At 39.3% G+C, this 144,179-nt stretch overlaps 1 protein-coding gene across 2 annotated transcripts; it reads left to right on the plus strand.

Moving 5' to 3' along the window:
* Nucleotides 1-9,020: 9,020 nt before the first annotated feature.
* Mdfic (MyoD family inhibitor domain containing) lies at nt 9,021-92,252 on the plus strand. 2 transcript variants are annotated; one of them, XM_052721125.1, is made up of 5 exons: nt 9,021-9,135; nt 9,389-9,577; nt 29,108-29,230; nt 60,807-61,085; nt 89,670-92,252. In XM_052721125.1, exons 2-5 carry the CDS (start codon nt 9,484-9,486, stop codon nt 89,915-89,917), a joined length of 744 nt encoding a protein of 247 aa, XP_052577085.1. In that variant the 5' UTR covers nt 9,021-9,135; nt 9,389-9,483; the 3' UTR covers nt 89,918-92,252. The 2 variants fall into 2 exon arrangements, with proteins under 2 accessions (XP_052577085.1, XP_052577087.1); XM_052721127.1 differs by having other exon boundaries at nt 9,024-9,135; nt 9,392-9,577.
* The last annotated feature ends 51,927 nt before the right edge of the window (nt 92,253-144,179 follow it).

Here is a 144,179-nt window from a genome sequence, read left to right on the forward strand (position 1 = left end):
GGGTTGAGACTATAGAGTAAGGAGCCTTTGCGTCAATCAGTTCTCTCTCTCTCTCTCTCTCTCTCTCTCTCTCTCTCTCTCTCTTTCATTTTCTATTAAACTTTAAGTTATTCTTCTCTCCTATATCACATCACAACTGCAGTTTCCCCCTTTCCTCTCCTCCTCCCCATTTCTGTTCAATCCTTCCTCCCCACCTCCCCTCTGCCTCCCCGCCCAACCCACCATCCACTCTTCCTCCATTTCCCTTGAGAAAAGATCAGGCCTCCCAGAGATTTCAATTAAACATGCCATATCAAGTTGCAGTAAGACTAAGCACCTACCTTTGTATTAAGGTTGGATGAGGCAACCCAGTAGGAGGAATAGGTTCCCCAAAGCAGGAAAGAGTCAGAGATAGCCCCATTCCCACCATTAGGAGTCCCACAAGAACACCAAGCTAATAAACTATAACTTCTCTTTTGTTGTAATAAAATGTCAGAGCAAAACAATTTTAAAAGAAGAAAAGATTTGACTCCTGGTTTCAGAGGCGTCAATCCAGTGTTTCCTGACTCCTTAAATTTGAGCCATGAGATAATGCCTCATAGGGTAAGAAAGCATGGCAGAGCAACACTGTTCTCCTCATCATGGTCAGAAAGCAGAGAGAAAGGAATTTTCTTGGTTACTTTTACATTATCGTAATAAATCACCATGATAGAAGCAATTTATGAAAGTAAGTGTTTAATTTAGCTTTGATTTCAGAGTGCTAGAGGGAAGTGTGGAAAGAAGGTGTTGCAATGTGATCCAAGAATGCTGTCCTGTAAGAAGAATTCTGAGTGCTTGTGCGAAAACTTCAAGAAAATAAGACTAGAGTCTTGTGACCTCAGTTTCTTCAAAAACACAGAATTATTCTTGGATTATGCTTTTGTGCCCCTCAGATGTCTCAGATAGGAGCGAATTTACTTCAGATCATTCATTACGGCTGGCCATTGTTGTTTGTTTACATGCCTCTATGGGAAATCATGTTGTTGCCATGTGCAGCTTGCCTGACAAGTGAGTCCTGCCCTTGTGACTGTACACTTGACTCAGGTGACTCCTCTTAACCCTCAATGTCTAAATTGTTCAGTACTCTGAATAAAATTAGTGATTGCATGAGACTTTAGCCAGCCTCATTTATCTGTTCTGTTCTCCCAAGTCCCACTGCCTCTAGAGTAGTAAAGAGGAAGGAACAGCTGAGGGCTCACTTCTTTATCTGCAAACATTAGTCAGAAAGCGAGCACTGGGAATCACACAAATCTTAGGAAACTTCAAACCCCACCCCCAATGACACACCTCCTCCACCAAGGCCATACTTCCTAATCCTTTCCAAACTATTCCCTCAACTGGGGACCAAGTATTCAAACATATGAAACTATGGGGCCATTCTCATTCAAATCACCACAGAGATCAAAGCCAAGGGCATGTCTCCAAAGATCTACTTCCTCCAATATGCTTCATTTCCTACTTTCTACTTCTTCATAAGAATGCTACCACATCACACATCTATCAACCAAGTCACCCACTGATCATTTAGGTCCCTCGTGATCCACTCACTTTCCCAAAGTCCTACTTCTGAACATTGTACCTGGGCCCAAACTTTCAACATATGAGCCTTTGGAGGAGATTTCCTGCCTATAAATAGGCTCCAAGCATCTGGGCCATAAGCAAAACCAGTTTCAGAAGAACGTGAACCATATAGTTTAGCTACAATCCTATGAATTTTATTTACTGTCTATTTCTTAATTTAGAATTTTGAGAAATATTAGCAGTAGTTTAAACGTCAGGTATGAAATGTTTTCTCTTTCCCCGAGAATCTAAGTAAGTTCTGGGGTCTCCATCTCCTTTGTCATTTACAATATGTTGTTATGAACATCATGCTAAGGTTATCATAGTAGACTTAGCAGGCTAGCTGCCTCGCTGTCATTTTCCAGGATTCTCAGCTTACCCACATACCCACCAGTCTCCCCCTTGGATCTCTGGCTCACTTTCTATGTGTGAATCAAAGATCTGTTTACTGTTCACTGCATCTATGAAGCCCTTTGCCATTTGATCTTCAGTCATGCTGTCCTTATGTGACAAGTACCGCCATAGGCTTCCTATCTCTCTACGGAGAACACAAGTGGGAATGTGAAACAAGGAAAGACCATGGAGGCCAGTGCCCCAGGCCAGAGAAGTCAGCCAGCCAAAAGAGACTCTACCTGAGAGCTTCGAGGTGAAGGACAAGTCCAGCTAACTAAAGTACAGAAGATTTTATACATAGTCTCTGTCCGCATATTCTCAACAACAACAACAAAACCTTTGGAACTCCTCACTAAAACATTGATGAGTTCTTGCTTCACTATCATTTGGAAATGGTGGATTCATTTGCATGTATTTTATGAGAACTGAAGGGAGCCCACATGGAGAGAAACTGGACCTCTAGTACTAGTTCTGATGTCAAAATGCCTCTGCTAAGTCATTTAACTTCTCTGGGGTTTCCACATGTCTGTGCTTTTGCAGCTGACTTCTCTCCGGAATTCCCTGACCTCTTCAATAGGCTCATTTTACTCATCAGAAGCACCAGGTTTGGTGTCTTTTCCCCTCAGAAACATCGCCTGAGTCCTCCACACCCACGTACGAGCATTTACATGCCACTTTCTGTGTCTTCCTGCAGTACCTTAGTGACATGAATGTACTCTCCTGCTCTGTTGTCTTTCTGTGCCCCTCCTCTGCCCAGAGGTTGCCAGAAACATTTTTTAAAATGTATTTCCTCTACACATTTGCATCTGCCATGTGCTTTGCTTGTTGAACTGAAAGGAGAAAGTGTACTTCTTTTATTTCTCCACATGGGAGGAGAAGGAATTATCAGCATTGGTGGTTTCAATCTTTTAAAATCTGGGAAAGCTGGTTTAAAAAAAAAATCACCTTGTCGTGTGTGTGAGTGTGTGTGTGTGTGTGTGTGTGTGTGTGATCATACAGAGACCAGGGGTCGTCTCTTGCTCTTCACTCTAATTTTTGAGAGAGTCTCTCAATGAACCTAGGGCTTACATTTCAGTTAGATCTGTTGGCCAGCTGTTCCCCATGATTAGCATGTCTCTGCCTGCTTCCTGCAATCTTGCAGTTATAGAAATGCCTGGGCCTGCCTTCTCATGGGATCTGAACACAGGTCCTCAGGATGGTGCGCCAAACACTTTTTCCACTGAACTGTCTTTCTAGTCCCATGAGGTAAAAACCTAGAAACCCAACGCATTACAGAGAGTAGGAATACAGGACTTTATTTGCAGAATGGAATGCCATACACCTGTTCATTGACCTTTTCTTCTGAGATCAGAACACTGCCAGTCAGAGCAGCATAGAGAAAACAATGTGGCCCCAAACCAAGGTGGTTAATTTCCCTTGCAGCTACAAAATCATCGCCGAATGGATTTCACAGCTGTCAGTAAAAATACTTTTTTTTCATTTAAACTTTTTTTTTTATTTTTTAATGGAATATTTCCTCAAACGTAAAAACACTGACCTGCTTCCCTGAAAACCAGAAGAGAGCACTCCCATCAGCGGCTCCCTTCCTAATGGCTCTGGCCCTCATTAGGAGCACTGCCTCCACGGTGCTGAATCCGCAAAGGCGTTGTTATGACATGTTTATTTCCCCGTCTTTCCTGTCAGTCAGCTGCCATTTCTTCTGCTGTCATTTCACTGACCTAATAGCTCCCTTAGCTTCTCCTCCCTCCTCCTCAGAGCCCCCTGTACCCGGTTTCCCTCCTCCAAGATACCAGGAGTGAGGACAGCAGAAAACAGTGTGTCCGGCTGGTCTGTCCTCACCAAAGAACAAGTACAACTTGAGAATGTATGTGGCTCGGGCTGGTATTTTGTGAAGGAAGTGTAAAGTATTAGTATCATTTCTAGTTCCTTGGAGTTGGAGGTGTCTCAAGTCAAGTCTCTACATAAACCTGATATATATGTTCTCTAGGAAAGCCACATGGTTTAATCTGGAAATAACCCACTGAATGCTCCTGAAAACATATCTATAATAATAATAATAATGATGATGATGATGATGATGATGATGATTATAAAAAAGAGCAGGCTCCACACACATGCCAGGTAGAGGTAAGATACAACTTTCAGGAGTCAGTTCTCTCCCTCCACTTTGAATCCCAGACTCAAGTCATTAGGGCTACCTGGTAGATGTTTTGACCTGCTGAGCCATCTTACTGGCCCAAATCCACTTGCTTTTAAAAAGCAACTGATGATATATTTGTGTATGAACCTTCAGTGTATCTTCATTTATAAATTATACACAAGAGCTTATAGTATGTCTTGTATCCTATAACACTAAATATATAATGATGTGAAAACAAGCATACATGCTCATTTTAATATTTCTGCTTGTATTGCACTCCCTTGGCATACATACACAAGTAAAGTACCCTATTTATAGAACTCTGGTTTAGATAGCTTTATGTGGGAGTTAACTTTGATGTTAGGTGGGCAGACAAAAACTCTGCACAGGCAAAAGATGATTTTCAAACTTCAAATTTATTTTCAAAGACTAACATATAACCCAGGTGCTTAAGAAATGTCTCATGAATATGTAATGAATAAACGATGAGGATTAAGTAGTCCACAGAATGTTTCATAATGTCATTGTCCTAACCCAAGAATGCCTTTTCACATGTGTACTTATATCACTATAATTTTTGCATCGCTCATGAAGAATGGTTACAGGGCACACTGGGATGTCCATGGCAGGGGGCTTTGACCTAGGATTAAGGTGTTCTTTTCTGCTGGAAGGCTGGCCTCCCCAGAATGTTTCTACCCATTTAGCTTACTGTGTGGTACAACATGGAAGACTCAGGCCTGAGGATCAACCAGAGATACTTAGAGTAGCACGTGGGGCACTGCACCGGTGCTGTCAGCTACTTGTGATTTTCTAAGCCAGGAAATAGGAAGGGGGTGGTGAAACAGACAAGCCAGCAGGGACACATCTGAATTGAGAGCATAGCTAAGTAGGCCCTCTGGCATGAGTCTGCATACTAACCGTGGGCACTCTTGTAACCACCCAGCCAGTAAAGCACCAGCATTGTGCTAGTATTCCAGATGCACATCCAGCAGCCTGGTGCAAGGTTCTCCCTGAATGCCTGGTAGGGCCAATGTCATTCACATGGTTAAAAAGTCCGTTTCTCTGGATGGTTTTATCATTGTAGGTGTTATGTTGCTTACAACCCCTTAGACACAGAAACGTTTATTCCTCTGGTCTTCATCTTCACCTCCAATTCTTTGGCTCCATTCTTATTGCCGTATTATTTCTGATCTCATAATTGAGCATGCCAGTGCTTCCAAATTATTTTATACAGCACACCTGGATGGTTTTTTAAAACAATTTAAGGCCAGTGAGATGGCTCAGGAGCTAAAAGATGTTGCCACTGAGCCTGACACCTGAATGTCATTCTGTGACCCACAGGGTAGAAGGAGGTCTGTGACCTCCACCCTGCTTTTCTGGCATGTGAATGCACACCCCCTACCTCACCACATAAACATATGTATTAAAATCACAATTTCCATAGTGCAAGCCCATGGTGTGGTCTGAATGTCTGTGTTCTCCCCAGTTTCTTCTGCTGAATGCTAATCATCTAGGCACTAGAAAGGGAGGCTCTGGATGTGCTTATGTACTGCTTTGAGAAAACAAACTACTAATGTCATGACCTAATTACTTCTGCTAATACCGTCACACTAGGAATTAGGATGTCAACATATTAATTGGAAGGGAGACAAACACCCTGTGACATGGAATGAGAGACTGAGACATGGGCACTAGCTTGCTCACCAGGAGCCAAGCAAAGTGGTCTGAATCAGCTAATGCAGCAAGAAGAGAGGAGAGGGAAACTTGGGGAATGGTCAGGAACACACACTTAATTCCCGACACAGCAGACACTGGGTTCATGGCATGAGGCCCAGAGAGAAGCCTGGAGTTCACAAAGCTGAGCTTAGACCCCAGCAAGGCTAGTGTAAGAATTCATTGATATAACATGTGTAAAGTACATGACTTAATTGCATTGAGTGTGTAGGTGTATGGAAAACAGAGTTCAGAGGCCGCATCTGCTATTTTTTTCCCCTGGTTTTGAGCCAGGGTCGCTCCCTGGCCTGGATCTCCTGTAATTAGGCCGTGCAGTCTGATCTCCCCTTTCCATAGCACTGGGATTACAAGTGCATGCTGTCACGCCTGGCTTTTTAACTTGAATTCTGGTGATTGAACTCACCAACTGAGCCTCAGACTATCACCCATTATTTTGATGTGGCCCTGGTGATAGTCAATAACTCACGCTCCATTTTTTCAGGAAAATGAATGCTTTTGCTGCACCACACAGGTGCATTAATATTGAAACTGTTTGTTTTTAATTAATGCATAGTAGTTGTGCATTTATCATTTCTTTATTTTGTAAAATCCTCTGTATGTGTTATTTTAAGTATAAAAGTAATTGTTGTCAACCCTATTTAGTGTGATATATAGTTTTTAAAATTATTACCCCTGTATAGACATATCCCTATACCCACTAGCTACCCTTTCTCCCTTTCCTTCCTCACTCACCCTCTGCTACTGATTATTCTACTCTCTTCTATGATAGCAATAGTTACTCATTTTAACCATTTGCCATATACCAGGCATTTTCCCAACTGGGATAGGGATATGATACACCTTACTGAGTCTTCATGAAGAAACTTAAAATACTTTCTCGTATTTTCTCCCTTTATGAGGCAACCAGAGCACAGAGTATATGGCTGGACACACTCAAAGTCACACAAGACCAAGATGCAGTCTTTGCCTAACTTGGTGACACTGAAACAGTTGTCCATTTGTTCCTAATAATTTTATTTGAACTTTATTTCTTCTCCACAAGAGTTAAGCTGCTTATATTTAGTTCAAGGAGTGGTGAAGGGGGATCAAGATTTCAAATGCTCATCTTACTAGCAAAGTTAGGTATTGTATGCCGTGTGTAAAAATGAAATATGGTGTGCAATTCAATGAAGAAATATGTGTTGCAGAGATGGTTCTGTGGGAGAATGGCTTGTGTGCAAGTGGGAAGGGCTGAGGATGGAGACTGAGATGTGTAGCCTGCGATTCTGGCGTTCCTGCAGGAAGAAGGGCGTTAAAGATGTTAAAATAGCTGGGAGTTTAAGGGTCAGCTAGCCTGGTGTATGTACGCAGCCAGTTTCATACAAGGTGGAAGAAAAGATCAGAAACCCTGGGCCATCCTCTGACCTCCACAGGGGCACCATGGCACACATGATTGCTCAACCAAAGACGAAAGACAGAAAGAAAGAAAGAAAGAAAGAAAGAAAGGAAGGAAGGAAGGAAGGAAGGAAGGAAGGAAGGAAGAAAGGAAGAAAGGAAGGAAGAAAGAAATCATTACTTTGTATAAGCAAGCTTTAACTTTTCCAAAACTGAACAAGGAGATAAACAGTAAGGGGATAAAGAAGAACTTTCTAGAACTTTCTCACTAACTCTAGTAATTAAAGATTATACTGTGGAGAGCTCAAGTTCCCCATATGTTCTTTAATGCTGGTGTTTGCTTGCTCCCAACTGACCTGCTCCCAACAAATAGATTCCACATAGTCTAGACCCTTGATACACTCTGAAGAGAGTTAAGGCACCTTTTACAGTACCATCTATGAATCTCCAAACTGAATTAAAAGAGGGGGGCATTCCTGTTAGCTAAAGGTCATTGAGTAAAATGCCATTTATCTTTCTGGGAGCATAATCCAAATATGTGTCTTCAGAACCTCTGAAGGCTGATTTCTCAGGGTAATTGAATGCAACTTTGAACACACTGGTTCTTTGCAGGTGAGAAACAGATCTTTTCAGTCCATTGAAAAGTCCTTAAGTTGTCATCTCTTTGAAGACAACATTCCCTGTGTCTTAGTAATGACAGGGCTAGAGAGAAGGTGAAGTGCCTTCAGTTTGGGTAACACTGAGGACTCCTCTTGTCCTAGCCAGGCCATCCATAGGTGTGCTCTTTTGAGAGTTGCTCAACTGAATTCTGCATTTCACTCAAGGAAAAAACAAACATTAGCCAGGTTTATTAAAGTGCTTTAATTACCCTTCTTGTTGGCCCTTTAGAGTGTGCTACAATCAGAACATGTCATTTATACACCCACAGCTGATGAGCTCCTTACTGGTGACCACAGTCTAACTTTTCACAGAGCACGCAGGTTCAAGGAAGCCTTCGGCCAGGAGTAGGACAGGCAGTCTTCAAGTATGTTAACCTTGCACACCTGAGTGCTGTCAGCGGCTGTGCGTAACCGAAACTGGTTTTACCACATCAGGAATCCTGTTTGACGGAAGCAAAGAAGCCAAAAATAAGGTGAAGATGAAGAGATTAAACAAGTCTCCGGGAACAAGGTTTTAAATACATATGTTTTCTTATTATCAGGAACATCAGAGAATGTGTGCAAGCACACACCACACACACACACACACACACACACACACACACACACACACACACACCACACCCTCCCTTGGTTTTAAAGGTTGTTTCCCTGGGGCATTCCTTTAGATTTAATAGTTCTTTGGTGGGCAGGGTTGAAAATGGGGGAACTTTCCCCGCATTGTCTGGGGACTTCAGAACTGCCAAGGCCAGCTCCCTCCCTGTTTTCCCAAACCACTTTGGGCCTGGAGTGGAGAGCATGCCTCAGGCCTGTCCAGCTTTGGCCTCCTGACCCAGACAGCTCCCTCCACAAGGGAGAGCAGGGCCAAACCCAGGTCGAGCCGCCCCCAGCCGCGGGGCTGTCTGCCAAGAGTTCGAGGCCACCCCAATCCGGATATGATGAAAGGGAGCCACAGAGAGAGAAGTGTTTGAAGATTGTAGGAGTGGCAGCTTGAGGGTGAAAGAGAGGCACAAGTGGATCCTGAAGTCCTCCCAGAGCGGGGCTGGCCCGAGTGAGCTGGCTGGAGGGAGGGGGCGGAGTGCGCAGTCAGCGCCGGCGGCTGCCACTGTCGCGGCCACTGGGACGTCTGGCTTGAGCCCGGGGCGGCGGGAAGTCGTCAGGCCGCCCGGACGCGATGGGGCCGCTGCTCTAGCCTCGCTGACGGCTGGCGGCGGGAGGAAGGGGCTCGGATCGGCCTGGACCGGGGGCGATGCTGAGGTAGGTGGGGGTTGCGCGTCGGGGGAGGGGGTTCGGGTTCCCTCCCTCGGGTCGCTCTGCCTCCAAGGTCGCCGCGCGTCCCCTCCCGCCCCGCGCGTCCCGCTCGCACCTTCCCCTTAGCTGCTTTCAAATCCTAACTTCCCCGGGGTGGAGTTGGAGGAGGGACACGGAGGGGGAGGGAATGGCCCGGCGCGGCAGCGTGCTGCTCTCTAAAAACAGTTCGTCCTGCTGTCCCTTTTGCTTTTCCCGCCAGAAGCAGTCAGTTTCCTGCACCCAACACCTAAGCAGCCGGGGTCCGTGCGCCCCGCGGGCGGCTGCAGACGGCGGCGCGGCGCGGGCTCGGAGCCCATGTCCGGGGCGGGCGAAGCCCTCGCTCCCGGGCCCGCGGGGCAGCAGTGCGCGGCCGAGGCGGGCGGCGGCCGGCTGGGCTCCCCGGCCCTCGGTGAGTGAGCGCTCGCAAATTGCGAGCTTCTGGGCTGTGTGGTTGCACACCTAGGGACGGGGTGGTGGCGGTAGTGGTGGTGCTCTGAAGATGGGGTCCAGCCTCGTAGTTGTGAACTTTTGCACACTCCATGTTACTTAAACGAGTTTGCCCAAGGATCCCTGCCCCAGATCAACAACCGGCTAGGAGGGCGGGGTCCCTGGGCCCTCCACTCCCCCTTCCTCGTGAGAAACAAGATGACTAGATGACTTCTACCTTCTGTCTCTGTATTTCTTAGGCTGCGTCTTGGGGTGGGGGTAGGGAGGTGGGAGTAGGGGTGAGGTCTCGAACCCTTGTCTAGTTCTTTTTAAGTTCTTATGCCATTTTCTCATGCAGGGTTGTCTCTGCTCTCTGAACAAGCATGAGTTCTGCTCATCTTTCTGGTTCTTGTGGGGTATACTCTGCCACCAGATTAACCATCCAGGTTTCTGGGACCACTTGCTTTTGGAATGGCTCCTGCATATGTTTTCAATAACTTTTGTTTTGAAATAAACATGTTTTAAAAGAATCGTGTTCCAGGGATGAATTAGCTCTTCTGTGTTCTTGCAAAGGGAAAAGAATATTTTTTGCTCCTGGGGAACTTCCACAACATTTTAAAACTCTGCGCCTTCTTTGAAGGTTATATACTTCAGTTGCTCACTGGTGGCGGAACCAGACTTTCATTTCTCTTACCTCTTCCTGTAAGGACAATTCAAATGAGGAGAGCTCTGACTGGCATGCACCAGTTAACATCCCAGGTCTCCAAAACTGAATCCTCTGGATTTTAAGCATATCTAAAATCTGCCCCTCCCCCCAGGACTCCAATATATATTGTCTTAAGTTTTCTGTTGTTTTGTTTTTCAGAAAATTAAAAGAGTGGAAAAGAAGTTGCTGTTCTAACCATAGTAGATAAAAGCAGAAAACCTCCCTGCTTAAATTGAAATGTTCTGGCATCCGGGGCTGTTAAACTGAGTTATGTTGATCATTTTGTTTTAGAAGAATGACTCATTTCTTTTCCTAAACAGAGAGAATTCAAATGATTAGCTGCAGAAAAGCAAGGAACTAAAAACGATAAACACATGTTTTCTCAGAAGCAGCCCATTTTACACACATTGTGTTGTCAACACAGTCATTTTGCTGTCATTAGGCATGCCCTCAGTAGTCACAGGGACTCACTGATAGGCCGTTTATACTCCCACTTGAGCCGTTAATCACTATTGTTAAACAATGCTCATACCAAAAATCAACATGAAACACCCAAAGAAAACAATTTCATTTGGAAATAGTTAATACGCACAGTTTTCAGTGTTAGTGCTACGGATTTCTTAAATCAGCTAGAAGAACTTTCCATGATAAGCTAGTACACCTGTGCAGTACAAAGCCGCTCAGCATCACGTGATCTGAGTACAAGAAGCAAGGCATCTAAAAGGGCCTGAGGTTAAATGCTGACTATATACGGCATGCACATTCTCTCTATGGAAAATCAGTGTCCTGTTGTATCTGAAAATGAACCTTCTCCCAATTTTCCTACCTTCTTCCCCATCATTGGGTTCTTCGTTATCCTTTCTAAAGAACAAAACATGGCATCTAAGCATAGCAGGACGTTGTTTAGTTAATTGAAACTTTGTCTTCAAATTCTGTACATTGAATTTAGTGAGAAAAATATAATACTTTAGGGACATATACAGAAGATAATTTTGTAAAAAAGAAAATACTAACATATCTTCTGCAGAGTTAAGCATACATATTATATGCACTGTGGTCATATATGGAACACCAGTGTGTTGCAATGAACTATCCATTAAGTTAATTCAAGGAATAACTCTTAAAAGTTGGAAGTAATTTTAGGGCTTTTTATCTGGCTTAAACCCCCAATCATATTTTGGGATCAGTTTTATGCCCTTTAAGATGGTGTTTGGAAATTTAACAGAGTAACCCACTGTACTTTTCAACATAGAGCTAGAAAGGTTGTCTTTACTGAGAGAACAGACCCTAACTTTTACTTTTCTGCTGTGCTTCTGAGAACTTTTCTATTGCTTTGAAAGCGTTATAGATATCAGAACTCTTCCTGGTATGTGCTAAAAGGTGGTACAGAGTAAGGGACGTGCATGCTGTAAGTGGGAACCAGGACAGGTGGCAGTCCAGGTGTCAGTGGGATTCAGGGACTAGGAGAGCTTGTGGGCTCGGGGATAACCCTGTTTAGTTCCAACTAAGGACTGCTATGTGGGTTCCTATCTTCTGATGTCCCCAGGGCTACTGGAAATCTAGATGCTCATGTGTATTGTTTCATTATTTTACAGGAACTAATTGAGTGGTTTCGTTTATTTGATTGTGATAAAGTAACAACTGTACCTGGAGACTGGATATGGCCTCTGATTTTGAAAACAGAAAGTTAATGTGTTTTAAAATGATTTTCCTGTTTATGACTAGCTTCTGAAATCTTGAGTTGTGTTCCCATGCAAAATTCCTGTATAAATGCCTTAGTAGGTGAAAGGCAATTTGGGCCAGACTTGTTCTTGTTTTAAGAGAAAATGGGTTTGTATGTATGATTCCTCTCATTGCCATTTCCTTTTCTTTTTGATTAAGCATCTAAATGCTTTCTGTTATCATGCAGTATTGTAACTGAAAGAACCTTTTAATTTAAAGTGCTTCATTCATAAGTTTGTGATTTATACCTAACAGAATCTTTAGGAATAATTTATTCCAGTCTGTTTATTTATAGGTGAGGGAAAGGTCTTCCAAAGCATCTAAGGGGCTTGCTCCGTACAGCAGTTGTCCCACATACAGAGATGAACAAGAAATCAGGTGGAGCACAAATTGTAAAATGTATGCCATTGTGATAAATGTGGTGGAAGTTGAGAATCAATACAACCTTTTCACATGGGGCAGATGCACAGAAGTTAATAGGCTCTGGATATTGTGAATCACTTGAGTCTGCTTCCACCCCAGCCCCCACCCTACTGCACTTGCCAAGACGTAGACCATTGGACTCAATGCTGGTATATACTTTAATGTGATAATGTGTGATTTAATGTACTCTCCTCTCTAGGGAGAGTCCTCTGAGACTATTAGGCGGACTTTTCATAGCAGGATGCAAAATGCCAGTGAAGTTAATTAAAAATAATCTAAAATAGAAGCGAGGGAGAGGCTCTTCAAGTTGAAACTGCGTAAGGAGAGCTCCGACTTCGAAGCTTAGCTGAGTTGTCAGGAGTTTATAAAGCTAATCAGATTTCCTTTGGAGGAAGCCTGTTTATTTCAATTTATATAATGGAAGCTTGTACATATCTGAATTTCTCTACTTCTTTCGTGTTGTTTTATCTCTTTTACAAATGGCATTTCTCAAAATGTGTTATCTTTGGACAGCTTCTGTCACTGCTCTCAACCAGGGAGATGATTTTGCCCCCAGGGAGACACTTGACTATATCTGGAGACATGTTAGGTGGTCCTAATGTGGCAGTGGATGTTACCAACATCTGGTGCGCAGAGAGAGGCCAGGGGTAGGATCCTGCTCAGCATCGTACAGGGCACTGGAAATCACATTCCCACGATAATGAATGACCTGGCTCAAGGTCAGTAATGGCTTAGACAGAAAATCTTCTGTCCTTATTCCTTGGGCGGCAGCAGGAATTTTGTCTTGACTCTGGTGCATAATCAGATTCTGTGGGCAGAAAACCAATGGACCTGCACCTACGCACGTTCTAGGTGCTACTTGATTCTGTCTAAGGCTAAGGCTTATTAATTTAGAGCCTTTACCTACAAAAGGACACATTATATTGACTTTTAAGAAGTCTTTTCTTAAGCCGGGTGGTGGTAGCACACACCTTTAATCCCAGCACTCGGGAAGCAGAGGCAGGCGGATTTCCATGAGTTCAAGGCCAGCCTGGGCTACAGAGTGAGTTCCAGGAGAGACTCCAAAGCTACACAGAGAAACCCTGTCTCGAAAAACCAAAAAAAAAAAAAAAAAAAAAAAAAAAAGAAGAAGCAGAAGATGAAGAAGAAGTCTTTTCTTTTATAATCAGGGGTGAAGGGGGTGGGGGGGGTAGGTAAACTCTCTACTGATATTCTTGCAAATTTTGGTTCACTTTCAAGGTACTTCTGAGCTTCAAAATCATATATTCTAAAATAAAGAAAGTCTTAAGTATTATAAAAAGAAATAGAAGAGGAAAATTAAAAGTATTCCACAGTGAACAGGATCCTGACACTCCCTTTGCCACCTAGGTAGATATCCTTACCCTGCATCCCTTCATAGCTTCTTGGAGAAACTACTTCGTAACAAGACACAGAAGACAGCCCTCAGCTTTCACATGAGTTCTGTTCATTTGTATGCTGGACCGTTAGAACCTGGATTATGTTTTTTCCTAGAAATAGTGGTAAATTATAATTAGCTCCCTAATAAATCTCCAAAAATTGTTGGCAATAAATTTTATTAAAACTTTCGTGCTTTTTATGATAAATCCCAGACAACATAGTATGACAACATTAGCAACCACAGACAAATAATGAAGAATAAAAGGAAACCCATTATCTCTTACAACACTTCTCATGTATATGCTTGAAGAAGGACAGAGAAAAGGAGGGATATAGATGGGGACTTGTCTGGATTTAAAGGGGGATGTGGGGACATTTTTAGGCACCTTGAAACCCAAAGTCCTAATTCTTTCATATGTATGAAGGGAGTAATGTTCATTTTATAACTTTAGCTCCAGGAGGGCAAGGCATGTCAGCATTTCATTGTCTTCCCCTTTGCTAAATGAGCCAAAGAATGCAAAGTGGAAAAAATTCCAAGAACAAAGGGACAGAGGAAAGGGAAGGAAGGAAAGAAGAAGGAAGGAGTGATAGACCTATGTGTCCACTAAAGTATTTGGAGAGTTTGCATTGCCTGAATTGAACAGTAGGAAAACAACATATTTATGATTTAGGCTGGTATGAACTGGGCAAATGGCTAGCATGCTAAAAAAAAAAAAATAGGTACCATTATAGAGGCACAAAGAATGTTTAGCGACAGAAATTGGAAGACACAAAGCATCTCTAGTTGGGGATTTGGCAAAATCTTTGAGAAAGTTTAATGTAACTTGGGCTTGGAAGCATGGTGATAGGACTTAGTGCTGAGATGGTAGGACGCATGCCTCACTTGGGAGGGTTGATCACAGAACGCTGGAGGCTCCAGACCGATAATTACATGGGCTTTGTGAAGGAGCAGAAAATGACAGCGCAAACAACAATGCAGACTGGGTACCGTCTCTGCCAGGAGACTTGAGTGTTCTGTTGAGGAACATGTACTTTTTTCTTGTTAGTATTAGTGAGCCATTGAAGGTTCTTTAGAAGAGGAAAATAGAAGATATAATTCGTGTTTTTAGGAGAACAAGCCTGATGACAGTTGAAAGGGTGATTTTGGAGATAGGGGCAGGAGCAGAGTTGGCAACTGTCTAGAAGGTCACTGTGATAGCCTGGAAAAGAGTAGAAGATCTAGGACAGCACCAGTGAGGGAGCCACTGCAGAAACAGATTTAAGCACAGCAGTGGAAACAGGATGACACTTGCCTACCTTCCAGAGCTCCTTGGCTTGTACTTACCTTTGATTACTTTGCATTCAAGTGCATTTTTCACACATGTTAATGAAATAAATGGGGATTACTGTTGTGTTTATGTTATATGTAGTATGGAAGCTGTTGAAAAGGTAGGAATTTAAGGCAGTCTATAGATTGGCTCTGTCACTAGCATGGCAGCATGTAGGAGCCCTGAAGTCTTGTTTTGATTCTGTTGGGTTCAGGGAACTTAGCATTAGTCATAGTCACCAATAAGTAGCTGGAAACTGGCTTTGTAACTAGCTGGAGGTGACTGTCAAAGTCATAGATGAAGAATTCCCTATCAGGGAGGTAGTGGATGGCATGACACCTTACTGGGAAGAAAGCTCAGGACAGAGGGATCAACATGGGTTGGTTTTGGTATGTGTTGTGGTGAGCACGTGGAGCTGAAAGAGTCAAATTCTGGAAAGGCTTTAGAGAGTTGGAAATGTTTTCCTTTGAAATGTGTGGGAAAAAAGGATTAAGCTATAATCAGGGGAAAATTTGATATAAAGAGACTATGGAAGGCCTAGGTCTTCTCATTAAAGTAGATGATACCATTTGTAAAGAGCAAGGGCGAGGAGGATGAGTCAAGACATTTGAGATTTGTGGGAAATTTTGAAAGAGGAAAGTATTCAAGAGGGAATCAGCCTGATGCAAAGCCCAGGCTGCTCTGTTAGGCCGAGGGCTTAGCTAAGAATGATTGGCATGAGTTCTCCTGGACGTGGATCAGCATGGTTGGTTGCCCTTCTCGGAAAGAAACATGTGGGGCCTTGGGAACAGAAGCCTAGAGAATAGATTTGGGAATTGGCATAGGGTCAGACGTCGTCAGGGTTTCATAAGCAATGGGAGAAAGAGGGACAAAGGACAAATATCTCGAAAATAAATGCGTGGGGAGTGGGTTTGTGCTCATTGATCTCCATTCCAGGCTGGTAGAGGAGAAACACAGAGAGGGAGGAGAGGAAGACAGCCACAGAGAGCTCCAGAGCTAGCAAAAATCGCCACAGGCAGGTGGAGATGCCAGCCGAGTGACGACGGCTGCTTTGTTTGGTCAGTCTGCATTCAAGGATTTGATATATATGATCCAGTGACCTTTACAGAGATGTGAGGGAAGCTGTGGAATTTTGGGGCGTGTTAGGACTTTTCCTGTTTCTTTCAACCTTATTTCCTGGATCTGGTTGAGATGATTTCATGGAAAGAAAGCCAAATAACAGTGCACTTTACCAGTATTATATTTTTATAGTAATAAAAGGCTAGGTTAAAAAAAATAAGGAAACATAAATTGACATAGTCTAAAGTTATGTCATTTGAAAATGGAAAATTGTTTAGTACAATAACAAACAGCAGGGGAAAAAATTCCATCTAACTGCATGAGATAATGTCACTATTCTCTTGTATGAAGGCAGAAGCTAAATCAAGTGAGTTCTGTTTCAGTCCCCAAATATTTTTGTGTTCAGCTTTTGTTAAAAGACCACTGTTTGTGGACTGCCTGGTTCTAGACTTTGGGGCATTTTTAAAAGTTGGTAATTCATTGGGGACAGACTGAAGAGGTTGTAGCCCTGCTAGTCCAGTCAGATACTGGATATGTGAAGCAGAATTTTAGATCTGTCTCACTCCTTTTTCCTTCCCTCTCCCTTCCCACTCTGTCCCTCTTGCCAGTAACAGGTAACAGTAGCTCTTTAGGAAGGGATTTAAAGGGCCAGCTCTTCTTTTCACCTTAGCACGTACATCCTGAAGGAGAAATGCTCTTCAACCCTAAGCTTCTGAAGTAGTTATGAGTTCTAGTTTATAGATTCTATTTCTAACTACTCAACATCCAGTAGGCAGGAACTACTATGAAAAGAGTTATTTTAACCCTATTTTAATTTTGCTTGTGGTTTCTACTTGCAATCTACTTCTGTTTTTCAGATTCACGCCCACATGATCTGAAGAAAGATGATTCATGTACATGTGCCTTTCTGCTCAGTCTTTTTGTAGTCTCAGGAATGAAGTTGGAAATGAGTTTTGTGCTAGCACTTACATTTTAGTATTGACATTTGAAAGGGAAAACCCTGTCCCCAAGTGTCTTATGTGCCTGCTCTGTACAAGGTCCCACAAAGATTAAGAATGCTTATGTGCATAGCTGTACCCATAAGGCATATGTAAACTGGGGAAGGAGAGTGATATATCTGCTGAAAGGAACTGCAGTCCTCATTTACATATTATTTAAATATTACAACAAGAACACATGACAGATTAGTTGTCACATGAGTGGTCTAATTTTGGAAGTTATCTTTTTGCAATTGGGAGAGACTCTCAGGATAACAAGAAGGGTTTGTTTGGTTTTATTGCGGTAGTGTTGCTAGTGACCTCAGTTGGAGAATGTGCAACAGAGACCTTGAGATTTATTTATTTCCTCATTTATTTTTGTTTGAATTGTGAAGAGCTGACACTCAAAATAAGACAACTTGTGGTGGAGCAGGTGTCAGGCACTCTGAGGCAGGTGTTGAAGTGCCCAGGAGCCAGCTTGCCTCTACTTTCTCTACCCAAAATGTAGCTTTTCTGTTCCTTCTTATGATGGAGCAATGTCTGACCTTTAGAGCATTTATGAACATAGACCCGCATCTTGTTTTATTGTCCAAGCTATAAGTTTTGTTCTGAAAGGTTTCACATTATTTCTCAATAAGAAGTAAGATAAGTTATCAAGCATGAGAAAGCAGCATAGGATTTGATAACATTGAAGTAGGGAAGATGTTAACATAACTCTCTGGTCCTGGTCAATATGAAGTATGGAAAGTGTGGGAGCCTGTTTTCGAGTTCCTCGTGGCTTTACCCAGCAGGTCTGCATAGAGGATGATTAGGACCACAGGCCTGAGTGCAGGTGTCTGAGATGGTCTGCACTTGGCTGTGCTGGGGGAGGAGGTCTTTTGCTCCACCCCTTGGCGTCTCTATAAAAACCCTGGGGCAGAGACAGTCGGGGCCCATTGGAATAGGTTCCAGGCCCTCTCCAGGCTATCCTATATTTTCTATCAGTTTATCTCCGCGATATTCTCCTCAATAAATCCTTCTATCTAATATTTCCTGCTGCTCGCACTCAAGAAAACTCTGGGGAACTGTGGGGATGGTGGGTAAACGCCCCACAGGAAAGCAATTCTTTTTGTTGTGGTTGTTGTTTGTTTGTTTGTTTGTTTAGCAAACAAATGCTTAACATAATTTTCATATAAGACATATAAAAACAAATAGCTTAATTTGAGAACAGAAAATACAGTTTCTGTGCAATTCTTGATTAAGGAACAGTGTGTCAAGTTTTTCTGAGAGGAAAGTACTTCTGGTTGGGAATGAAAGAGATAGATGCCCTGGCAGTGCATGTAGATTTGTGAGAAGTTGGGGAATTATAACTAGCAGGAATGGCAACTGATCAATGCTTAAGGCATGAGAAAAACTGGAAAATAAAACGTGGCTGATGATTCTGTTCCTACCGTTGCCCAAGATTGCAGACTTCAGTAGGCAAACAGGCAGGAAGAGTTGAAGGTGCTGAGGGATTTAGGAAAACTTTTTTGAGTCTCCATTGCTAAGGAGAATAGGCCCACATGTATCTAGGATAAGAGAGCCACACAGTGCCATCCTGTAGCTGCTGAAAGTATGAAAGGTAGAGAGATGATAAAGATTGCAGAACTAGATAAAAATGGGTTGGTGACCTTAATGGAAAAAACAAATGTAGCATCCCAGAGTTAGGGCTAAGAGGGTCCCAAAGGGGGGGTTAGTGAACTGTTTGAGAGGCTTCTGGTTTAGATGTTTATGAGAATTAGCAGAGGCTGTACCTCCTGAATTTAAGTCAAATCCCTATCGATTATTCTGAAGTGTAAGAAATCAATTTCAATATACTTTTAATTCATGCATCATTATTTTATTTGCCACACTTGAAATGGCCCACTCTGTCATTCTGTCTTCTCTTACTTGTTTACTTCAAAGTCAGACTCCTTAGCTTTGAAATGCTGTTACAGATTAAACAACCCCTTTGGCTCATTGTTGAGTTCCAGTGGCCTTCATTCTTGTGAAAGTGCCAAATAAGGGTTCATTGCTTGACCAAGAGCCAGAAAAGGAATGTGGTCCTGATCAAATAACCTGGAGTTAACAGAAAGTGTTTAAAACTGAGACCACTGAAAGAGTGATTCTAAAGTCCGCTATGTGCACGAGTAAAAATGTCACAATGCAACCCATCACTTTGTACAAGTAATAGTAATTTGAAAAGGAGAAACAAAGAAAAGAAAGGTGATCTTGCCAAGATTAAAGATGAGTGTGTATCATCATGTTGACACAGGGGAAGATGGCAGAGTTTGATTTCATGCTACACGGTGCTCATAGACTGTTAAGTAAGGAACAGCATGGCTGTGGACTTCAGCAGTCGGTTACTCGGGGAGCTTCCTTAACAGGAGGTCTTCTAGGTAAGGTTAATACTGCTGTGCCCACAAAGACAACTTGAAGGTAAAGCTGGTAAATGAACTGGAGTATTTATCATAGGAGAGAGGAGAGAGGAGAGAGAGAGAGAGAGAGAGAGAGAGAGAGAGAGAGAGAGAGAGAGAAGGACACAATTTTCAAAATACAGCAGTCACATAAGGCCTAGATAAAAGTTCACTTAGTTTTGTTTATTAGTCAATTTTGTGAACAACACAATATAGCAAACCAGTGAAAGTTATAAGGGAGGTGACATTAATCGGACACGGAGGAGGTCTTTGAGGAAAATGATTCCCAGCTGTAGAGCGCTGCTTCTGCTTTGCCTAGTTCCTTTCTCCTGAAAGACCAATGTCTGCATCCTTTGGCAGTTCTTGGGGGATGCTGGGCATTGAATGTTTTCATCTGAATTTGTTCTATGAGTCATTCTGGAGATATCTAAGACAGTAATGCTACATTCCATGAACCTTTGAATGTTTGGCTATGGTGTGAGTGTTCTTGGTCGAGTAAACATCTTTAAACTTGAGAATTTGGGAAAGTAGGAGCTTCTGTGCCTCAGGGCCAGATGTGTTACAAGTGCCTCCATTGGATTAGGAGTGTAAAGGTACTGCAGACTAAGATGACAGAGGAAGTGTATTCTCTTCCCCTTATCAAATTTCTTTCTAACCTACCCTCCTTTAAGAGTGGACAGTATGGTATCCCTCCCTCTGCCCCTCATTTACTGAGATGTATTTTAAACTAGTGACACATTTTATACCTTCTTTTAATGTTCATATTCAATCACTCTTCCTATTTTTTGTGTAAATATTTTCCATTTCACTTATACATATTCTCCTTTGGCCACACCAGTAGGTAAGCTGGTGTGGGTTGATGTCATTTAAAGTTGTTTTGTTTATTTTTTTTGCTTTGTTTTGTTTTTTCCATTTTGATCGTAATCACATGTTAAGCTTCTGAATCCCTAAGAAGCCTTTTGAAGGAATGCATTTTAGATATAGCTGTAACAATGGTAATGATGAATTCCTTGAATTGACTTAAGCATTCAGTTCAGTCCATAAACACTCATAATGTATCTGTGATTACATGTTTCTTTGTGTTTACAAAATAATGGAAGTATATTTATATGCTTGTTCGTGTGTTAAGATGTGTATGTGATCTTAACGTGCTTTTTGGATAAGGAGATTGCAATCCCTTGAGAAAACCGGACAAAGGAAGCTGGATTTGCATTGTTCTGTAAAGGTCCTTAGGTTTGAGGGTTGCTTTTTTTTTTTTTTCTTTTGGATCAGTGAAGAAGTGAAATTCCAGGCCCCAGGTCTTCCTGAGAACTGCCTTATCTTTGTTTTTTGTTTTTAAAGGTTACATGCCTCTGGGAAAAATACAGCCACAGAATTTCTCACTTTTCTTAGGGATTTTTGTATCAGATTTCTTATGATTTTGTCAACTAAAATATACATAAATTATCTGAATTTTGAATGGAAAATAAGATGGAGTTGTACATGAAAAGTGTTATAGATAAAGAACATATGGAATTAGGTTTATAAATTATGATAACATAGATATTTTGGAAATTGTATCTGTTATAGATTATCGAGTACTTAATTGAAGTATATGAGGCCTAATGTGTAAAAGTCCCTAAATTTAAGCACAAAGGTTTGTAGTCTCCTTTCTGTAAAAGTATAAGTACTTTGAATACTTATTAAGGTCTAGAGGGGTTTGTAAAGATAGTTTCCAAGCTCTATCATTATTTAGACTTTCACTTACTAAGCAAATAGCATACAGATAACAAGAGGAAAACGTATTGGATGGTTGCTTTGTGAGTTTACACATACCTTTGCCTAGTTTGGCAAAATAGTTGAGATGACATGGTAGTAGAATTGAAGAAAAGATTAAAACAGAATAATAGAAAAGGCCGAGAAAGACCCAACTGTGTGGCTACAGACTGCTAAATCTGATACACCTATCTAAATTTGTCCATGAAATTGACTTGAAAAATTTTCCCTCCTCTTAGAACTGCCTTGTCCACAAAAGGGGGAAAAAAATAACACTTCTCACAGGAATGCACTTTTCCTTATTCAATCTACAGACAAGTAACTTATGGTGTTTCAGAAAGGGGTTACAAAGTGGATATTGTACTCAACAGCTTCCCTATAATATTTTCATAGCAGGGCTTTGAAAGATGGTTATGTAAAAATAAAAAAGAACAAAGCAAAAACAAAACAAAACCCAGTAATAGCTACTATGAATGAGCCCTTATTATAAACAAGACTCTGCTTTTTAGACATGATTCTGTTTAGTTTGATATCACCTTATGTTCTAGGTACCATTATTGTTCTCATTTTAAAGATGTAGAATATTAACAAAGAATAACTTTCATAGAATTCACACCATTAGTGGTGGTCCCAGTGGCATAGCACACTGATTTCAAGCTGTGCTCCTGAGTATTTTTCTAGTGCAGAGTACAAATTTGGGGTATTATGTCTATCCTAGAGACCCTAAAATTAATCTTTGTTCTTCACAGGGAAGGATGCGCATATCTAGGATTGAAAATGATAGAGTTACTCTTACTTGTTAGAAGGCTGTGTATGTTCAGAACTTTAGAGTGTCTTAAGGTTTAACCAAACACCCTTGTACAATAACTTTGCTAAGCCTAGTTGATTGTGAAGCAACATTCTGTATTCTTTTGTTATCATTGTTTGCTGAAAACATTCAGTTATTAGGGCTGCAGAGATGGCTTGGTGGGCAAAGTACTTGCTGTACAAGCACAAGGACCCAAGGTTTGCTGCTCAGAACACACAGTAAAGCTAGGTGTGGGGACACCTTTGTGAATCCTGGACACAAGAGGGTTCCTGGTATCACTGGCCAGCCACTGCCACCGAAACAGTGAACTTTCAGATTCAGTGAGGGACCCTGTCTCCAATGATAATAAATAAATAAATAAATAAATAAATAAATAAATAAATAAATAAATAATAAATAAATAATAAATTGTGGAGGAATGATATAGGAAAAATGGTATCTTCCTGTGTCTACATCCCCACAGATTCAAGTACACACACACACACACACACACACACAGAGAAAAGTTGCATATAAACTGGTGGAAAATCCCTGTTTAGTAGTTTAGGTAATTGTCTAATAGAAGGGTATTGAGCTCACTAGTTCTGTCTATAAAAGACAGAACTAAAACTAGATAAAGATTACCTGATGCCATATTCGTATTCAAAATAAAGAGCAGCTAACTAACATCCCAGACTACAAACAGACTGTGTCCTTTGTGCTGTCACTCCATCCATTCTGGGAGAAGGGCTGAGTGAGCAATGATCTTTCTTTGAGTGAATCAGCTGACTACGAGATCCTCTCCACCTCTGTCATCAACATCCTGTTTGATTTCAATATCTGACTCCAAGACATGATGTTCTCTCATTAGTAAAACTGAACTGATGTTTTCTTCCTATTTATACCACTGATGGTTCTGAAAATCAACTAAACATTATATATTAAAGTCTGTTGGATTCCCAGGACAGTACTGCAATTGCAAAAATTCATTAACTTTTTTCTTTCAACAGAGCAAAGCATTTTTATCTTTCTTTAAAAAAAAAAAAGCCAGACAACCACATATCAAGTAAATGGCTATTTTATGACATATAAATTTTACCTGAATTATTATCCAGTTCATTCAATCTCCTTAGATTTTTCTTTCTTGTTATTAACTTTTCTTTCCCATTACTAAATAATTATTTGATTTCCCCAACTGTCTGAGGTAAGTAACACTATCAAGATTTGAAATTTGGATAATGCCAGCTATGTAAAATACTATGCAATTTTAAATTAAATAAAAATTCTATTTACTTGAATGTTTCCCATTCTCCCTCAGCAGAAACAATCAAGATTGGAAGAGGCTGCCTATCACTATTCATGCTGAACTTTAGAAAAGAAACAAAAACATGAAAGGGCATCGATCATGTTAGATAGTCATTTTGGAGGAGGAAATAGTGTATGTAAATCGATCATTTAGAACTTTAATTTTCCCCTTTTGATCCTTTCTTTAACTTAATTCATGCTTGTCACTTTCTCTAAGAATTAACTCAAATACAGTGTCTACAAAGTCTTCTTTGTCCTTTGTTCCAGTCTGAACATCCTTTAGCATGGATGGTGTATTTGGACTCTATTGTTCACCCTTATACAGAGTCAGCGTCACACAGTCTGAGTGTGAGCAGGCCTTGGCAGCACAGCACCAACATTTCCCCACACAGCGGAGGAGGAGGAGACGAGGGCCTTGCCCTGCTCACACAGCTGTCAGCCTTGGAGCCCGAAGTCTGACCCTGGACAGTTTCCATCGCCTTCTGTTTTGTTGGGGCTTGATTGTTTCATACGAGCGTGTTTGGTCTCCTGGCTGAGAGATTTGTTGTCAGGACATGGTCTCCTTGCTTATCCAAAGATTGTTTTTCCTTTCTCTATGCAGGGGAGACACACTAAAAAGCTGGACACACCCACAAGTATACTACAATCCTTTGGCTCATGGTAGTTTTAAAAGGCTTTCAATTTATGTTATCTAAAATATATTTATTTTATCCCGTATATCAATAGAATTGATTAATATTATAAATCATTCAAATTTCATATTTTCATACTTGACCTGACAAGGAAGTGTAACTAAATACAGATGTATTAATTAGATGATTAGATAAACTTTGATTTTTTTGATTCCTTGGAATCCTGTGATGAGGAGATGAGTAGTAAGATGTGGATCTTCTTATCTGCCCAGCTTGGACACATTTCATTTTGATATCACTCTTCCATCCACCAAAATCACCTCGACTAAATACTTTAAGTTTGGGGGTCTGTGCATCTGTATGTGGTCAGAGTTCTCCACATGGTTCTGACTCAGTACCAAAACTGAGAACCATGACTTAGAAGAATAATCCACTACATAGAGGCGAGGACTCCATTGACTATACTTGTTAAATCTTACAGCTAGGTACAAACTGATGTCCTATGCTAGAGAAATCATTTGGTGCTGATGGTCTACATACTAGGCCCCCACATAGTAGCTGAACTGCACCACAAATCTTCATATGTCCAGGATACAATGGATTGAACCCTTGGCTTTCCAATGCAGAAGTGGCACAGCACTCTGACAGTGATAATACTCATCTGTTATTAGATATTTTTATCATCTTAAGGAGGAGTGGTTGACACAGCCATTTGAAAAGTGTTTGAAGGTTGAGTCTGTTTAAATGTTGTTCTTCCCAACAGTGAATCCCTTTTTCTCTCATCCTTCCATTGCTTCAGTGATACCTGTAAATACCCACTATTTATGAGGTAGATATCTAGTATTCCACTAAGTTTAGGAAATGTAAAATAATACAGGTAAATGGTGTGCATGCCTTAGGTGGGCCTAGAGCAGACAAGTGATCACAGAAGTTTAGTTTATCCAAGTAAAGAATTAGCTGAAGACAATGTAAGTTTTTACTGGGAACCTTTACTAGGCCTTGCCTTGGGTTGGGTGCAATGGGTCATCACAGGACTCACTAGGAACCAGCTCTCATGCCTTTAGTTTTCAAAGGAGGCAAAGTTGGATATATATGCTGGTGATTGTGATGTCATAGGAACTGCTCAGAATTTATTACCCATATCATGAGACATAGAGTGGTAGTTCTTCTTTTCCTTTTTTGATTTCAGGACATTAGGGATCATCTAATTCTAGAATTTCCAGATAAGAAAACTCCTTAAAAAAATGATAAACTGTCTCTTAATAAGAATTTGGGGGTAGGAAGAACTCTGTCTCCCCTTCCCTCCCGCCCTGACTCCAGAGTAGGTCACATCATTGTAAATCCATGTGTATATGGACCACGTGGCATTGTCATTTATTCAGTGAGGAGTCGAGAGGGTCTGTGCTTAGCACTTGAATATTGGACATGATTCAAATATGCATCAAGTGTGTCTAGAGGCTTTATTCATACCTATTTTCTTTTAGTCAGCAATGCTTCATAATGCCTTGGTTTCATGAATTAATTTTAATGGAATTAAACTTGAACAGCTCAAAATTATATAATTAATTTCATTCAGCTTCAATTAAAGTTACTAATTGAATCAAGCCTGCTAGCATGACACCTGGCGGCAGCCAGCTACGTAACAGTATGAGTATGTAGGACTGCCGATAAGCCAGTTCATGTATACTAGTGAGACTGCAGAAACCTTTTTTACTGATAATCTCAGAAAGGCCTGAGTTGACTACAGCAGTAAAGAATTCTGGAGTTGTTTAAGAAAGTTAAGATTTTAATTGAAACTAACACATCTTGTGAAGATTACATTTTCCCTGTGATAATGCTGAGTAAATGTTACATAAATCTAGAACATATTGGTTTAACATGCTTTTAATTTATATTTTACTGGTGTTTGACTATGGTTTTGCAGTCTAAAAATGCTTATCATTGAAGGCCCGTATTTTTTTTTTTTGTAGCAATCTTAGCCTCTGATTTTAGTCCTGAGTTTATACCCATCAATATTTCATGTGTTGAAATGTGCTTTGTAGCAGAATTGTTAATTTGTTGTGAAATTTCTATGATACATGAGAATTTTTTTTTTTTTTTTTTTTTGGCATGGGCAGAAATTTTTCCCTTCTACTGGAAATGTTAAAAAGACTGGCTGACAACTTCTGCCTGGGTCTCTTTGCGTCTTTGCCTCCATAGCTCGACATTATGTAGTTTCTCTGACTGTTTCCTAATGCTACAGACTCTTTTAAATAGATTTTCTCTTCTGACAAGCTCAGTGATTGGGAATACTTCAGCAGTGGAACTTTAAGAAGATGCCTAGTGTGTGTCTAGCAGGCTCCAGGGATTGACCGACTAGGGCAGCAAGGGAACAAAGTAAAGTCAAAACACAGAACAGCCGGGATCGGGTGCGCTGGGCTCTCTGATGAAGAAGCCACAGCACCCTGATGCTCCTGTTTATTATATGTAGTTGAGCATGGAGGCCGAGTTTATGGGTACAGTTGAATCACAGAGGGTTTATGGATACAGCTGAATCGAGGAGACAGATTTAGTTAACCTCACTAGAAGCCTTCTTTATAGGAGAGCAGTCTTCAGGTTGTAAAGGGGGAGGTTATGGCACATATTTCTGCAGACACTATGAACATTCACTCTTGGGCCAGAGGAAGGCTTCACAATCTCTCTGAGCCTCACCCAGTGTGGAGGTGTGGAATGTGCCAAATCCCCATGGGTCTGAGGCTTTGGTCCTTGACATGGCTGGCTCATGTCCCGCAATACACATTTATTCAGGACTTCACCCACTTCCTACAGACTAGCTATACCTTTCTTTCTTGTTTGCACATTCAGATAGTATTGAACTCATCACCTAGACTATGAACTACATGAAGGCTGGGTAATGTGTTATCTTTCAAGGTATGAACATCACCCAATGAAATGAATGAACATTTGAATCCACCACATGTATTCTATGTACATAATGAGTAAGTTACTCTCCCATTCTTCCAATCTTTTATCATCAAATCTGGCTTAAACATTCGGTCATTCCACCCTGTCTCGAAAAACCAAAAACCAAACCAAACCAAACCAAACAAACAAACAAACAAAAAGGCCTGTTTATTTATCTGTGCAAACCTTCCTTAGTTTCTACATCTGCTTCCTTTTCTATTATGCCATTCAGTTAAACTCTCATCAGTGTCTATTTGAACTTCACCAAGTCTCCATTTCAGTGCCCGCATGTTTTGCTGTAGCTATGGTAAAAATACCCTGATAAAAACATCTTAAGGGAGGAAAGGTTTATTTTGGAAAAATACAGTCCCACATGGCATAGAAGACATGGTAGCAGGCAGAGACGGCTGCAGAGACTGTGGCAGAAACAGGAAGTTGACTAGTTACATTTCATATGTGCCCAGGAAGCAGAAGGAATGGTGGGTGGGGCATGCTACAAAGCCTCTGGGCCTACCCCAAGTTACCATTTCCTCTATTGAGACTAGACCTCAGAACATTTCATAAGGTTTCCAGAGAGAGCCTTTTCAAGTAGCACCATCAGCTCACATCTTCATACATGTGAACCTATGAGGGCAGTTAGCATTCAAATTCAACAGTCTCAGTCTCTGTCTCTGCCTGTCTGTCTGTCTCTCTCTCCCACCCCTTTTCTCCCTCTCCTCTTTATCATCCTCTTCTTATTGTACACATCAGATATCAAGTGAACATTTAAAGGACATAGGGACAGTGGATCACCCTGAGAATAGCTCTATGTCCCTTAAATGAAATAGAATTATTCATTGTGGCCTAGGAATCTGCTTTTTCAAAATGTTCTCCAGCCAATTAGGATTGAGAAGCACAGATGTACCTGTTTATTACTCTCCTTAATATATAGCTTTGCTTAGGCATTTCACAAAGCCTCAATGCTCACTGGATTTATTCATCTTGTTTTTGAATTAAGTCTAAATTTCCCATGTTGGCATTCAAATATCCACATTATGGCTTCATGAGAACTTTACAGCCTTGCTTCTTGTCCCTCTGAAACCACTTCATAGCCTGGATTTGGGACCTTTGCCCAAGTGTCTGCTTTGGAGTTTTCCCATGCTGTTCTTCCACCTTTTTCCCATGTGACTTTTGAAGTTCTTCTTATCTTTTAGAAACCATCCAATGTGCTCCTTTCTCTAAAGTGTCTTTCTTGATCTCTGAATCCTGATGAGATTTTTTTCCCCTTTCTTTTGAACCCTTTTAGTACTCTGGACCTTTCATAGCATGCATTCTGCCTTGTGTTATAGGTTGTGTGTTGCTTGACTTATGCTCCCAACAAGACATTCCATTTCCTTACATGTTATCTTTCCACCTGAGAGCTCATGATCCTACATATCAACCTCTCATCCTAAATACTTCCATCTCTGAGGTCGCATTGTGCGCTCTTTGACTTTTTCCTTCCGTTTCTACAGAGAGAACTCTGTACTTGTTTCCTAGATCCTGACTGCCCAGTCACTCCTCATTCAGCTGTGGTCTGGCTTTTATCTCCATCAATCATTTGTAGTCTCTTCTTTGATGCTTTTTCGGTCTCACCTGCTCCCTATCTGTATGGACTCACTCACCCTCATCCTTGAGGTAACCTTTCTACATTTCTCTATGATGACAGATCACTTACCATGCTAATATTTATTTACTACAATCTTGACAGATTATATTTTATTGTGAGCTTGTTTCTTTAAGGATGAAAAGATAGTAGGTGTTCAACAAATTTTATTGAGCCAAAAACATATACAACAGTCAATAATGGTATAATTCTATCTTCTTAAGCTATGGCAGACTTGGAAGTAGTACAAAAAATTCAGCTATATTTGGTGCCACACACTCATGATTCCAGCAGCTGCGGGGTAGTGGTAGGAATGTCAGGAGTTTTAAGTTATCATCAACTACATCATGAGTTCCAGGCCTGTGTTCTATGAGATACTGTCTCAAACAAACAAACAAAACTGAAAACAAAAAATACATGTCGCATTCATCAATTGGTAATAAATGTCTAATCTTTTTCAGAGAAATGTAATGAGGACAATGCTGAGAAAGATATAAGTCAACCTACCAGTTGCCACTCCATGTATGGACTGATGAGGGACCAGTCCATTTGGGGAAATCCTCCCGATGGTGAACTAGTCAGAAGTAAGTATTTTTTAAGAGAAAATCTGAGTGATTCAGGGATATGACTTTGATATTATACCTTCAGTTACCTTCCCAAGTTATTTTGCTACACATTTGTAAATCTGAAAGTGTTTTTGTTTGTACTAAAGCATCAGAGTTAAAAATCAGAGCTAAAACTAGTATGTAAATACTCTATATGCTTCTATACTTTCTTTAGAATGGAAGAATTGCCCTGTAAATGTTATACCCTACAGTTAGATTTAGTCAAAGTTAGCTCTTTCTTCAGTGAGGACTCAGTGGAAATTAGGCATCTTTAAGGACATGTTGGACTGTGATACTAAGAAAACAAAATCAGATCTAAAGGACAGTGCTCATGTGGTCTCTATTCATTTGGCAAGTGCTACCAAACCTGTTTTTATATTACTATCTATGTCTTTTTTATACTTCTCCCCTCCTCCCCCTGGTTAATTCATAGAGCATTTATACAGCATTCGTGTATTTATTTCACCCTGAGAATGTTCTGAAATGCTGGTATCTTTTGGGTGGTGCTCAAAACATGAATTTTATTTGAGGTTCTGCCTTAGATCCTCTGGAACTTATGTCCTGTCCCTGAGTCCTCATAGACTTTAAACTGAATTTGCCATGAAAAGAACTTAGCAAAGGAGTGAATGTAAAGGTACACACCCAAAAAAAGCATGGAAGAAAATCTTTTGAATTCTTGCTCATGGTTTATTGCATCTCAGTATTAGTATGATAGAGTGGACAGAGAATACATTTCTCAGATTCAAGTGTTGTACTATAATTTAAATTTGATACATCATTCTAGACAATTCATAATATAGATTCCTTCTTGTTTTACTTTTTTTTTCAAGACTCTTGACATTCCTTTCTTCTCTAGAGTGCTCAGTTCCCAGCCCTCACTGAATACTAGAAAAAGACCAACTTGGCAGGAAATTAACAATAATAGTAAAAATATTGTTGAAGGACATTTATAGTTTGCTGTTTTACAGAAGCTCTTAAAATTAGTTTTTGTTCTTTAACTTTAGATTTGAGATACTTTTGTCTTGGCGAGGCAATAGGAAGGAAGGAAATGTAACTCAGAAATTAGTGACAAACAGGATTAATATAGCCTTTTCCAAAAAATCAAATAAACAGTATTTCAAGTAGTTATCCCTCAACATATATTGGCCATCTTTTATCAAAATATTGACTCTACAATTGGGAAACATAAGGTTTGGTGAGATGCTGTCACATTTTGCCTGTGATTTCCTAGCAACTAGACTTTACACTAAGATACATAGGAAAGAATTTAAACTCCATTTATTGGGGACATATATAGTTCCCTCCCCCCCCCCTCCCTACCCCCTAGGGACAACGACTGTCTTGTTGGATGTATAAGAAACGTTTAAAGTGGAACAATGTATAGCATTTTAAACATGACTCCATTCTGGACTGCATGGAGAAGTTTGTGATTGTGGTAGCATCTGCTAGTCCATGCTGATTTTGAACTCCATGTAGCTGTCTGTCTGCCTTTCCATCTTGGCCTTTCCCAACAGAGTCCTCAGCCATTTCTGCCTAATTCAAAATTTGCCTCCCATATTAGGTGAGAAGGCTGTTTTCTTCTTGCTTTAGTGTTCAGCACATTTTGGAGGCTCAGCAGATCTTTTGTAATAACAATAGGCCTTGGAAAGGGAGACTGTGCCTCAGAACTCCATGGGGCTGGAAGGGAACATCTGCAGTGAGTCAGCCCTGGCACAGTCCTGTTCCAGGAGTCCTGTGTGGCTCCCTGAGCACCATGGAAGAACAGGACAGCTGGCTCCTGCAGAACTGATGTGAGAGATCCTACTACAGTGCTGGGGTGGCTGGATGGAGAGGTCATCAAAAAAAAAAAAAAAAAAAAAAAAGAGGACGATTGGAGTGTGGGAACTGTTTCAAACCACAACCCACTCGTTTTTCCAACCTTCCATGGGATAGCTCAGCTACAAAAGTCAAAAGTGCAGAGAGTAACTGTTGAATCTGAGTTTTCTTTATCTGTTCTTGAGGGTAGTTTCTGAAGGCTGAAGGCTCACGTGTTGTCTTTGCTGCCCAGGATGCCTGCTGCCTTCTTTATTGAATGTGTAAGGCATAATTTATAATGGACTGTTATCTGGCAATGTGAAGAGGCTGTTTTTACTTTTCTTTACTGAGAATGAAACGTAGTCCTGGAAAGTCAAGGGAGTGGCTGCTTTGGAAATTGCATTCTAATTAGAGGGTGTATTCTCAAGCTTCATAAATGAGATCCAAGCTGAGAACCGTTTCTAAGTTATTCCATGAACTTTAACCTTGACCTCTGTGGACCACCTGCTTGTGGCTCACACGGCATTGGCTCCTGCGCCACATGGAAGTTTGAGCTTTTCTGGTACTTCTAGAAGATATGTGGCAGGTGGCAGATGTGGGACTGTGATTTGAAAGCTTGCAATTCAAATCTGTTGCCCCTGAGTTGCTAACTTATTAGAGAAAATCCTTTCTGGAAGTAATAAATAAAAGAGAAGAAATCCATATGGAATGAAGCATTTCCAATAAATAGGCCACACAGAGTCTAGTGAGGGAATGTGCCTTGTGAATCTCTTTCTTATGAAATTTAAATGAAAAAAAAAAAAGACAACTCTAGCCACTTACATTTGTTAAAAAAAATCTTAAATCAAATTAGCAAATAATTAAAAGCACAATAGAGGTTTTCTGAGGAAATTTTATAATTGGAAAGTTTCTACTTTATTTTTTTTAAGAGATCCTTTAAAATGCTTAAAAAGCATTTATATTCTGAGAAAATATTTTGGTATATAATTTAATTTCTGGAATATATCTTAAATTTCAGACTTTATAACAATTTGTCTTTGTTTTCGAGAGCACAGGCTGAGAATTCGGCTTTTCCTCTCGGAAGAGCGTGTTTGGTGTGGGGTATAATTTGGAGCTCTACCTTTTACAGTGCTTTGTTTTAATAATCACCCTTTCCCTGACTTGATGAAATACACATTGCAGCGAAGTGACATGTCAGTTAATATTAATTTTTCTATTCAATCCATAATACACACAGATCCATAACAGGTAATGGGCAACAATGTATGTTTTAATTATCCTAAAAGAGGAATGATCTTGGGGTGATTTCTAAGGTAGGAAGGAGTGTGTGTGTGTGTATACGTAGATGCCCATGTGTGTGCATGTGTCCATTTGTGTATACATGTGTATATGCACTTATATGTGACTATAAATATACATACTTGTATTCCTCTACTGACAGGCAGGCAGCATGTGTAAGTAATGTTTTGGTTTAATTTAGGTCAAATTCTACTATCCTAGTTATTTCCTATGAAGAGCTTACATTTTTCTTTGTTCGTCTTTATAAAGTGCCTGAGGTCTCTATTGGAGATTTTTCTAGGTCTTTCTGAACATTCCTATTACTTAACTTTATCCATGGACATTGCTCTGTACACAAATGCCTCTAATTCTAAATGTCATTACTTAACTCCAGAAATTTTCCTCAGCTTCTCTTTTAAAATAAATTTCCCATTAAATTAAACTGTTTGGTTCAGCTCATTCTCTCCTTTGTGATTTTGTAGAATTCCCATGATCTGAAGCAAAGTTAGAATGCTCTACTTAAATGGTAATCCCCATTCTGTTTAACCCATTTATTCATTTTGAAGAGTTTTTCTGCTCTCATAATAGTAAGCACTTAATTGGCAGGAGAATGCAAGTCGCTCTCAAATTCACACTCACCAGCCCTACGGAGCTGTGCAGCAGCTCCTCGCCTTTCCACTCACCCTCCTACTTGAAGCCTTCCTCTTGGCATCATCCGAATCTCCTCTCCATATCAACAGGCTCTGCTGTTAGGAACTCTATTATTTCTTTTCTGAGCCTCTGCCAGCTTAGAGCTGATCACCCTTAATGAACACCATTCCATCACCCCAGGGGATTCTGCCTGTGTGTAAAACACCGCAAGAAAGGCAGGTACTCGGGCATGCTGTCACATACTTGGAACACTTCTTATTTCCATGGTAAAGAGGGAGCATGAAGAGGTTTTGATTCACGTGTTTTCTGCAGCTCTCTTGTTTGAATGCACATTTCAACAACTATTATTTGGTTTTCTTTAGAGAGTTCAGTTTATAGGAAACTAAAAATTATTCTTCATTAATGTAGCACCTAGAGAGGACTGGTAGATGTAGCTTTTTAAAAGTTTTGTTGATACGCATGGGAGACCTGCCCTTTCCTAAACAGAAACAGAGGAGGAGTGGATTGGGGGGTGTGGGAACAGAGCGGGAGGGGTTGAGGGAGGGGTTGGGAGGAGAGGAGGGAGAGGAAACTTTGGCCAGGATGTACAATAAATAAATAATTAAGCTTATTTAAAAGAATAAAAAATAATGCTCCTTAGCATTCTCAGGCATTGCCTAGCACTTCGTGCTCTGTTGTGTCTTTGAGAAGTACTGGGCTCAAATCATTCTGACTTTGGAGTTGCTCCTTGTCCCTCCCCCCTCCATTCAGCTCTCAGCAGGCAAATTCTTGTTTTTCACTATGCTGACCAAGTGTTTGCACCAATTATCACAGTTGCTTTTCTTATTGTCCTAGAGCAAAACATTTAATCAACTTTTACAAAATCAAGCTGGTGGTTTGGTTTCCAGGTGAGGTGTGTAATGGTGATCATTTTTTTGATGTTCTACTATATTTCCTCTTCTGTTAATAGCAGTCATCTAGACTACTGTTCTAGAGCAGAGCTGAGGTTTCCTGACAATTCACTTTCATGGTGGGTTGTTCCATTCTCAACCCAGGTTCTTCCCTTCAATGGGAGCGAAATATTTTCCATCTTTTCTGTTGAACGTCTTAATATTAGGTGTGGGGAGGCCAGTAGAAATGAACTGCCAGGGACAGGTTGTTTCTGTGAAGACTGTCTGGCTATACTTTAAAGTTCCTTGTGTTATGCAAAATACAACAAATGCTATTGCTCTCATGCTGCTACTTTTGGTCTAATTTATTTATATATGATCCTCATCGTATAGTAAGGCACTTGGCTTTTAATCCACATCATACTTTTTTTTGGGGGGGGGGGTTAGGGAGACTTTATTTGACCCTGTTTCAGGTTAGAGTACAGCATTGTGGGGAAGCCAAGGTGGCAGGAAATTGGAGCAGCTGGCCACATATATAGCCAGGAACAGACGACATGAATTAATGTCTGTGTCCTAGTTCTTCAATCACTTTCCCCACTCTTACACAACCCAAGATACCTCGCCTAGAGAATGATGCTGCCCTTAGTGAGTAGGTCTTACCATCTCAATTAAAGTAATCAAGACAACCCCAATCCAGACTCGTCTACAGGTCAATCTATTATAGACAATCTCTCATTGAGACTACCTTCCCAGGTGATTCTAGACTGTGTCAAGGTGTCAATCAAAACTGACCATCACAGGGGTCCTGGTTATCAGAATGAAAAGAATGGTTGAAGATTCTTGTTACTAACATTGAATGTTCTCCTTGGATGTTGCTGTGAATAAAATTTGACATCAACCATGTGAGAAGGTGAAGTATAGCAACAAACTGGAAACCCTTTGGTTAAATCCAGTTTGTGGTCGTGTTCTTTCTGTCTAATATACATTCTATTAAGAAATATAAAATTCTTGATTTTCCTTAAAAGTTAAAATTCTGCCAACCTCTCTAGTTTGACAGACACATAATACTTTGGTCAGTCAGAAGTTTTCAAGTTCTTACTGATGTTCCCAAAGTCTTTTGATCCTTTTGGCCCTAGATGAGGTTGAGCTGGAGGGCAGGTAAGGGATAAGGGCTTACCAAGGGCACTAGATTTAGTTCCTTCTCATTTGTAAATTTTTCAAGCCTCTCAGAGAACTGAGGCCTGGGAATTATCATAGAGATCATCTCAAAAATGTTAACCTCTGAAGAAATAAGTAACATTTAATTATCTAGACCACAGATGCTGTGGTCTAGATAATTTTAGTTCCCCAACCTCAAACTTCCTGGATCTGAACATTCTGAGAACTTGTACAGAAATTATTTAGGTTTTTTTTCTTTTCTTTTCCTTTTTTTTTTGTAGACTGTGTTTTTATATTAGACTTTTGCAATAAAATAAAACTTAGAAAACTGAGCAAAGAATGAATTATGACTGAGTGTTTAGTTTACTACTGGGTTATATTGGGGATTAAGTCGTGGTCAACACAGGTATGGATTCTGCAGGTGAAAGTTATGATCTTATGGCAGAGGCAGACAGTTCCTCCTGAGATGATTGCTTGTATTAGCAGTGCCCGGGGAAAAGTGCAGGGCTGCTGTATGTTCACATGGGAGAAACCCAAGTCCTCACGTGGAGCGGACATCAGAGAAAGCTTTCCAGAGGAAGCCATGTGTGTGATTCTACTGAAACTGAAGCAGGATGTCTCTCTCTCTCTTTCTTCCTCCCTCCCCCTGCTCTGTGTGTGTGTGTGTGTGTGTGTGTGTGTGTGTGTGTGTGTGTGTGTGTGTGTGTGTATGTGTGTGACAAGCCCAAAGCATAGCACATCTTTGGACCTAGAAATAAGAGAGGAAATGGTTGAATGGAGTTGAAGTTTTGCATAAACTAGGATATAAAGTGTTTGATTCAGAGTGGAGAGAGATGAGAAAGAGGGAAAGAGTCTGTCGAGGGAAGACTGACAATGTTGGAGTTGTGACCAGATCAGGTTTATGCCTTTTTAATATGGATTTATTTTGGATTGATTGTTTTTTAATACTTTGGAAAATAAATAGAAATGGGAAGGACTGAAGTCATAACAGACTAATGATAAGACTGCTGTGTTAAGCAAGACAAGAAAGCATGGTGTTTGGTCCAGATTATGTTGGGTAGCACTGTAGGAAGGAAGAAGGAGGAAGTGGATTTCTCTCCTTCTCCCTCTCCCTCTCTCATCTCTCAATAGGGTTTCACTCTAGGCAAAACTGGTTTGGAATTCACTATGTAGCCCAGGCTTGCTTCAAACTCATGGCAACCCTCCTGTCCCAGCCTCTTGAGTTCTAAGATTGCAGATGGGAACCACTTGACATTATCCACTAGATTTATTTTGTGAGGTGCAATCAGCCAGATGGATGGGATGAAACCATGCTGGGAATGATGCCAAGGGTTTGGGTTTGAACAAAAGTCAGTTGTTATGCAAGGACAATGGGACTAAACATTTAAGGACCTGTCAGCAGAGTTTAAAGTGATGACCTGTGGGTACAGGGGAAAGAGGACACGAAGAGGTTCAACTAGAGGAACAAAGGCTAATAGTACAGAAAGTCTTCTACTCTTGAAGAATCAAGAGAGGACTAGCTGTTGTAGATGAATAGGAAATGGGGGAAGGTAAGGTTGAATATAATGGAAAATATGGGTTTAAGCTGTGTAGGTGGAGCCATCTTAGCTGAGATCAGAGCCTGAGTATGGCCATGAAGATGAACAAATGAAATGGTTCATGTCAAACTCAGAGGGATAGCTTGAAAAAAGGCTTTGGAGGCTTTTTACAAATTGCCATGTTACCTAGTGGGGAAGCAGAGATACAGGTGTTTGTTCCTGTCAGCACACCCAGGAAAGGGCAAAGCTGGGCTTTAGCTGCCTGTAGATTCCATCTGGGTTCCCTATTGAACATTTCTGCAGCACTGCACATACTCAATAGATCATATCTGGTGTTTGCTGCTATGTGCTATATCTGCCTGTGTATAGACAGTAGCTTGGGATCCCCTAAAATACAGCCTCTGAAATGGTGGGAAATATACAGATCATTTACAGTGGTTGTCCTTCATTATCATAAGACTCTAAGGAGGTTTTTCCATCTAGTATAGTTAACACACAATTGGAAATGGAAAAAAATATATATATATATATATATCATGATGAGTATTACCTTCGTGATTTAGATATGTATGTCTGCCTGCATCTGTATATATAACATTACAGATATATTTCCTTACTACAAGGTATGTGGTCGCCGTTTTAGAGTAGTTCCCCCGAGAGTACTGGGAAATTGATTGAAGACATATAGGTGAAGAGGGTGTCCACTTAATATTCTGTGTACTTTAGTTTGCATTTCTGCCTCCTTAAGTGATTTATCTTACTACATTAAACACAATGTAACTATATTTAAAGAAAGAAAGTACTTCCACATAGCAAAAATAGGGTAAAACCAAGCTTCCTGAGACATCAGAGAGCCCACCCAAACATGTTCAGGCCAGTCTTAAGTTTGTAAGTAGGCAGGAAATTTAAATTCTTTCAGGGTCTTTGAAAGGCAGGAACTCTCACACAATTTGGAGGATGGAGAGCAAGTGCAAAACGGGGTGGGGGAGGGGCTAGGGGTGGGGGTGAGACTGACTCTTATTTAAAAAAAAAAAAAACTGAATTCAAGAAAACAGAGGCAGAGCCCTAAACCCAGAGTTGGACCGTTTTAAGCACTGGACTTTCTGACGATATCCGCAGAGGTCAGAGGTCAGTAAAGCTGGGTGTAGATGGAGTGGTAGGCACGAAGGAGCAGCGATCTAGTTTTGCTAAGCGTGAAACACCACTGTATCCTAACTTTATAATTTACTTCTCATTGAGTTCTTGCAATTGAAGGAGAAGGAGTTTTTCTGAGTTTAGTCAGAACACCTAGGAGAGCTGCTCTAGCGGAGGGAGCGAGGACTGTGACGGTCTCTGCACAGCCATGCTTCTCCACCTGCACCAGCCACAGCCTACAGCAGGGTGAGACTTGCTTTCAGTTCAGCCCACAGCTCAGAACAGATGGTGAGGGTGTAGAGAATGCGAGAGGTTGTGGAAACCTCTTTTAATCCCTTTCAGAAGCTCTGTTGCCTTTTTGCCCCAGCAGAGTGAAGAATCAATGCTACAACTTGTCCTCTTTCTTTCAACTAGTCCTCGGGAGTCAGTAGCAAATCTTTGCTACACAGTGCTCCGCTAAAAGCTGAACTCTTCCCAAGTTTCTTGGGTTCAGCAGCAAGATACACAAAAACCAGGGGGGCTCGCCTTGAAAGCACTCAAATGGCGCTGTTAGGGAGTGAAAAATTACATTAAGTGAAACATAGACGGGAGCGGATACAGAAATGTGTTCTGCTTTGGAACATTATTTAATTAAATACATTTGCCATGGCTCTTGAGAACTTGTGAGAACTTGTCCTGGAAAATTTAAGAAATGGAGATTCCCACCATCTCGAATCATCATGAATAATTGATTCATGCCAGGGTAACCAGAAAATGGCCATTCAGCTCATCTCTGGATGCTGCCTGCCATTCCTTGTCTGCAGCCCACTTTGTGTCAGCCCACCTTCGCGGGTTAGCCTCTCACCCTTTGACGTTTCGGAGCTGCTGCGGTAGTCACAGAGAGGGGCGAGAGCAATAGCACAGCCCACGTTTTTATGAGGTAAAATCATTCTATAGACAATAATCTATTATTGGAAACCAAGGTCAATCAATTTTCCCCTATATTCAGGTTTTCAATACTTAAGCTAAGCTGGCTGATGCTTGTTCAATTTCTTTTAAAGATTTATAATTTTTACTTACGTTCATACAACTGACATGTTAAATAACCTGGCTAATTTTTAAATGCTTTAAGTTTTAAGGCTTCTGACCCAATGAAACAAAAATATGTATAATCGCTAAAAATATCCTTTTTAAAGATGACTTGTATAATACTGACTTTTCTCTAAGTTCCAAGTTTGTTTGAAATTATTAAAGACTGATTGAGTAAAATCTCATTTTTGAATGCTTTTAAATGTGATAATGGTTGTGTATCTAGGCCCTGAACACTTAAGGTGAGAGATTTCCAGGTAACAGTAGAAGCCAGATGGCCAAAGCTTAGAGAGTCAGAATGTGCTGTGACCATGACTCTTTCCTCAGTGTGCATACTGCTGGCCTAACCTGTAGGTCACATATGAACTCTTGACTAGCATCTTGATTTCTGAGTCATGACTCCACAGGGTTTGGCTGACCCGAGGCTTCTTTTAATGTCACTGAAATGACATAGATCTTTGCTTCTATGAGATGTTCACTTCTGCTTATCTTGCAAATGTGGACAAAACTTGGTCTTTCTTAGCACCAAAATCTGTGCCACCTAACATTTGGAAATCAGAAATTCATTCTCTTCTTTCTTCCAGAACTTGGCCTTAGAAGTAAATATGCCTTATCTGTTGTGTGTTTTTCTCCCTTCATTGTTCCTCTTCTCTTCTGTGGTTTTCAGGCCCAGCTGGAACTTGTGATATCTCATAGTGCCCATAAATTCCCCAGCCCCACGCCACAGCTCCAGACTCACATAGACACCACAGCGACCACCATGCCTTCAGTCTTCTCACATTGGCTTTCAGGGCTGTGATGACAGAAGAAGAGTATTATATCTTGGAAGAATTGGTTCTTGTAAAAAATATGCTCTCTATTTCAATCAATATACCCCTGCTTCTCAGTTCCCAGTTCCACTTTAGAACTATTCCAGCCCTTTTCCTTTGTAACACCTACTGTTCTTAAAGGACTCAGATTATGATGTTCATCACTGGGATACTTTAGGTTTTAGCTAAATACTAGCTACTGGTATTCAAACCCATTTCTGGACCATATGGCTGATGGCTTAACCCATTTTGGTCTTTGTCCTACAAGGGTTGAAGAGTGACTACTCAAAGTTCTTTTGTGCTTGATGGTCCTTTTCCAGTAGACTAATTTCCTTCCTTGTTCTTTTTGTAGTATTTGATGGGACACAAATCCTGAAGGACATTTCCTCCCTCTCTGCCTCTAGTTCTGTGGTCTACTTCTATAGTGAGCCTGGCTTTCCCTTGTCTCGGGTACCTGTGAGTGCCTTAACTGATGTGAGGCTTTACATACCATGCCTTTTACATTGTCAGTGCTGAAGCCTTCCCAGATATTCCCATGCTGCTTCACTCTGTGCTCTTTCCCTTTTTAGCCGTTACCACAATTCGTGACTTTGATCAAGTCCATGCCTACTGTCTCCTGGCTCTAAGTCATGGGAATTATCGCAATTCCAGAACCACAGGAACCTTCCAGGGAATGATTCTGGATGATTGAATGTAGAACTAAAACCAGTCCTGCTTTTGATCTCACCACTTCCTCTCATGCACACGTGACAGGTTCCTCCTTCAGGGCTGGGCTTCCTTTGCATTTCTTCCCTATGTTCAGCCAGCCAGCAAGGGCTGTGCCTTTTTCTCTCATCAGGATAAGGCTTATCTGCCTCTATCCAGAAGAGCTCACTGGTTTTGACGTTGCAGTCTACTTGTGTGTGACACTCTTATCCACTGGGAGGCTGAGGATTCCTTAGAGCATAGTTGACATCTCAATGAATTGTGTTGTACAGGGCAGGGCCACGCTGAGTTTGTTTGATCACTTCTGTGTTGATTGCTGAATAAATGAAAGTTTTTCCTTGTTGTCAGAGAAAGGGGTGGGGAGGGATTCTATGGTGTTTAGGGTCCTCAAGAGCTCACCTTAAAACTATCAGGGTGAGGAAGGCAGTTTTTCTAAAGTGTAAGTATTTCAAGCCCAAATTTTAGTCTTTGTCCTTAGTTGAAAGTTCCTGCTGCTTTACCATCATTACCCATGAATCTGTAGCCTGCCTTTGTGTTGGTTTGGAGGAAAAAGTTGGAACAATTGTGATATACTATACACCTTCCATATTTCACATTTGTTCTAATAAATTCAAGACAATTTCTGGGTTTAACATAAACTTGACATCTGAGAAAAGAAAGTGCTTTGGTTTTCAAAACTTAGAGCTTGGTCTCATTTCAAGGGAGAGATAAGAACCTTGGCTTGTGTCGTTCTTTTTTAAAAGGACTTTCCATTTTCAGTAAGAAGAAATCATGGAAGGCTGAGGCTGAAGACACAGGTGGGACAGGGATGAGATTCTGTGGTCACATCCCTCTGTGGGGGGCAGTGGCTCCCACTCTTCATGTTAGCTTAACAGACAGCTTTCCAGGTCCTTCCCAAACCAATTAACTTGGAATCATGTGGGAGTGGAACTCAGGCATTCATGAGTTCCCAGGATAATTTCAACCTGCAGAGCTATGCACTTGAACATGCTGCCCCAGAACAGATACATTTGAAGAATAATCTGAGCATTTGTTATCAGTGTCAACATTTGTCTTAAAAAAATAAAAAAGCAGTTTCTTGTTATTGATAAATCCACTAAAACCCCACCCGTATGGCTGTTGGGTAGAGACGGTACTGGCTTCATTTTTTTTAATCCCATAGTCCTTTGGGGAAGTTGTTTTCTCGAACACTGTTCAGATTTGTTTCTTACTTTTAGTTTCACTATGCATGGCTTGCCAGTCTTATCATATTGGAAAAGAACTATTTAATTTGCACATGTAGCCTTGTTAAATGGCACAATGAAAGGACTTCAGAGTCTTTTAGATGTAATCTAAAGGAATTATTTGATTGTCTTAGTATCCTTGATACATTAAATAAAAATCAAAGTTTACCTTATATATGAGTGAAATTTTGAAGATGAAAATCATTTCATCTAATTTTCTGAAGAATTACACACACCTGCCTCTTTCATCTTCCTTTGATTCTGTGTCTTAAATTGGAGTAAGCATTCGCTTTCAGTTAAAAAGGCCTGGAATACGCACTCTCTAATCAAGTGTTTGTAGATAAATTGGAAAGAATATCTTCTTAACTATTACATCTAGAGCTTGTTCTCAGAGGAAAGTGAGGTCTTTCGTAATAGAGATACAGTTTACCTAAGAGTCACATTAATAAGAGAAAAATCAGCTTTTTGAATAATATATGAATCCATATGGTATCAGTGGTATCTAGGCATTTGGGACAATGCATAATTAGTTTCAATTCCCTTTGAGAGGGAGATGTGGATGTTAAAACAAATTGCTGATGAAGCATATACTTTGGAGAACAGTGTATTTCAAAATTTTGTGCAATATCAGCTATTTCTTTCAATGGTATGGAAATACAGTGGGCAACTGAGAAGATTTATTAGGCATAATTTTCAACCATTCTTATGATATAAAGGTTCATGGTTTGCTTATTTAAGACAGTGACTAAAACAAGGATTGTAGGCAGTGTTTGTAGAGCATCTGGGAAAACACTGCTTCTATTCAATGTCTGGTGCCATTGTTTCTAGTCAGTGAACTAATAATCATTTGCTTGTATGTGAGTTATGGTATGACAATGTTTAGCACTAAATAGGGATTGGCTATTTAAATTATGATAGGCTTTTTTATGATAATGAACAATGGATTAGTGTGGAAAGGTCAGCATCCAGAGAATAAGAAAACTGAGAATCATGGAATGAACAGTGGGGAAGAAAGGGGAGAGTAGAGGTTGTGATAGGCTGAGTGTCTTAAGTGAAAGGGAAGGAAGGGCGTCTCTGGAAGGAACTGGTTTGTTGCAGGAAATACATATTCTCAAGTAGAAATTGCTTGTCTGGTAGGATTTCTAGTCATTTTCATGTGGAGAAGAGTCTGTGAACATTGAACATTCACCGTAGCCAGTGAGGCTACAGTATATATAACACAGAGGACTACATGCATGCATAGTTTTTCATTTGCTCCCCCTCTTAAGGCTCCCAAACAAAATATCATATCTTCTCACCTTTGCTACAGCTTTTACTATATGCATTCAAAGTAGCACCCTTAATAACTAAAATTTAAAATGACTCAAAAGCACATTAGGGAAGATTGGATAAATAAATCATGACATAGTCATGACTGATATATAATAATAAATATCATATAGCAAAGAAATAAGTAATATATAACATATTGTTAGGAATAGTCACATATTTCTGGATTTTCCATAGAAATAATAAAAATCCACAAAAATGAATTCTTTATATTTTATTTCCCTCTTCAGAAAGGGTCTCAGTATGTAACCCTGAATGGCCTGGAACGTGCTATGTAGACCAGGCTGGCCTGGACCTCGTGGAGGTCAGCTTATCTCTACCTCTTAAGTGCTGTGATTAAAGGTGTGTGCCACTATGTTGAGCCTTAGTGCTATGACTTTTTGAAATTTATACTCTGAAGCTGGTGAGCATTATCATCATGATCTTTTATTAAAGATCATTTATTCAATCACAGCCTTCTTGAAAAGTGGGGCCCATAACATTGCTCTACCCATCACTCCTTAGTTTTCATTTTTCTCAGGTTTACTTGTTTTGGTAAGCCTTGAGGTCATAATCATTTCTTTCTCCTCACTAAACTTAAAGAAAACAGGGGCTTAATATAGCACAGCCTGGGAAGAAGTCTTTAATAACTTGTTTTCTTCATGAAATCCACTGTGTTAAGGTAAAAACATTTGAATGGTCTAGTTCACAGAGCATATATTTAATGAGCAAAGCCCACGTGAGAGTGCTCATTTTCTGCAGTTATGTTTTTTTAAAAAAAAAAAAAAACAAAACTAAAAACAAAGGCTAACCACACCACATTTTGAGCCTAAACATCTAAGCTCTCAGCGTCAGAATCTAGAGCTTTGGCAGGACTGAATGGGAATGATTACAGGCTGGTCAGTAATAATGACAGATTTTAGTGTCCATTTTAGTGTGCGAAACACTAAATTACAGGGAATTGAAAAATGGGCAGTTTGTAGTTTTAGAACAGCATTCCTTGGGGTTGGGGGCATCCTTTGGGGATAGCTTTCTTCTCCTCCCTCTTAACTGACACTGTCATTTTTTGCTTCTTTGCACATGAATAAGAAAAGCGACACTATGTGTGGACAGTATCTTTGGAAGATCAGCTTGTTACCATATGCATCCCCACCCTAAACACATCTCTGTGATAGCCTTTTGGCATAGCACATTACAACTCGGTCCTTTGGAAAGTATCACAGTGACGGTTCCTTATTCACAGGCCCTACTCTTACAAATCTTCCTGGAGAGCCGTTTCACCTCAGGTAGTTCCCATCTATTCAGGCTGCTACAGTCCACCGGATGAATGTGCTGAGAGTGCCCATGCTCTAAGGATAATGTATGAAGACTTTTCATAGAACTGTGGGGGCCACCATAGATAAGTGCAGCACAGTATTTATATAAAAAGAGAAAATACACATGCCATTAGCCATTTAGCTTGAAAATGAAGTAATGGCCTGAAATTGAATTTGCTAATAACAAGCTCTATTTTTGACAGGATTTAGACACAGCAGAGGTGTAGGTGGTGTACAACAGCAAGATGCAGAGAGAGATTTTTATGTACATAGAGAAGGTGGGGCTTAGGGAGGGGTAGGGTCATGTGACTTAGATTTCTAAATGAGGCTCACTTATTATGGGACAGTGGACAAGTCACTCTATCTTTCAGTCTTAAGTTCTGCCAACTTTGATATATAGTTGGAGGTATATATTCTCTCCTCATCATACAACTGGTAAAGAAAATCTAGATACTCTCTTCACCATCCCAATCCTCAGTGATGGGGTGTTCCATAATGGGGCTAGAGAAAGAAGTGTGGCATGGTGTAAGTTAGGCCATTATAGAAATACTGCCTTTTCTGGCCTATGTGGAGATTTGGAGTGAAATCAAGGGAGAAAAGCAGAGCATGACTCCACATCTCACTGGTTACTCAGCACTCTGGAAGAAGTAACCAGAAGAGCTAGTGCGGCTTCTATTACATGATCTTAAAATACTCAAAAATGTATCTGAGCAGATTACCTGCATGGTGTGGGTGCACTGAGCAGAGCCTACCTACTTAATGTTAACTTTGAGTTTTCAATCATGACATACTTTCATCAGATGGAAAAGTGGGGGAGCACAAGCACCAATGTATTGTGTATTGCCACTCATATTTAATGTGGGTTATTATTTCATAATATTACATGAACTTAAAAAAAACAAACACCTGCCTCTCCTAGGGTCCCTCCAAAAGTTCTGGGTCATTCTAGGAGGCTGGCTGGTTAGCTCCAAGGGGCACCAACCACCCCTCAGCCTGGAGCCCCCACCTCTCTACGCACCCCCCTCACTCCCACCACAAAGGGCTATAGGTCTCCCTGCCCTGCCTGAGTCCAGTTTACAAACCGTGGTTGCTCCAGGGCCTGGTCCCTCTTTCCTGGGGTGCCACCACTTTCCTAGTGGACACAGGGCCCACATATGCCAGGTAAGTAGCAAACCCTTCCTCCTGCCAAGAGCTGAATCTCAGAAGGCCCCCATCACTGCCCTGGCCCACCTGGGGCCAGCAGGCCCTCCTTCCCAGCGGCTACTTCTCCTCTTGCCTTAGGCCTCTCCACCCTGATCTGCAATAACAAGGAAGCGAGATTCCACAGTAGACATCCTGCATCCCGCGTGCGCCCTCTCTGTTGAGATCCTGTGTGGGAGGCCTCTCCCTTGTAGTATCTAGGATGGTAGTCCTCAGAAGAGACTGTAGGTACGTAGCCCAGCCCCATTGTTCAGAGGCGGCAGCCAGCCTGGCCCTGAACCAGACTCAGGCTGGGTCAGGCTCTGCTCTTGCTGCCGTCCTTGCTACTGTCTCTGTCGGTTGGGTTGGGACCCTTTGCCCCTTAGGAGAGGTGTTGGTTACAGTTTACCTCAGTTTGTCACTGTTGAAGAAACACATAATAATAGCAAAAAATTAATAACATCGTAGACATGGAGACTTAGAAGACAAAAACCACAGAAGAAACCTCCCCCTTTGCAATTTTTCTGTGAAGGTATAGTTTGTTCATGTACGCACACATATGTGCGTGTCTCTGTCTCACCCCAGGGCAGGCCAGATCATCTATTGACACCTGTCCCAGCCTGTGTGTCCCTCACACTGCCCCTGTCCTTTGGTGCTTCCCAGGGGCCCCTTTGAGCGGGCTTGTGGGGTGTAGGGGAGCTCCCTGGATAGGAAGTGGGGCCTTCAGTTAGCTAGAGGTCTCCCACCAGATCCTGTGAACAGAGCCCAATGGCTGTGTGATGCTCCCTGAGCTCACAGCACAGTGCTGGTGGTTGGCATCTGTCTGAGTCTGGGGCAGGGCCTGGGTTGAACCCAAGCCCTAGAGCCTCACTCCTGTCTTGCCCCCCCCCCCCCACCCCATGTGTTTGTAAATACTCTGGCATCCTTTGGCCCTGAGGAGGTTTTTCAATGTGTTATTTACTTCTCTAACTATGACAATTGCTATAAAATAAAAATTTAGAAAAAAACAAAACAAGACAAAAAAAAACCAAACACCAACAACAAAAACTTAGCCAGGTGGTGGTGGCTCATTCCTCGAATCCCAGCACCCAGGAGGCAGAGGCAGGTTGATCTCTGAGTTTGAGGGCAGGCTAGTCTACAGAGCAAGTTCTGGGACAGTCAGAACTACACAGAGAAACCCTGTCTCGAAAAACCAAACCAAACCAAACCAAGCAAACAAACTAAGCAGCTGGATATGAAGGCATGGGCATTTAATTCTAGTACTTGGGAGATGAAACCAGGTAGATCTCTATGAGTTTCAAGGCCAGCCTGGTATCTTTATCTGTATCTGAGTAGCCAGGCAGGCAAGGGTAGATAGTGGGACCCTGGTGCAAAAAAAAAAAAAAAAAGTTTTCTCTGACACATATGCTGTTTTACCCCTCTCTCTCTTACCCATTTATTCTCATGGACCAGATGGTGTGAATCAGATACAGAAAACATTTATTTTCATATTCCTTTTTGTTCAGTGCTTTTCCATTTCTTTTCCATTTGGAAGAACAACAACAATAAGAAATGCAGAGGTGTAATCTTGCCTCCTGCTGATGGCTGTTATCACTGTAGCAGCCTTGAGAGCAAGAGACATGGCGGCATTTGTTCAGTTAATATTTGTTGTTGTAAGAATTAGGAAAGTACCCAATAGCTTCTGTTACTCCTGCAGATTGATTTTGCTCCCAAACACATTTTCTAGACAAATTACCCCTTACACCCTTTTGCACTTGTTTCTCTAGGAAAAGCTATACAATGTCATTGACAGATATTATTTGTTTTTAGCTTTATTTATTATTTTACATGTGTGAGTGTTTTGCTTGCATTTATGTGTGTACCACATCCTGCTGGTATCCCAGGAGGTCAGAAGAGGGCATTGGATCCCCTAGGACTGGAATTACAGATTGTTGGGAGCTGCCATGTGTGTGCTGGGAATCAAACCCTGGTTCTTAGCAAAAGCAACAAGTGTTTTAACTGCTGAGCCAACTCTCCCAACAAGATAGATATTATTTAGATGACATAGTTTTCAAAATTACAAGTCTCTAGAGAAATGAGTCTTCACACTGTTTCTTCTTTTTTTTAACTAGATTTCTGGATATTAAGGCATATGCAGCCGGGCGGTGGTGGCACAAGCCGGGCGGTGGTGGCGCACGCCTTTAATCCCAGCACACGGGAGGCAGAGGCAGGCGGATCTCTGTGAGTTCGAGGCCAGCCTGGTCTACAGAGCGAGATCCAGGAAAGGCGCAAAGCTACACAGAGAAACCCTGTCTCGAAAAAACCAAAAAAAAAAAAAAAAGAGTTAAGGCATATGCACATTATGTGCTTATCTCTTGACAATGAACTTCAGACTTATGCTTTTGGAATATTACGGAACAGGGTGATGCCATTGGAATTGATATGTTTAACCTGTGTTTCCCAGTTGACAAGTTGAGGTTGAATGAAAGAGGTAAAGAATTGCACAAGGATGCCTGGAATGGGGGGCTGTCTGTAATTTTTGATGATGAGCTTTGTTTATGGATAAGAATATGTACTAACCACTTGCAATTTGAAATCCACATGTGGGATTTTAAAAGCTATATTAATAGGAAACAATTATTAGAGGCAAATAGGAAATTTATGAAGCCCCACATAGACAAACTTATTCAGTTCACTATCAAACTGCCTATGTATTTTCTGGGAGTTTGACTTTTTGAGGAAGTGCTCATGGTCAGCAGTCTAACTATCTATGGTCCTGTCTTCTGTTTGTCCTTCTGGAGCACAGTGCTCTGGAAGAGATGAGATAGTTCCTGAGAAGGATTACCATGAGGTAAATATGTTGTCCAGCTCTCTAGAGTTGGACAAAGTTTGAGAACAATTACCAGAGACTTGTGCCCCTTAACTGATAAAGGAACTTGGTTTAGAAAAATAGAAGATTAAAAAAAAAAAACAAAAAAACAAAAAACAGAGTAATAGTCTCACTCCTAAAATCTGAGAAAAACAAGATAATACAGTATAAACAAACAAACCAACCCAGCAGTTTAATTCTCTTAAACCTTTTCACTGTTGAAAAAGCATCATACCATTCATGCTCTTCTATGGAGCTTGAGATCAAATTTCCCCAAATTGAGGCATAAATTGGTTAGTCCATTTCAGAGGCATGGATGTATGTCTTTTGTTCTTGGAAAGTAATTAAAGGGTAAGATTTCTGTAAATGTTCCCTAATAATCCAAGTTGTGGCTTCATGTTACATTTGTATATAGTTGATGACAGTGTTCGGTAGCTTCCTAAGAGCCCTTTTGTTGGGAGTGTCTTGAATCAAATCAAAGTATTTATGCCAACTTCTGGTCAGTGGAAATTGAGTGGTCTTGTAAATGAATAATTTATTGTAGCAATGGACTTATGGTAAAGAAGCACAATATCCAGAAAAATAATGCCAGGAACAGTTATGGAGGCACAACCCGTGTCCCGTGTCCCCCCCCCCCCCCCCCCCCCCCCCCGGCATATTCACTAATGTTAATAGTTATAATTAGGTGATAAATAGACTGTCCAAAGGGCAGCATGTGAATTCCCTAACCACCTTGGCTTCCTCTCAGGTCAGCAAAAACCCTGAAGTCCTTTGTGCCTCTAGGCTTTGCTAGCTTTAGCCTGGCCAGATTCCCAGGCCTCCTCTTTATGAGGCCCCTTTTCCTTTTGGTTGTTTGTTGAGATGCCCTTTGTAGCTTTCCAAAATGAAGTTCTTCTTCTTGTTATGGGGAAAACACTGTCTCAGTAGTAGTTTTCACTTTGGAATGGTTACCATGGTTTTCAGGTGGGCACTGTTTTTGTTTCTCACCACTGTTTCACTAGCCTTTGCACTATGTCTGATACTTAAAATATATTCAATAAGCACTTGGTGAAAGAACGCAGAGCATCAAAAACAAAACAAACAGAAACAATTCCCCAAATCTCAGTTCTCTGTAGACAACTATTTCTATCAACTGTGTAGCTGGAGTGCTAAATTTTTTTGTTTCTGTATTTTTTATTATCTCTAATTATTTTTGATTTCTTGTCCACTGTTGGACTACATGGTAATGTTAATCTAATGTGAAATTAATATGAAGTTCATGGTAATACAGAATTTTGACAGTTTTTTTTTTCCAAAATTCATTTGAATAAGAAATAATGATAGACCTAATGAATTACAGGCTATGCTGGGTGGTTGGGGATTTAGAGGATTCAGATACATTCTAAACTTCACTAACAGATGGAAGAAGCAGCCAGATTCTGTTAGGGAGCGTAGGGAAAGGCAACTTTCCCCAGACTTTCCATGAGAGCACTATATACTTACTAGGGCTTTATTTAAAGAATTAAAATTGGGGGCTGCAGAAGAACGCTATTTCTTCTGCCTTGTCATTGTGTCATTTTTTCTGGTGTCCCTTGTTCTGGGTGCTGGATCAGATACTCTGCTCAGCTTTGTAGGCACATGACCACACATATCCTGCTAAACAGAGGCTTGCTGAGTGACACTATTGAATCACAAATGACATGATATTTGTTGTGGAGGAACACAGCATTTTGGTGGAGATGGCAGGCGTTCAAATAAAGTTTTCTCTTGACTCCAAGAGGAGGGACTCACCTATATCTCAGGGGACTGTTTAACAAAGATGGAGAGTAGATGGCATGTGATGTTGGTTTGAAGTAAGAGACAGTGGAGCATCCCAAGACAGTGGATAGAAAAGAATCACACAGTGGCCTGGAAAGACTGATGCACTTCTTTGAGAAGCAGGACAAGTTCCATATAGCTGGGACCCAGGAAAATGGCGGGGAGGAGAAGGAGGCATTATTGGGAAGGTTTTAGTAAAGTACTGATTTTATTCTAAAGATCATTAAACTTGGAATTTCTCATTGGGACAGTAAGGCAAACAGATTCTGGGTTGGTTCTGGTTTGTCAATGATATGAAAGTAGGCCAGAGCTAGAGAGCTCTGATTAGGAGGCTTTGATGACTTAAGATAGAAATGACAACAATTTTAACTGCTGGCTGCCAAGGAAGAAGGAGTGCTAAGCACAGGTGTTATGTGCAAGACTCACCTCTGGGGCAAGTGGTCCAGATCCTCAGGGAAGCCTGTTTGTGTGATTGTGATGCCTTGCAGACATGCTGGTCTCATCCCTCAAACTCACTTTCATCACTGTTTTTCTCTCTCTCTCATCCTCTTTCATCTCTCATCCTCTTGTATTGTCCTTTATTGTTTCGCTTTTCTGCTATTTTATCCTTGTTTTCTGACATTGTATCACAGTTTTGTCTTTGTTTTTCCTTTTCAAGAACACCATGATTTAAACATATTACATGCAAATAAAATAATGCGTGTCTGGCGCAGTGTGCTTCTGAAGTGTGTTTATACACACACTTGCAAAAGATGCCATCTCCCAGGAGAATGTGCCAAATTGTATATCTGAAAGTGTTCTTTTGATTTTTGTTTCCTTCCCATAACAAAAGCAAACTCAACTTGCTGTACAAGTGAAGCTAGTGTGTCCTTGAGCACAGGACAGTAGAAATGTAGGTAAAGTGACCATTGAACAAATTGCAGTTAGCTAGAGGGTACCGCCCATTGTTCACCCTGATGTCTGGCAGATGGGAAAGCTGTGATGTCATTTTGTTCGTTATTTTCCCTACATTTGAATACTTGCCTCTAATGACATTAAGATGTGAAATTAACACTACTAGGGATGTCCTCTGAATTTATTGTTACTTGAGGTCATAAATATCCATAAGCTCTACAGTGAATGAGTTCTTTGTAAATTTGTTCCCTGTAAGGTCCCTTGTCCCTAGAATAGTATATAACAAAATATTTTATAATGACTTATTTCAGCTATTTTGCAGCCAAAGTGACCTTGACAGATTTAGTATATTTTAATGGAGAAATTAGGAGAGGAACAATTTATGTAAATGGTCTCAATCTGTGACTCTTCAAGCATGGTTCATGGTTTTGTCCCTCTATACGTTGATGTCCCACTTGTTGATGATTATGTTTTAAGTAATATTTTATTCTGTCCAGTAATATTGCAACTTGATGGATACAATAATCTAAATCAGGATCCAAAAAGTGAAAGCAACCTTATAATAGAGGAATTAAGATTTTAACCTTGGGGATGAGAATGAGAAAAACAGTATTTTGTTTCCTTATTCGTTTGCATAATTATTTTTCCTATTATGTATCTGCTAGAATCTGCTCTATACCTACACATACTTAATTGTGCATATGAGAATGGACTTGCGCAACCTGGAAAAACTTCTTTGTATCATTATTTTGAATATCATTGGCAGTTCTATAGGATAGCAGGTTATGCAGTAGTTTCTTATAGAGGAATGTTGCCAGGGTCCTCTGTAGGAGTCTGACATGATCATTAGGACCTGGTTGATCTTTGAGCCAATTCTTAGAACTTTGCTCTCAGTCTTGAATTTTCAAATTATTTCAGCAGAAGCATCATTCATAACAAGTGCACAGAGGATTCCTAGTCTCAGGCCACATTTTAAGGGAATCCTTAAAGTTCTTGCCATTGTTCACCAGTGAACTTGGGGATTATGAGCTTCATTAAAGCTGGTGTTTCTTTTCGGATTTGTTTTTCTTTTGGTTTCTTCATGTAAGCCATTGAGGAATTTGTTTTCCTTCTTTTTTTTTTTTTTTTTTTTTTTTTTTGGTTTTTCGAGACAGGGTTTCTCTGTGTAGCTTTGTGCCTTTTCCTGGAACTCACTTGGTAGCCCAGGCTGGCCTCGAACTCACAGAGATCCGCCTGGCTCTGCCTCCCGAGTGCTGGGATTAAAGGCGTGCGCCACCACCGCCTGGCTTGTTTTCCTTCTTAAATATTGAATTGCTTAACATCTTAGGTTCTTCTACCTAACTGGGTATCTTCTAGCTGTGACTTTATTTGTACATCCATCGCTCTGTGCTTTACTTGCAGACTAAGTTGAGGTTGCTTTTATTATGGAAAGGATCTTTCAGATATATAATTTGGCAGTGACTTTTTTATGCACTTTTCAGAAATGTTACTTTGTGAGCATTTTTGATGCATTTCCCCACACACCCTATGATATCTGTAACTGAATCTTTAATTCCCTTGTTATAACAGAGAGAGTTTCTTGAATTCTTGCTACAGTTCTACCATCCTTATATTATGCTTTTACAGCAATTCCCTAGGCTCAGGAAGGTGAAGGATGAAGTTTATAATGGTACTGAATACCAAACTGTTGCTTGATTTATTCAGGAAGGTTATTATATTCCAGGATCAAGTGACAGCTTAAAAGCTAGTCTAATTCATCATCATCAGTTAATTTTCACTGGGTGTCCACTGGGTGCTGAACATCATACAAGGCTCTTTGTCAGCATGTATGTGCCTGATAAGGTTGATGGAATTCAAGGAATATGGGATCTTGTCCTTAAGGAACGCTCTGCTGTCAATGCGAGTCAGTGAAGACCCAGGATTGTCAAGTTCTGTGTACAGATGCCTGGAACTAAAAACACTGCATGGCTACAGAAGTTACTGTCAGTAAATTTAGGTCCCGTTCTCATTATTATCTATATTGTCGCCAGGACAACAGTGGTGATGCCCAACAGACAAACACAGATGTCTGCTATGGTGACCTTAGCTCAGCAGCCTACAGTTATGCTTGGGTCTACAGGCAGATCCTTTTTGTTCTGTTCACGTAATTTCATATTGTTTTTACTTAATGAGACCCAATTGCCCCTTCTCCTAAACATCCATGCACTTCATCTTTCCTCATGAGAAGTTAGGCCTGTAGACCTCTGGGTGATGTGTATCCCTCCTCTGAAATGATTTGGAAGACCACCCTAGATCAAATTTGATAGAACTTGTTTTCATCCTGTATGTGGATTAAGACCACAGTGATAGAGGGGAGCCCGTGTATAGATAAAGAACAGGGCAGGTCTATGGAATGCAGGGTGGTCTGAACAGAGCTATACCCAGCATTCTGCTGTAGTTTCTTCCCTGACTTGGGCCTGTGTTCTGTGTGCAGTGAGTTTGTTTACTGGAAGACTCTGCTAAGATTTCCTTGTTTGGTATCCGTCATAGCCATTTCAGAGAAGATTCCCTTGGAGGAGGCTTCGAAGTCCTTCTCCAGTTGCTAACAAATATTTAGATTCAGGGATTACCTCAGAGCCTAAAAGTCCCAAGGGTTTTTTTTTTTTTTTTGTAGCAGTCTAATTTCCTCTCTCTCTCTCTCTCTCTCTCTCTCTCTCTCTCTCTCTCTCTCTCTTTCTCTCTCTCTCTCTCTCCTCTCTCTCTCTCTCTCTCTCTCTCTCTGCTCTCTCTCTCTCCTCTCTCTCTCTCCTCTCTCTCCTCTCCCCTCCCTCCCTCTTCTTTCTTTTCTTTTCCTTGTGCAGGACCTCATTTCTATGGTACCCTTGTCATATTTGGTTTTTGAGACGTGGCCTACTCTGATCTGTAGGTACCATTTTAACAGCTTCTTGTCACCAGCCTTACCTCTGGTAGTAGTGAGACTTGCTTCAGGTTATCCCTGCCCCTATACCTCAGTCTGTCTACTCTGGAGAATCTCCATCTCTGTAGTACTCCTAAGCAGGGAACATGAGGTATTTGCCCTGGTCTGACACTTCTGGCTTCCACTGCTGTTCCACAGTATTTGAATTAGAACACTAGATAGAAACCACAACAAATAATTTGCCTATTGCAATTTTGCTAGAACACATGCTTCTCTGAACCTCAGTGGGTGTAGATCACTGGCTATCCAAGCTGTTCCTTGCAATCTTATATCTAGGGATGGCCCAAAAGGTACATGGAGGTTGAATACCAACCTTTCATCTACTCACCCAGGCTTGACGTCTGGGTTCAGTGGCTGTTTGAAATTTGTCTATATAGAGGGGCACACCATTTCAGACTTATGTTGTGGCCAATTTATTTACATATTGCTAGCAATGGCCGTGTCACTTACAAGAAAATCATCTTTTAGTAAAGCTGCCTGCTATTTCTGGTAGGCATTTATATCACCAGATCATTCCAGTTTTAACTACGGAAGGCCCAGAGTCCAAGATGCCGGTATCCATTATGTTCCGTACTACTGCCTCTGTCCAGAAGAAGTTTCATAAAGAATGTCATAATACTCCAGCCTTAACCATTCCAAGCTTTGCATCCCAAGAGCTGATGGAAACTTGTGCAACTTACCTTTCATTAATATTTATTACTGACTGCTTTAGTTTTAGCAAGGATGAGTGGGTTCCTTTTCCCCGGGCTTACCTCTACTTAACTTGCTTCATCTGTCAACAAGTCAATCTGACCCCTCATGCAAGTGTTTACTCTGGATCAGAACTCTTAGTTTAGAGCTTTTAGATTTTTGTTCACTCCTTCTCTACATGTCTGTAAGACACAAGAAGGCCAAATGACCCAGAGACAGAGCTTGGGTCTAGAGCCTGTAAGACAGATCAGTTCTGCATCTGCCAAATCTTTGTGTGTCTGTTAGGATGAAGCCTGGAGTGCTTTAGGCTTCTTTTATATGCTTTGTGGTCCCTGGATGTTTTCGTTAGTGTGGAGAGACTCTAGGTGAATTCTGAGGTTTTAGTTATTTGGGCTTGTGCCTTATGATCACCCACTAATTATCATTATTATTCACTCTAATTTCACTGTAGCACACATTACATGTTTGTAGATGTGAAACTTGGCTAAGTGATGTGGTTCCAAAGAATTAATTTAAGAAGAATATATTGAAAAATATTCTATTTCTTATTCTATGCCTTGTATAGAAACTATATACAAGGTCTATACAAGGCACCTTGTATAGACCACAAGATGCCTTTCAAATGATCATATTAAAAAAAAAAAACCCTTCAAATAATAATTTAAAAAAAAGCACTTTTCTGAACCCTTTGTGGAGAAAGATGAACAAAAGTGAAGAAATGCTTGATTTATAATCGTGGTCAAAGTGCTAAGTAGTAGCCTTCCTCTAGTTACTACCTTGCTGTTGTTTTGAGATTTCTTAGTCAAGCTTCTGTCTGGTGAAACAGAACGAAAGCAACAGCAGGGCTTTTCACACATCTAGCTGCCCATTAATTGATTCTTTTTAAAACATAAAAGAAATGTGTCTTACATCTGAAGAGCATCACAGGTATATTGATCCCAAATGTGCCCATTATTGCCTCTTAGAAAACTCAGGGATGACTCCTTCAAAGAAGTGAATACATTGCTCCTCATAAAGCTGTCTGTCATCTTATACAACTTTCAGTATTTAAAAATGGCTTTTAGAAAGTTCATACCTCTATGGTAATTGTTTTATTGTGTTATTGTTTTGATACTATAAAGCAGTATTTGTATAATTCCTTTTCTGCAGGTTATGTATAAATGCATGTGCATTTATTTTCTTAGGTATATCCACAATATAATTATTAATAATATATAATAATTATAGGTAGCAGTCAATCTTATCATTGACTCAGTGACAGAAGTATCTATTGAGTCAGAAAGCAAAAGAGATACCATAGCAAATACCATAATGCTATGAGATTATCCAGGAAGAATAATAGTTTAAACACACTCATAAAGCTTGTAATTGACACCCTATAACCAAACCTGGCAATTTAAACTTTTCAAATTCACAAATGGGAGACTCTTTCCACAGACAAGTTAACCAGAAACTATGAAGCATAATAAGATAAAAGGCCAAACTTGCCATTCATTTGAGTATAAAATCAAGTAGTAGATATGAAACTATGTCTAGAGAGAAAAAAAGTAGTGGGATTTTGTTCTTCATTGATTTATGCTTTGAGGACCAAATATATAATATATACAGACATAAGTGTGTATATGTGTGTGTGTGTGTGTGTGTGTGTGTGTGTGTGTACATCTTAAGTGAAAATGTGATTTATGGTCCTTAAAATTCTTATTTTGAATTTATTGCATTTTTATCTAGAAAACACAAGATCATGCTTGCATAGTTATTTGATACAAGTTTTTCAATGGTTATTAGGAAAAGAAATAATTATTAGCACTTTCACAGAATTTCAAAATGAAGGCAAGCAGAACAGTTTTCAAATGTGGGGAAACTGTGTCGGTGAGGTAATGGGAAGGAACAAACACAGGCAGAGACTGGGAAGTCAGTCTTCCCTGATTCCATGAAGATTCCCGGGGCTTGGTTCCTTCAAAATCCCTGAAGTGTGCTCCTCAGCTGTGATCAAAGCTTGGTAGGTGGCCAGCCACATTAAGAAGTGGGCACACCCAGCCCCTCAGGGCCAGGCCTGGAAGGAGCATGTAGAAACAAGCCCATCTCTGAGAATGCTGAATCTACCTGCAAGGGAAGGTTGGAACACAGGAGTAAATATCTGCCTTGGACAACACAGAAATGGATTTTCAGGAAGCTATCGGTCTCCTCCTCTGGGGGTTAAATATGTTGAATTATATTCTAAATGTTCTTTATGAAATGCAATAGCAATAGATCAGTTGCTTTCCCAAACAATTTTTAACATTTTGCCTTTTTTTAAATTTTGAATAGTAGTACTTCCCATTGTCATCTAATGATTTATTTCACAATAATTACAATTGAATTAATTTTTTAAAATAAAATACAGTGTGCCAGAATAGTCTCCATGTTGTGAACTCACATCAGGGGAACCACAGTGGCTGACTGGGATTGCAAATTCATGAACGTTCAAAAAAATAAAAATAGTGATTTCAATATACAATTTCATATGTTAAATATGTACGTTAGATTCAGTGAAGATAGAAAATAGGATATGTGACCAAAAGAGTCTAGAAACTCAAGAAGTAAATAAGGCATTTCCAAAAGCCTTTGAGGAGGATGACGAAAAACAGTATAGAGTATACCAGGAGTCTCCAGCTGGGCAGGATTTAGGGGCATGTGCACCCAGACTTTGCACACAGAGAAAGTCTTGGCACTGGATGATAAAAAAAGAGAAGACTTTCACCTTGATTCTAAGTGATTTTACCTAAATTCACATTATGCAGCCAATAAAAAAATATACATTTATCATGAGTCATATTGAAAACCATCTCATCTGCTATTTAAGGACACTATTGTATATAAAGTGTCAAGATCACAGGTATCTTTTAATAACATTTAATTTGCTAAATTGTTCATATATTCATATGCAGTATTGCATATATAGCAAGCATCTCTACCATTACCGTGTGTGTGTGTGTGTGTGTGTGTGTGTGTGTGTGTGTGTGTGTGTCCTATAGTGGCTGTGTGGTACTGCATACCCAGTAAGAACCTTATAATTATTTTTAACAAAAGAACCTTATAATTATCCCTGTGAAAAGTAACAGGATTTAGTGTGATTTTTATGTGTACATCAACCATTTAAATTAACTACATGCATGAGAATTCTTGTAATTTTATTGAATATGGCTTGTGTGGACACCAGCCATGCAGATGATCTGCTCCCACTAATAGATTATATGCTGGAGTAAAACGTGGCTTTCTGTGGCTATGCCAGCAGTTGCAGTTTCACATGTACTTATTACTAGTTACAGTATCACCTGTTTTTTTTTTAATTATCAAAAGAAGTTCATGCCATTGACTCATTTGTTCCCATGTTTATTATTCCCATTGAAAACTGTTAGACCTAATCCTCCCTGATTGAAAACATTTGAACCTAGAAAGAACAGTATTTCTTAAGACATTTGTAACTATTCATCATGGATATTAAAATTACAATCATGCTGCATTGTGTGAGCTGTGGTTTTTAAAAAAAAGTCTCTACACATATGCCGATCAGGTGACCAATGCTATCCAGGTTTGAAGATGCTGAATGTCCTAATATCTGGTATTTGAAATTTTGACAAGTATTGCATTCATTCTTGAATATTGAGAATACATTTTTCGCTCATAGAGAGTAAATTTAAAATGGGGTCTTTTGTAGCAGCCCCCGTCCTGTTTGGAGTGATATAGCAGATGCTGAATGTTCACATATCAAACAAAATGCCAGGCTCCTGTAGAAAAGAGGTGTCAAAAAGTTTCTTTGTACCTTTAACGCATGTGATTATGTAGTACAAAATGCAGAGTTTGTAAAAATTTCTTGAATATACAGGCAAAAAAATGAATAATTCAAAACAACCCTTAAGTTCTACATTCTATTGTCCCTTTATAACACAGGCAGAAGATAGCAGTGCACTCCCAATAGAGCTGAACTTGCACAAGTTCCACCTCGGAAAATGCCAGATGGTCTATGGTCTACTTTTGAGAGCTGTCACATATGTAAAGATTGGAAAAAAAGAAAGACAGCTGAATGAGAACAGTGCATCATTAAAGCAGGAGTGAGGGTCCCCAGGCGTTGCCTGTGTTTTAAGAAGCATTGTGTCACCCCCATATTAGCATGCTTTTTTAGAGCTATACATGATTTGTACACAATAAGAAGAAATCTATTTGAAACCAAATAGTTGTGGTTTAATCAGGCAGGCGGTTTCGTTCTTCATTTGAACATAAAATCTTGTTTCCTGTTTAGTTTTAATTGCAACTTGACCATAAGATTAAAATCATACCCTTGAGAAATGGTCACTGAAGCTACATTTCCTGTCTATTGAGATGACTAAGATAAAGCTTATCCAGTTTTGATTTGATGTACTGCACACATTCGGCAAAATCATTCAACTAAAAAATGTTTTAGTGTTTTAAACAAAACTGAAGTGCAGAGGCAATATTTGGTTGCTGTAATTCAAAAACCTCAGAAAAATAATTGGTGACAGTGAAATAAAATATAAAAGTGCTATCATTTAACTGCCCCAGAAATAGATATGCTTTGAAGATTGAAATGTAGATAAATCGTTAAGGATGTATTAAACTAAAGCTCCAGCTGTAACTCATAAGTTGTAGATTCAGTTCTGTTAGTAGAAATAAAAAAAAAAGGTCAAATCTATCATTGTTTAGAATTTGGAGACAGGACACACTCCTCTTTTACCACTTGAATTTTTTATTTAATGAGACTGTTTAACTATTACATTACATTACTATTACAATTCTTGGGTTACATTGGACTGGAGTATGAGAAGTCATTTTTGACTGATTGATGAGGAGTTGCCCTGCATTGGTCAATGACATTTCAACTTAACCAAGCTCTCAGATTGCTTGAATTACTAGTTTTAGAGAGGAAGTTGCTCAAACATTCCATTTATTTGGAGAGATTGCTAGAAAGTGCTCTGTAAAGAACACTAAATTTGACATCTTTTAAAATGCATATGAATAACTAGCTGTGGGTTCAATGGCAGTCATTAGGATGTCATTCTGGTTGGTCTCTAAATCAAATGATTGCATGTTCCTAAGAAACCGATCTGTATAAGATGCTGGGTTGTAGATATTTGTCCTGAGGTCACATGGAGCTGTTGGGTAATGCTGATCAACACAAATTGTCATGATTCGCTCAATTGTTCAATGATGCAGTGCCCAAAAAATTAAATTCACTAGCCTTTTCAGTATCATGCCATTAAAATAGTCTCTCTTTCCACTTTAAACTAAAAAAGAGTTTTTTTTTTCATACATAGACATGTGGATGGTCTTATTTATATGTCATAGACATGTGTATGTCTGTGCATGCATCTACATGCCTGGCAGTCTGCTGTTCCACTGGTTTTTGTCTATGTATGGCCAAATGACACAGTGCTAGAGCTATTGGAATTTGATGGTGCAATTTCACATCTAATGAAAGTTCTACCCACCCTCAATTTTCTTCCCTAAAATTTCTTTGATTGTATGTGTTCTTCTTCCTTATTTTGGGATCAGCTTCTAAGTATCATTTAAAAAAAAAAAGCCCAAAAGAAGTGTTAGTGGGAGCTACACTAACTAAAATATGAAATAATTACCAAACTAAGAGAATGAACATATTTATGCCCACGATTTGGACACCTCCATGCTTTTCAATAATGTTTTGTCATTTTGTTGATCCCTGTAACTGTGTCTACCCATTCCTGTTGCTTTAGCTCTGGATCTTTATTAGTGTTTTCAAGGGGTGGGTTTGGGATTTTGTTTTTCTCCCTATGATGAAAAGCTAATTCTTCTCTTGTCCACTTGTGAATTGTTCCCGTCACTCCAAAATGTAATTGGTGAGTTTAGTACTGAGATCATGGTATTGTGTGTGTAGTGCTCAGGAGACCAACCAGCAAGAACAACCTTCACTGAACCAGTCTTGAATTACCTTTTCTTTAAACAGACCTTTTAATTTAAGTATTATTTTAAATTAACAAAAAAAATCCTCTAATTTTTTGTCTTTGTATAGTGATGTTTTTAACCTAATTTTATTTTACTTTCTAGACCCTCCCTCCTTTCCTCCATTTCTTCCTCCCTCCTTTCCTTCCTTCTAGAACATTGCTCTTCTTCCCTTTTCACCTTTTCCTTCTTCCTTTCTTCTATAACTCCCTGTCTCTTCAGTTTTATTATCATGGGTTAGACCTCTAGTCTCTATTTTTGAATTTGTATTTTGGAATATATCTTTTCATTATTGTAAAATAATAGCTTCTCATGCTTAGCTAAATGAACTTCTTTTTCGTTTGTTTTGTTTTGTTTTTTAACTCAGCCCAACCTCAGCGCCTGCCTCGGCTGCAGACATCAACACAGGAGCCCAGCAAGGAGGAAACAGGCAAGATGAAGAATGGGGGCCACAGGAGTCTGAGCAATGGCAATGGAATTCCTCATGGAGCTAAACAAGCACCCACAGATAACCACAAAATTTCAGCTCCTGTTTCTCAGAAAATGCATAGAAAACTTCAGTCCAGCTTATCTGTAAGCAATGATATCCATAAGAAGAGTAAAGTACACGCTGTCTTTTCCCAAAAGACTGCTTCCTCACCAGAAGGTACGTGTGAGATAGATGTGCATTTTTTTTAACCTCATGTAAAATTATTCAGTAGTAGTAAATTGATCCAGAAAACATGAGTAACATTCTCGCCTTTCCATCAGACAATCATAAATTTTGGTAAAATCCACTTAACTTCCTCCAATAAAAGTCTAAGATAAAAAAGGAAGATCTCGCAGCCAGCATTCTGCTTTTAGATTACCATCCTAGAGTGACTAGTCATTACTTTAAATATAACAGGTGTGCTTTTTTTAAAAAATGCCACAGTTAAAAATATGAATATACCATTTTGGGGCATATCAGAGTGCCTGTATTCTTTCCTTCCTTGGTGCAATGTGTTATGCTGTGCAGTCGAGATAAGATTACCTGCTTGCATTTTTGTCTTGCAAATTCATTCTTAATATGCAAAGCTGAAATAGGAAAAAGATCATGTAATTTCCCTGGTCTTGCTGGAGAATGGACCCGGCGAGGGGTGTCTCCTCTGTGAGCCATCTTCGAGCTCCCTTGCTGCCAGCATGTAGCACACTAGCCCCGCCCAGCCCTTTTGCTCCTTTCTGATACACTTGCCAAGGCTCTCTGACCTCTGGGCAGCTAGTTATTATTTCTTTTTCAGTGCTACCTCATCTACACCTTGCCGAGTTAAAGTCAGGTTAGATACTAAGAATCCAGGGCAGTTTTTCTTTATTACAAAATAAACCCAATGGAATGACAACCTGAAGAGTCTCCTTATATGGTTTGTTGTGCCATATTAAAAGAAACAAAAACCCAATCTGTATAGTTCATGTTGTAAATTCCTCCCAGCCTGTGCATGGCCTTCGTTCTTCCTCCTTTTCCCATCTGCAATTCTTTATCTCAAATCCTGAGCCTGCTGTATGTATTTGGTACTAATAAAACTATGTTTGTATGCATATATATGTATATAGTCACAATCTGTGTATATTCTTTTACCTTTTTGCTTTAACTGCCCTGAAATCTTCAGGAAGATTCTGTGGAATGCCTCTGTAAAGTTGGTCATGCGTACTCACAGTGATAAATTGAGCTGTAAATAGGGAATTGTATTGAGAGTTACCAGTAATGAGTAGGAGAAAGGATATTACATTTTGGCTACAGGTGTCTTAAACTCAACTGAGGCAAAGTGTTAGGTTGATCAAATGATATGATAATAAATGGTCTGCATAGTTCCAGGTCAGTGACACTACTTTCCAAACTAATTAGATTGAAAAGGACATGATTGACATTTGAAAATGAGTTTGACATGTAAGCTGCGTGGTCATCTCTGAAGTGTAGGTAGGCTGTTAACTAAACTGGCTCTCCAAGGAGTTGGGAAGGCAATGCAATTTTCTTTAGAGGATCTTCTCTTCGAGGCGATTGGCTGAAATAATTGAATGCAATTGAAATCTACTTGTTTTATACACATGAATTTACTTATTATGTTCTTCAGCTCTTGTTTTCCATTTGGTATTTACTTATTTTAATATTAAAAAGTGGTAACACTGGCGTATCAGCCTAACTTGAAATAGCTTGTGGAGTTTTTCAATAGTTCTTGCTTTTAATTGTGTTTGAATGTATTTGCAAAGCAAGAGTGCAGCTTTGGAAGAAGTAACGTGGAGGAGAAAAGGAAGCAGTGTGTAAATGAAACATACTCCCTCTCTCCTGTCTTTTTCTCCTCCGTTTCTTTATTTTGTCTTCATCTTCTTCTCTGCCCCCCAATCTCTACTTAGGACTGACCACAAATATTTAGATACAGGGAGTCCCCTGTAGGCTACAGTTATCACAAAATAGCATTTAAGATCAACTTGGGTACATGAAGAGTATGAAACACAAAGAAAAGCATCAAAACACATCGCAGAGTCCTATGCATATCTTCACATTTAGCTTCTAGAATTAAGGCAATTGCAAGCTTTACGATCTTTATTTGGAATCTAGATTAAAATTTCATTGTCCTATTTCGTACATTCTCAAAGTTACATATCTCCATGAAATTCGCTCTTGTTTAAGGTTGTTCCTTTAACGTTTGCCTCAGGATTACAGACATGCACCGCCTCCTTTGGCCTCCAAGAACTTTAAAAGGGCAAATCGCATATAGTAGTCAAGCTGTGGATACGGGACATCTGTTTTGAAAGTTCAGTTTTACCTTGAACCTGTTGACTGTGGTGGCTTCTCTGAACTCCTCTGTACCTGTTTCCTCATTTACATTTTGATAATTGCATGCAATTCACAGAACAGTAGTGTGGCTGGGCAAAATAGGAGCTGCCATGAACAAAGCAGGTGGACAGTTTCTGGTACATAGGAGGCACTCGTTACCTAGACGAGACAACACAGCCCAAAGAGTCTGATGCAGTGGCTTCCATTGGCAGTCAGCCCTGTCTCAGCACTCCACACACCCAGCCCTGCTGAAGTCCAGTCCTCCCCTGAGTACAGACGCCTCCCAACTCTGAAAATGTTTCCCGTATTTGGTCAGTGAAGGCCCTTCATCTTCATGATGAGTCACCGTGAATTAACTAAAGATTAGTTTTGTCAGTTGAGCCAGAAAGATGTCTCTCAAGTTGTCAATATTATTTATCTTCAAGGTTCAATATAAAAATCACACCCAAAAAGGGAGCACAAGGGCATGGATAGCTGTTTGTGAAGGCTTCAGATAATATTGTCTTGTACTTTGTTGTGAGTTTGCTGCATGTAAAATAATCATACATGATGAAGGCTTAAGAAAATAAGAAACAGAAACAAAAGATTGCACACCTGTAATATACACAAGCATCACAAATCTGATGTCAAATGCATCCACAAAGGCAATTTTGAACAAGCCAGGGCTACATAGTAATAAGGCCCTGTCTGCCAAAATCAAAAAAACAAAGATCCCCAAACAAAGAAACAGAAGCAGTTTTTTTAAAGTCTGTCCATTAAAACATTCCATTGCAATTGCTTAAAAAAACAAATTCCATCCATGTTTATTCACACAACACACCAAATCAATTCAAGACCCACTGGTCCAGCATGTAATATAGGCCTTCTGCAGCCAGGGGCAATTCTAGCAGAGCAAAACCATTTCCGCTGTGGCCCTATCCTCTGGGAATGCCTTAGTTTTCTCCACATTTCACGAAGAAAGGACTGTCCTGAGTGTGAGGTAACTTAGCTATAAAAAAGGAATCCAAATCTCAAAGGCAAATCTTCTTTTAAAATGATCTAATCAAGGGGCAGGAGAGGTGGTTCGATAGTTAAGAGCATTGAGTGTTTTCAACAGTGCCCTGTCGCCTTACAGTTAAGTATGCATACATGATGTGTTGATTTATGTCATACCATGATGTCCCACTCTTCCTTGAGACTAACACAGTTCATATATTCTTCTAAAATGTTCATTTTTGCAGCACAGGGAAAAATACTTATGTGGAAAGATAGCACATTTTACTTAAAGGTTATTAAATTAGTAGATTTCTTCCTGTTTTGTATAATTAAATATTTTCATACATACTTAAATTTTCTGATTGCATCACCCAGGTGGAGAGTTTTAAGACTAAATGTGTAAGATTCTTGACCTTTGAAATAATTATAGTATAATTTAGTATCATCTAATATTCAAATTGCCAAGGGTTTTCATTAGTTTTGAAGACACTTTTCTTAACATAGGGATGGTAAATGCTAATATGTCTTAGGTGTGCCAGTTATAGCTGTATTTTTTTATAAAAATCGGTTTCAACAAAAATATTGTTAAAGAGGTTTTTCTTTTCTTTTCAGGGATGTTTGCTAATTTATTTGTATTCCACACTTGATACTATAGAGTCAGTATTTGTAAGAGGTACACATTGAATTTCAGCATCTCATTGCACATGGCTTCTTGGAAAGTCAGTGTGAAAGCACTGGATATACAGCAGTAACTGGGTATATCTGAGTTTTAGTCATACAGATGTGGTGTGGCCCAATGTTTAGGACACAGGTTATGGAGCTCCTCTACCTGGATTTGCTCATCAGCTCTACCCTTGATTTGACCATGATGTGTCTGTCTGGGGGTGAGTTATTAGCCTGTTTGTGTTGCAGTATCTTTTCTGAAAAATGCATATGTTATTTTTGTTTGTTTGTTTTGTTTTGTTTTTTTTCTCTTTCATTTTAACATTTCTTTATCTTATTTTACTTAATTACCATTTTTTTCATTTATTTTACATACTGACCACAGTTACCCCTCTTTCTTCTCCTCCTGTTCCCTCCTCCCAAATCAGACTCCCATCTACCTCTCTTCCAGTCCACTCCTCCCCAGTCTCCATTCAGGAGCAGGCCTCCCATGGGCTTGAACAAAGCATGGCACATCAAGCTGAGGTAGGACAGAACTCATCCCCTAGCCCTGCATCAAGACTGGGCTAGGTAATCCAGCATGGGGAACAGGTCCCCAAAGCCAGCTAACCCCAGCGACATGTCTTGATCTCACTGCTAGGAGCTTTCGGAACAGAACAAGCTACACAACGGTCACATACATCCAGAGGGCCTAGGTCGGTCCCAGGCAGGCTCCTTAACTGTTGGTCCAGAGTCCATGTGCTCCCATGGAGCTCAGGCCAGCTGTCTCTGTGGGGTTTTCCATCATGACCTTGACCTTCCTTGCTTGTACAATCCCTCCTCTCTTTCTTTAGGCAGACTTCCAGAGCTCGGCCCAGTGCTTGTCTATGGATCTCTGCATCTGCTTCTATCAGTTACTGAGTAAAGGCTCTTTGCTGACAGTTAAGGTAGTCATCAATCCAATTACAGTAGATGGCCAGTGCAGGCATCTACTAGGAGTCTTAGCTGGGGTCATCCTTGTGGATTGCTGGGAGTTTCCCTAGGAATCTGGTTTCTCCCTATCCCTGAAATGCCCCCCAACCCATTATCACACCTCTTTTTTCACTCGCCCCCTCCATCCCACCCCAAAACCACCTCTAGTGCCCAGCCTGCCCAGCCTGCCCAGTCTGCTTCCCCACACCCCATACTCCTCTTCCTGTCCCCAATTTACCCAGGAGATGTCTTCTGTTTCCCCTTCCCAGGGAAATCCTTGCATCCTCTTTGAGCCCTCTTTGTTATCTAGCCTTACTGGGGCTGTGGATTGTAGGTTGGTTATCCTGTATTTTACTTCTAATATCCACTTATGAGTGAGTACATACCATGTTTGCCTTTATGGCTCTGGGTTACCTCACTCAGAATGTTTTTTTCTAGTTCCATCCATTTGCCTGCAAATTTCATGAGATCATTTTTTTTTTTTTTTTTTTTTTTTTTTTTTTTTTTTTTACAGCTGAGTAATACTGTTTAAATATACCAGATTTTCCTTATCCATTCTTCTGTTGAGGGGCATCTAGGTTGTTTTCCAGTTTCTTAATTTTACAAATAATACTGCTATGAACAACATTGAGCAAGTGTCCTTGTGGTATGATTGAGCATTCTTTCAGCATATGCCCAAGACTGGTATAGTTGGGTCTTGAGATACATTGATTCCCATTTTTCTGAGAAACCACCATATTGATTTCCAAAGTGGCGGTACAAGTTTGCACTTCCACCAACAGTGGAGGAGTGTTGCCTTTACATTCTCTCCAGCATAAGCTGTCGTCAGTGTTTTTGATCTTAATCATTCTGACAGGTGTAAGATGGTATCTCAGAGTCATTTTGATTTGCATTTCTCTGATGACTAAGGGTGTTGAACAATTCTTTAAGTGTATTTTGGCCATTCGGGATTCTTCTGTTGGGAATTCTTTGTTTAGGTATGTACCGAAAATTCATATGTTATACATACCTATGTCATAGGATTGTTATAAGTACTTAATGAACCTTAACTGCTTTGTGGTCATCATTACTTAGGTGTATGGGGGTGGGAGGCAGGAAGATATGCTTCCTGGCAAGGGTGCTAGATAGGGACTAGAAAGATAAGGTAGAGTTGAGTTAGAGAGTTGACGGTAAACTGTCCTACTTTCTTTTTCTGTTGATGTGATAAAATACCCTGACAAAATGCAATATAGGGGGGAAAGGCTTTAGTTTTGCTCACAATTTCAATGAGAGTCCATCATAGCAAGGACGTCAAGGCAACCAGAACTTTAAAAAAGTCGCATCACATCAACAGTGCCAAAGAGAAATGAATGTAAGCATCCAAGCACAGATGCTCACTGCTCAGTCTGCTTTCTCTACAACTGTATGATTTAGAATGCAAACCCAGGGTATGTGGTTGCCATGATTACATCTACTAATGTAATCAAGACTGTCTCCAACAAATGTCCCTACTGGCCAATCTGATCTAAACATTTCCTCATTAAGACTCTCTTCTCAGGTGATTTTATACTGTGTCAATCTAAGAAATAAAACTATCCATCAATAGAAGGATCTAAAGGTGCAAGAAGTTTATGAATTGACATTGTGATCATGTTGCCTCAACAATTTGATCTTGTGGATGTAGCAGAGATGTTGCTGAAGTGAATAGGAAAGGGTCATTGCACTGGCAGCTAAGATGTCTGTTCTGAAGATGTATCCCCATGCTGTATGACTTGCTGAAAGGCATCATTGTGTAGGCTACATTGTTTCATGTTATATTTTCATTCCATCATTTAGAACTCCCTTGGTTATACTTGTATAGGTCTGGAGCACACACTGCAGTATGTGCGGTGGTCTTCACTTTGATTCTCTTACAGCCTTCCTGTGCTTTAGTGATGACCCATTACTGTAAGTCAAATAATAAGTGGTTTGAGACTTGTGGAATTTCAGAAGCTAACATGTTCCAGTGGAGGTGTCTGGACTGGTGGGTGGATTGAAGCCCAATCTCTGTGGTTTTGGCTTCTTCTGCCCTTCTTTACACTGTTCTCTGAGATTCTGACTCTAGGATCTTGTTTTTGCTTCTTTTTAGGCTCCTTCTCTTCCTTCTTTTTTGTGCATTTCTCTGGGCATTCATATTGTGACAGGTTTTCATAATATACTAGAATGTTGGGCATCCTCTTGCCGATAGCAAGTCCTCCAGGAAACTTCTGCCAACCTCATCAGTTATTATTATTATTATTATTATTATTATTATTATTATTATTATTATTATAGTCCATATAGTTTTACACAACTTACACCTTCCAAAGTTTTAAAACCTGGAGGAAAGTGTCCAAATTTAGGTTAAGTTACTCATTCTGAGTTTTGTAACACTTTAAAATCTTTGCTTTTCCCCATACAAAAGGCGTTACCTATACTTGTAGAAGTAGCAGACCAGTATTTTAGTGTGGATGGATAATAATAAAGGTTTTATGGTATCAGCACAGTGCTATAGTCAGAGTGTCCAGAGAAAGAACCGTTGTGACTTGGAAAAGATACGTCATGGCATCCTCAAAGTACTTGATTTGCCTGGATGATGTTTTGTTGGTTGTGTTCTGTTTTCTAGTGCATGTCAGAGCAACACTCAGGGTGAAAGGTTTAGAATTGTGTTTTCCAGTGCAGTATTTGCTGGCGCTTTGGAGAATAGGAGTTCAACCAGTTTCACTGCTCATTCAGTACACTAAGTGGAACAACAAGTTCTCCCTCCCTCTCTCTCTCTCTCTCTCTCTCTCTCTCTCTCTCTCTCTCTCTCTCTCTCTCTCTGTGTGTGTGTGTGTGTGTGTGTGTATAAGGCAAGTCATTATTTTTTTATTTACTTGAAATATTTAAATGTTTAAGAAATTATAACATTTATCAGAAACTTTACAAGAAGTATTACTGTACAGCCAAAATAAATATCTAAATAACTTTATTTAGAGTTTAGGAAAAATGGAAAAGATTTTACAATGTTCTGTAACTTCAAAGCACACCACACACACACACACACACACACACACACACACACACACACACACACACTCACACACACACCAACACAAAGATATTGAAAATAGGCCAGGCAGCAGTGGTGCACACCTTTAATCCCGGCACTCGGGAGTCAGAGACAGGTGGATCTCTGTGAGTTCGAGGCCAGCCTAGGCTACAGAGTGAGTTCCAGGAATGGTGACAAAGCTACACAGAGAAACTTTGTCTCAAAAAAACCAAAAAGAAAAAAAAAAGATATTGAAAATATGCCTCAATTCTCAGAGTTCCCCCACCCATCCTTTGTTACAATAATCAACATCTTTGCAGGCTATCTGGAATAGTGTTAAAAGCTGCCAGCTGTGTATGAACGCCATCATCGGAATTTCTGGCTTTTGGTTTTGTAGTCAATTTCTCTCAGGCAACTGATCTAACCATTGAAATTAGCTCAGCATCCACTCAGGAGATGGGTGGGGAGGAAATCAAACAATGGAGATACAGATAGATCAGCCAGGAAGCTTTAGGGGGTGGGGTGTTTGGGAGTGGAGAGCATTCAGAGCCAAGTGAAATGGAAAGACCTGAGGAAACCTATGGCCTCATTTGCACACCACACTTTTTAGTGTAATTTTTAGTACAATGTAAAAACGCTAGGTTTTTTTTTTTTTTGGTTTTTTGCTTTCTTTTGTTTTGAGACCAGTTTGTACTCTGCAAGCATAGTAGGCAAATATAGGGGAAGATTTGTTCTCAGACCCAAGTTGTGCCATGTGTGGACAATAGAAGCCCTGAAGGTCATCGCATGGGTTCTACATAGATGGACAGGTCTTGGTCCAGGGATAATTCTAAGTAGAAAAGCAACAGAAGTCACATGCTCATTCTAAGCAGGACTGCCATTACTTTCCTAGTTCCAATCATTGGGAAAATGACTAGAAATTACAAAGTCAAGAGGAATAGCTGAATGTAGTTGGCAGCTGATTGTGGCTGGTCTTATATCTGGTCAATCTGAAATAATTCAAGTGGAAAGTTCCAAAGCACATTTGGAAACATACTCATGAGGCTTGAGAGAAAGTTTAGAATGCTTATCATTATGTTTGTTCTCACAGAGCAGTTATTTGAAACTGTGAAGAGTCTGTTCTTAAGTAGAGATTTCCAAGTGAAGATCAGGAGCCTGAGATTAGAATATGTCACACCCCTGGAGGCTGGTCATTTTGGTGCACAGGAGTACTGGAGCTGTGGAGACAAACACACAGCAATGTCATACTTTTCTCTAGAAACAAAAATCAGATGGAAAGTAAGTCTGAGTAATGCCATACTGACAGGGTAACCTAGAAGAATTCAGAGTCAGGGAATTGGAGGACCACTTGGTTGGGAGGAAATAAGAAAGGTGAGAAGACAGACAAACTAGATAGCCTATTATCCAAAGTACAAGGAACAAAGGCTCTAAGAACATGAAGGGGACCATACCCAATTATACCAAGTTTTGTTGGCAGGTGAAGTAAGATTAGCTCTGAAATAATCCTATTGGGTTTAATAGCGTGTATATTATTTGATGGTCATCTAAGAACCATTTTCATGTAGCAGCCAGAATGATGTGGATCAATGATATGAGGAAACACATCAGTAGAATCCTTGTTAAAAAAATAAAATAAAAAAACAAAAAAACAAAAAACAAAGTCCTGGCCTGAAGTATAGAACCAGGGGCTGGTTTTCTCAGGTTTGTATTCTTTTGTATTGTTGGTAAATATTTGAGTATGTTCACATTTGAATAGAAAAGATCCATGAGAGAGAAAAAGATTGAACATACAAGAAGGTAATTAGCATGCCTTTTTCACAAGCCAGCACATAGTTTCCTTGGAGTTTAGATCTTAAGTTTAGTACACTAGACTAAATGAATGTACAAACATTATCAAAGCAAGAGAATTAAGCAACTGTAGAAGCATTTGATGAGTCACTGGCCTCAGTAGCTCTGCTCTGTATGTGATGTATGCTTGGTTAATCTTAGAAGACTCTGAGTAACTTCTATGGAATGACATGGTATGAAGGTTTGCTGATTAAAACATCCCTCTTCTCAAAGCCCCATTCTGATTCTATTGTAAGAGTACCAATCCCATTTGAATGGAAGGAATTAAAAGAGTCATGATCGTGAATCTCACGTTTCTGACTTTTGTGTCTTGGTCCACAACTTCATGGGACTTGATAGCTTCTTCTAACTGATGTTCACAAGGCCCTGAGTTGAATTTAATCAGTTTTTACACAAAGAATAGTTAGCAATAAAACAAGACATAAAGTGGTGAACAAATGTTTGCAGCATTAGGACATGTGTGTAGGAAAGATGAGTCAGGAAACCACTGGCAATTCAGACAAATAGAAGACAATATGTTGATGGTAACATATGTTTGAAGATGCTGTATGACACTATGCCTGGGGAGATGTGAACAAATGTTAACTCACACCAGATTAGAAATCAATGGCAAACCAAAGTATGCATACCACCAAAGTCCAACTTAGTGAACCAGTAAGTTTCATTGAGGTTACTTATATGTGTGAAGGGTTACTTATAGGAGCAGAAATACTTCAAAAGCAGCTGCATCACCAAAGCCCGTCCCAGCAACGGTGACAGCTCACAAAAGATGGAAGCTTGGAGAAGATGTCATAATGCAGAAACAGCTCAACAGGTCAGAGTGTCCTTTCTCAGCAGCTCAGTTGGGTCTTTGCCTTTTCCACTTGGCTCAGCTTCTTCCAGACAGCTCAGCTTGTCTGAGAGTGTTCTCAGCAATCCCTACAGCTTATACAGGTTTGGGAAGGAGGGCCCTAGTGAATCTGGTCAGTTTCAGAGACTTCCTGCACCTATTGAGTTGTATATTTCCTAAGTTTTAGAATCTTTCTTGAAGTGTGGGTATTTTACTTTTGGAGAAACAGTTATACAATAAAAGCAAGGTGTGCTTTAGTATGGTCTACTCTTCATTAAATTAGTATCATAGCAGAGCCTTGAAACAATTGATATTTTTTGTTTGTTTGTTTGTTTGTTTCTTTTTTGGTTTTTCGAGACAGGGTTTCTCTGTGTAGCTTTGGTGCCTTTCCTGGAACTCACTTTGGAGACCAGGCTGGCCTTGAACTCACAGAGATCCGCCTGGCTCTGCCTCCCGGGTGCTGGGATTAAATGCATGGGCCACCATCGCCTGGCCGAAACAATTGATATTTAAACTGTAATTGTGAACTGTGAATAATTTTGATTGTGTCTCACACAGTAACTGACCATGTTCGGTTTAATGGATTAATTTGAGAATCTGATAAAATTTATTCTTTTTCTTCTAAGATTTAAAGACAGATAATAAAATCTTGTTAGCTCTGTGGTATTCTTGAGCTAAATAAAGAGATTAGATATATGCAGATGTCTTATTTAAAAATCGAATGTTTCTAAGAACTGAACTGATGATGGGACTTAATGAACCATGGTGGCAGGTTTTAATTTTGAGACAGAATCCCTGCTGCAGGTATTGAGCAAACTGTGCTGACATGATCTGATTTAGTGATTTTAAACATTATCTTATTTGCTGAGAGTAGGTTACCATTATAGAACGGCCAAAGAAAGGCTCTTTGTAAGAGCTCTTGCCTTGATTCAGAGGTTAAGTGGTGGGTTAGCATCAGTGTGGCATTGCTGGAGGCCATGAAATGTTGTTACTATGGATATGCACTCATTGTGAAATACACTTTGGTAAAGAACATGCTTTCAGCACAAGAGATAGAGGAATGAAGGATGACTCCCAGCATTTTGGCCAGAGGAAGAATGGAGTTGCCACTAACTAATATGTGACACTAGAGATAGAAGAACCTTGGTCCTTGGGGTAAAGGCAAGTTTGATTTTGTTGGCTATGATGTGCTGTAGTTTATATGACTGTTGGTTTGCAATGTGTGGAAGGATGGGGAGCTGGAGCTTGCAGTCTGAGATATTTTCTATGGGACACTGGAGTGTGGTATATATAATGGCTGAGTCATCATAGTCCAGGACAAGGGGAACAGGAAATAAAGTCTAAGTGTGGGTTTTGCTATGATTCATTGGGAATAGAGTGTGTCCAAGGAACCGACATCCTTTGGACACTTTCCATATAATTCTAATACGGATTCAGGGTTAAGAACTATGGCCAAGAAAGTGCAGACATGTCTCAAGAACGGAGCCCTGAGCCACTACTTCATTGTGTAGAAGACAACAAATGGAAAAACTGGGGAAACATACAGGTTGATAGATGTTCATCAAAAAGAAATAGAGAGCCATCTGGAAAACCAAATGAAGAAAGCGTTTTAAAATAGAATGAGTGTTTACATGTCACATGCAACTAAAAGTTCAATAAGATGAATGAGATTTACTCATGGAGATCTTTGACGGGCAGTTGTTATCAGTTGCTCTTCTTATTGCTAAGACAAAATACACGATGAAAGCAATTAAGGAAGTGTTTATTTTGACTCACAGTTCAAGGGTGTAGGGTCTATGATGATGCATAACGATGAGGCTGAGTGAGTGAGAGGCAAGGGAATTCATGACACAGTACTGTGTTGCATTCTTGTGTGTGTGTGTGTGTGTGTGTGTGTGTGTGTGTGTGTGTGTTTTAATACATATCAGATTTTGGATCATTACAATAGAATGGTTGTATTTTTAGGACAGAAATATGATGACAGGAATCTGGTAGTGGGCACATTGCATCTTCAGTCTGCAAGCGAAGGGATTCATGCCTGTGTTCAGCTAGGCTTCTCCTTGTATTCAGCCCACTGTCTCCATTCACTGTCAGTCTTTTGTCTTCAGTCAAACCTTTCTGGAAACATCCTTCTAGGCACAATCAGTAGTGTGTTTTCTTAATTATTGTAAAATCACTCAAGTTTTCATTTTGGACTACAGTTGTAGAAATCATGAATACTGCTTATTTTAATTACTCCAGAATTACAGTAGCTGATTGCTATCAGATTTCCTACTATATGTACAAAGAAACACATCTTTATGTTACTTTAACTTTTAATAGTATAAGTGATTTGACATCATTGATTGTCCCTAAAATTCTGTGTATTTTAATTCACATATTTAAAATTTTACCCATGGCAAATTAAAAACAAAAAGCAAACCAAGAAACAATATAGAGATACTTGCTCTTGCCCCCTTAATGGCCTAACCATTCCCTGTAATGAAATAATTTGTTTTATAACATGCATGTATTGTAAATTTGTATGAACTTTATTTTTCACACTGCAGGATAAAAAGACGTTTCAAATGAAGTGTTACTAAAGGGCATCTGCAGATGGTCACCTTAAAAATATCTATAGTAGTGGGCCTTTAATCCCAGCACATGCCTTTAATCCCAGCACTCGGGAAGCAGAGGCAGATGACTCTCTGAGGCCAGCCTGGTCAACACAGCAAGTTCCAGGACAGCCTGAGCCACACCACAGAAAAACCCTGTAAACACACACACACGCACACACACACACACACACACACACAAAAACAAAACAAAACAAAACAAAAAACAAAACTCTACAGTTCTAAGTGTTATTTTAATGCTTATTCCAAGCCATATTTTTACTAACACATGCTCAGCAATGACAGATTATAGCAGAATGGAGAAATTGAGTATGAGACTTTTATATGACATATTTTGAGTTATTGTTATTTAAATCTCTAGATAAGTACAAGAGAAAACAGAAGAAAAACTTCTAGTCAACCACAACCTGGCGACACATTTATTTTGGGCCTTTTAGGCAAATCTTCACATATGATTTCCAACTGAAGTGTAGTGAGTGTGGCCTCAGGTCCCTGCAGGGCACGGGAGAGTTGGTATTGGTGTCCTTTCCTCTCCTAGAGTTCACTGAAGGGACATAGAAAAGGTGATCAGCAGCAGCCAATCAAGTGGGCATGGGAGGCAATCAGAGGATCGAGGTAGAATAATTAGAAAACAGTGTGCTTGGGGGAGTTAATCCTGCCCCACATTTGGAAGGAGAAGAAAAAGAGACAAGTAAATAGTAGTTGCTGCTTAGAAGACTGAAAACTCAAGAGTTTGGGGAAATATGACGATAATTGAAAGAAAAGAATAAAATGGATTAATACACAGTTTTCCAGAGACATATTAAGCCTGCCTAAGTTTCTTTTGTGACTTCTCTGGGGAAATCAATCTAGAGCAAGTGGACCTCCTGGGAAATAATATCCCCATAGCATAGCATCATTTAAACTTGACACAAGAAGTTGAAGTTTATTTTTTTTTCTAATAATTATGCTCAGTGAGTGATGCGGAAATTGCATTTTGGAGTGACAAAAGAGTGGTTATTTTAGAAAGAACGTGTCACTATCTGAGGTAGATAACCCCCGTGGGCAGGGGTTTGTGAATCGTCAAGAGTTGTTCCACTGACACTACAAGCCAACTTCACTGTAGGCCACTCAGGTGACTGGCATTGAGTCACCAGTACTTACCAAAGGTCAGCCTGTGTGCCAGACTCTGGAGGGAAAGTCCCCAATCTATTTTTTAATCAAGTGCTTTTAGAAATACATCTGAGGGCAGGGGGAATGGTTCAGTGATTAAGAACACTTCCTAGCTGGGCGGTGGTGGCGCACACCTTTAATCCCAACACTTGGCGAGCAGATGCAGGCAGATCTTTCTGAGTTTGAGGCCAGCCTGGTTTACAAAGCCAGTTCCAGGACAGCCAGGACTGTTACACTTATAATCTCTGTCTCAAACAAAACAAAGAAACAAAAAAAGGACACTCTTACACTCCTTGTTCTTACAGAGGACAGGAGTTCAAATGTCATTACTCATATAGGGTAGTATTTAACCATCTGTAACTCCAGCTCAAGGGTATCCGACACCTTCCGGTTTCCAAGGGCATCCTTGCATAGCTGCATGCAGTAGTACAAAGACACACATATACACTTAAATAAAAATAAAAATAAGAACTAAATCCTAAACATATAAATCTGAAGCTTGCCTCTTGAAGCACAATTATCTCTGAAAATAAAAATCTATTACCTATTTGTCCAGCATCTAGCATCATTATCTGGGTATCTAATATCATTCATCATCCATATGCCTGCCATCATGTCTGTCTGTCATTATCATTTCTGTCATCTCTCTCACCTACCTATCAATCATACTCTGACCTGGCCACCTACCTACCTAACACTGTTCTCCTACATGCTTTGTGTTCCTTGTTCACATTGTCTGTCTTAGTGAAATTCCAATCTTACGTGTGACCCTGACAGACATTACCTGGTATACCTACTTTCTGAACCAGAAATCCATATTGTACTTTCAACTTCTGACTATTCCAGGAAGTAACACTACTGAAGAAATCTTGACAACCTTAAAATTGGTCTCATTGTACTCATGTGGTCTTCAGTCTGAACAGGATTCTTAGAGTCTCTTGGCAGAGGGTGTGTGCCCCAAACTCATCTAACACATCATTTTTCAGTACTTGTTCTTTGGAATCCAGTGTTCCTAACAGTGAGGTAGGAAGACAAACAGACCTGTCTGCTCCCATTTCGCACAGTGGCTATCTCATTCTGTCACTTTATAAGGACAGAAAAAGCCATCAGCTTTTCCTCAAGGTCTCTTTACTCCCATCCCCTTCAGGCTCACCTAAACCTCAGTCTCAGCTTGTTACCTCTACTTCAAAGGAGGAGTTGCCTGGCTTCCTGTGGCAGTATACTTCTTGTCAGTACAGGGTTTTTTGTACACGTCTTTGCCTAGAAGTGTGTGTGTGTGTGTGTGTGTGTGTGTGTGTGTGTGTGTGTGTGTGTCTGTCTGTCTGTCTGTCTGTGTGTCTGTGTGTGTCTGTGTGCATTTGAACATGTGTGTTGTGTGTTATATGTGTGTGCATCCATGTGAACGTGGGTGTGTTTATGATCTTTTCTGGGCTGCTCATTCTTGTGCATTTCTCGTTCCTGTTCTCTAGGTAGATAGATTTCTTACCTTTGTGGCCTCTTTGTCTCTTTTCAGTCACTCCCTAGCTCTCAGCTATTCACCTACATTCCTACCATATCCCTGGAATTTCTCCAGCCAGAGTACCTGACATACCTCTTCAAACATTTTTTTTTCTTTCTCTTCCTTTCATGGTTCCTCCCTTCCCCAGGTTTTCATTCTTTGTTAACTCCTATTGTGTGAGTTTTCCTGGGGAGACTTAAACAAATGTCTGTTCATTGCAGATAGGGCACCATGACAGATCAAAGGCATGATTCCATTCAAGTTACCTTGGTGAACAGTGAGTTTCATTGGGGCTGCTTACAGGACCACCAGGGAGGATTATGGGCAGCTTATAGGTGGCTACATATAGGAAGAGCCCTCTCCCAAATATTAACTGTTTATGGCCCTGCCAGAGCTGTCTCATACAGCTCCTTTCAGCAAGGGAATGTTAGTGGGCTTAGTCTTGTGAGGGTTTCATATGGGTAATCATGGCTGCTCTGATTTTAAGACGTGAACAGCCATGCCAAATTGAGTGAACAGCATTTCACAGCCACTCCCCATCTCTGCTAGCTCGGCTCTTCCTCTGCTCTCCTCTCCAACACTTTCGCTGTCTTCCATCTCTTCTCTTGTCACCCTCTACTTTTTCCTGGGAAACTGTGCAAAGCCATTCCCTGTAAAATCATAGCACCTTCCACACTCTAAAGATCTTTCAGCTCCCCGGGCTCAAGGTCAGGCATCATCTCCTCTTGAATATTCCCATTTGAGTATCTTCAGACTTAACGTGTCTCATGTCTATGACATGCCATACTGCAAATCAGTTTTATACCAAATCTAGATTTCTTCCTTGGTGAATGGCTCCAGAGGCCAGAAAATGACATATGACTGTTCTCTTTTCATTGTTTCCTCAACCAGTGTCACGGCAAGTTCTATCATTCTAATGCCTTATATCTCTTTAAAGTCAACTGTTGGACCCCACTGATCCTATGATTGTGACTGTATGTCCTCTGTGAGTTCTTGCTTCTGACATAGAAAATTGAAGGGTTTCTTCCTGATTAACCCAGCTCCAACCAAATTGAGCCATCATGTTATTTGCAAACAGCATACCCTTGTTGTATTCCTTTGAATAACTTTCCCACTAGAAGGAACCTTTCCTTATTTTTGTCTCAACTAGCATGCTCTTCTTCAAAGCATAGCTCATGCATCCCTCCGATTTCCCCCGTCAACCCCGCACTCACTGCTCTCATCCTTCACAGCTCTGTCTTACAAATCTGAATTGACAGTGAATCTCCTATTCATTTTTCTTTTAAGGATAATCATAACAACTATCTTATACAATTTTGTGTTTAATGAAGATGCATTTGTAAACCCCTTCTAGCAGTGCCTGGATAATATGAAGCATGGTGTGTTGGCAGCATGGCCTCCTGCTTTGTCAGTACTTCCATAGCACGATGGCTCTATCTGGACTTAAAAGTTGTCATACTACATTGCCACTATGCCCTCTTTAGCATGGAGTTGCTGAGGTGTGTCTGCGTACTTAGAGTGGCGTCTGTCTCATAATCCAGTGCTCAGTAGGTTTTTGTTGAATTTGACCATCAAGGCCTTGTTTCTGGGTTCCTCTGCTGAGAAAGAATTACGACAACATTGTGTCATTCATTTCTCTCCCCATTTCCTTCTATCTTGCCAGTTTCAGAAGTCTTCTCTGGCTAATGTTATCTGATGTGTATGTCCTCTATGGACAAGAAAATATAGTTTGTATGTTGCCCATTGCTCAACATTTTTATGAAGCCTACATCCTCTGCCTGAAGACTCTGGTACGTCACGGTTCATGCACATTGTGGCTATCCAGTCCTCAGGCTGATTCAGAGTTTAGTCTGCTTTTATTCAACATTAATTAACTTTCCATTGAGCTTTACCTAGATCAGTAAGAGCAGGGACAGAGATTAGTGGGTAAGAGTCTGGGAACATGGATCAGTGCTTGCTGGACAAATGTGAGACTTGAACTTGAGTCACTAGCACGCATATAAAATCTGAGTGTGGTAAATGCATATACCTGTAACACCAGCATTTTAGGTGTTGGGATAAGAGGCTCAACAGCACTTTCTGACCAGCCTGACCAGCTCAAAAAACTCAAGTTCAGTGAGAGATTCTGTCTTGAGGGTATAAAGTGGAGAGCAGCGTAACTGGACACCTAATGTCCCTCCCACTCTGGCTTCTGCATGCATTCATGGGCACCCACAGCTATACATTTGTATACATACACACAGGACACCTACAGCTGCACATTTGTGTACAGACACAGACACAGACACAGACACACACACACACACACACACACACACACACACACACACACACAGAATATTGGAGACTGGCTGGAGACACAGCTCAGAGGTTAAGAATACTTTCTCCTCCAGAGGAACTGAGTTTAGTTCTGAGCACCCCCATCAGGGGCCTCTCAACCATCTGTAAGTCTAGCCCTGGGGAATCTGGCACTTTTGTGAACTTCTGGAGTACTTACACACTTGTGGCATATTCTCTCTCTCTCTCTCATAAATAAAAATAAATCCTTTTGAAAAAGAGAATTGAATATTGCAATAAGCATAATAATATCGCTAAAGACCCCAAGCTCCATTTACAACCCTGTTCTTGTAGAGAACGTGGTGCTGGGATCTCAGCACTTCAGAAGAGCTTGGCAGTTGTCACCCTCCACTGTATGCCTATGGACAGAGTCAAGCTACTTGCTCGAGAGGTCTTAAACCATTAGTGAGAGAGCTAGACAGGAAAGCCGGTCTTAGCTCCCTAACATCACAGTCCTCCTAAATAGCAGGACATTTCCTAACTGTGCCACTTGGTGAGTGCAGAAGGATGATTACCCACTGACATCCTTTTGTCTCTGTGCCCCCGTGTGTTTTTTTTTTTCCTGTTGTGCTAAAAGTCTTGTTCAAACAAACACAAACAGCCCTCCTCGCCACCTGGAAACTTACAGCATTTCCTTTTGTTGTGTGAATGGCAGTAGCAAGTAATGAGCTGTGACTGAGGGAAGGCTCTGTTGGGGGGGGGGGGGGGATGGAGTGTGGAGGGGACTGGGAAGCAGCTCACTGAGAGCTTTTTTATTTTTATCTTCTCCTCCACAATTTAAAGTAATCGACACGCCTACAATATGTCTTGTTTAGGAGGCCAGGTCCCAAGGCTTCTGCCACATTTAGGACACTTGCAAACACGTCTGTAGGTTATTTTGGCTTCAGAATTCTCAGGGTACTAAATTCTGATGGAGATATGTATACCTTATAATTTTTGTGTCATGCTGTCTTGTTCATCAGAGGCTGGTGATCATGCCTTTGAAAAAAACATCACATCACATTAATAGATGAGACAGAGTGGTGTGGAAAGACTAGCAACCATGCTTGATTCACAAATTAATTCCATAAATAATAGGATTTACCTCCTGTGCACCGCTTTGAATTATGCTTTGGTGTCTTTTCCCATGGTAACTTCCCACTCTGCCTGTCTCTTCATCTTGCCTGGTGTGTGCGTTAGACTGCTGTGACTCTTTGGTTGGGGCTTGTCCCTTCAGTCAAGGCTAGGGAACACATGATGGGCCCTCCCTAGACCAGACATCGCCTGCCTGTAGGACATAGTGCCTCCTGCTGGACAAGGTGTCCTGCCTCTGCAAGAGAGGGCCAGGCTGCAGCAACAGCCTTGTTTGGGACGTTCATGCAATGTGGATGGCAAAGGTGCCCTTTGTATTCCTGCTGATCCCTGGGCAGGCAAGTGCCCAGAGAAGTTTGCCTGATCCCTGCCCTGTGAAATCCTTAGTCTAAGTGACTCGAGCCTTCTCTCATCCTGTTTGTGTACTTCCCTCTGCCATGGAGAGTTTGGATATAGGCAACCTGGCCAAACCCATGGGTCTCTGTAGTAGACTGATTTCACTGCCTGGTGTTAATTTACTTATTCTCATCATTATTTCACAGTTACGGTGTAATGGGCACATGGGTGTGGGCCTTTTGCCATTAAAAAAAAAAATGGTTTCTTTCAAAATGTGCCTTGCAGAATTCTTAAAGCAAAGATGTAAGTGACAAGAAGCATGCCAAAATTTTAGCTATGAGATAAATACAGTTTGGAAAATAAAATTGGGGAAAATATGCATCTGGAAAGAACTTTTCCATCCTCTTTATTCAAATACTTATTTTCATTAAAGCTAGAGGACTCACTTTCATTTGTTATGTCCTATCCATAAAAGGCATTAATTATTACCACCTTGAGACGACTGCTGGACGCTGCTCCTTCAAGAAAAGCAATGCTTTCTTAATAATTACTAACTTACGTTTATTTGTGTGTGTGTGTGTATGTGTGTGTGTGTGTGTGTGTATGCCCATGAACACTCCTATTATGACGTGCAGAGTGTAGGTCAGAGGACAACTTAGGAGAATCAGTCCTGTCTGGGGTCCTGGGAGTCACACTTAGGTCAGCCACCTTGGTGGCAAGGACCTTTTACCTTCGGAACCATTTAGCCAGCCTTCAAACTGCCTTTTGTGATTAAAGAAAATATTATAGATTTTCTTATCCAAAAATTATACTCAGTCTTCCATTAGATATATTTCAACTGGCCAACTTAAAAATAGCACTGAATGCATTCAAGCACAGCATACTATTACCCTTTTCTCCCTGCTTTCTAGCTTCTGAAGAAAATAGATAATGATTGAAATATGGAAAACTAGACTATTATTTTTAAATCTTCTGCTGAAGCCAGACACAGATTACTAATTTTTTGGCTAGGTTTCTGTTTCACTCTTCTGCGGTGTCTGTCTCTTAGAATTACTTTTTGGTGCTTTCTCTGCCTCTGGGTCGAAACTATGAGCAAAGTTTTCCCCAAGTCTTCTTGGATTTCAGGAGCATGGCCCCACGTTGCTGTAGTACTGAGGCTGGCTGGACACAGGGGGAGAGTTGTAGTCTTCCTAGTGTCAGGATTCTGACACCACTGCTACCCGCCACCACCACTGCCACTGCCACGGCCGCCATCATCACAGCTGTCACACTGCTAGTGCTTACCAAGTGCCTGCCTGTTAATTCAGTAAACACGTGCTACCATTTCCATCATTTAACCACGCTGCACTCAGATACTGGCTTAACTTTATATGTAAAATGTGCTAGACAAGTGCCTCTGACCCAGCAAGACGGCTCAGGAGGTAAAGGTGGTTGCCTCCAAGCCTAGTGACGCGAGTTTAATACCCCAGGACCCTCATAGTAAAAGGAGAGAATGATTGCAGTAAGTTATCCTCTGACCCCCATACATAATCTGGCAAACAAGAGCCTGCACTCACATAGACATTATATATAGATACATACAGTAAATGAATAATAAAAATGTAATTTTTGTTGTTGTTGTTGTTGTTTTGAGACAGGATTTCTCTGTGTAATAGCTCTGGCTATCCTGGAACTCATTTTGTAGCCCTGGCTGGCCTCAAATTCACAGAGATCTGCCTGCCTCTGCCTCCTGAGTGCTGGGATTAAAGGCATGCTCCACCACTGCCTGGAGAAAATGTAATAATTCTTAAATACACATGTCTAATACCCAAAGCTCCATTCCTCTTCAGAGTTCTGTGTTAAACTTCTGAGAAACAATAATTCCTCCGATATGAATATTATCTTCCTGACTGTAAAACGACACTGTAGACAGACTTCTTGGACTAGTGCTGTAGTGGAGACCAAGTTCTGGATCAAATCTCAGAGAGTTTGGAATGCTTAGTGCATTAGCTGTGTACAATGCTGGCAAAAGAATAAAGGGCAGAGAGACAAAAAACTACAGAGCCAGGCCATGTGCCTGTACCCCATGGTAACCTCTCCCTTAGACTGGGTGCATTCCGGTATTTGGATGTCGATAGGGATGCTTTGGAGGAGTCCCTTGGTGAGGTGCAGGAGGACAGGCTGGTTTTTCTCTAATATTCTTCTGAATTTGTTTAGGAGAAAGATGATAATAAAGACCATTGTTCATTTCCCCAAAGTTGACTCGGCATGGAAAATATAACTCTTCCCTGACTTTCTTTTTAAAAACCTCTTGACCTAGCTCACTTTCCTCTCCATTAGGAAAATGTTGCCTCTGTGTTCTAGCCATGGCCCAGAGCCCTAGGGACTGCCATGTGCCAGAGGGCTGTGTGTAGGCGGTGCACTCCAGGCCTGTTTACTCAGGCAGGTGGTCAGCCTAGGGCTGGGGGCCAGGTATACTGCCCAGCCCTGGTCTTGAGTCAAGCATTTGCTTACAGCTGAGCTACTGTGCAGAACTGGTAAATACGCCCCACCCACACATGCCACACACACTTGAAAAACAGAACTCCCTGGTGATGCTTGTGTCTGTGCCCTACCAGCTGGGTTTTTGCAAAGGCTAGACACTCAGCCATCGTGGCTGTGACGTGGGATAATCCGAGCCTGTTTCCAGCCTGCTTTTTCATTCTCTATGAAGAAACAACAAACATAGGGATGTAATATCTGGGAAGAGTGATGCAATATCCAGGAACGGTGATGCAATATCTGGGACCAGGAATGCCCTCAGCCAGTCAGGCCCCAGCCCCTGTGCGGTTTGCACCACCACTCAGCAGACAAATGGGGAACAACTCAGGGTGCTCTGTTCCTTAGATGGCAAAACTCGGGTCAGGCCTGATCTCAAACAGGCAGTTTTCTCAATCACTAATGACGTGTCACTCTGAAGGTTCTGATCCAGCATTGCTTCCTTGGCTTGCAGAATGCTGATCCACCTCTTGTTTCTGGGCATCTGGCTTACATGTCAGTTACCCAGAAAGGAAAATACTTTCAAGCACTTTAAGTCATAGGAAACTTTATTACAGATTAATCAAGATAAGACGCATAGAAATCTTCCTTCGCTCAAAAAATGGGTTGTGGGTGATTCTGAGAATTCTCAGCTTTCTGCTAGCCCCTGTATTCTACTTCCGCTGCTGGGTGTCTTTGTTCCAAGAAATTAAGAGTACCTGTCATACCACATCTTATGTGGAAGAAATGAGAAAGAAAGAAAGAAAGAAAGAAAGAAAGAAAGAAAGAAAGAAAGAAAGAAAGAAAGAAAGAAAGAAAGAAAGAAAGAAATAGAGAGAGAGAGAAAGACTTGTCTATAGACCCAAGTTTACCATCCTTCTCATCCAAATTGATTTTTGATGGCTCTTGATCAACTGTTTGCTCTAACAAACTGCCTCCCTGATATCCATATTTCCTAGTGTATTTGGCCAAATATGATCAGATAAATCAATCGGAAATACTTTCATTATAAACTGGCTGTTCTCCCAAGCAGAGTCTCCAGTTTCCTTTTCAACAAAACAGAGCTCCTGAGATCAGTCACAGACAATTTCCCCCAGTAGCAAAGGGGCTGTTTATGGTTTTGGTTGTTACCTTACAGGGTGGTGTGGGGCTGGAAGCCCTGCACATAGGCAGCTGCACAGGCTTACCAGGGGTGACCTTGGCTTGGGACTGTGACAGCAGTAATTCCTAACAGTATGTTTTTGTTTTATTTGCTGATGCTTTTTAAGTCAAAAGTCCTGCTAAAGATCTCCTTTTCTGCTTTCTTCTCGGTGCCTTGGCTACTGCTGGGTTCCTTTGTTTTTGCTAAATTTACAGTAGCTGTCAGTCTTGTGCTGAGCCCTCCTCTCAGTACACTGAATTGCGCAATTCTTGCTTGGCCCAGTTCCGGATAGGCAAACTTCCCAGAACCCAGTTGGCTTCTCAAAGGTTAAACAGTTTTTGGCAAAAACTGCAAATCATGACTGAATAAAACCATAAAAACTGAAAACCTCAAGGACCCAGGGAAAAGGAATTTTTTTTTGGACAGTGAATCACATGTAGACAGAAACCACATCTTTTTTAAACTTTGTTTCTCTACTCATCTTTCTGAATTTGATTTATTTGTCTATTTTGTTTTTTTAGATAGAGCCTCTCTATGTAGCCCAGGGTGGCCTCAAATTCGTGATATTCCTACCTTGGCATTATAATGTATGCTACCTCACCTGACATTTTCTTCTTCTTTTGCTGTCAATTTTGTTTGTTGTTTTGAAGCACTGTTCTCCTCAAGCCAAGGTTGCTCTGGAACTCCGGATCTTTCCTCCCAAACATGGTGCTTTCTGGCATGCTCTACCACATTGCAATGATAATTCTCACCACCCATTTTTGCTCCATCATTCCCCACCATGTTAATGTCTTGTGTGGCCTTTGACTCCTCCAGTCATTCAAAACTGATACAACTGTTTGTGCTCAGTTTCTGTGAGCTTTTTCATTATGCTGAATCATAATTCTGGAAAAACAAAACTCTTTTGTCAAGTAATAAATAGGACTATGTAGTTGATGTGATGGAATTTAGGGATCCATTCTTTTATTTCTTTATGGAAAGTAGAAGATGAATGCACTTATGTAGATATCTTACCTGATATCACTGCAATCATTACAAGTTTTGGTTTGTGGCTTCCTTATGTGCTTGTTAGTGCACTGGTTTTCTTTGTGCTTTAGAGGTATTCAAAGTGTTTGGGGGTATTTGGGTTTTAGTTTGTTTTCTTAGTTCTGATGGCTGTCTTGTAAACTATGTAGGATCCATGTCTTTCAGATGATGATGAGTTCTTGTGAATTTGCATTTTCCTGTAAAGAACTTCATCTTCTGAGGTGCCTGTCTTTGTCAGGTCTTTCCTACTGCCTCTGTTCTTCTTTATAGAAGTGGACATGAATTTCAATGCTTTTAGATTTGCAGATTCATTTCTTTAAGTGAGGCATCATCTCTAGGATGCGCACTCTTACACTTGTTTCAGTGATGTGGCTAGTAGTTTATCAGTCCTCCAGCAGTGATGTGGCTAGTAGTTTATCAGTCCTCCAGCAGTGATGTGGCTAGTAGTTTATCAGTCCTCCAGCAGTGATGTGGCTAGTAGTTTATCAGTCCTCCAGCTCACTGTGACTTGAAGGCTCACCTTGACTGTCAGCTCTTTTTTTTTTTTTCAAACATAATATTTTTGAGTATTTAGAAATTTCACATCATTCACCTTGATCATACTCATTTCACTGTCCTCCCAGGTCTGTTCCCACACTTGTGATCCCCCCCAAAAGAAGGAGAAAACAAAAAACAAAAACACGAGTCCATTTTGTGTTGCCCATGTACTCACTGGGGCTTTGGTAAAGCAGAAACACTGAAACTTATCATTTCATTCTTCTAACACATCTTGGTAATGATTCCTATTCATCTGTTCATTCTTTATTTTCCCATTTGGTCAGATGTACTTCACCACCATGACCATATGATCCTGTATCTCTAGCTACTCTGGGATTTGACTGACATTTGCTCTCAGCACCTCAAACTCCCACAGTCTAGAGATTAGGTCAGCTCTCCATTTTGTTGCTTTATTTTATTTATTTATTTTTTTATTTTGCAATACAATTCAGTTCTACATATCAGCCACGGATTCCCTTGTTCTCCCCCGTCCCGTCCCCCTCACCTTCCCCCCAGCCCGCCCCCCCATTCCCTTTTCCTCCAGGGCAAAGCCTTCCCTGCAGACTGAGATCAACCTGGTAGACTCAGTCCAGGTAGGTCCAGTCCCCTCCTCCCAGGCCGAGCCAAGTGATCCTGCATAGGCCCCAGGTTTCAAACAGCCGACTCATGCAATGAGCACAGGACCCCGTCCCACTGCCTGAATGCCTCCCAAACAGATCAAGCCAATCAACTGTCTCACCCACTCAGAGGGCCTGATCCAGTTGGTGACCCCTCAGCCATTGGTTCATAGTTCATGTGTTTCCATTCGTTTGTCTATTTGTCCCTGTGCTTTATCCAACCTTGGTCTCAACAATTCTCGCTCATAAACCCTCCTCATTCTCGCTAATTGGAATCCCAGAGATCCACCCCGGGCCTAGTCATGGATCTCTGCATCCAGATCCCTCAGTAGTTGGATGAGGTTTCTAGCACGACAATTAGGGTGTTTGGCCATCCCATCACCAGAGTAGGTCAGTTCGAGCTGTCTCTCGACCATTGCCAGCAGTCTGTTGTGGGGGTGTCTTTGCTTTATTTTAAACAAAGCATGTCATACACTGAGAGGTTAATACCATTTCACAATGGACTTGTAGACTGAATGTATAAAACATGTATACTCACCAATGAGAAAAAAAGTGCAAAAGTGAGGAATAGCATGAACCTGTTGAAAATGCATTTCCATGAAGTAGAAACTTGAATAGCCAACAGAAATGAAAACTGTCTATATTCCTTAGCAAAAGCAAAATAATTTTCTTTGGGGGAGCTATATCAAACTCAACCACTTGTCATATGGTAAACTGAGACAGTTTCAACAATTGATGAAAATGTGGATGATCCCTTGCTTTGTTAGTGGGAATAAACAATCCCATAACCCCAATATTCTCCAGCTACTTATTTAGTATGTGTGTTCTGAGGAATTTGCAGGCAGTTTTCTCAAAAAGCAATGTTTAGTTGAGCAGAGCTATAGGAACAAAGAAAATAGTTACAGATTTGCAAAGGTAAATCAGGTGTGTTTTCATAAATAAGATGCTGCACAGCAGGAAAAGAAGCCATATGAATCAAGGTGGATAAGTTTCAAATGCTCTGAAAAAAATAGGCTGCTCTTTGGAGATCATACAGGATGATACCAATTCTAATAGAATGTACCCAGGTTAATATTATGACCCTTGATTGTTTTGGGGGGTCAGTGGTTTTCTTTTGTTTCATTTTGCCTTCTATTTGAGAATGGGCCTCATTTTGTAGCCCATGCTGCCCTGGAACTCATTGCCACCTGCCTACTTCAGTCTTCTACCTACTAGGATTGCGGGTATGAGCCCCATCATGTTTGACATAACCCTCTAGTTATAACGTACAGTGGGACAAAGATTCTTTCCCTCCTTATATTTGATAGATTTATCATACACAAATATGTGTGTGACATATTTTATGATTCATATATAAGGAATCTACATGCCCAAGCAGTGTTCTAGTATTTACGAATACTCAGTGAAATGTATACTGTTTATAAATTTCCTTTCTCATTGTGATGATAATATCTTCCCTGAGAAAAATTCAAAAGGACAAAGAACTATGAAATGGAAACTGGGATGGAGATGCAGAAGAAGTATTGGCAGAAGAACCTACTCAAAGACGCTCTATAAACCAGGAGCTTTATAAGGCCAGGAACTTCAGACTCACGTAGTTGAATCACTCACATTGAGTGCTTTTCCTCGAAGATTTTGTAACAACAAAAAATTTTTTTTGAAATGTTTAGATATTACAAAAAATTCTGTATGTTATGGAAAGATGGAGGAGATCTAAATTCTCACCACTCTAGTCTATTTTCAGTTTCTGCATGAGCATTGTGTGTGAGTGGGTTTGGCATTTTAAAAGTTGAAAAAAGAAAGAGATGTGTTGTTAGTCTTTAGTGCCATAGACAGCTCTGGAGCTGACCTTCTGAGTGTTCTGACCCCTTCTCCTTTATGATTTTCGGTGCATGGAAAAGGACTTTGTGTTTCAACCTTTATTTCAGGTGCCCTCCACATTCTCTACTGCAGAGAAACTGACATGTTCCAGGGTCTGGGAAACTGGTGATGGGATGAGAGTGATAGGTTTGGGAAGCAAAATGTTCCTGTTTGCTCTTCCTCAGCAGAAACACTTGTGACACTAGGGATGGAATGGTTCTGTCAGGTCAGAGCTCCCTGCAGAACAACACCATTGCAAATCGATCAGTGCTTTTGTCTAAGACTACAAGACCAACTAACTGTTCAGCAACCTCTTTGTATCTGGAGATTCCCTCTATCCTTGGGTTTTCACACCATTGGCTGAAATGCTGCTGAAGGTTTTTGGTGTAGCTCAGTGGTAGAGCACTTACCCAGCAATCATGAAGTTGTGGGTTTGAACCCCAGTACAGTACAACTTACATTGTACAAAATATGTATACAAACTAACAAGCCCAAAATTCATAAAGTAACCCAAAATGTATATGTAAAAAGTATGAATATCTCTGATCTTGGGCAAATGTCTCAAATATTAGTCATATTGTTCTATTACATGTGTTAAATAATAGATAAATAAGCATTTCCACCAGTTAACCCTCCCATTTGTCCCAAATTTAAAAGAAAGCATTTTGCAGTATGTATAATAAATTTATTAGATGGCTAGGGGTTTTTTTTCTATCAGTTTGTGAAACATGGTGTTATTTAGGAAGGTGTCAAGAAATGGTAGAGATTGAGCTGCTTTGCCACCAGAGAAAGTGGTAAAGCCACTTTGTCATTTTTGGTGTTTGCTATCCCTTTTGTCAGAAGGACATGAACTAGTTATTATAGTTGGACTCAACTAGAAAGTCACACTGTTTCTCTTAAAATGTTTTTGTAACAAAAAAAAAAAGAAAAATGAAAGTGAGTTAATTGGAAAAGAAAACATGTAGATCATGGTTTAATGCATGCTACTTTAAGGTCTGAATTAATTATTATGTCTAATATTTCCTATTTTTCTTTCCAATTTTGAAGCCTATGTGTGGAACAAATGAATAAACTTTCTATTTAGTAAATGTATTTATTTCAGCTCAATGTTACTGAGAGCAGTAGGCTGTAGGCACAATGGGTAAGACACACAGGAAAGTGATGCCTGGGATCAAGAGCTGTGCCACAGTGGGTTACAGTGATAATCCAACACACATGCACAGACATGCACACAACCACAGATCACTTCTCCAGTCCAGGATCTGCATCTAGAGGTCACTCATCTAGAATTTAGCCCGAGCTCCTTGTTGGACATCTGGCTCACAATCAACAACAGAAGTCTAGAGCTGGGTATCATTTGAGCTGTAACTTGGACCAGTTTTTACCTACTCTCTGGATGACATGTATTTTGTGTCCCCTTTTTCTCCACTATGTGGTCTCCTCTGGCCTGTGAATGAAGACTGCTGTGTCCACTGTATCCTGGCGTGCTTGTTCTGTGAATTCCTGACCCTCTGCAATATTGTCCTGGGACAAGCTTCATGTGGCATCTGCACCTCCGAAGCCTGCTGCTGCTGCTGTGGTGACGAGATGGGTGATGACTGCAACTGCCCTTGTGACATGGACTGTGGCATCATGGATGCCTGTTGTGAATCCTCAGACTGTTTAGAAATCTGTATGGAGTGCTGTGGCATCTGTTTTCCGTCATAAAGATTTATCTTCTGTTTGTATTAAAACTGGAGACATTTTACAGTATTTCTTGTAGGGGAAAGGAAAGCACATGGTAAGATTCTCATGAAGCAACTCAGTGTTTGCACTGTTAACTCATTATGTTTAAGTAATCTCTGAAATTCTTTTTCTTTCACTAAATCTATATGGTTTAATATGTGAAGTTTGGACTAACTGGTTTTTGAAGCTTCTTTGTAGACGTTAATAATTGGAAGACATTTTGATACACACACACACACACACACACACACACACACACACACACGCACACACACACACACACACACACACATACACACACACACACCCAAAAATGTTGTCTGTCTTCTTTCTGTTGACATTTGTGTTTCTCCTAATTGTTCTCAGCAGCTCTTTGCTCTAAACACAACATTGCTCAACAGGTATTTAAACCAGATCATTTATCTTTGATGTTTATCTATTAGAGGTTAAAAGTGAACATTCATTATTCTAAGTAAGCACACATACTGGGCAGAGCCGCAGACAGATGTGGGACTCTCCGTGTTGGTCTGCTCTGTGTGCTCTCACCTCCAATGTTCTACCCAGAGGGCACTGAGGAAGATCATGCTGCTGCCATTCAGAGCAGTGTGCACTGTAGTGGAGGAGGGCAGGGTGGGAGCCGTAGAGAATGAACCAGATCCCAAGGCATGCTGGTGTCAGGACTGGAAAGGAAAGAGGGCATAGGAAGAAACAGAAGCAAAGAACAGGTTATTGAGGAATGCTTGAAGGAGAATGTGGCATTTCAGATGCCTTAGGATGAGCTATTTAAATTTAGGAAAAAGTTTAAGGTGGGTGGCCTGAACTGTCTGTGTTCTGAACAAGTGAAAAAAATGTGCCTCCATTGCACATTTCAACAACACAGCTTTCTTAAGACTATAAAATCAGAACTAATGCAAATATGCACTTTCCTACACATAATTTAAGTGTTATAAATTTTAATGAAAACATAATACCTTGTTAACATAACTATATTTTACCAAAAATGTAGAACACGTTTTAACAACTTTGATTTAAATGAGGTTTTTCTTTTTCAAGATTAAAAAAATCTCTAGTATTCTGATTTGGGGTTTTTCCAAAGCTCACTTATATTTGAAAGATTTGGTTCTTTATGTGGGGCTGTTGGGAGGGGGGGTCTATTTATTTTGGTTGGCTTGTAGCCACAGTCTTGTATTTCACAAGCACATGTGTCTTGCATCCACTACAGGAGGAGCTCAGATGTCTAACACCATCACCAGATAACAGCATTCCAATTGTATGTTAAATTATGCCAATGTGCCAGGTTATAAAGATACTAAAAGTATAAAGATATATGTCTGTGACAAGACTATATAGGGATGGAGTCAGCTCTTATGAAAGGGAGCGTTTGGTTTTACACACATCCTCCCACGTGATTTTTTTTTTCTCTTCAGATTTAAAATTTGGTTGCATTGACTAATTCTTTGCAGGCTCTTGAAAGTATATTTGGTAATTTAGTGGTTCTTTACAGTTCCAGATGAATATCAGATTGTTAAAAAAAAAATGCGTTTTAGGAAGCCTTTAGCCAAACTAGATTTTAGGAGACCTGAGCATTTTTTTTTTACATGAAAAATGAGAATGTCTCCAATGTTTTTTCTTTGAGAGTAAGCCTATCTTATAATTAAATTATTATTTTAAATATTCTTTGATAAAGAAAAGCAAGTGAATCTCCCTTCTAGTGCAATTTATGCATGCATACACTTTAAAATGTTGGCTTAAATACGATGCTAATGTACAACTGCCTTCTTCATTTGTTATGTCAAATATAATGGGAACCTTAATATTTCCATATACCCAACGTTAACCTGTGCTTGTGTCCTAGAATGGAGAAGAGAATCCGTTTATTGATAAGCCTCTTTATGATTGTTGGGATATTTGACTCGATATCCTGAAAGACTGTTTAACCAATAGGTTTGTCTGATGCTCGAATATATCCCGCTATGATTTGTAATGGAAATGATAGTGCATTTGAAATGTTTTTCTGTAATAGAGAACATTAGTGAATACTAGAAGTTAATTTCCATACTTGTACATGTAGGACTTTTCTTCAGCTCTGTACTCCAGGCAAGCCATTCCTTAAGGCATCTTGTATAATTCAAAAGAAAAATAGGCAAATGTGAAAACAGTGTCAATATATTTTAGAATATTGATATGTAGTGTGTTGTTGAATTCTATGGCTGTCAAGACTAATTGCTATGGTTTACAGTCTCTTCTTAAATGTGGCATATTTTCAAACTGGAGCTGTATTATCCTGGATATTTTAAAATTAAAAAAATGAACTCTTTATTGTGCTTTAAGATCCTTTTATATCTAATTAATATATTAGTTGCTCTATATTTAAATTATTTTGATGATAATATAAAACCTGAAGGATTTCTTTACCCTTTTATACCTCTTCCTGAAAATTTTCCTAGTCTCCCTTTCCCAGTCTTTCTCTGTAGATGACAAGGCTCATGACCACTAATGAACAGAGAAATATTTGGAATATTTTATCTACAAGTCATTGCTGCCCTATGTTATCAATATACAGTGTTCTTTTGAATATTCACAGCATGGAAAAGATAAACTTCCTTTTTTCTGCTCTTCCTTCATTCCTCCCACCCTCCCTCTCCCTTCCTTATCATCTCCCTTCTTTCTTTCCCCCTACTCCTTTCCTCCCTTCCTCTTCCCATCCTTCCCTCTCTGTTTTCTTCTTTCTTTCTTTTTTAAGATAAGATTTCATACAGTAACCAGGGCTGGCTTGCACTTCACTATATAGTATTGGTGAAATTATTAGGGCCACTCCACGTAGTTAAAAGGGAGGTTTATTTAGTAGCGTAACTTACAAATGAAGGGATAGGTAGGTTGCAGGGTCTTGGGAAAGATGTAGCTTAGTCCATTGGTGTTCTCTGGAGAACTCTGCTCGGTCTACTTCCAGCGTCCAGGATCCTGGAACCAAGAGAGCCGGTGCATCCAGATCTCAGGTCTTCAGGGGACTCTCTTGGCCCCGCCTTGTAGGTGTGACAGTTACCGAAGCCTCAATGGGGGTTGGAACTTCCAGATCAAAACTGGAATGGCTACCCACTACAATATAGCCCATGGTAACTTTAGCCTCATACCGGTCCCCCTCCTCAGCCTCCCAAGTGCTGGAATTCGTCATGAGCAATCCACTACTATTCACATTTTCCATAGATTGATTTCACTTGTTTACCTAAGGAATTTGTTTTAATTTACAAAACTAAAGAAATTATTTTATATATGCTGACACTGAATAGCAAGCACAAGTATTCCAAGTTGTAAAATTGGGTATCACCTTTAATGAATTTTACATAAAACTCCATTGTCAGAAGTCTTTCTATCTAATACAGCTAAGACAAATATTTGAAGATGTTTTGGAGTTGGGATTTAACAAAAACAGTAGTAGAAGTATTCATGAGAAGTCTTGTTTTATTTTGTTTTGTTTTTACATTTTTTTTATTCTTCTCTCATACAATACATCTGGACCACAATCTCCCCTCCCTCCCCTCCTATCAATACCCTCCCCCAAAATAACTTGGTATCTTCACAGTGGGTTACTGTAGCCATTTTCCTCACTGGAACAGTAGGTGTTGTCTGAACAGATCAAAGAGTAGCCAAGACAGCCTGTGTAATAATTTGCCATTCTCTATCCATAAAAAAATCCATGCTCTAGATTCTAAAGTTCTGTACACCAGACATCACTGCCTAACAAACAAGGCTCCCGCCAAGGAACTGCCTGGCTTGCCTTCTGCAGTACTATTTAATGCTTAGGTTTATCCATATTCCTAATCAATCGTTTACTAATATTACTAATATAATATTAGTATTTAGCAGTATATTAATCCCACTGTTAAGATTATTGATTATTTTTTAATTTAACACTATTCAAAACCTTCCTCCCTTTCAATTACTTGTGATTTCTAGTTCCATAGGATTGCTTCATCTAATCTGAGAAACAATAAGATTTCATCAAATGCTATTTTTCTCCTCGTCTTACACTAACGCAGAAGCATACCACCTTTTTTGAAAGAACGTTAATATATTGCTAGGGTTTCCTCTGCGTCTACTTACGTTTTTGACCAAGTGTTTCTTATTGCAGGGGACTAGTTGCAGTGTTCATCTCTGTGAGTGTTTTCTATGTGCTTGATGAGATACTAGGTATCCTAAGGAAATGACATCATGCTCAGGAAGTTTCAACCCAAGGAAGAAGATTGACATCTCTGAGGAAGACATTGTTAACTCCACCACCGAGGATTCCATTGTTGCTTAACTATCTAAGATTATTATTAGAGGTTTGGTTTAAAATAGAAAAAAAAAAGTTATGGAAACAATGGCATTGTGGTACAGCCCTAATATGGAAATTGGTTTAGCAAAAAAGTCACTGATCATTAAATTACCATGTATCTTCCCATTGCAAAATTCCCAGGGAATAGTGTCAGCACCTTTTACTTTAAAAGTCTGTGTCTCTGGGACTGGAGAAATGGCTTAATGCTAACAGTAGTTCCTGCTTTTTCAGAGAACCCATGTTCAAAAGGATCTAGGTTTGGTTACTGGCGCCCACATCAGGGTACTTATAACTACCTTTATAACTCCAGTTTCAGGGAATATGACACTCTCTTCTGGCCTCCCTTGGTATCTGCATGTATATAGTGCATGGAAACTTATGCAGCCTCTCTCTCTCATATACACATATAAATAGTAAATAAATGAATAAATAAATAATAATCTTTAAAAACAAAGGATGATGTCTCAAAATACTACTTATAAGATCAAATTTTAATGATATCAGCTAATCGGGAGGTGAAGTTCAAAGTCGAGCAGATCCTAGCTAAAAACCAGAATCCTTCAGGGGAGAGACCTGTCCCACACTATTTTTACTATACTGGGACAGAGCATATTTTCCACAAAGGCCACAGCTAAAGCTCAGAAGCAGCCAATTGTCAAATAAGTAGTCCCGTGTCTCCCAGTTGGGCAGTAGCTCGCATTTCTGTTGTTTGTGCATTATTTCTGTCTGGGATGCTCCCCTTATTTTATTTAATAAATACAAGACGAGAATCATTTCTGGCTGTGGAGAAACCATTTTAGGAAACTCATCCTTTGATACATTAGCCACCTGGAGCTAAAGATACATCTGTTGAAGACAAAGACAAAGCATAGCTCTACAATTAGGTATTTACTTCCAGGCAGCCTCTTTGGTAAAATTTAGTTGAGAAAGTAATCATTCTTTAAAAAAAAAAAAGCAAAAAAAATTCAAACAAAAAAATTCCAAGTTTAACTTGAAAAATCAAAATGGTTCTTAAGTTCTGTCTGATGCATAAAGGGGTAGAAGCAAAGGAATTACATTCCAAAGCCAAGAAAGAGGGTGGACAAAAGCACCTGAGCCACTTGACATAGTTCATAGCCTTTTCCAAAGGAATAAAAGTCTGTTGAGCAGGGAACCAAAAGATCTCATTATAGGATGAAGCCAAGCCATATTAAAGCTTGTGCACTAGTAACTATGTCTAAAAACAGCCTGCTGTTTTATATTGAACCAATACATTTCTTAACTTGGTAGGTTGCAGTGTAAAGATGTACAGAGCCTGTCTGCTGGATGCTATGCCAATTACAGATGTGGCTGAGTAGTGTCAAACACCTACAAACAGTACTGAAAGCAATCTTAGAGTGAAACAAAAGAGGTTTTGAAATGTCACCTCAAAACCTAGAAAGCACAGTTCATCATGTGTCTGACTCTTAGAGTTTTAAAATCTCCTTTATTATATAATTTAATGTGGCCGTCATATGATCCCTCAATCAGAGTGCACAGTTCTTTCAAGGACATGAATAGTGCCCGAGAGATACAGAGAATATCTTAGAAGTAACACTTTCAGGTGACAAGTCATCTCTGATCAGCTCTGCAGAAAGTGTGTTTTATCAGCATCAGGGTAAGGGACAAGTGAAATATCCCAGAATACTCACTACATTAGATTTTGTTAGATCATCAGAAAGAATAATTGGGCATATTTACACAATTACCTTTTAGTAAACTGTTATGTGAGTTTAACTATAGGATATATATTCTGGTAAAAGTACATTAAATTGCAATCCAAAAGCAATTTAGCTGCTGAGGATGTTATTTCTTTTTATCTAATTATTCACAAATTAATGAATAAAATTAAATTCCAATCACTGAAGAAAATGAAGCAATGGGGAGAAACAGAAACACAGATTAGTTAAAGCAAAGATATGCAATACATTTCTTTTATTCAAACTTGGTGCTTAAAAAAGAACAAATCCATCATCTTGGAATTTGACTTGTAGCTTGACATTCAAAATAATCTGAGTAGAATTTTCAGTGAGGTAAGCACAAAACTAGTTCAAGATGTGTCACTCTCGATTACTGCACTCAGGTGGTGTACCCATTAAAATTCCCACTTGTGGGTTCCGCTCACTATGCAAATGGGGTCATTACCTGGAGAATTTAATTGGTTATGACATTGGGAGTAGGACTTTTCCTTTCAAAATAAACCCACTTACACATATTTTCACTAGAAATCTGATTGTGATATAGACTTGAGGTTATTTTGCTTATAAATATTTACTAAAGTTAGCCTCTTCTTATTTATTTATTACGAATAATTCAAGACTGATCTAAGTTACTTTGATGTAGTTTTATTTGTTGGTCTGCAAGGTGGACTGAAAAGAATCTTCATAACTAGTTGCTTATCAAAGCATTATTTGTATCTTTCAGTTCACCAATTATATGTGGGTATGTTTCAGTACAGATATTTTCATCATGCAATTACAACATTCTCTGATAATGATTTAATATATTTCATTTGAAAGGCTCATTTTTCTATGTGACACTTTAAAAGAGTGTACAGTTGAATATTAACTTGTCGTCTTAGCTGAATTTATAAACACACAAACATACTCACAGTATTGCTGAGGCCAGATGTCTGTAGCATTTATAGGATCTTTATATTTACTGATAGAACATAATGAGGACATTAAGTTATTTGTCACAGTCAGTCTTGGAGATACTTCCATTATAAGCTGAAAGACTCCTGAATACAGAGTGAATAAACAACAAATTGCTATAAAAGGCACGAGGCTCTGTACACACCAAGGGGTTTTCATTGATTCAAGAGATTCCTCCCAGAGAAAACTCACTAACAAGAATATTGATAATGCCTGCATTTGCAATGAACCCTGAAATCACAGTGTAGTCTAGTTAGGGAGGCACTAACAGTTCCTCGAGACAAGGCCTATGTGGTCTAAATTTGTATTATTAGACCAAGTTTTAAGTTTATTAGACATCAGCCAAAATCCTATCATCCCCCCTCTCTCATATATATATATGAGAGAGAGAGAGAATAAGTTTCCTTTGTTGTAAGAAGAACATTCTAAAACCATAGAAAAAAATTTCTCCAAGGATATAAAAGGGTGAATACTACAAATTCATAGCTGGACTGTTGGGCAGGATTTTTAACATCTGTAACGATGGGAAATTTCCCATAGAATATCAAATATGGATCCAAGTTTCTAACACTCATTTTCTATGATATTTCTAATTGTGCCCAGAGGATAAGAAGGAGTTGGCGCATCCAATAAATATAATCATTTACATGCATGGAGCTCCCTTTGAAGTTAATAGAACCTATGGAAAGAGGAGTTATGCATGGCAGAAACGAAGTTCAACGTGAATCTCATTCTTTCTTTTTAACATGCAGTGGTATTGCCAACACATTTGGATTTCCTCACTGATTATCTTTCCTTTGTGTGTGATGTTTCAGTTGGAGTTGAGTGAAGTGCTCCATGTGTTAAGCAAAGATAGTCCAAAGACAGGACGTGATGATTGGCAAGCACATACCTAAGGACCAGCTTTGTGAGATAGCATCCAGAAGTGATAGGGCCTGACATTTGTAGGGCTTGTTAAGCTTTTCAAAAGGAAACCAAATCCATTTTCTTATTTGATCTTCTCAACACTACAGTTCTTCCAGGATATACATTTTTACCTCCATTTTACAGATGAAAAAACTGGGACATATAACTAGACTTTTCTTCCCAAAGTAATGCTTACTTTACTTATAAACCTAGGAAACTTAATTTGTATTCTTGGATCATGTCTTTGTATGTCTTGTGAAATCTCACACGTTGTTTAGTAGAATAAACAGATTTGATCACCACTGTTCTGTCTCAACCTGGAATGGAGACATGAAATCTTACCTGTCGTGTTTCTGATCTCCCATCTCTCCTAACTTGAATGATTAAACTGCTTAGATGCTCGACAACATATAAAATCAGCCACTTAGAGCATTTAACTGTCATTGCATGTACTCACCCTTAGCTGAGTCAGTCAGCCTGACAGAGATTACTGACTGGTGCTTATTATCGCTATCTTTTATCTTAGTCAAGTGTCACTCACGTCATTCATCCTCTGTTTACCCTTCTGGACCTCTTTAACACCTCTGCCTCTTTGATGTGCTTGGTGGGCATCTGTGGGTGCTTGACACTGGAAGGAAGGGGACAAAAAGGCATTGTTATTAACTCCCATCCTGCATTTTGGCTCCTTTCTGATAGACAGTGAATTGACCTCCCCCATACATAAGCCTTCTGCCCAGGGCTTCTCCTTCTGTGGACTCCTGATACCTCATCCTCCCTCTCCAGGCCTTGGAACAAATAATTTCTGATTGGTTGGTTTCTAACCATCCGGTCCCCTTGCTCATGTTCTTACAACTGATTGTTCTTCTGCAAACATTCTTTTACAGAACTCCCTTTGCTGCAGCCCTCTGAGTAAGCCATCTATTTCCTGCCAGTGTCCTGACTAATGAGGTTGTAAGTTTGTGTGTGTGCAAGAGCACATGTCTGAATCCAGTCATTTTATCGTGTATTTCTAAATTTCTTTCCAAACATAAATACTGAGAATTCCTTGGGTGTTTGTGTGTCCTTTATCATGGACAGCTAGTCAAATATTCTAGAACAAGTGTGGCACTGGACAGATAGCTCCTCAACAATGTTGTTTTAGTCATAATCCATCTTTCACACTATCACTTGACACTATTAAAATTTGTTAGGAAAAACAAAAAAAGAGAACATCACTACTCAGAATGTCCCAGTTTACATCTGTGTTTACAAAGAAAGCTGTAAGATCCCAAGTTTGGAGTTTTATTTTCCCCTGCAATCTGAAATCATTATGCATCAGCACATGTAAGCAAATTTATAGCGGAAATTCTAGTCTAGAAATGAATCATACCAGAAGTGTACTTTTGAGGGTATTTAAATAAACTTACCAATGATAATAAACAATTTATATGTGTTTACCTTCGGTGATTATATCACTTTTGAACTAAAAAACTAAATAGGTCCAGTATCAGGCTTAGGTGTCAGTTCACTCCTAGACAGGTAAACTTGACAGGTTGATTGCCATCTCAATTATTAAAAAAGTTAGTGTGATCATCTTTGTAAGTCCCTTTGAAGCAAAAAGTGACATGATGGCACCAAACATTTGTGCTGGGGAGGCAGAGACAGGTGACTCCCTGAGTCATTGCCTACCAAGTCTAGCCTATTTGTCAAGTTCTATGCCAATAAGAGACCCTGTCTCAAAAACACTGTGGATTGGGCCTGAGAAATGATAGAAGAGTTTGTCCTCTGCCTCCATACACAAATGCACACACAACCCTGTGATTATGGTGTTTGTCAACAAGTTCTGAGTTTAGAGGTAGTGAATGAACATTAATATAGAGATGGGCAGAATGTCCAGGAGAGCAGAGGGATGAGTGTAGCTAAGTTTTCCTGCCTGGCCCACAGTCAGGATAAATCTCTGCCACCCGCCAGTCCCACAACCACTCAGACCCAACCAAATAAACACAGAGACTTATATTGGTTACAAACTGTATGGCCGTGGCAGGCTTCTTGCTAACTGTTCTTACAGCTTAAATTAATCCATTTCTATTCATCTATACCTTGCCACGTGGCTTGTGGCTTACCGGTACTTTACATCTTCCTTATCCTGATGGCGGCTGGCAGTGTCTCCCCCAACCAGCTTCCTGTTCTCTGGCGCCCAATGTGGGGCACGAACCCACGATGCTGAGATTAACAGTCTCATGTGCTGTGGGATGGTCTGTATGTCAAATGTGTTGCTGATTGGTCAATGAATAAATCACTGATTGGCAGTGGCCAGGCAGGAAGTATAGGCGGGACTAACAGAGAGGAGAATTGAGAGAACAGGAAGCTGGTTGGGGGAGACACTGCCAGCCGCCATCAGGATAAGGAAGATGTAAAGTACTGGTAAGCCACAAGCCACGTGGCAAGGTATAGATGAATAGAAATGGATTAATTTAAGCTGTAAGAACAGTTAGCAAGAAGCCTGCCACGGCCATACAGTTTGTAACCAATATAAGTCTCTGTGTTTATTTGGTTGGGTCTGAGAGGTTGTGGGACTGGCGGGTGGCAGAGATTTATCCTGACTGTGGGCCAGGCAGGAAAACTCTAGCTACAGATGAGAGTGATAGGCTCCTTCTGATAACCTAGATCTTTTGCCAAAGTGGAGATAATTCTTCAAAGATTTGGAGAAAGTTCACAGTCATCAGTGCATTCTGAAATTGTGGTAATGGTCAGGATGGAGGAGTAGAGGTGAGAAACAGAGCTGCACCACACTAGACAATACTAGGAATGCTTTTTGCAAATGTATAGACTCCTTCCTCCAGGGCATATGAAGCTTCTGAGGGTAATAAATGAGGCCAAGATGAGATCAAATTCATATTTTGCTGTATTATATCAAGGAAGCAATATGGGCAGTGCACTGGAGGTGATGAAGCACAACTTGGAAAGCTTGTGCATTGCTTCACTTATCCAAATGATGGTGCAGACATGTACCAAGACTTTGTAGTGACATGTGCAGGACATAGGGACTTTAATTAAGCCCATTTGAAAATCATGATAACTGAAAGCATGACCTAGGTAAGTGGATTTAAGTATGTCCTGTATTCTCATATGAACTGTATAAATATGAAATAAAGTCAAGTTCATCAAAGTTTGGAAGACCATTTATGTTTCAAGACATGAAAACCAAGTTTCCCTCAACATGATGTTGGATTTGAAGTTGCTTAAAGCAGCCTCACCAATATTAGGAACTTTTACCAAAATTCCTATAGGTTTGAATGGTAACCATGGCTGTGTATGTGGTGGTCTGGTGGTTGATCTTAAGAGACAAATTGGAATGAAATGTCCCAATTCTCTCGTCTAGTATGTTCCCTGTAAGACAAAGTGCAGGGGTGGGGGAGTTTAGGGATAGGGTGAATTCTGGGTGAGATGCGTAGAGATGGGGTGAATGTGAGAGAAATGAAAGGCAGAAAATGAGCAGATGACATGGACTAAGACATCCAGAGGGCCTGCCGGAGAAGAGATGCTCAAGTATCTGCTCTTGGTGTTTAGGCGTACACTGTGGAAACTTAAATGTTCAAAATCAGACACAGACTAAGCAACAAGAGGGATGCATGTTAACAGGACAGATCTCTACTGCATTATTCACACTTCTAGCCTGACCTTTGAAAACTAAATTAGCCAATCACTAACCATTCATTTACTGGTAACTGATCAGTTGACTAAGTGAAAAATTCTGTAACTAGTGCATTGAGTAAGTCCAGTCCCAGGGACCAGTCTTAGACTCGATGACTCAAATCTCTGCTTGGCCTCCAGCAGCAGTAAAATTAGTGAGTAAAGTTTCCGAAGCTATATTCTTGCCAATTTTGTCTTTTTACACCACCTGACTCAAATTCCCAATTGGAGATGTTCCAATTTTGTGTTGTTCTGAGGGGCTGTTTACTGCCCTGGAGAGGTTACCTAACTTGCCTTGAGCTCTAGGTGTCATATCTTATTTTTCCATAATTCTAATAAAATGACCAAACCTGTCTTAACTATTCAATTTTCACACTAAAGAATAAAAGAGGCATTGAATGAATCGCTGTGCTTTCTTTTTAATAATTAACTTCCAATGTAAATATCTAAATTTGAGTTGCAAATATCTAAGAACTTCCAAGGAAGTCTTTGGAGAACACAAATAATGAGGGCAAAAGACAGAGAGCTACCAGAGCAAGAGAATGCCACTTGGAGTCTTTGAGGGAGGGGCGTGTCAAGAGTTGTTTCTACTGAGAGAGACAGATACTTAAAGAGAGTCAGAATGCAGATCCCCCGGCAGAAACTCAATTTATCTCTGGCGCCTGGGTCATCAAATAGGAGCTGGTAGCTTATCTTTCATGCAAATATATACTTTGAAATATTTTTGGAAAGTATAGGAATCAGGGCAACAGGAGTTGTTGCTATCTGAAAACTGTAACACGGAAAGCTACATGTGGCAGACACTTAAAAGGTTTTGTGTTTTGATCCTGTGAGTGCTTTTGTTTTGAGCAAATATGCCATAGACCAGAAGTCACATGCAGAGCTTTTGAATTTATTAGGAAGTCAAAAGGGTACCATTCATTTGGATGACAACTTCTTTCAAACAAAATATGTTTTAGGTGCTTGGAGCAAAAATGCGATCGATTATGTTAAAGTATGTAGATGGTGTCCATATTTAGGTTATTGCAAAAACTATCCACTTTTAAAAATTCACTGCTTACTGTTGGCATTTTAATCATTCCTTCTCTAAAGAAGAGCATTCTTCTGGGACAAATGACTTTTTCCATGGAGAGCAGAAGTTAATTTTTAATAAGTGATAACATTTCACTTTTATGTTTTCTTAAATTTCAGCAGGTATGTGATTTTGAAATGTATCAAAATGCCTGAATATCTTTGAAATGTAAAGGTTACAGTTTCTTTCCGCCCTATATCCATTTAAAAATTAAAAAAAAAATCCATAAAAAATCCTTGTTTGTAAGTTGGCACGCTGTCTGCAAAAAGTTTTCTAAATGAAAAAACATGTTGGGATAATGCACTGTGTAATTACATTCCAGGTTTGCATTAATAAAGTATTATACTTGTAAGTTTTACAACTAAAGGTAGCACTCTGGTTGTCATATATTACAGTATACTCAATTTGATTGTTACAGGGTAGACATCTGCCAGAAACATTTCAGTTTAGCATGATGAATTTACCTTACCCTGTCAAGAATCACATTACAATGCCAAAGTGTTGCTTTGAATATATGTTGAAAAACAGAAATAAATTTGTTGAGGTAGGGTTTCAAATCCCCTCAGGATCTTGTCATTACTGGCATTGTGGCGTGGCACATGTAAGCTCGAGTTACTCTGAGGGGGATTTACCAACACTGAATGTCACTCATTGAATCAGGACAGCTAAAGAAAAGATATTGTTGACTGGGAGTGCTACAAGAGTTTATCAGCATTGCAGCAAGGAATCTGGCATGCTCATTTCACATAAAAGCATAAGGATATTTGAGCATGATCTCTTTCCAAGCCACTCAAGCATTCACGAGAGAAGTTTGCTTATCAGCAGAGCCTTTTTCATAGAAAGTTACTGCTGCTAACAGTTGCCATGTTTACCTCAAAATTCGAATGACAGCCTTTACTCACCACAAGCAAATTCACACATGGGTGTGTGAAGTATGACGGTATAAGATGGATGGCAAGCCAGACACGCAACAGGTAGAGTGGCAAACTCACTATAGCATGCCTTGGAAATGCCAGGACATTTTACTGCAATCTCTTGAAAGGCCTGTGAATTCTATTAAGAATTTGTTGCACACATTTTCCGGTACAGACATGGCCACATGATAGGCTTCCTATATCCATAGCAACTTTGAAAGTCTAAGATGAAGAATAAAGACGACGCCCTTAATAATACCATAGGGGCACAGCCATAGAGGCAAGATTGTGAGCCAGGTTCACAGTTTAACTACCATAAAAATTAGCTGCCACTTTCATTTGAGAAACATGGCAGATAAAAGTGGTTTCAATATTCCACCATTGCATTAATGTAGATATCACACAGATATATTAAAATTTTCCCTCTCAACACCATGTGTTAAGAAAGTAGTAAAAGTATTATGTTTGCATGCAACAGATTTGACGGGTAGTCTGGGAAATATATGAAATGTTATATTTTTAAAGGAGTTGGCTTATGAAAAGTCATATTTGAGGGAGTGTGGAATCAATTCTCAGGGATAGTTTATGGTTCAGGAATTCCTACAAGGTAATGGGAGAAACTTGTATATGTGTGAGCATATACATATAAATATGAAATATTAATATCTTACACTAAACTTCATCAAGAGAGAAGAATAAAAAGCATGCTATCCAAGTTTATGTTTGCAATATGTCAATATTATTCACATGCTTTAAAAGTTATGCTTCTAACATTTTCTAACTTGAATTTTGAATCTTCTTTCTGTGTAAGTAGGCAAAATTCCCTCACTCTCAGGTGAGCTTAGTGTGTATGTGTACACATCTATGTGTATATCTTTGTTTCGTTGTAATCACCTATATCACCCAGGACCCTCCTTGGATAACAGATATGAAGAAAGTTTGCTGATATTTCCATTGAAATATGTGAGTATAATATTGGCATGAGAAATCTTGTTCTTTCTTCTTAAGCCATGAAGTCTATGTTAAAACAGCTCAGTTATACGTAGAACATGGACAGATGAAAAATAGATTAAAAATGTTTATACTGTGCTAAGTAAACATAGTCAGAGGCCATTGGTAGTGTATTGGGGGAAAAGAAATACACAGAACAACAAATTGTAACACAATATACTAGCAAGTACTGTGAGGCAACAGCGAAAATACACTACACTCAGGAGAAAAACAGACTCTTATTAATTAGAGTTAAGACAGATCCCTTTTCTTAGGAATTCATAAACCCATAACAATCTTCTATCTTTCCAACATATCCTCTTTATTAAGATGAGGAAGGATTTCAAATCATCTCCTTTTGCCTACTACTGTCTGGCAAAAGGAATTAGCAGTTTAAATCAAAACTGTTCCCTCTGAAGATGCCTGAGTGAGGGAGCATGTTGATTTTCTTATTTGTGAAAGGTTCCAAGACTTTTGTCAGCTTAATACCACTACTCATGGAATTCTGGCTTTCCAATCTGGTAAAATATGAGAGGCTAAAAATCCCAATGCTCAACAGCTTTCTTGAGTAACAAACCCAGAGCACCAAGGTTCTCCAAGAGGAGTGACAGTTCATAAAACATTTCTAAAAGAGAGTGACATGTAAATCACCTGACATTCATAGGTACTTGTTACCTTTATGTGTTCAATAATTCTGAGAGAATAGTTTGGAATGGTGAATTAAATTAATTTTGAAAATACAACAGTCTAACCATGTTAGCACTCATGGGACATTTTCTCTTTTCACTCTAGTGACATGTCTGAACTTGGCCCTGTGTCTTCGGGGCTAGCTCTTCCTTTGCATTCTGCCATGGACATTTTTCTTTCATAACCTCTGGCTTTTCTTCTGTCTTAAAGACATATTTTCACAAATCTGTTTTTATTTCTCCAAAATTACCTAAATATGGTCTCCTCACTCCATTGCTGCCTTTTCTACATTTGTGTCCAGCATCTACTACCTGGACATCCTCAGGACACCTCAATTCAGTTTGACACACATCTTTTAAGAGGCTATTACCTTCAAGTCATTTGGGAGACAAGAAAAGCTACACTTGGCTCTGGCACTTAAGACACTGTAGACTGAAGAAAATAAATGGTGAATAAATCTTTCTGAAGTTTGCATTAGATTTATTCATTTTATTTCATATGCATATTTTGATCATATGTGTGCTTGGTGCCCACAAAAGTCAGAAGAGGACATCAGATCCTCTAATCAGAGTTATGGGTGGCTGTCAACCACCAGGTGGGTACTGGGAATTCAGTGGGTCTTCTGCAAGAACAGCAAGTGTTCTTTTTTTTTCTCTTAGAGATTCTTATCTTAATTTTATTCTTTATGAAATAGTGTTTTACAGTTTAGCATACTTAATTTCAAGTGATTAACAATAAAGAAATTCCATGTTGAGTCTCTTTTCCTAGCTGTATCTGACATATCTTCTTTAACCACTTACCTAGGTTAACCCTCCCCTCCTTACACCCTCCCCATATCCAAGATCTACCTACAAACTACAGGCTTGGATCAGCACTCACATCCAGAATGGGAGACCAGTGTCCATGTCCGACTGGTTTTATTTTAGCTAAGCCATATCTAACCTGCTGTGGGATGTTCTGTATGGCAAATGTGTTGCTAATTAGTCAATAACTAAAACACTGATTGGCCATTGGCTAGGCAGGAAGTGTAGGCGGGACAAGGAGGAGAATAAAGCTGGGATGTGGAAGGCTGAGTCAGAGAGACACTGCCAGCCGCCACGATCACAAACAGCATGTGAAGATGCCGGTAAGCCACGAGCCATGTGGCAAGGTATAGATTAATGGAAATGGATTAATTTAAGCTGTAAGAACAGTTAGCAAGAAGCCTGCCACGGCCATACAGTTTGTAACCAATATAAGTCTCTGTGTTTACTTGGTCGGGTCTGAGTGGCTATGGGACTGGTGGGTGATAGAGATTTGTCCTGACTGTGGGCCAGGCAGGAAAACTCAAGCTACACTAACCTATAGGCTATACCCCACCCACTCAACCTGTGTTGTGCTTCAGCCTTCTCTGTTCATATCAAACAAGGAACTAACAAATGGAATCTACATGCCAAGATCTTATCGCAGGTGAAATTTTGGTGCATTAATTTTTTTTTATTCACTAATAATATTCACCTTATTTTATTGAGACAGGTTACTCCCTCATATCTGGCAAGCAAGTAAACATATTTATGTGTTCTATGTAACATTAGATATTGATAAGGTTACAGCAAGTGTTCTTAACCTCTGAGCCATCTCTCCAGCACACATAAATACATCTTTAAGAGATTTGGTGAAATTACTTGGAGGAACTTGAAAACTGTTTAGGACTGCAGCAAGCTGAGGGTTGGATAAAACAAGAATTGGGATGGATATGCCATCTAAGTGAGTCTTCAAATGATTTGAGATGAAACACGAGAGGAAAGACTGTCGTTCAGACAGAAGTAATGGCATTTACAAATCTGTGACATGGCAGAGATCACAGAATGTCATAAGACCAGAGAATGCTGGATGTGCCCTGGCTGAGAAACAGCTGTACAAGAATGGCAGGATGGAAGGAAAGAATGAAAACACAAGTTAGGCTTAGATAGGCCAGTGTTTCCTTTTGCTTTGTATTTTGTTGTTGTTTTTAATGCCACATAATTCAGATTTCATTCTAAGTGTGATAATTTAGAGCAGGAAGTGAGGGTAGAGGGGTCATTTATGCAACTGGGGTGGAAGATACTAAAAAAGAGGAAGAGATTAGGGAGACAGTTAAGGCTGTAACTATAGCAAGGGAAATGAGTGTATAGCACCAGAGGTTAACAAGGCTGTGACAATGAATGGGGTAAGAGGGAAGTGACTGTGGGGTAGGAGGAGACAAAGCCTAGGTAAGTTGCGGCCTAAGGGAAGGGACTTGATAAGAGAAACTGAAAGAGTCAAAAGTGTACCCAAGTTGATTTTTGTTTCTTGTTATTTTTATCTTAGAGATCTCCCTTATGATAATGGCATCAGACAAGATAAGGAACATCAATAAAATAAACAGTACTAGGAATGACCAGCTGCATAGGGCTGAAAGAGATGGTTGAGTGGGTAAAGTGCTTGCCTCATAAGCATGAGGCCCAAAGTTGAAATTCCTAGCATCCATAAAAAAAATCTAGATACAGTGTGGATCCCCAGAGCTCAGTGAGCAGGCAGCCTAGGCGACTGGTGAGCCCTGCATTCATTGAAAGATCCTATCTGGAAAGACAGACAGAGAAAGAGGAAGACATCCAAAGTTGACCTCTAGCTACTACAGGCACATAACATCCTAAACACATACAAGAATGGCCACTTCAGTACTACTTTGATATGTAGTATGGGCTTGTTGTGGGGTGGGGGGTAAGTGAAAGGCCAGAGCTAGAAAATCAAATTTTAAATATTTGAGGATTATTTTAGCATTGGATAATGCTGCTATCAAAGAAGAGTGTTAAACAAGAACTTGCATTTAGTTTATATGACAGGGATACTGTGATGAACTGAGGAAGTAGGGAACAGGAGACAGTGTCACACGGTGGTATGGCATGAGTATAAAATAGGAAATGTGCAAACTAGCCAACAAATGCTCAATAAATGAAGATTTGTTAGAGAAATACATTATACCCAAGAAGCAGCAGCTCAATAGATTCCAAGATAAAAAGAACTGTAGACAGAATCAAACGACAGTTCTAATTAACAGATACTCAGGATATATTGAAGGAGTTATTAAAATTGTACTACTTTTAAGAAAAATCAGGATGCAATATTTGGCTAGATGGTCCCAAATATGGACTTCGAAAGTGACTTTACAAAAGAAGAGCTTAGACTGTGAAATATCTCCATTTAGACCAAGGAATGTTCAATAATTGATACTGCACTCTTCAAAGAACAATTCCTCACAAACACATAAATCTCAGATCTGTTTAGATTGATGAATCCTTTCACATGGGAATAATCCCGCTAAGGGAATTCTGTGCATAAGATCCCTTTCTCCCAGCAAGTTTATTGATGTGGAAATTCATTTGGCAAAGAGATTTGAGCAACTTACTTATGTTATTTACTGTTTACTTATATTTACCTGGTTGGTTTCATCCAAAGTCTGTGCAAACCTCAGTCCAACTGCAGGAATTTTTTCCCTTCTTTATTCATTGCTCCTCAACCACTAGCCCGGTTGTCTAGTCACCTTCTTTTCAAAGAGTTTAGAATTCTCTACAATTGTTTGGTGTATAACCTCCCATAACTTTCTTTGAACATATATGTGGTTATTTGTATATATTGGCTTCAAAATGGGTCTATACTTTGTGTACATTCATAAATATACATGTGAATGTATATAAACATGTAGTGTCTTGTGTATTATTCATACATACATATGTAGTTTTGAGGCTTTCTTTTCATAATAATATTTATAAGAGGTTTATCCACATAATTCTTATACATTCACTTTCAATGTTTTTACAGTGTCAACTGTGAAGGATATAAGAGCATATTTTCAATTAAATGTTAGTCATGGAAACTAGCAGAAGACAAAAGTCTCAGAGTTATAGATAAAAAGAGTTACTACTAACAATAGTAGGACTGTTTAGAGCAGTGGTTCTCAAACATGTGACCTTCAACCCCTGTGGGGGACAAACAGCTCTGTCACAGGTGTCACCTAAAACAGTAGCAAAATTACAGCTATGAAGTAACAACAAAAATAATTTTATGGTTGGGGGGTCACCACAACATGAAGAAACCATATTAAAGGATTTCAGTATTAGAAAGGCTGAGAACCACTGGTCTAGAGTATGAGAATTTCTACCAGTTCCCTGATCTCAGATTTCATACAAAGACAAACAAGCAATTCCTGTATGCTAAGTGTTGAGTTGTCTATGGCTGCAATTCACTTCTGTGCTGACTGGAGATAATTGACGTATTGGAGAATAAACAAGTATGGTCTGTGATCCAGAAGGAGATGTCATCTCTCTCCAGTAATGCTCATTATGCAAACATTCTTGTATACCATGAAGTCTAGGAAAGTCAATGACTGGATAAGATTTATTCTTGGCTTCCTTCTACCTCTCAAAGTATGTGTCTTTGAACCAATTGTGGTCCCAAGTGCACAGTTGGAGCAGAGCATATTTAAAAGATCCAGAAATTTGTGTTAAGAACCAAGGAGGTTCTGGTAAGATCTCTACATTATGTGGAATCTTCTTTTTATAAATGTAAATGAAGTTTCTGCTCTGCTTGCCTGCATCAGAAGAATGTGAACCTACAACCTCACATTCATTTTCAGTGTGGTGTACTCATTCCATTTTCTTCTGCAGAGTCACTTAGCTTGGTTTTTGTTATTGTTGCTCTGATTTAATTTGTTATTTTGGTGTTTGGCTTCGGATTTTCTGAGACAAAGTCTTACTGACTTGGAACTCACTATGCAACCCAGGCTGGCCTCAAATTCACAACCTTCCTACTTCAGCTTTGCAAATGACTTTCCTCATCTCTCTCTCTCTGTTCTTTTCTGCCTGCACCCTCCTTCTCCCTCTATATATGGTTTTCCACATTGCTATGTGTTTGGAGTAGAGGAATAATTAGCTTAAAAGACTAGATTAAGAATATGCATGGGCATCATAATGAAAGCAAACTTAAATATAAACATGGAAATTATATGGAATATGATTCATCTACAAGGCTATACAAGACACCTAAATTTTAGAATTCATTCTGAGATCTTCACTTCTACTCAGATAGCAAATTTATTGATTTTATGACACTATTGGTTATATAGCCAACCTCAGAACTTTCTTTCATGCCCCAATAATTCAGTGAACTTAGAACACATATTCTCGCCATGTATCAAATATTGTTGTCTGATATATAGGTCATAATTACCCAAAATCCAAACTTCTCTAGAGCAGGAGACAAGAGGGGCTTCAGGGAAGGGGAGGATGGACACATTAGAGGCAGGAGGGATAGGCAGTCAGAAAGCTTAGTTTTAAAGTACTTCAGCTCTTTCAATACTAAAAGTAAAATATTATTTCTATTTGAGATAACCAAAGCCATCTAAGACATAGTACTTTTAAAAGGTAAGAAATAATACAGGTAGAATCCAATAAACATTCTTTTATCATTGATAACATTATAAGCATTATAAGAAAATTTTCTTTTAAGAAGAGAGTGCAGTAACTCAAAATACAACATATAGCCTTTAATTTTCTATTGTTATTTGTAAATGATGTAAAGCAGAATTTTTAAAAAGGTTTCAAAGTTTGAATGAATTGTTAAGCACAATTAGTGAAGGACAATGCAATCAGACCTTGAAGGACTTTCTTTTCTAATACTGTGTGCTTTTCTCCCAGATTGTCACTTATTTGTAATGTGAATTATAATAAGCTATATATATTAGACCTACATAGAAAGTTAGGGATAAATTAGAAAAACACCAAAAATACATCCTTCAACAAACTTTTCCCAAGTAAAAAGCCAAGAATCTCTTCCCAGACCTTTCTGGTGGTATACATCATGCGCATAAAAACAGCACACTTATGAAGATGAGGTCAGTGGACAGGTTCTTTTCAACCTGAGATTCTTGACAAAAGGTAATAGAAATATAAGATTTTCTAAGACCTACCACTCAAGCTGCTCTTTTATTCCAATAAATCTCATGTTAGTGGTTGTAATCTTTGAAAGGCATTCCCATTCTGATAACTTATTTTTCTAGAACTGTCTATGGTTCAGATATTTAAGATTCTACTTTTAGATTTCTCAGACCAGCAGTCCTAGAAACATTTTCAAAATTTATTTATTTTTTTTATTTTTTATTTTTATTTATTTATTTATTTTTTTTTTTTTTGGTTTTTCGAGACAGGGTTTCTCTGTGTAGCTTTGCGCTTTTCCTGGATCTCGCGCTGTAGACCAGGCTGGCCTCGAACTCACAGAGATCCGCCTGCCTCTGCCTCCCGAGTGCTGGGATTAAAGGCGTGCGCCACCACCGCCCGGCCTCAAAATTTATTTTTAAATTATTTACTTTTGCCGGGCAGTGGTGGTGCACGCCTTTAATCCCAGCACTCAGGAGGCAGAGGCAGGTGGATCTCTGTGAGTCTGAGGCCAGCCTGGGCTACAGAGTGAGTTCCAGGACAGGCTCAAAAGCTACACAGAGAAATCTTGTCTCGAAAAACCAAAAAAAAAATTTATTTACTTTTATTGGTGTTTATTAATTGGATCTCATGTAAAATCATCACTTTCAACAAATGTACTGTGTACTTTCACTACTTTTACCCTCCTCCACACAGTAATTTTGAAGATACACAGTATTTTCAAACTATTTTGTAAAATTCTATTATTCAAAAACCTTGCAAATAAAATAGACATCACACACAAAATTTAATCGGATTCATATTCTATAAGTCTCAGTGACCTTCCATACAGTTAAAATAGTCATTTTAAAGCTGTGGAGCTCCACATTGGTTGTTACACTTACACTATTAAATATTTCTGTATGCACTTATCCACCACCCAAAATGAAAACTCCATGACAGTTCTAACTACCAAAACAATTGGCTTTATGCCCTCTTTCACAACTCATGTCCATTGCCTGCATAAGTCCTTCCATATCCCCTAATAGTTGTCCTTTCTTGTTATATTTTCTATGTATTATATTGTATCCACATGTGCCATTGTTTACAAATATTCATATATTATTGGTAGATTCATCATTTAAGAGAGAACATGCAGTATTTTTCTTTCTGAGATTGTGTGACCTCAACTAATACTTTACATTCCAAGTCTATTTTTCTTCTTCAGAAAAAAATACAGCTTTCACAACCCTGCTTATTTTAATAAATATCAAATAACAAAAAAAATTGTTTGAAGAATGGCTTGTGATCCTTACGTATCCCAACGAAGGTACAATAGGTATAATCTACCACAACTAATGTCTTCATTAGAATTTTTAGCATACATAAAGATTTTACAAAAGATATAATGTTATGATAAAATACTTTCAATCAAAGTCTGTTGCTAGAGGATTATACTCCAGGAGAAAGAGACAATACACATGTAGACATATTAACATGTGATGGCAAATATATAAAAAAATAACAACAACCACAAAAGTCAGCCCAACAACGAAAACAAAAAGGCATAATCAACGAAAACAAAGACTTGGCTGAAGGGATGGCTCTGCAGTTAAGAGCGTATACAACTCTTGTAGAGAACTGGGGTTCAGTTCCTAGTGTTCAAGACAGACAGTTCACAGCCACCTATAACTCCAGCTGCAGAGGATCCAGCACCCTGTTCTGGCATCTGAGGGCACTTGCAATAACATGTTCATACTCCTATACAGGCACACATAAACGTACATAATTAATATTTTTAATTAAGCATAATGAATGGGATAAAGACTGCTATAGTGGAACAGATTGTGATTACCTTTCTTTTTTCTTTTTTTTTTAAGATGTACTTATTAATTATGTATACAGTGATCTGCCTACACATTTGCTTGCAAGTCAGAAGAGGGCACCAGATCTCATTATGGATGGTTTTGAGCCACCATGGGGTTGCTGGGAATTGAACTCAGGACCTCTGGAAGAGCAGCCAGTGCTTTTAACCACTGAGCCATCTCTCCAGCCTGTGATTACCTTTCTTTCTTTCTTTTTTCTTTCTTTTTTTCTTTCTTTCTTTCTTTCTTTCTTTCTTTCTTTCTTTCTTTCTTTCTTTCTTTCTTTCTTCTCAGAATAGTCAAAGAAGGCATTTCTGGTGGGGTAAACCAGAAAGAAGTGAGGGAAAGATGCATTCTACTGACTAGGAGGAAAATTTTCCTTCTGTAGGGAAAGCAAAAGCAAAGACCTGGAAACAGACAAATGGTTAAAATGGTTCAAAAATAATGTAAATCCTTAAATGGCTTCAGCAAAGTAAACCAGGGCAAAAATATTTTTGATGGTTATAACTTTCCATAGTTTCCCCATTAGATATTTACAACAGATTTTGAAAATCTAGTTAATTGACTCATGCCAAAATAGCAAGAACAAATTCCTAAGAAATCTTATTATTTGATCACAAGCAATATATCCTAAACAAAACACTTCAAAAAAGATTTCACTGCAAATCAAAATGACTCTGAGATACCATCTTACACCTGTCAGAATGACTAAAATCAAAAACACTGATGACAGCTTATGTTAGATGGGATGTGGAGTAAGGGGAACACTCCTCCACTGTTGGTGGGATTGCAAACTTGTACAGCCACTTTGGAGATCAGTATGGCAGTTTCTCAGAAAATTGGGAGTCACTCTACCTCAGAACCCAGAAATACCACTCTTGGGTATATACCCAAGGAATGCTCAATCATACCACAAGGACACATGCTCAACCATGTTCATAGCAGCATTGTTCATAAATAGTCAGAACCTGGAAACAATGTAGATGCCCCTCAATCAAAGAATGGATAAAGAAAATGTGGTACATATACACAATGAAGTACTACTCAGCAGAAAAAAAAAAAAACAATGGCATCATAAAATTTGCAGGCAAATGAATGGAACTAGAAAGATATCATACAGAGTGAGGTAACCCAGACTCAGAAAAACAAGCATGGTGTGTACTCACTCATAATTAGATACTAGATGTAAAGCAAAGGATAGCCAGACTACAACCCACAGCTCCAGAAAAGGTAACAAACAAGGAGGACCCTAAGAGGGACACATGAATTACCCTGGAAAGGGGAAATAGATGAGTAAACTGGGTGTGAGGAGGAGCAATATAGAGTAGGTGATGGGGGATGAGAACATAAGGGAACAGGATGGTCGAGCTGGAACAGGTATGGAGTGGGAGAGCAATGAAAGAGATAACTTAATAGAGGGAGACGTTATGGGGATAGGGAGAAAACTGGTGCTAGGGCAGTTCCCAGGAATCCACAAGAATGACCTCAGCTTAGACTACTAGGAATAGTGGGGAGGGTGCCTGAGCTGGCTTACCCCAGCAATCAGATCAGTGAATACCCTCACTGTCATTATAGAGCCTTTCTCCAGTAACTGATAGAAGCAGATGCAGAAACCCACAGTCAAGCACCAGGCTGAGCTCCAGGAGTCCAGTAAAAAGAGAGAGAAGAGGGATTCTATGAGCAAGGGGCATCAAGATTATGATTGGGGAAACCTGCAGAGACAACCAAACCAAGCTAGTGGGAACTCATTAACTTTAGACCAACAGTTGTGGAGCCTCCATGGGACTGGACTAGTCCCTCTGCATAAATGAGACAGTTGTGTAGCTTGGTCTGCTTAAGGGATCCCCTGGCAATAGGATCAGGATCCATCCCTGGTGTGTGAGCTGGCTTTTTGAAGCTCATTACCTATGGTGGACACCTTGCATAGCCTTGATGCAGGGGGAGGGGCTTGGACCTGCCTCAGCTGAATGTACCAGACTCTGCTGACTTCCTATGGGAGGCCTTACCTTTTCAGGGAGAGGGAATGTGGAGTGGGTTGGGGGACAAGGTGGGGGGCCAGGAGGAGGGAAGAAAGGGAGATCTGTGATTGGTATGTAAAATGAGTAAAAATTTTCTTAATAAAAAAAGAAAGATTTCACTGTTTTACAGTTTCACAAAACTGTCTAGATCAATGGAGGAGTCAGTCTAATGTCTGCCTATGGTTTAAATTTGTTGCAACATGGTGTTTTAGTTGGAGTGTAGAAGGAAAAAAATGCAGCTTCATGTGTTTATTTATGGAAAATGAAGGAACATTATAATAGCTTTTTGAATTGATGATGAGGTCAGTATAGAGAGTGAAAAGCAGTTGCTGTACTTCCAGTTCAGCTGCCAGCATTCATACCGTAAATTTAATTTGAGTGGAAAATTTTTAGTGGAGAAGTTGGCAAAATCCAAACAGAGTCTAGAATGTGATGAACAACAACGTACCAATGTTGGTTATTTGGTTTTGATGAATTCATCGTGTAAGAAGTTAACTTTCAAGGCATTTGTATAAGACTCACAGAAACATTGTTTTTGTAATCTTTCACCTTATTAAAAGCTATGCTGTGTCAAAAATCTAAGATTTTTGGAGTTCTTAATAATTTTACAGAATAAAGAAAATTTGAAGCTAAATACTTAAGAATTATTACTTCAAAGATCACATCTACACAGATCTGTGCCTTCAATATAAATCATTACTGATATTTTAGGTTTAAACACAATGCAAGTAATCATTAAGAAAAAGTAATTTATATTCTCAAAAACTTTAACAGTTGAATGCAAAACACACAAAACCCACTAAATTATTGAGAAAATGGCTAACTGGAAAAATGTTACAATAAGTATTATGAGCCAAAATGTGTCCTTCATATAAGAAATAATTGCTTTTTATAAAAAAAGGTTAATATCCATTTTCATAAAATATTTCTTCTTAACTAGATGTTGTTTCCATAGTCTGTAGCATGAATCTTAGAGAGCCTTATTAATAAAATCAAACCTGAGGCCAGTTATTGGGGTGAACACTGGAAGATCAGAGCCAGAACAAGCCACAGCTATCTCACCTTGCCAATTCCTCAACTGGTCCTGCTTCCTCAGACTGGAAGCTTCTGTGTCCTCATCCCAATGGCTCTCAGCTGAACTGCTGCTAGAAGCCTGAAAGCTTAACCAGCCAAATGCTTAACCAGCCAAATGCTTAACCAGCCAAATGCTTCTAGTTTCTGGTCCTCACGCCTTATAAACCTTTCTGCTTTCTACCACCACTCCCTGGGATTAAAGGCTGCTTTCTGGGATTAAAGGCGTGAGTCACCATGCCTGGCTGTTTCCAATGCGGCCTTGAACTCACAGAGATCCAGAGGGATTTCTGTCTCTGGAATGCTAGAATTAAAGGCGTGTGCTAACAATTTCTATCCTAAGTAACTTGTGGCTTTTCTGTTCTCTGACCCCAAATAAGTTTATTAAGGTAAACAATATTTTGGGGAACACAATACCACCACAATAGTCATCCCCTGTCTCTCTGTTTCTCTCTCTCTCTGTCCCTGTCTCTCTCTCCTCTGACTTGCTCTCTCATTCCTTGTCTCTTTTTCCTAAAAACATATTAATACTGAAGTGTGTTTTTTATCCAATTGGTGAGTTTAGGATACTGTTGGTGCTTTTTTTCTGTATTTCTAGTTTCTATATTTTGTGTCAGGAAAAGCTTGCCAAAATGTTTATAGGCCAAATATGTTTAAAGTTTTAAATTAATATGGTCAAATTAACTGTAAATGTCTTTGATACTTCCTCCACGCACTCAACACTTTTTTCACACTTCAAGTATATTTTATATAACATTTAGAAACACACAGTAATGGCTGTTAGCATATTTGTAGGTGTCTGTGCTTATCAAAACTTATTTTTTTAAATAAGAATTATTTGATAAGTGAAAAAATGAAAAGCATTGATTTAAATAGATTTGGGTAATTCATATTGATTTAAGTTATTCTTGCCACCCTAGTCCTCTATTATTAAGACAAATAAAGAATTATTAATTTCTGATTGCACACAATTTGCAGGATTGGCCTGATAATTAGAATCACAGAAGAATTTGAGTTCAATTTTCTAATTATGTTCATTTTTATTTCAGTGCAAGACACTAAATGAGAAGGTAATGTTTAATTTTTAGATTCTACAGGAGGACAGAATTTACACCCAGGCATTTCATCGTGTCTTTAATTTCCGATGTTCAAAATTTTAATATAAAGTTTTGAAGGAAAAATAAGGCATTTTATAAAAAAAAATCATTGCATAAAACTCTAGAGCAACATCTTTTCCCTACATGCCACCAAAACCCACCTGCAAAACAAAGTGGCAGAATAAAAATGCTGGACTATTCATGGTTTACATTTTTTATGAGCTTTCCTTAGGAGATAATAAGGAACCATTCTCATTCAAATTTCAATAACTTTGTGCTCCCCTCTCACTTGTAGCTGCTTAAGAAGATCTTGGGTGAATGTTTTTGTTGGACATTGTTCTATGCCTCCTCAAAACATTCTGACACACTGATAAATTAAATGGAGAGTCTAGTACCAGTGCCCTAAATTTTGGATTTCTCTTACCAAAAGAGTTGAGCTGAGAAATCTAAGAAAGTGATGGACTGCTGGTGGTTGTTCCTCTGTCTCCAGTTGTTTTTAGACTTGTTTTTTTTTTTTCATCAGAGACCTAAGGGACTCTCTAAGATGGTCTGCTCTACAACAGTTATATTGGCTTTGTTTAAACATTGGACAGTAAATAGCGTCTCCGTATTTTTCATTCATACTGGACAGCAAGTAATTCTGGTTTTATCAGCACTGTCTACAGGTATGTGTGAGAAGAAATTCTTCCCCATCAGAGCTTCTCTTCTTCGTGCTGAAATCTGGCCCCAATTTCTTTGCTGTTCTTCCCATTGTTCTTCGTTCTCTTGCCAGCTCTTTGGTGGCTTTCACTTGGCTTTCCCCAGTATTCATCTCTTGATCTGAGAAGGCTGCCTCAAAATAGATTGCATTTAGGTCAGAAGTCACAGACTTCCTTCAAGTCAAGCTTGCCTTTCAGCTTTTTTACTAAGCCCATTGAACAGATGCTCCTGTTTGCTGTCGAGCAAGTTTGGGAACACTACAGAAAAGAATTATGCAGAGGCTCTTGGACACTTGATGGTACTCTCCTAAAACTGAATAACACAGAGGCACTTGAAGGGAAATTGTTTCCTTTTTACTCCCTGACTGGTTTGATCAATCTGTCCACCTTTGTGGAGATGGTAAAGAGGTCCCGTTCCCGTGTTTATGTCTTCCAAATGAAATAAAACTTTGTGGGTGACTTCCTTCAACTTCATGCCTACATACATTTTTATTTTAATCAAAAGCTTTTTTTGGAGTAAGTGAAGGCCACCTACAGAGCTAGTTTATGTCTTTAAATGCTTTGTTTATCACCCAGAGTAATAGCCTATCACAGGAGATTCATTTTGGTTCAAGGACATATTATTGTCTTGATTGGGCTTATACATCAAAGAAAAGAATTAAAGGGATCTGATGAAAACTTTTCCCCCGACACACAGGTGGCTGAAAGTATGTCCAATCCTTTCTTGGGTCCTTTTGTCACCTTTCTTAGCTTTCTTGTTTTGAAACATGATAATAGTAGTATTTGAGTTTTCTGGGGATTTTTGTTCTATATTGCATGCTGTGAAAGGATTTTTCTAGGTTCTGCTTCTGGGCTCCCTCTGATCTTGTGATGTTAACCATGCCGCTGTCTTCCCTCGGCATTACTCTTATCATTTTCCTCTCCACTTGTTCGGCTTCTGTCCTGTGTATGTGGGAGGGGGCTGTGTAGAAGATGTGAGAGGAAATTTAGTAGAATGGCAGAGTGGGGGGATGTCAGGGAATCACACTGCTGAAAAAAAGCCTCTACAACTTCTAAAGAAAAAAGGACTGTCTGCCCAGGTCTTTGCATTTTTTTTTCCAACGTAACTACAAAAGTTAACTTTTTCCAATGAAGCTTTAAAAAAGAGAAATATTGCCACTTCTGTTTGAATTTTGAGACCATCTGTTCCCTAGAATTATGCCCTGAATTTGTGAAAATTCATGGTTTGTTTTCTAAAGAGTGAGAAATGATTGATGTAACTCAAATCCCACGTTTTTTTTGTAAGACTAATGTCATTTTGACCTTGACGAACTGTGTGAATTGTAATGAAAATAAAGATTGCAATAAAGCATGACATCATATCTTGATTCATTTTACATTGTGTGTATATAAGGAAATACTAGAACTTCCTTCTGATAGCTTTAATACCTTGGGAAACATGTTGACTTTTGCTTTCTGCCTTGCTCTAGGGTCATATTTTGAAATTCTTCTCAGTATTAGAACCAGATTTAATCAACAACAACAAAGAAAAATAATGTTGAATTTTTTTTGCATTTGATATCACTTTTGTCCTTAGGCCAGTCATTTTGGTGAGAAATGTAAATTCAGATAAACATCAAGAAAAGCAAAATATTGATAAAAAATATTGAAAAATAATTTGATACAGATCGAGTATCTTGCAGAGAGCATTCTTTTTTCACTTTCTGACTTCCAGAGCTATGGTTTAAACTTTCGTGGTTTAACTTAACATCATTGAAATGATCCATATGTGCTAACACATATTTGATTGTTCTAGACATCAGGACTAAATTCAGCAGGACCCATGATAAGCTTTGATGGTAAACAACCAGACATTAAGAAAGTCATATACTTCATACCCATCAGAAAGAGTTTATGCTTAGTAAAGAACTGAACACGATTTCTGACATACACAGTTAAAAGAAAAAGATATGATTTTGTCACAAGAATAAATTAAGGACTATACCAAGAAAATTAACTACAAACTATTTTCTGTTTTTATAGATTTTGGTTTTATGAGGAAACAATGCTTAAAAATAAACATGGAGTAGACAGATAGACATAAATCCCGAGCAAATCAGAGCTGGCAAAAGTCCCTAATGCCCCTGCTCCTTACTGTAACCTGAGCACATTATGGACGACACTAAGGATGCCACTGATATGCCCACTTTTGACAACCAGTGTTTCTGTTGGGTAACCTGCTTCACAGAAACTGTTTTAGCTGTGTATATAAAACAACAGAGGGAGGTTCACAATTGCTCTTATTAATGTAGTCTAATGCTAGTGGGATTCTCTCTCTCTCTCTCTCTCTCTCTCTCTCTCTCTCTCTCTCTCTCTCTCTCTCTCTCAGTCTCAGTCTCTCTTTTTTCCCATCACTAAGCTATGCCATATTATAATTATTTTAAATTTTGTGTATCCATTTTCTTTCATTCACACATTCCATTCTCCTCCTTTTCCAATCAATGATCTTCACATGAATTCTGCTAAATGAATCCTAATGAAGTTTTGTATGGATGGCATTGTCTACTATATTACCTATGTGTTTTTTCTGATCTGATTAAGTTTTGAAGATCTATTGATGATGCACCTGTACAGTTAGTATTTCCTACTGAAATACTAATTATTGGTAAAACAAAAATAATGAAATTATTTAAACTAAGGCTCAGATTCTTAATCTGTAAAAAAGTAAGTGATGTTTTCACCTTATAAAAATCATACAAAAGTGAAAAGAACACATGCATCACAAGTATCTGGAACATAAGTTATTAATGAACAGGAATTCCTAAATACAAGAAGTTTATTATGACTTCTCCTAGAGGATAAAATATAGTGAAAAGAGGAAAGTAGTGATGTGTAAGATGAAATCAAAGAAATGGAAACACCATGGCATGAAAAAACTTTTAAAACATGACCAAGTAACTTCTGCTTTTAATTTAAGGCACAGATACCATGGCAATCACCTAAAATTCAAAATTCTCATTCTTCAGTCATGCCCCCGAACATTTGACCTATCCAACTGGTTTAAGTGTATTGTTTCTGGGTGATGGGAGTTAGATATGCTGAGCATTGAGCAGTCCTCTCAACCTACTTCAAGTCTCATGGTGCCCTCTTTTTCAGTCTCTCTCTTTGTAAGAATAAAGAAGAAATATCACCATCTCTTCACACCCGTTCAATGTCTGTAATAAAGAGCTTGTCAATTGAGTGGGCTTTTGCTATTTTAAATGAACACACAAAATAAAACCCTGGTGTTGATAGTTTTAACTACAGGTGCTCTTTGGGTTTGTTTGAGAAGTTCTTGCCAAAAAAGACACAAGAACTATGACTGCTAATACTGAGCTGCTGCCATATACTGCTGATTAAGCTGAAATTTGTTAAAATTAATATAGTCAACACTTCATTTTCTCCACTTAAATAGACACAGTATATGTTCCTAAACATTACAAGGATCTAGTTGTCAGAATATGAGACCTTCCCATTATCAAAAAGAGTACCATTAAGAATGATCTTTTTTTTTTTTTTTTTTTTTTTTTTTTTTTTTTTTTTTTACCATTCATCAGATGACCACTTAGGAACAAGACCTGAACCCACTTAGGAAATTTTAGAAGTCAAGGAAGAGTGTCAAGAAGCAGATAATGGTCACCAGTATCAAGTTCTGCTAAGTAACTAAGTGAGTCAGAAACTAAAACTATTTCACAGGGTTTGAAATTTGGCTCAGTGGTTAAGAGCATCTGTCACAATTGCAAAGATCCTGGTTTGATTCCCAGTGCCTACAAGGTTTCTCACAGCTGTCTGTAATTTCAGTCATAGGTCCTGAACTTCAGGGACACCAGACACGCACGGTTCAAAGACATACATATAGACATACATGAAGCCAAAACACCCATGCACATAAAATAGTAAAATAAATACTTCTAAATTTTATATTAAATTTTTAATAAATAAATAAAAATAGTTCATTTGCAAGATCTGATATCACATATCTTTAACTCTAGCTTTAGAGAGAATGGGGCACGAAGCACTGGTTATATAGAGTTCCACTTAAGCTTGGGCTATGAGACCCTGTGAAAATCAAAAATCAACAACAAAGTAAACAAAATAAACAAAGCAAAAGGCAAACAATCAGTCCATTGTCTATCAAACATTATTGGTTACCTGTCAGAGGAGTGCCAGTGTTATGGTAGAGATCTAAAGAAAATTTGAGAGACAGCTTTGAGAATTAAAACAGGGAACATGGGTTTATTTATTTATTTATTTATTTATTTTAGGAACATGGGTTTTAAAGGATTGGCTGCTAATGGGTCAAGAGAAAGAAGTCAATGGAAGGGAATACAGAGCTGCAGAAAGTTTTATTTAATTGAAGGTGACAATCACATTTATAGATCAGGAAAGGGGATCAGGAAACAGGGAAGAGAGATTTGATAGGTAGACAGTGTGATGACTTTCAGGATTTAGTGGCAAAGAGATAAAGACAATGGAATTTTTTTTTTCTTGTACAAAATGGGATTCACTGAGAAAATAAAACAAAAGCTAAAAATGAATCAAAATGACTTCAATCCAAAAACATAACTCAAAAAAAAAAGTCTCAGAAGCATATTTGACAAATGTTTTTAAGTGTGTACTACATTGCCATCAGGTTTCAAGTGACACTTCAGAGAACAATTTGGGGGTATTTTGTCATTACCAAGCATCTACATTTCCCATCTCATTGGTAGGGCCAGACACTACATTCCAAACCTCAATGGTTAGCACTTGGTTGAATTTCATGGTATAAGCTGTGTTATAGAACTTCAGATGAGGGGATGCTGTGCTGATCTAAGGAAGCTTTGAAGTTAAAACTCTTCATTTTGAAGGATGGCTGGGCATCTATGAAAGGAAAGTCATGTAAAAGAAAACCAGCAAGAGAAAACCAGAAGCAAAAACACACAAGTGAAAATCTGATTTATCAACTTGGGAAATATTAACATTAAAAGTCATAGAAAGAGGTTCAGATGGATATAACAGCAAAATTAGAGTCACTAAAATAGTTCTGCTTCTTTTCCTGATCTTTATGGTCATTGCTGAGATTCAGAAGATATGAAATACTATATGAAAAAAGTATGTTTTATTCAAACCTATGGATTAGGTACTGATATCTATCCTTTGAATAGTTTTCTATGTATAAAAGTTGTATATATTTAAACAATTTGAAATATATTATGGTAGATAAGATAATGGGCCCCCAAATACATCTGCACCATAATCCCTAAAACCTATGAATACATTGTGATATATGTTACTAAGTTACATATTACATGCTAAGAGGAAATGGGATACAGGCACCATTGCTAATTAGTTAATCTGGAAATAATAGGGTTTCTGTTCTGAAATCCTGGAATAATTTTGTATTCTTGGTGGAATAAAAAGACCAATCAAATGTGGGGAATAAAGGGTCAAAAGAGTGAGTACATGGATAGAAAATGTTACTAAGACTATACAGGCCATTGTTGCCTTTGAAGATGGAAGGAATGCATGAGCTAAATGTATAGGTGTCACAGGGAGCTGGAAAATGACCATATTCTTCCTTCAGTGGGTCCAAAACAGGATGTGGTCTTATTATCATTTCAATTTTGACCCAAAGAAAATCACTTCAAAGTTCTGACCCATATAAAAATTGGGTAATTTTCATTCTCTGACTTGTCAATATTTTTATACATCTACATTTTCTAAAACCATAATTTCAGTTTTCACCAAATCAAAAGTATTGATATTTTTCTCTGATACTTTTAAATAATATTTACAAACTTTTGATTTCTTCCCTCTAAATGACAGCTTATATTGTGTACATTGAAATATTTTATATGTCAACAAAAATGTTGTTTATTAGCTTTAGTTAGGATGGAGCAACATGGGTGTGTTAACTGTTGGGAAGTTCCCTCAGCAGCACAGGAGTGAGATGTGTTGTAGATGGTGGATGCCGAAAAACAGAAGATATAATTCATACAAGAGATGCTTCGGAGTAATTATTAAAACCGTTCAAAGACAGCCAAGGCAGATGAGATAAAGGGCTATGACTCAAAGAGGCTTATGATTTCAGACCAGCGCAGCTGACAGACTTGTGGACTCTGACTGAGACAATTAAATTGGGTGTTGATAGGTTAAATGTAAGAAACACTGATTTGAGGAAATAATATAGCCCAGGTTAGAGTAAAGTAATATTGATATGGCTTTAAATTCAGAGAGGAAAACAAGAGCCTGAATTTAAAGAAAAATAATTGAAAATACCATGATTCTTAGAAAGAGATACTTCAAGAGAGTGGAAGTGAATCTCTGAGTTTGGATAACTCATTTTTCTTCTTCCAAAGATGTACCATATTTTATGTGCTCTTGGACACACATTAACCTGGGGTGGGGGAATATAAGAAACATACCACAGAACCTCTCCCCCACTTCAGATGTAGCAAGCTCAGAACACATTCCATGACAATTGTGTCTATATCATAGAGGCGCTATTTTCTCTTCCTGCAGTATATACAGCCTCCTAGAAGGTTAGCTTTTAAATTTCCAGTCTATTTTTTAAATTTATTTTTAAATTTTAATTATATGTATATGTGGGAGGAGAATATGGGCAAGTGTGAGTGCAGGTACCTGAGGAGCCCAGAAAGGGGCAACAGATTTCTGGAACTATAGTAATAAGCAGCTGTGAGCTGTGTGACATGGGTACTAGAAACCGAACTCCACTCCTCTACAAGAGCAACATAAGCTCTTAATCCATGAGTGTTTCTCCAGCCACTCTAGACTATTTTCAACACAGAAGTTTGGGCTGCTTTGTGGCAATAATGTAATTTCTTCATCATGCGAGGCAAAGGTGAAGTCTTCAAGATGACTTGTAGTCCTGATTTGATCATGTGACTTGTTTATACCTACGCCATATTCTGACCTTCATGTTGACTTACATTCTTCTGCTCAGTGCTTCTTAGTCCTTCCTCTACACCACATTTCTTGCCATTCCCAGGGAACCACTCATTCTGACTTTGCACAACTTTGGCTCTCTTGCCCTCTCTGCCTCTCCATGTTCCCTGGGCAGATGCCCTCCAATTTCCCCAGTCTTGGTTCACACATCACATTTAGATGAGGCTTATCCTGACTATTCTATTTTATCCTCTCAATAAACCTAAAACCTTAGACTCTTTATTTCTCCATTTTCCATCGCATATTCCTTTTCAACACAGTACATAGTAGCTCATATTTTGTTCAGTGTGCTTTCCTTTTTTGTTTAAAGATGTAAGTTCTATCAAAGCAAATTGGGGGATCAAATAATTTATTTCCCACAAGTCAAATGATTGGAGTTAGTCTTACTATTTCTGATAATTTTGCAATTTCTTAAAAATCAGAACTCAGTATCATACCTTTAACAATCTAGTTTTTTTTTTAATCTATTTGTTCCCTAAAATGGGTTCTTAAGCTCCCTAATGGCTCATGACACAGGGATTTTATTATTTGCACTTACATCTTACACAGTCTCCCCACTTGCCTGTCTAAATGACAGATGTCTGTGAAATGGTGCTCACCGGCCACTCAGACCTGTCTTGCTGATGTGGGATAGCTTGCCTTATTTTGTCAGGTTCACTTCATAATTCCTTAAGAAATCTGGCAGAATCTTTTCCAGTGGCAAGAGGTGCTGGCTGTGGGCTTGCTCATACTGTGACTATTTCTCTGGTATTATAGCTTCAAAGGAGCTTAAGATAAAAGGCTGAATCACTCTCATTCTTGCTGGCCTTTATTGCTGCACTTCATCAAGCCAATCTTGCCTAATCATTCATTCATTTTACTCACATGCATACACAGCCACTGTGGAATAGATATCTGAAAAAAAAATGCCAAAAAGAAAGCACCACTTTTTGTATTGCATGCCTCACATTTGTGTGAAGCATACAACTTCTTTTGTAAATTCTCTTTAATAATCTTTCAAAGGAAAGTCTGCTTTCTAAATATGAAAATGGAAAAGCAGAGCTGATATGAGCTCAGAGACTGAAGTGGCAAGCACAAGGCCTGTATGGGTCTATACCAGGTGATCTGTGTGTATGCTATGGCTGTTAGCTTGGTGTTTTGGGGGACTCCTAAGAGTGGGAACAGGTGTGTCTCTGACTCTTTTGCCTGCTCTTGGTTCTCTTTTCCTCCTATTGGGTTACCTTGTCCCGCCTCATATGAAGGCTTTCTTCTTGTCATACTGTATCTTGTGTTTATCACATTTAGTTGTTGTCTCTTGGAGGCCTGCTCTTTCTGAAAGGAAACAGAAGGGAATGGATCTAGGGGAGAGGAGAGGTAGAGGAGAGCTGGGAGGAGTGGAGGGAGGGGTAACTGTGGTTGGGATGTATTATATAAGAGAAGAATCTATTCTCAATAAAAATAAACAGAAAAAAAAGAAAATGGGAACAAAATCATATATATCAAAGAATACTCAAAAATATTAGAGAAAGGGTTTAATCTGCCACCACAAGGTTCAGGAGCTTTTATACAACTGTGGATGAAGAAAGACTCAAGGATAGTTTTATGATTGGTTTTCTTTTTTCTTAGACCCAGGCAGCAATCTTCTCAACTTGCTGGAAATTTAATATGTTGATTTTCTCTAATACTTGGTAATACATTCCTTCTTGAAAGTTTTATATTCCATGAGGACTCCTAGTAATGGGAGATATGTAGTCTCAACTGGCCATTTCTTATAGCCAGGCAAGGCTTCTGGTGGCAGAACTGGATTGCATTCAGTTGAGTTGTTGGCCAAGGGAGTCCTGGGGAAATTCCCAAACATCCCAGGCTGATGCTAAGACAAAGGGTTGCTCTTCCCAAAATGACAGCAATGTTCACACAATTCATTGAACATGGAGAAGCCAAGCTGGTGCCTACATGTAGCCTTCATCAGTACTATGTTCTAATCTCTTCAGTGCACGAAGGTACTCTGCATGCTACTGAAAGAGAAAAGTGGATAACAACCTAGCCACAAAACATTGGGCCTAAATCCATCCTGCCTGCAAAATATGCTAGGGCAATGGTGACATAGAACTTGTGGGAATAGCCAATCAGTGTCTCATTTGACATAAGGCTCACTCCACAAGAAGGAACTCATATCCGACAGTGCTTGGGTAACCAAGAACCAGAGACTGGGTAGTCCAGACACAACTGTTTTTTTAAAAATCAATAAAATGATTCCTAATTATAGTCTGCTCTACTTATAAATTAGAACTTTCTCAAGTCATCATAAGAGGGGCTTCATCTGGAAGCAGATGTAGAGACCCACAGCCAGATATTAGAGAGAGAGAGAGAGAGAGAGAGAGAGAGAGAGAGAGAGAGAGAGAGAGAGAGAGTCTAAAGCAGAAGTCTCAATCAAATTCCTCCCTTCAGAGCTCAGGAAATTCTGCAGAAGAGGATGCAGAACGATTGTAAGAATCAGAGGGGATGGAGGACACCAGGAGAACAAAGCCTTCTGAGTCAACTAATAAGGGAGATATGAGCTCACAGAGATTGACACAGCAATCACAGGGCCTACAGGGGTCTGCTCCAGGTCCTCTGCATATATAGTATAGCTGTAGCTATTAGCATAGTATTTTTATTGGACTCCTGACTATGGGAACAAGTGAGTCTATGACTCTTTTGCCTGTTCTCTGGACTCGTTTCCTCCTTTTGTGTTGCCGGGTTTAACTTTGATATAAAAGTTTTTGCTTCATCTTATTATGTTTTTCTTTGTCATGTTTGGTGTTATATCTTAGAAATCCATGCTTTCTAAGGAGAGACAGAATGGGAGTGGACATGGGGGGAGGGGAAGGAGGGAGGAGTAGAGGGAGGGAAACCATAATCAAGGTACATTGTTTAAGGGAAAAAAATTATTTCCAGTTTTAAAAAGAGGAAAAAGTAAAATCACAGCGGTGCAAGTGAACAGAAAAAAAAAAAAACCATAATATGGGAAAGTATCTGATTCAGACTACTTTTTTCTAATTTTTTTTCATATAATTTTATCTTGTTCTTTCCCCAAACCCAAATTCTCCTAGATCTTCTCCACCTTCCTAACCATCTACTTTCATGCACTCTCTCTCTCTCAAAAAAACACAAAGAGAAAACACATAAAAAGAAGATTAAAACAGATAAACCAAAGAAAACAAAAAAAATCAATAAGACAAAAAAAAATGTGAAAATAAAATGACACAAAAGGTACACAAAATAGTTATGTTGCCTAACTTCTTCTAGGTCATAGGGCTTGCCCTGTAGTATGCTTGATATACCAAGTGACAGTCCATTGGAGAAAACTGCTTTTCTCGTTCCTAGCAGGTATCAGTGGCAAATAGCTTCGTGATTGTGGGTGGGACACTGTGTCCACTTCCACTTTTCAGTGCTGGGATTTTGTCTGTTTTGAAGCTCTATGGGTCTTGTGAGTGTGGTCAGTTTCTGTGAGCTCAGATATACATCTGTGCTGTTGTATCTGAAAGATGCTCTTTCCTTGGAGTCAGCTAACAGCTTGACTCCCATTGACCACCATTTATGGAGCTGGAAGGTACTTTGCATGTTGTAGGAGGAAAAAAGTGATCCCAATTTCATGGAGCTACAGAACCTGTGACAACAGAGATCTGCCTGCAAGATCCATTGGTGCAACAGTGGCACTGGTGTTATGGGAGTAACCAGCTACTTATTGATTAGATTTAAGGCCTACTTTGTGAGATTGAACCATACATGACATTGCCAAAGTGACTAAGAACCTGAAACTAGATAGGTAATAGGCCTAGGGGAAAACCTAATGTTATTCTGCTAAAGGATCGTAGCAACAAAATGACTCCTAATGACTGAGCAGTATATATATATATATATATATATATATATATATATATATATACTGCTATACCTGTATTTCAGTATATCACCCATTCCTTATCAGAGAAGCTTTTTATTGCAGTATGTAGTAATTAGCGAAGAGTCACACACCTGAACAATGTGAAAAGGTAAAACTTTGTAGTACTCAACCTTAAATGGGATGCCTTCATCAGACTATTGTTGTCATATGTATAAAGCATTTCATTTGATTTATAGATAAGGCAACTGAGACCAAGAGACTCTTTAAAACCCCTAATGTTACAATTAAATTGCTCTAAAAATCATGCTGCTTGATTCCTCAAGCCCTTCAGACCATAATTACATAAACAAAACTACTTAACATTAAGTATAATTGAAACACATCTCAATTAATCTGCTACTCAAATGAATTGTTATTTTATTTATAAATATTTAAAGAAAGTGTTGTCACTGGTAAGAGTTTAAAGTTGGGATTTCATATTTTGGAACAATGTCTATTCTTCAAAATGTTGGGACTATAATTTTTGGTGGTTCATGAAATATTTATTAATGCTAATGCCAATAAAATAATGCCATAGTGATTATACTCTGCAGTCATTAATTCCCTGAAAGAAGTAATTTGCAAATTGGCACACTGTCATTCAAAGTGTTAATTTACCACATGTGGGCAACAAATTACTCCCAGAATTGGGCTAGGCACAATTGTCAAGGCTCTGGAATTTTTCTCCCCTGTAGCCTTCACATACAGTGTTTCCAAGTCTTATAGAACTGTTTCCAGAAGCTTCTCAGATAGTCTCCATGTTCCCCGAATAGTGTGACTGCTGCCACCTGAATCTGGGTCTCTATCCTCTCTTATTTCATGAACTATACAAGCCACCAACCAATCCACTGTTGACTTTCTATGCATTAAACCACCCTATTGCAAATCAGCCTTCTAAAATGTGGCCTGATTTTTCACTTACTCCTAACTGAAGCTCAAATTCTGGACCTTCTCTTCCATACCTGCATTTCACATATGTAAGAACAGACATGTACAGAAGTTCTCAATTTTGTGCACTTTAGAATATGTTAGATAATTTGAAGAAGACTGATTCTGAATAATTGATGAAGCATGTGACCTGGGTATTGGGGCTTCATAACCTTTCTCAGGTAGTGCTAATGTGCACTTAAGGCTGAGAACCACATTTTTAACGTACTAAAAGAATCAAATTGTCATACAAGGGAAATAACAACTCCTAAGAGTGAGGAGGCTAAGTACTCACTTTTTTTTTTTTTGCCATTAAACAAAAGCATTGTCTTCACTACATCAAATAACATAACTAAACCACATTTCCTCATCTGTGAACGCAACATGATGGAAATGGCTAGGTTAATTTTTAAATCAACAGCACTTAGTATAAACTTAAATCCTCTATTTGAAGCTGAACATTTAATTTATGAGCTCTAATTTAAGAACATTAAAAGCCAGGAGAGAATAAATGTTAACAAAAAGATTACAAATGACAAAAAAAAAATCTGTGTACAAATAATTGTTGCAACATGAAAAACCTTACAGCGGGTAGAAAGAAGTTCAGTAATTTCCCCTTACCTTTGGTTTCCCCCATTTTCCCACTTATCTACATTTACTGCCTTGTATTGTATCACATCTCAAATACAGAAGTATGAATACATTATAGTAAGATGGTATGAGATGGAGACCACATTAATGTAATGTTTATTAGAATATATTGTTGTAATAATTATGTCTTACTATTAATTGTGGCTATTAACTTCTTTCTGTTCCTAATATATAAATTAAACTTTACTTGTATACATGTGTTCAGGGCTGACCATTTGGTATTAGATAACCAATTGGTGTGCTCTTCCCTGGGGAAGACGGTTTCTCCTGCTCTCAGCCTTCCTTAGTTACTTGTAGTTCTTTGTCTAGTGTTGAGGCCTCATGAGCTTCTCCCCTTGTATGTTAGCATGCTCATTGGTTGTCATTTTTGTTCAGGGTTAGGCAGCCATGTTGGTGAGTTTTCGAAGGTCTAGCTTCTGACATTTCTAGAAGACACAGTTCCACAGGAAATTTCCATTCCTTCAGTTAATAAAACACACACAAAACAAAACAAAACAAAAACATTTTACTATAAGCTTGTACATATACAGAAAAGCATCATATTTATACACTCATGGTCTCAAGCCCCTACTAGTGGTCTGTGCATGTATCCCCTGCCAATAAGGCTGCTACCTTAATTTAGAAGTTATTATTTCATGTTAGCTGATTCTGGTCTTATTTTATAACAATAAAAAATGTAAGACATGTCTTTAGAGAGTAGCATATATAACTGAAGGGTCTGTTACTGATTTATTGGTATGCGTTATCTCAAGGACTGTGAGGTAATGGTAAAGTATTCTGTTATTTTATTTAGTGTGTGTGTGTGTGTGTGTGTGTATGTGCATGTGTATGTGTTTCCCACTTTATGAACCCAAATTCTGATGAAGTTGTTATAAATAATACATTTTCAGAACTCTTTGAGAACAGTAAATACTGATAAGACTCAAACAAACCCTTGTCCTAATGGACAATGGGATGCTAACTGAAATACCAAACCTGCTGTACAGAGAATTGATAACAGTAGGCTCCATTGTTTCCAGAGTATGGTCTCTGAGTCAGTAAAGATTTCACCAACTTTATAATTGTCCACATGTTGATGATCCTTGCTTCAATGTTTGCAGTATCCGCATGGAGATCCCACTGCACTTTCCTACAGCTATCTTTTCTGGATAACAATAGACTTCTAAGGACCACTTGGGACTTTAAGAGGCAATGCTAGAGACAATTCACAGGGTTAAGGTAGTGTATGCTTTAGAAACTATTCCTGAAATGGACACTTGGAATACCTGTTAGGGTCCAAATGGAATAAACTGAGAAGTGTGGGTCAAGATTCTGTGCCAAGTCGGTCTGGAAATATGAAAGACTGCCAATGAGGAATTCCTTCAGCCAAAGCGGAAGCAGACAATCAAAGAAAAAGGAGGAAGGAATCTGAGAGACTCAGGAAAGACCAGCTGGTGACATTTTTACTTTTCAAACATATAAGCCAACTTTGCTGAAGTTCTTTCATTCACTGCAAGAACTAACTGTGTATGTCAAGATTATATACACTCTTCTTAAGATTTAATTCTTCTAAGGCTGTTGGAAAATTCTCTGCAGAGAATTTGTTTTTCCTTCTAGAGCTCTTGAATCAGGATGATGATGATGACAAAGCAGCTAATTTCATTTACAGAACTTCATGCCTCACTGGCAATGTGCCAACCCTTTTAACCCCTTGGCTCCTTTGCTTGGTGTTTTTCTGAGTACTAACCTGGAACTATACTTTTAGGGTCCATTATAGTCCCTTGCTTTGGGGACAGAAAAGTGTCTAGAGAGGATAGTTCAAAACTCCATGGCTCTCTTCCTACTTATTTTCTTGGAAGAATCATCGATGTTACTGTCAGAGACTCACCAGTAGAAGTGTCTGACCATTGCTGTGGAATAATCCTTCTGTACACTGCAAACATGTGTTGCTCTCATTGTTAATAAAAAGCTGATTGGCTGATAGCTAGACAGGATTTGGGGGGCAGAGAGGACGCTGAGAAGAAGAGAATCAAGAGCCAGACACAGAAGAAGTAACATTGGAAGTTCATAGATGAGGTAAACGCACGTTGGGGCAGCACATAGATTAATAAAATGGGTTAATTTAAGTTGTAAGAGCTGGTTAGAGACCAGCCTAAGCTATTGGCCGAGCATTTATAATTAGCAACAAGTCTTTGTGTGGTTATTTGGGAACAAGCTGTCCCGACAAAAATTCCTCCTACAGCCCATGACTGTATCTACATCAGGATTGCAATCCCAGGCAAATTGTTAAACACACTGCAAGAAAAAAGGCAAAGTTTCCCAGATTGGCTCTGTGACTTTGAAACCAGAGTGCAGTGCAGAGTCAAGGATGGGTAGCCATGAAAGAAAACAGCAGAGTGATGGGACTCAGCAACAAGCAACCAGAAGAAGCCAAACCTCAGTACAGGTGCTCTGAGAGCCCTATGGATTTGTGCACCAGTCTGGTTTGGACCAGGAAGTTATGTTCATTCATACAATCTGATTGATTACATGGGAATTTGTATTCACCAGCCCAGCAATTCAAGATTAAGAAGATCTGAACTGCTAGAGAATGAGAAAGCAATAAGCCACTGCCTGTTATTTCTGACATATTTCTCTGAAGACAAAGGGACAGCTCCATTCAGAGAAGCACTGGTATCTATTTGCTGTTTTGGTTCAGACATCCTTCAAGGTCTAGGATTCACTGTTCTAAACATCCAGACAATATGGGCTGTAGCTTAAGGGTCCAAAACAGTAATCTAAGGTAGAAGTCAAATGTGAGCAGCCCTACTATAAGTGAAACGCTTGCAAGGCATGGGGGAGCACATAGAAATCTTGGCATTTCAGAAGCTGAGGCAGGAGAATTTAAATTTCTGGGTCACCTTGAGTTAAGCTTGAAGACTCCATTCAAGCAAAAAAGAAAGATAGAAAGATGGATAAGAAAAACAAATTCAAAAGCACGGTCCTTATTCTAGGACAGACATGTTTGAAAGAGCATTATATAACCTAACTCATTCAACCTTCCTAATTTAAAGTTCCTGAGACCAAGAAGTAGGTTCTATGATATCCCATTCTACAAATGCAGAAAATGATGTTCAGAAAGTTGAAGACACTACCCAAGATCACAGATTCACTTTACACGAGAGCCAGAACTTGAACCCAGAATGTCTGGTTCCATCAGATCTGTTCTTAACCGCCACATAGAACACGGGATGCAAATTCAGAATTTTACTCCACGTTTGCTTATGTATTGCTCTTCTAAGGTGCATGAGGCAACATGAGTCCTCATGTTTCCCAGTCTGCCACTTGGCCACAAGATTAATGTACTGAAGCATCATCAGTGTCAATGTCATGCTGTTTGGCAAATTAACCTCTTTTATGCTTTAGTCAGACTGTGTGGGGAAGTGAAAGGTTTTTCATCTTTGGTCTTCCTCATTTACTCATTGTCAATGCCAGCTGCGGCCAACATCTTTTTTTTTTTCCTTCCTTGACTACAATGGAACAAGCAGTTATAAGATTATTTACATTTAGTCAGAAGATTGCAATGTTGCCATTAAAAGCTTTTAGAATACAAAAGTCCAACTTTGATGATTTGATCACATTTGGCAATATAATTTAAAAAAATGATCAAAAAACTGCTCAGTGCAAACCACCTGAGAATTACTTAGAAAGCATCAGAAAGGCATTAGGCCTTTCCTGTTGCTATACTCATGACAACACAAACTGTTCTGGCCAGACACAGAGGGCAGCATTGTTGATAGTTACATCAGTGACTGCCTAAAGTAATTACAAATGACCTCACTCCATTCTCCATTGTGGCTATCCTTAGCCAGAGGTAGCTACTCTTCTTGGGGGTTTGTTTGTTGTTTTTTGTTGTTATTTTTCAAGACAGGGTTTCCCTGTATAGCCCTGGCTGTCCTGGAACTCCTTTTGTAGACCCCAGGCTGGCCTTGAACTCACAGAGATTTGCCTGCTTCTGTCTCCTGAGTGCTAGGACTAAATGGTGTGCACCACTACTGCCCGACTTGGTAGCTATTCTTAATATTAAGGGATTTGTTCTTTTCTGTGGAGCAGCTACAGAGTGCTTAGCACCTCTTAATTAAAGACATATCATTGTAGTACAAGACAAATGTAACAATCATATACTGGTTTATAAATTGAACATTAAATAACTCAATGTGTGTCTCTATAAGTAATCTGCATTTTATTCATATGTCCTTTATTTGAGTAAAGAAACTGTGTATGCTGGTTGCACCTACTAGTCTCACTTGCAAACTCTCTTCTATTATGTAAACAAAACCCTTAAATTAGTGAATGTAAATGGGAACAAGTTCAGAGAATTTTAAAATGTCTTTTTATAAGGATGTCACTCTCCTATCTTTTACAGGAAACTGTCATACTTCTATTTGAGTTTGATGAAACTGTTCTTCATTGGTATGGCTGTGTCACATGGCACTTGGAAACTGTTCAGCAACAGAGTTTGAATAAATAAGGTGCTAGATTTATCTAGGGATGGGTCATTGCAAAGCTGTTCTTACACCATCACATTATTGCCTTTTGTTTTATCCTGATTAAAAGAAAGATACAAACAGATAGGTAACTTATAACATTCAAGACAGAAAGCTAGACAGATGCAAACAAGTAAAAATGAAAGACAGATTGAAAGTATTATTAAAAAAATAAATAATAAATATGCAAAAATAATAATAAAAGAAAAAGAGTGGAGGAGATGGTAGGGGTTGGAGGAAGGGTACCTGGGAGAAACAGTGGGAGCAAAGGAGAGGAAAAAGTGATATACATTTATTTTCATGAAAAATATTTTTAAAAATCATAAAATCACCTTTAAAATTATAATTCATTGAGTTTTAGTTTATCCACAAACTCACACAGCCATGACCACTACCAACTTTTTGTTGTTTTCATTACATGGACATGAAACTTCATTTTTAAAAAACTTGAAATTTCTATTTTAAAGATTGTTATCCAAGTACAGGAAAGCACTTATCCTTAAGGGGGCGGGACTTCAATAACATAGAAAAACATGTCAATCTTCAAAATTAGGGAAAGCACACATGCAGAGACAATGTTACATTAGTTATGTGCAATAACTTTCTCAGTATCTGCAACCAGGGCCTCTGAATTTCACACGATGGCTTTTATTCATACTTTCATCAGTTTAAGGTCAGCCTGCCTCAATCTGAGAGAAGGAATATGTGACTTAGAGCTAAGCTAGTCAACCTCGACTACAGATGGGTAGTCTATAGGCACATGTCCAAGCACTTCTAAGAAAAACACTCTGGATATTTGCAGGAGCAAAACCTTTTTGCTAGAAATATATGGCCATGAAAGATTCTAGCTGCCAAGACAAAGAGAGGCCGTTGGTATGAATGGGTCTGGTTTTTCTATGGCAGATGTTTGTCCCCTCTGTTCAGAACCAATAACAATGGACTAAAACTATGAACTAAAATAAATCTTTCCTTCAGTAAATTGATTTGATCAGACATTTGTCACAGCAATTAAAATTAATCAACCCAATTACCAAGGTAGATAAATGCTAGGAAAAAAAAAAAACTTAAATCTTTTGATATAATTTTCTTATGTAACCTTAGACCTGGCATGCCTCCAGTCACATACTTTCTCTTACAAAGCCACACCTATGCCACCAAGGCTACCCTTCCTAATCCTTCTAAACCTTTCAAGCAGCTCCACTCCCTGGTGAGTAGTCATTCAAATGTTTGAGCCTGTGGGGGCCATTGTCATTCAAACTACCACAAGTGCACTGACATTTAAGTAATTGTTTTAGTTATCTTTCAAGTTTTTTTCTCAGTAAATTCAGAATTATTTTGTAAGTATGTTAGATGATGAGTTTTAATTATATAAAATTACATGTATATAAGATATACATCGCTATAACATTTATACAGGAAAATGAACAACTTCTACTGATAGGGTTAAATAAAGAAGCTATACTTATTTTCTTACATTACATCTTATTCTTCAGAGTGTCATATTAATGTGTCTATAAATTTTAGTACACTGGAAGATAGAAACAAAAATTAGAAGAATAGGTAGCAGTCTGGGAAGTCAGCTCAGTGGTAAACTGACTCATATGAGTGACCACCCAAGTCTGCTCTCTGGAAGCTGCATAAAATGCTGACTGTGCATTCATCATCCCAGCACCAAGGAGGCAGACAGGAGGGTGTCCAAGGCTTGTTGGCCTGCAGGCTAGCCCAATTGGGGAGTTTGACTTTCAAAACAGAGACTGCCTCAAGGGAGGGAGATGGAATTCAGGAGGATGACACCCAAGGTTGTCCTTGGCTCTCTCTCTCTCTACATACACACACAAAACACACAATTAAAATAAAAGAAAGGAATGTGGTGAAGACCATATTAAAAAAAATAGACAACAAAACAAGGAAGAACTTTAATATGAAAATGTTTAAAGATGACATAAGAATGACTAATATTGTTCAAGTGGGATACCTCCAATAGCAGTATGAAATATGAAAGGACTGAATATGGGATAGTATGTATGCACTGACACCCCCGACACACACACACACACACACACACACACACACACACACACACACACGCGCACACACTTATTTGCTTGAATGTTCCCTTCTTGCCCTTCTGTTCTGCAATGCTTTTCTAAGGTTTCTGGCTGGGTTGAAACCTAGAGAAACACTAGTAAGAGGAAAGGACAGGAGGGAAAAGCCACATACCACATTTCCATCCTCACTCCTGCCCACTCGGTGCTTGTGGGACAGTGGCTCTCACCTGTAGCCCTCTGTCTGTGCCCAGATTTCTGGAGAAGCCTTGCTTTGGTTCTAGTTTCCACCAGCTGACACTGGCTTCTGAATTCTAAGGACATCTTCTCTTCCCTCTTTTCTTTGATTTTCACATCCAAGTGGACACAGTAAGAGTTCTTAAATGGGATTATAGTGAAAATTTTGTCTACTTTGTACTTAAAGTCCTTAGCACAGAATGTGACACACAGAAATCATTCAATGAGTGCTCTTATTACGTTAAACCATGGTAAAAACTCAAACATCTTTGCAAATGGGAAATTACCAACAAGAAATTTAATGTTTGGAAAAATGCACACAGCAGAAGTCCAATACAAATATGTTCCTGTCAAACTATTTTTTTTTAAATCAACATAAAAGGAAAATGGATAAACAGCATAAATAAAATTTCAAAAGTGGTTACAAGTAATGAAACAAAAGGAGTAATAAGAGAAATGTTGTTTTTAAGCTACAAAAGTCAGCATTATATATTGTTTTAATATATGTGCTACAGCGTTTAAAGAACAATGATTTCAGATGTTGGTTGAGGTTTATAGATACGCGCTCTCTCAAAGTGTGGCATAAACAAACCTATGCAACTTTTCTGAAAAGAAATGGAGGAAACTGGATCAAGACAAGAAAACAGCTGGTGTCCTGTGGAATTATCCTCCCAGTATATTCACAGTGGCATGTGAGGTTTCCAGAGGATAAGGGGCACATCGCAGGATTAGTTGTATCTCTGATCAACGTGCAGCAGTGTAACAGTAAATCACCCACATTCTGTCGAACGTCATCATCAGTTATTAAAATAGAAAACTGTTTGTGGTGATTTGAAAGATGAGAATGGCCTTCATAGGCTCATATATTTGATTGCTTGGTACCAAGTTGGTGGAACTCTTTTGAGAAGGATTATAAAGATGTGACCTTGTTGGAGGAGGTGTATCACTGGGGGTAGCCTTTGAAAATTCCAAAGATTCCTGAGATCCCCACCCCACTCCATGAGCCTGTGGTTGTGGATCAAGATGTGAGATCTCACCTGTTCCTCTGCTCCACCATCATGGATGCTAAACCTTTGATCTGTAAGCCAAATTAAACACTTTATACATCACCTTGGTCATTGTGTTTTGTCACAGTAATAGAAAAGTAACCAGTACAATATTAGTAGCAACAGTGTTTTAAAAATTTATCCAAGTCTCAATAAACACCAAACTGCAAACCAAATCTTTCTGTTTTGTCCTCCTGAGTGCTAGGACTGGAGGTATGCACCACCAAACCTGGCTACGTGGTTATTTTTAAAGCAAAAGGATACCTTAAATCTTAAGGTTCAGCGGCTACCTTACTCTTTTATTTTCCCGAATTTAAAAGTTACACATAAAATAGAATCGTCTCTGTAAAATGTACCAACAGACACGTGAAAATCCTCTGTTAACACAGAGAAGCTCAGCTGTGTGCTCTGCAGCTCCCAGGATGTGGAGAGAGTGATTGCCAAAGCTGCTATTGTTGTGGAGTGGCTAATACCTCCCTAAAAGCATTCATTTGTCCTCAAACCTGTTTCAGTGGCTGTCACAGAGTTGGACAGCTCCCAAAATGAAAATAGTCTCTGTTTAGACAGTCACTGCTTCAGGTGAAATTTAACCGCGCCCATTTGCATTTTTTCTTTTTTGCTTCATTTCTTTCTTTCTTCACATGTCTGTATAAGACAAAAGAAGGGAAAAAATCAAAAGCTCCAGGTTACAAGATTTATCTTTCTGAGTGAATAAAACTAGTGATTTTCCCAGTGATCTTACCTGGGAAGAATTCAGTGTGTATGTCTTGGAGAAGCCTGATGACGTCCACTGCTCTCGCTCTCCAGTGATCTTACCTGAGAAGAATTCAGTGTGTATTTCCTGGAGAAGCCTAATGATGTCCACTGCTCTCACTCTCCTGGTGTTCAGCCCCGCTCCAGCCACTTTTCCTGTCAGGTTTATCTCATGCTAGTCTGTAGTTACTTAGGAATATTCAAGGAATCCATACAGACAAGCTGCTAGTGATTTGCTTCCTCACTCACAGCTTCCCCGGCCTATTTCCTCCTAGTAATTGCAGCTATGGACTTCCTTGTCAATTTTCCTCCTGTGTTTTGTTCCCATCCTCATTTTTTTTTGTTTTTTGTTTTTTGCTTTTTGTCTGTGTGAAGGTGTTGGATCCCCTGGATCTGGAGTTACAGACAGTTGTGAGCTGTCATGGGAGTGCTGGGAATTGAACCCAGATCCTTTGGAAAAGCCGCCAGGGCTCTTAACTGCTGAGCCATTTCTCCAACCCCTGAGCCTCCCCCTCACTTTTAATGGAGATATGTTGGTTCCAAGTCCCATGTCCATCTGATGCTAAATGTACGTACTGCTTTGATCTTTAGTCTTTAGTCAGGAAACTGTTAGCTGGTGAATTTTTTTACGCAGAGCCTGTGGCAAATTGGTCACTTCGTGTTCACAGGAGGAAGGTAAACATACGACAGAGTCAAACATTAAATTGTCTCAGAGGGTGCTTGACTTTTGATTTCTTGGGTCTAATTCAACAACTGGTTGGTACCTACCACACCCCAGACACTATCCTGCAAACTCCTTGAAATTAGCACTGTGGCTTGCTTGCCATGGCTGTGATGGGGTCCAGAATGGAGACTCGGTCTATTTTTGTGCATGAATACCTGGATGAGTGAACAACAGAAGACCCTCTGCAAGCCCTTGTGAGGCTTCCACTCTTACTGCTCTCCACCTTCTCTCTGTCCACACATTGGTTCACACATACAACATTCTCCTGCATTGAATTGTTTTGGAAAAAACACACACAGTTATTGGTGTGTGTGTGTGTGTGTGTGTGTGTGTGTGTGTGTGTGTGTGTGTGTGTGTGTGTGTTGTGAAGAGTACATATGTGTAGGACTGTTGTGAATCTACATGTACATGCATTGAAAGGTCCAAGATTGGGGTGAATATCTTCTTCTATCACTCTCCTCTATCCCCTTATATATTGACTTAGGTAACTCACATGAACCCAGAGTTTGCCAGGTTAGCTAGTCTAGCAGACCAGTATGTGCCACAAATCCCCTGTCTTGGCTGGAATTGTAGGAGGAGCACCATGCCCACCTGGTATTTACAAAAACGCTGGATCCAAACTCTGGTCACCATGTTTATACAGCACACACTTTAACAACTGAGCTGTCTCCTCAGACTGTATACATATTTTTAATAAAATATTGTAAGCTTTTTATTCCAGAAAATGCTAAACTACATTAACCCACACTATGAGCCCTTGGACTAGAGCAGGAGTTCTGATAAGGCTTCTGGGCAGGGGTGGGGGACTTGGAGCTGAATCTGGACAGTGACAAGAGTTAACTAGTAGAACCATGAAAATGATTAGTGAATGAGAGTAATTAGCCATGTCATGTCCAAAGGACAGCAATTCATGGCATTCCTCCCCATTCTCTGGATCTTACAGGTCGTCCACCTTTTCTTCTTCAATATTCCTTAAGTCCTGGCATTGGTGGAGTCAATACATATATCCCACTTAGGGATGAGCACTCAGTCTCTAATTCTCAGCACTTTGACCAGTCATGCATCTCTCCGTTGACTTTTCCACTGCAAAAAGAAATTTCTATGGCCAAGGATGAGAGCAACCTACATCTGGGGGTACAAGCACTAATATTTTGAAGGCAATTTGACAGCATAACCACTTAGTAAAATAACAACAGTAGATTCTAACCTAGGGCCTATGACCTTCCCAGCCATGGGTCTTTGACCATTTATCATGAAAGTCTCTCCTGTGGTACAGACCTCAAATCCAATCAGAAAGCAGTGGATTACCTCACAACAATGATGCCGTTATTGCACCAGTGGGAACAACTTACCTGCAAGATTAATATTACAGAACACACAGTCCAGTGCTGGGTAAGATCACTGATGTATTTTCTATTTCAGCAGCCTGTATAGTATACTACAGTATAGTACTTTGGGACTCCATGAAAGCTAGCCACCTGGAAGGAAATTTCCTGGTCAGTTTGAGATTAATTTCTCTATGTCCTGCTGTTAAAAATGTTTTCAGCAATAGGTCCGTGCTATGTAGTTATGGTAGGCAATGAAGGGCAATGTCAATAGCCTGTTTTGTTTTGTACACCTCTGGGTATTTCCTGATTAATAGCTCCTAGGGAGGAATTCCTTGTGCTGCAATTTTTATTTAATAACCCATGTCTTCTAAAAGTGTCAGTGTCCTCCCATGCAGGGTAATTTTGGTAGTAGGTAGATTAATCAAACTAAAGGTCTATGAAAAAAATCTTAGGGAAACCGATTAATTGGAGGCTAATTTCATAACACACTTTTAATTGTAAAAAAAAAGAATAATTTTCTTAATAAAGCAGTAAATACTTGGCTTTCTAATTTTCAGAAAGACTTTGAGTAAGTCCTTTTAGACATCCTTTGGAGAAATCTGGGGACAATTATAATCATGTAGCAATGAATGCATTTCAAACAAATGACATTGTTCATGCTTGAGTATGGAAACTTTTGAAGAACTCCTTTTCTCTGAATGTTTTACAACTTTGGTTACCATAACAACAAAGTGTTGGTTCTTTATTCTTTAGGGGAAAATTGTTATATATTTTTCTTTACCTTGGAGAAGCTTAAAACATGTTGGATAAAAGGTTAATATATCATGTCACCAAATTTGATGCAATGTAGAGAGACAGCTGGAAAAAGCATATATCTGTGACATTCCACTAATGATATGATCATCTGCTGTCTTCCATAAGAAATTTTAACAAATCTTATTAGAATTGCATCCTATTTGCAAGTTGTAAAATTATTTTACTTACTAGTAGCAATAAGTCAAATATTAAATTGAAATATTTGTCACTTCAACTATATGTAGAAAGTTAAGTAAAAAAAATTGCATACATAATAGAGGGAGACACAGAAAGAGAGATAATTTTAAAATAGACAATATTATAAAGCTTTAAATTCAAATATCACTCCCATTCTGAACCAATTGTTTGTGCACAACTGAATGACTTCATACTGTAGGATGCAGAGCTGAAGAGTAAAGGCACTGAGGACATAAAATAAGTTGCTTATTTTGGATGTTAAATCTCAGAGAGCACAGAGAAACATTTTGGGTGAGAAGGTAATATGAAAATTTTGTGGTCACTATACAGCAATATGGGACAGAGTCATAGAGATGGCAGATAACCTGCTAAGTCTATGCATTATTTCACTATACGTGTGTGTGCGTGCGCGCATATGTATCAAAATATCATGTTACACACATTAACTGGTACAATATGTAGTGAAAAAAGTTAACATCGTTTTAAAGATTCTTTTTAAAATATTAATTTTTTGAGATTATAATACAATTATATCATTTCCCTCTTCCCTTTATCCCACCATCTTTCTCATATAACTCTTCTAGCTCTCTTTCTAATTCATGGTCTCTTTTGCTTTACTTCTTGTTACATACATTCACCCTTTCATACATAAATACAACCTGCTCAGTTTGTATAATGTTACATGCATGTATGTGTTTTCAGTGCTAGCTATTTGATATTGGATAACAAACTGGTGTGTTTTTCCCTGTGGAAAATTCTTTATCTTACTATCAGAACTCCTTAGTTGACTGTAATTCCTTAACTGGGTTTGAGGCCTAGTGAAACTTTATGGGTGTAGCTTCTGATATTCCTAGGAAGCACAGTCTCATAGCAAACTCTCTCTTCCTCTGGCTCATACACACGTTCTGCCCTTTCTTCAACAATGATTCTTGAGTTTAAGGTGTGGGAACTATATTGTATCCCTGGGGACTGGATTCCACACCTCTACATTTTGATTGGTTGTAGTTTTCTCTAACAGTCTATGTCTGTTGCAAGGAGAAGTATCCTTAACGTGGAGTGTTATGATTTATTTGTGTGTGTGTGTGTGTGTGTGTGTGTGTGTGTGTGTGTGTGTGTGTGTGTGTATTTATGTAAGTGCAGATGTTAACAGAAGACAGAGCTATTAGTTTCTTCTTGGATCTGCAAGTCACCTGATGTAGGTGCTGGGAACTAAATTTGGGTCCTCTGTGCTCCTGAATTCTAATCCAGGAATTTTAACTAGACATCAATTTTAAGTAATATGTAAGTGAATTTTTCTGTGAAGACAGTATTAAGCAAGTAAAGCCTTAAAGAATAGTGGCATAAATATAAATTATGAAGAAGACCACTGATCCTTTGGATATCTGACTCTCACAGTCCTTGTTACAGAAAGGAAAATCTCAGTGACCAGATGGTCACAGTATGGACCTGATCTTAGAGACTAAACTTGAATATATCCACAATTTCTGTTCACGTTCTCAATCATTTAATCAACCCATTTATTTGATGTCTATACCGAGGAAAACTCCCATCTATATTTTATGATGGATTACTACTACATGGTGAACTAACGTAAGGTACACAGGACACACTTTTTCAAAATCCTCCTTTCTCTTTGAAATATGAATTTAACCCATCATGATAAGTACAGGGGGCGTGGTAGATTTATATTCTCTCTCTCTCTCTCTTTTTTTTTTTTAAGATTTATTTATTTATTAGGTATACAGCATGTATGACTGCAGGCCAGAAGAGGGCACCAGATCTCATTACAGGTGGTTGTGAGCCACCATGTGGTTGCTGGGAATTGAACTCAGGACCTCTGGACGAGCAGCCAGTGCTCTTAACCTCTGAGCCATCTCTCCAGCCCTAGATTTATATTCTGAGTTGCTACCATCACATAGAGAAGTCTAGACCTTCCAGGCTACCCATGAGATCTATGGTTCAGTTCCATATTGCTTTTAATGACTACGAATTCTTCACTTGACCCTCTTACTCACAAATCTATGTGCCCTCTCAGAATTCATATGTGGGCTCAGTAACCCCCTTTATGTCCTCAGTGCCTTCTCTGAATGTTCCTGTGGAAGGCACTGTTCTCATACAGCACTCTTAGATAAACCAGATCTTTTTCTCTCAATCCCTAGACTTTAGAATGGAGGCTGTTCTAGTCAGACTTTTAATTGCTGTTACAGACACCAGAGATAAAGAACATAAAGAAGGAACCTTTATTTGGACTCACAATTTTAGAAGTTCCTATTCCTGGT

The sequence above is a fragment of the Peromyscus californicus genome, unplaced genomic scaffold (genome assembly GCF_007827085.1).
Source record: "Peromyscus californicus insignis strain IS unplaced genomic scaffold, ASM782708v3 Scaffold_6__1_contigs__length_162567912, whole genome shotgun sequence".
Taxonomy (NCBI): domain Eukaryota; kingdom Metazoa; phylum Chordata; class Mammalia; order Rodentia; family Cricetidae; genus Peromyscus; species Peromyscus californicus.

Excerpts from the sequence above, each read along its gene's own strand:
- Mdfic (XM_052721125.1), top strand. The coding sequence starts at position 9,484 with ATGTCCGGGGCGGGCGAAGCCCTCGCTCCCGGGCCCGCGGGGCAGCAG. Across the intron at positions 29,231-60,806 it reads CGATGGTGAACTAGTCAGAA|CCCAACCTCAGCGCCTGCCT; the intron begins GTAAGTATTTTT and ends TTTTTAACTCAG. Across the intron at positions 61,086-89,669 it reads GACTGCTTCCTCACCAGAAG|ACTGCTGTGTCCACTGTATC; the intron begins GTACGTGTGAGA and ends CTGTGAATGAAG.